The sequence below is a fragment of the Rhyacophila brunnea genome, unplaced genomic scaffold (genome assembly GCF_057557595.1).
Source record: "Rhyacophila brunnea isolate RB1 unplaced genomic scaffold, BYU_Rbru_1.0 scaffold_17, whole genome shotgun sequence".
Lineage (NCBI taxonomy): Eukaryota > Metazoa > Arthropoda > Insecta > Trichoptera > Rhyacophilidae > Rhyacophila > Rhyacophila brunnea.
In genome coordinates this window covers 37,135,549-37,257,444 of record NW_028232827.1, presented here as the reverse complement: position 1 = coordinate 37,257,444, position 121,896 = coordinate 37,135,549, and the positions used below count along the sequence as shown (strand labels likewise).

At 34.2% G+C, this 121,896-nt stretch overlaps 3 protein-coding genes across 4 annotated transcripts in view; 2 read left to right on the top strand and 1 right to left on the bottom strand.

Annotated features, from left to right (window-relative positions):
• Nucleotides 1–560: 560 nt before the first annotated feature.
• On the bottom strand, nucleotides 561–77,771 carry LOC147074020 (G protein-coupled receptor Mth2-like). Of its 2 annotated transcripts, XM_085944682.1 has the most exons (8): nucleotides 76,824–77,769; nucleotides 59,820–60,027; nucleotides 51,206–51,403; nucleotides 34,730–34,808; nucleotides 6,106–6,290; nucleotides 3,873–4,047; nucleotides 2,009–2,194; nucleotides 561–1,060 (listed from the first exon to the last, which is right to left on the bottom strand). In XM_085944682.1, the coding sequence occupies exons 1-8, from the start codon at nucleotides 77,307–77,309 to the stop codon at nucleotides 922–924; spliced, it is 1,656 nt and encodes a 551-aa protein (XP_085800808.1). In that variant the 5' UTR covers nucleotides 77,310–77,769; the 3' UTR covers nucleotides 561–921. The 2 variants fall into 2 exon arrangements, 1 of the variants encoding a protein (XP_085800808.1); XR_015070385.1 differs by lacking the exons at nucleotides 561–1,060; nucleotides 2,009–2,194 and adding an exon at nucleotides 3,019–3,149 and having other exon boundaries at nucleotides 3,217–4,047; nucleotides 76,824–77,771.
• Nucleotides 77,772–85,748: 7,977 nt separating this feature from the next.
• On the top strand, nucleotides 85,749–109,584 carry LOC147074019 (mutS protein homolog 4-like). The gene is made up of 19 exons (XM_085944220.1): nucleotides 85,749–85,776; nucleotides 86,237–86,429; nucleotides 87,904–88,070; nucleotides 91,083–91,160; nucleotides 91,817–91,965; nucleotides 92,613–92,803; nucleotides 93,369–93,490; nucleotides 94,200–94,426; nucleotides 95,037–95,231; nucleotides 95,963–96,292; nucleotides 96,953–97,056; nucleotides 99,085–99,187; nucleotides 99,325–99,441; nucleotides 99,909–100,010; nucleotides 100,284–100,397; nucleotides 102,939–103,009; nucleotides 103,712–103,849; nucleotides 104,734–104,929; nucleotides 108,493–109,584. The coding sequence occupies exons 1-19, from the start codon at nucleotides 85,749–85,751 to the stop codon at nucleotides 109,582–109,584; spliced, it is 3,717 nt and encodes a 1,238-aa protein (XP_085800346.1).
• An 8,803-nt stretch (nucleotides 109,585–118,387) lies between these two features.
• aay (phosphoserine phosphatase) overlaps nucleotides 118,388–121,896 on the top strand; it is an 18,218-nt gene continuing 14,709 nt past the window's right edge. The window contains exons 1-3 of the mRNA XM_085944335.1: nucleotides 118,388–118,801; nucleotides 119,020–119,220; nucleotides 120,680–120,814. Coding sequence (XP_085800461.1) covers nucleotides 118,794–118,801; nucleotides 119,020–119,220; nucleotides 120,680–120,814 — 344 coding nt within the window. The 5' untranslated portion in view covers nucleotides 118,388–118,793. The remainder of the gene's footprint in view (nucleotides 118,802–119,019; nucleotides 119,221–120,679; nucleotides 120,815–121,896) is intronic.

The window sequence follows — 121,896 nt, the reverse complement described above, 5'->3', positions numbered from 1 at the left end:
TACAAAAACTTAATGCAGCCAAAATATTTGGATTGATTTTTATTAATATTATAATGCCATAGACATCTATTTTCATTTTGAATTAGTTTTAATAATATGTAATTGCTCTGTGAAAGTAAATATAATAATACGTAGCTGGACTTAGTTTTTGTTATAGTAACAATTTTTACAAATTTATTCCACTTAGAATAATTGTGATTCTATTCAAAAGCTTCTTTTGTTTTATCTCTTCAGCGAGCTATGCATTCTTCCTGTCTACATGGCTGACGGTGTCAAGAGACCTGCAATGACCTTCAGTAGGTCAGACCATTAAATAAGATACCTCTGTCTTTCATTTCAACCCTCAACATTGTAACAATGAACCTGAAAATTATTCTGTCTACGTGGCCGAAGAACTGAGTAATTCTCATCTATAGAATCTTCGGCACCACCTCTAACTCATTTCAAAAGCATCAAACTTACATCTTTTTTTGCTTTATGGTCCAAGTCTTAAAAGTCTTCAAAATAAATAAAGATGTACAAGATTAGGCGGCTTGGTCAGGCGAATTTTTGTCTATTTTAATATGGCACTGTTTTTGCGTCCCAATTTTGTCATTGATCCCATGTTGCTCCCAAAACCCAAAATAAATGAAAATTGACGGGTTCGGTCTATGATCATGTTGATTTTGGTTTTAGATTTGTTTATTTCAAAATCCAGAATTCTGTTATTAAGTATTTGATGAGTTAATAGATTTTTTTTAAAATATAGTAGATAAGTAGTTATGTTTAATGTGAAAACTGAAAGTTATACTTGAAGCAGAATTTCACTTTAGCAGACAGTAACACATAATCTAGAATAAGTCTAAACTAAATGAGTATCAACTTAACAATTTTTTTCTCCATGGCACTGTATGATCAAATGTTAGCTTTGGTGTTTCCGTTTTATGTCATGTAGTTGAGTTTCACTGGTGGTGCTTCGTGGGAGCTCATAAAAGTACGTTCAGTGTCCAATGTTGAGTTGGCAGACCTCGTAGTGGATTTCCCTCTCGAATCGGATTCTCCATAACGAAGTTTGAGATACCTGAAACATCCAAATGGAAGATGATTAATTGATTGATAATATTATGTATAGTTTAACAAGAGGACTTCTTCCTCTTGTTCAATATCAAGAGAATATTACATATTTTCTGATCCAATTTTATGTCCGATCCTAATATCATATGGGCCTCCACAGAGTGGAGGTTTGTGTTAACAGAATTAGATTGTTTTTACGAGAAATGGATGTCAGCCACTTGCTCAACCCATTCAGTCCATACTTTGACTCATACACAATAATAATATGTGTACTTGCCAGACCCAGGATTCGAACCTAGGACCCCTGACAATACTTACATATTATTTAAGAAAGTATTTTGTCCAAAATCAATTTTTCTCAATAAATTAGAACAATTATAAAGTTTTTTAATCAAAAATTATGATTTTAAATTTTGTATACAGTGAAACCCCGATTCCACAGTTTTCAAGGAACCCTAAAAAAACGATGAATGTGGGATATATAAAAAAGAAATTTAAAAAAAACTCGTTTTTCTACTGGATTTTTTTCGACGTCTTGAATTATTTTCAGTTTCTCAGCTAGAGTTCTAGTTTTCTTCATGGGGGACATTTTAGTTGTGACTTATAAAAATTCGTGATAGGAGATGTGAGGCAAATCTGAGCGCCGACCGACCTGTGCAAACAAAGCGACGCGACTGAAAGGTCTGTATGTATCATAAACAATTCTACGAATGCGAAATGAAAAATATTCAGCAAAAACGGTCTATCGGGATAATATTTGTGACGGGACCTTAATATTTAGACAATAGATCGAGGAAAACGATAAATCGGAGAACAGTTAATGCGGGATTATTTCACATTGTTCTAATGGGTGTTTGGTGGGATTTTCAAAAATGAACGATCCGTGCGGGAAAATGATTTATGCGAGAACGGTAGATCGGGGTTCCACTGTACCAAAACAAAAATATTGAATTACCTCTTTTTAATGAGCGATTTGACTTTCGGTTTCCACACAAACAGCAGAAATATGAGAAGTCCGAGCAAGATGTTACCGAGATCCGTCATTATCCAGAGGTATTTGGAGCCGCCTATGATGAAACTTAACCATTCAGAGACCCAGTTAATTCCCATGATGAAGAACAGCTTCAAGTACACATCAAACCTGAAAAAAAGATTGAGGAATTAGTTGGGTTGGTACTTATAAAAAGTTTGGACTATAACTAGAGCGATTAACATAAACTTTTGATTTGATGGTAATTCCATAATGTTGTTAGTATGGTTGAATTAGTAAGTGGTTACTGATAGAAAAATCAATATTCTTTTTATTGGCAACATTGAATGCATTGCTTGTGAACAAAATGTAAAATGGTGACCTACTGTATTGCTTTTGTTACTTACTTACCTAATGTTATAACTATAAGAGCCGTTTCATACGGGACAACACCTGTGTCCATCCACCGGTGTGTCAAGATGCCGCATTTACATATAAATGAACACGACACTCGTGTGTCTCCATCTGAATGCGCCCATTCAGTTATGTGTAAATGCAGCCGCTCGACAAACAGGTGTCCCGTATGAAACGGCTCTAATGTTGATTCACTGTAGGAAACTTTAAAGAATTTGTTTTAAAAGACAGTTATGTGATTATTCCACACACAGAAAAGCCTTTTCAAAGGGTTGGCCTCACTTTTCTCAGTATTCCACGACATGCAAGGCCTGTGTCAATTGAAGACACATGGCACTCATTAATTGGTACAATCAGGGCATCCAATGTTTTCTGCGGTATGTCTAAAAACCAAAATGGCGCTGATGCCACAAACAGACACTAATGATCGTAATAATTATGAACTTTAGGCCAAGCGCACTTGATAACCACTCTGGGTATGGTGAATCGTGTCCGAAAATTTGTACGTATAAAGTTCGCCGTAACACACTTCACCGTGAAATGTATCTGAAATATATGGTTGTATATTTTTTTTTTTTTTAGAATTAATAACCATGTCCTTGCTTTTTCGTACAAGGTGGTTTGTTAGTAATTTTGAACAATCACAAACACCCAGGCTTTGAGAAAAACACATAAATGTTTTTGTCATGACCGGGAATCGAACCCAGGAACTCTCGGGTGGAAGGCGAGCGCCTTACCCACTGTACCACGAGAGCCGCCTATGGTCGTATATTAAAGACCATCCAACCTCTTTGGGTCGTATAGTACTGACATAAAATTCATGTCTAAATAAAACACGGTTCTTGTCGGTTTATAGGAAGCCAGCAGCAAACAAATTTGGAAAATAGCCAATATACTGGATTATTTGTTAGGTTAGGTTTTCATTCTTGAATTCATGAATTTTGCCAAAATCGGCTATGAAAATTGAATTAATGTTCATATTGAATCTAATAAAATTGGAGACCCTTTGGTATACGGTCATCTCTTACCGATAGAAGGCTCACGGTGAAATGTTTTACATACAATTAACATGTAACGATGGGGAATCCTTGGAAAAGTGCGGGGATCCGCGGGGTAAATGTGGAAGTCAGTGGTAATTCAAATCATATTTGTTTAATTATCCAAGGTTTACTTTGGCATTGTCTGCACATATAATAATGTATGTTATTAACTAATTTTCTGAATATAAAATTATAGTTAAATGTTGAAGACAATGTTGAAGAAAGTTCCCTTCAAATAATCTGCAATGAGAAGTCGTCTGTAGCTCCAGAGGTCCTTTCTTGCTTAAATTCCATACATTAAGGCTCTATCTCTATAGAAGAAGGTTCTATTCAACATCTTTGTTTGGTTTAGAAGATAATTATAGTGCTATGATGTTAAAATTCTGTGGTTTAACCTTTGCTCATCATTTTTGTAGTTATTGGTATGTCTTGAGCTATCGCCGGTGCTGAGGACTGCCGTGTCTCTCTTTACTTTTATTATTATCCACGCGGTTCTGCCAAACAGAAGAATGTTGCAGATGACCAGAACTATTACAGGAATGTAGAAGTAATATAACTCCGAAGTCCAATCTAGAAAATAAGAAATACGAAATGAATATTTTGTGTGTTGGCATATTGGAATTGAAACATAGCGGCAAGTTCACAGTTCGCTTTTCGATACGAATGACATACCTAGCGTATGACACATAGTTCATTTAAATATTCTCTAAACATCTTGACAATTTCTGCACACTCTGTGAAGTTGTATACAACGTAAACAATTCCAATCCAATTCCATATTGAGAAGTCATTTGGTTGTTCAATTCTTACATAATCATTTCAGCGCATCTATTCTATACACAAGACTGCTATCGGCAGCTATCGAGGGTAATTTTTCATTTTTTGTATCAAAGTATTAGCACTTATTGTAACAATTACAATAAGTTAGCCGTCTAACTGTCTATCTTGCTCTAAAATTTATCACAGCCAAGGTTGGAATGGCTGTTAATCAGTGCATAACTACTTCCTCGAGACGTCTCCACTTTCAGTACCAGTATACAACACTCGTTATGGCATGGTGGTACTGAACTGAGGGAAGTAGTTCGACTTTGTGGATGCCATATGCTTCGAGGCAAGAGCACGGTAGGGTACAGTGAAAAAAAGTAGCAAAATTTTAGGTAAGTACCTATTACATAGTACAGTAATAAACTATTTTTTTTATTCAACGAATAAGACACAAGATTTGAGAATGTAACATTCTATATATTGAATATACATAGTTTGAAAACATCTCATGCATATACATTTGCACGGTGGCCGCGCGGCATAAGCGTTGGACTATCATGCCGTCGGTCCCAGGTTCGAATCCTGGGTCTGGCAAGTACACATATTGTTTTTCAATATGTGTGTGAGTCAGGGTATGGACCTAATAGGTTGAGCAAGTGGCTGACATCCATTTCTCGTAAAAACAAAATCTGTTAATACAAACCTCTACTCTGTGGAGGCCCATATGATCCTATTAGGATCGGACATGGTCGAAGAGATATATTGAATATACATAGTTTGAAAACATCTCATGCATATACACACTATAAAAAATCATTTTGTAGGAAAAAATACAACACCCGACGGGACTTGAACCTATATCTACTAGATTCTCACCCGTATGCTTATTAAATTATTAGCAAGTTTAAGTATGTTATAAAAATTAAATAATGGAGTAATCCGCGACGTCAGTTAGTAATTAAGGAATTAATTGATACCTACCTTAATTTAATATACTAAAAACCGATAGCCAACATTTTAACGCAATTCGATAAGCATTTCCTGTAAAAACTTCTAGTTAAAATCGTCGTAATTTAATAAGATGCCCGTAGCTTAATTGAAAAATCATTGGATCCAGCAGATACAGGTTTAAGTCCCGTCGGCATGGCCCCCACAAGGGAGGGGCTGACAGGGCTCTAGTCTAGGGACCCGGGCTTAAGGACAGCCCGGCGCGACGATTCGACTAGTTAACTGAGAACACCACACACCACACATAGAACAGTAAAAAAGTCGCCTGCGGCACTATTTCCCTTAAAGACTATTACCATTTTAAAATATGTGTCTGTGCGATGCAATTTGATGTGTTATGATGATTCATATAGGAATAAACTGATAATTCACATGCAGAATTTTATTTTACAATTATTTTAAATGTATTTCCTGGCTTACAAAATGGCTATTTATCTAATATGGCGAAGGATTGCATGATATTTGGCTAGTACCACAAAAGATGGTTATGATCAGTGCTTTATAATATCACGATGAGTGCTGTCAACTCAATAAATCAACTGGATTTATTTAAAAATCACTAAAAATACACAGAATAACCTTAACTCTGGGGTTCTGCGAAAGCATTCGAGGGACACTACTGTCGAAAATTATAATGCCCTTATCTTAGCGATAGGTAGGGGGGCCCGCCATACATCCTGACCTGGGGCCCACTTCAAGATGTGGGGGCCATGCCTGTCAGGTGTCGTATTTGTTTTTTTTCTACAAAATAATTTTTTCTAGTGTGTATATGCATGAGATGTTTGCAAATTATGTACCTAAGTATATTTATTATCTAGAAATTAGAATCAAAATATTGTTGTGAGATAACCTTACCTGGAAACCAACAAGTGAAGTCTCCGAGTCCTGGCTTGACAAATGTTGACGATATGTTCGGGTGGAACTGCATTAAAGCGCATACCGACGTCAGAATGAGGGGAAATCCCCAAGCGTAGAGGCAGTAGTATAAGAATCTCCGTCTTTCTGCCGAGCGACGCTCTCCACCATGAGCTCTGTAGCCACTAGAAGTAAGAAGAGAAAATGTTAAATTAATTTGGACAATCTTATACTATCTTCTGCAGCGTTTATTAACATATGGACCGTGACTCAAAATTAGACTGCTTGACATATTATTGAGTGTCAACTTTCAACAATAACATAATTTTTGAGATTATAAATACCATACAAATGTAGAAATATAATTTGTTAGAGATAATAATAATCTATCTACGTTAAATTCAAGACAACAGTTAGCTGACCTTATGGTTATGTTTAAAACTATTAATTCAATCGTTGACCACGCTTTTCACGTTGATATGAAGTCAACTTCTCTATTTCGAATATGTATTCTAATGATATGTTCAATGCCTCCATTTAGGCAGTCAAACGCCGCAATTTTTCTTGTACCTACTCAACTTGTTTTTCATAATATTATCTGGTTGGTCTGATTATGATCCCAATCCCATCCTTAAACCCGCAAAAATATGTTACACCTACCATCCTTATTATTATCGTCATCCAGGCACTTCACAATTACGGGTCATAAGTAGACCTTGATTTAATGACAGTCAGTTAGCAGAGAACGAAAGAGTCAACTTGCTACAGTGTGGCCATCGTTTAAGCAAGAACTCAATATGAGTCTCCGTACGAGCTCAGTAAATCATAACATCTATTCAAGCTGTGCTACCGGCACAGGGTGTCTGATTATTCGTACAAATTTAATGTCATCATCATCCATATTAACCTACTAGTGCATGAGTGCATGACCCGGAACCAGATCCAGTGCGCGCCAGCGCTCTCAACATCAAAGGTCAGTGCCTGGTATTATCGTGTAAATCTCCCCCCCCCCCACCCCAAATCCGGAATCCACAAGCATCCTTCAAAATTGCACTCTACAAAAGCTAAACCATTATTATTTACTGATTTTATTACAGCAACTTTTTAATTTTTAATTTAATGATAAGTAATTATTTTGTTTAATATTATATTTTAATTAAATGTAAGTAATATTTAATTATTTTTATTATTATTCTGTTTTATTGTTTAACCTATTTTATATAATAATTATGTATTAGATATGTACCATTTATTAAAAAATACATAACAACTTTTGGCTGTTTATAATATGGTAAATAGTAAGGCATTATGATTTTATAAATTAAGTCAATAGCTATTTCGATTGTAACACCATTGTCAAGACTACAAAAATAAACGACTTGTCTATGTGTCAGTACAAAACTGTCAGAATAAGACAGCATGATCTCTCTCCCTCACTCTGGGACTACTCAAGTATAAACCATGTTAATATTTAAAACAATAATTAATTTACTTTTCTCCAGGCCATTACAATATTATATTATTGTTTACACTAATTTGATCTTTCGACAGCCTAGCCCTAAGGCATTACCATTATGTTTATTATTATTATATACCATTTATTATTATCTATTTTAGTTACTATTAAATTAATATTAGTAATGAAACGCAATAATTATGACTATTTGAAGCCATGACAGATAGTCAGTCATACTATTATCATTATCACACTTAACCGCAATTCGAAGCCTCAGATTTTTAAAAAACCAACCGGATGTTTGGTTAACAAGATAGATCAGTTTTTTTATTATTCTTACTTGAACATAGTATTCATAGTTAGTACCTACTTATGTAGTTTATTATAATCATAATCATTCAACTATAATAATAATATTTATCTATTACGTATTTTTATAATGTAGTATTGTAATAATACGAGGGTGGGTCAATAATTCCTTAGAAAAAAGCATTAAAACAGTTTTTATTTTTGTATTTTTTTTTTATTTCTCAACATAATCTCCTTGGAGCTCAATACACTTGGTTAGACGTTTCTCAATTTTTTTTAAACCGTCAGAAAAATAAGTTTTCGGAAGGTTCTCAAAATAAGCATTTGTCCGATCGATGACTTCTTCATTTGAAAAAAAACGTTGTCCACTTAGCCATTTTTTTAAGTTTGGGAAAAGGAAAAAGTCACTGGGGGCTAAATCTGGCGAATACGGTGGGTGGTCGACCAATTCGAACTTCAATTCTTCAATTTTAGCCATTGATCGTAAACATGTGTGAACACGGGCATTGTCCTGATGAAAGAGGATTTTTTTTCCTGTTTAAATGAGGCCGTTTTTCTTCAATTTTGTTTTTTAGCTGGTCCAATAAAGATGCATAATAATCCCCTGTTATTGTTTTTCCTTTTTCCAAATAGTCAACGAAAATAATTCCACGTGCATCCCAAAATACAGTAGCCATAACCTTACCAGCTGATTTTACGGTTTTCGCCTTCTTTGGACATGGTTCGCCTTTCGCAATCCACTGCTTTGACTGTTCTTTCGTCTCGGGAGTATAGTGGTGTATCCATGTTTCATCTACAGTCACAAAGCGACGAAAAAATTCATCCGGATTGCGTTGCATGAGCGACAACAGGGCTTTAGAGGCCACCACCCTATTGCGTTTATTGTCGACTGTGAGCAAACGCGGCACCCATCTTGCAGAAATTTTTTTCATGCCCAATTTGTCATGTAAAATAGAAATGACGCTACCTTTTGAGATCCCTGTAACCTCAATTATCTCACTCAACTTTAATCTTCGGTCACTTAACACCATATCGTGGATTTTATTGATCATTTCTGGCAGTGGCGCACCCAGGATTTAATATTGGGGGGGGGGGCCAAGGAGGATAATGTAAATTAGTCCCATAGGATCTTTTCTTCTTCACACCCTAATTTCTCGTTTATCGCCCTTTTGTCTATTGCACTCGGTGTACCTATACCATGGTCCCCACATCCTGAAACGGGCCCTCAGGATAGGATATTTGGCGGGCCCCCTACCTACCGCGAACATTAAAGGCAGTGTGAAACACTACATTAACGTTTTTCAAATTGTGTTTTAGTTCAAATTAAGGGTACTCATACAGTGAAATATTGGCGATTTTTAATACATTTACTTTAATAATGGAGCTATCGAGTATCGACACATAATAATCAAAAAATATATTGCACAATTACATAATTGAACATGTTCATGGTTATGAAGTATAATAGCGCCGCAGGCGACTTTTTTATTATTAAAGCTAATGCATGATGTGTGTTTATCTCACTTATCTGGTCAACCCGACACGCCGGGCCCCCCACAGCCCGGGCCCCCAGGCTAGAGCCCTGTCAGCCTTTACCTACACCACTCCGGAATTCGGGTGGACACCGAGAATTTTTTGACAGTTCCATTAGGGATTGGGTGTCTAAAATCATTCTGATAATTTTTGGGGGTGCCAGGGCCCCTTGCCCCCCCCCCCCCCCTGGGTGCGCCACTGATTTCTGGTGTAGTCACCTCTACAGGACTTCCTGAGCGTGGTTCATCCTTTGTTGATGTACGACCACGTTTAAATTCATTTAACCAGTTATAAATAGTTGCAAGTGAAGGAGCAGATATGCCGTGAACTAAATCCAACTCATTTTTTATTTCCTTTGCTGTTAACCCTTTTATATTAAAGTGTTTAATAACAGCTCTAAACTCAATTTTCTCCATTTTTGTAAACAAGCATTTTTTTTTTAAATGTACGAGAAACACACAACAACCCGACCAATCTGATTGAAACTTCGCAGCATACTGAATCGGTAGTGCCGCTGCATGAAAACAAACCGCTTACAGTACTAGTCGCGCCACCTGTCGGCTTTTCTAAGGACTTATTGACCCACCCTCGTATAATGTTGAATGAATTTAATATAATAAATATACTGTAAACCATAAACGGTACCTATTTACCATAAGTGTTGCCAACAATCGCTGACAAAAATATGGCAGATACCTAGTAAGTCCGAAAAACATATTTTAAAACTAGAATTTTTTTAAATACAGTAATGAGTATGAACCTTTCTTTGGTATGAACAGTATTTTCTCTAGAACAGAATATTATTAAAGAAGAATGTAAGTATTAATAACATGGCATATAATAAATAACTTAAAGATGCAAATAAAAAATAATGTGTTTGTTAATTATAATATACCTACCTACCTGTAATATATCTTACTTATTTTTCAATAATTGTTATTCTACGCATGCTTACTTCATGCCTCGTATTATACACCTAATCTTGCACACCTCGCGCACCAACGAATGACTGGCGAGCACGTCAAGACCCATCCGAGTTTTTGCGCAATGTAGAGTATCCTCCAGATAACCTTGCCAGTGTACACAGTGACAAGGATTTGTGTGTATAAGCAACCGTATAATTGTATTAGTAAAAGCCAGGCACTTGATTGGTTTACTCATTTGCACCGTATAATTGTATTAGTAAATTCCAAGCACGTGATTGGTTTACTCACGTTTTAATTCAAAAAATCTATTCCAAATGGCAAGGTTAGGTGGCGGCTACTCCACGAACACCTCAACGATAAAAATATAATGAACATGTCATCAAAATTTCGCAAAATAGGCATTAGCCTGTCACACTTCGGCAAAACTAACATAGACAGATAAAGCTGCCCCACACTTGGTCTTAATCGAGCATATCACGATGTCCCATGTTTGATGTGAAGCACCAACAGTTGTTTTCGCCTGGGAATATCTCAGGAGCAAGACAAAGGTCGACACGGTCACACTACGGCAACACAAACATAGACCCCTCCAAACCACCCGCTCCGCACCACACTTGGTCTTAATCGAGCATATCACACTGCGGCAGCAAAACCCTCCGTGTTCGTGACAAAAAACGATTTCAAGTGGGTACGCGGACACCGCACATTCTACCACAACACGACCTCGGCTCGCCTAATGCTCTCACGTCTGTACCGACCATTGCGAAAACCGCTATCCTCTGGCAAACGGCCAAATAGTGTTTAGCACAGAACAGATAATAAATGGAATACCGATAGGCTATATTCAATACGGCGCATGTTGAAGCAGGCTTTCGAATGTGTGAGTGTCCTACGAAAATGAAGCACGAATTATGCACGCCAACAATCAACATTAAATGAGCGTAAATGCATAAACCGAGAGCAGTTTTCAGTATTCGACGTAAAACGCATTCTTGACACGTGTGTAAGTTTAGCCAGGATTCTTCCTTACTCGAGTCGGTTACCTGCTTTGCCTTACCCGTTACGTATTTCAGTTCCCATTATTTCTGAGTTCCCTGGTGTTTAGTAATTCATGACATTCCATACATCGAGGGCCTAGGACAATATTAATACCAAACATATTGAATAAACATGTCTTATTAATAAATATTACATATTATTGGTCACTTATCATAACGTACATACGTGTGATATTTTATTGGAAAGTGGCGTTTGTTTACGTTACTGTTATTCCAGGGCCTGGAATGTCTGCAGCAGTTGTGTAAATAATGAACATAATTATTCGTGTGGAAATTTCGTTCCCGGCTTTTGAATAATAATAGTAGGTATTTGAAACATTTTCGTTTCCGTAAACTTGGGAAGGACGCGTTGTGTATTTCTAGAATAGGTGCCAGATTACAATCGCGGCCTACGAAATTATTGAAAGAACAACGCATTGGCGTAGAATTTCTGGTCAATAATCACAAATTAAAACAGTTTTGCACATTCATTATCGTCGGTGCGACGAGTTAATGTGAGCCTCTGCGTTCTCTCTCTACAACTCTACACCAATGATCTTAACCTACTATAATATGTATATAACACCATTGTTGGTCTAGACTTGACCTTATTTTCTTTCACATGCCTGAACTGAGTAAGAACGATGGATGAAATTCACGGGATATCTCGAGAATTCTTTTCTGGAAATCCCGAATCTTGAGAATTCAAAATTGCATCATTTCGGGAAATCCCGAATCTCGAGATTGAGATTTTCTCGGGATATACCCAACTCTAGGTACGAGTAGGTAATCGCACACTGAGATATATAGGGTCATAACTGCAAATTACATGATCTTGAAGAATTTGTGTTAAATAATTAACTACAAATTAATCAATTGCATTAGACTGATGAAAAATACAACAATAAAAATATTGTACCAAAGATGAAATATTTTTTTATGCAAAAAGGCCTCATGTAAGATAATGCTTCTATATAATAGCTCTAAATTAAAATTTTAAATATAAAATAACCATGGACACAATTGTGTAAGAGGCCACTGCTTCCAAGTAGCAGTTAATGCCATATAGCATTGAAAAATAGTTTTTTTTCTATCTAACTGCATTCATAAGTAATTTTTGGGTTTTTTTGCAGTTATGACCCTATAGATCTCAGTGTGCGGTATATTCATACCTAATAAACTGGACGTAAAAATCTCAGAGAAGCGATTATTCAATACATTTTCACTTTATTAGTTGCAAGTTAGGTATGCAATGCAGGGAAGGTTTGGATTTAAGGAGTTGATGCGGGGTTGTACGAGGATCTAGCACGTGCTTACGCTAGAGAAGGAATGCAAGGGAAATGGGTGGACGGACGATAAATTGTGTGGGATGTGAACATAGAGGTATTGGATGTGAAGTATGCAACATATTATGATCGTTGACGTTATGTTAAGAATTCAGCGCTCGAAATGGAAAAATTTACGAACCGGAGCGCTCGACAGTTTTCTAAAGATTTTTTAAGTTATCAAAATAAAACTTAAAAATAAGTGTGTTAGATTTTCTATTATATGGCCTATCCAGCTCAGACGGTCAAATTATTTATTCCACGAGACGGAGCGTTAATTTTACCGATTTCACGAACAGGAACGGCGCTCCGGTGCGTTCCGGTCCATTTCGAGCCCTGTAAGAATTGTTCAGTAGGTTGGTACCTAACCATCGGAATTTTTTTTTTTAAATATTTTAGGAAAAGTGAGAAGGGATTGAAGAATAAAAAAACAGCGACCTGGGTCTATTTTAATTAACACTACAAAACTGACAGGTCTGTTTATTTTTCAATATCTTGCTACGACTGTATCAACAGCATGGTAAAAATTAAATAGTTTTCAATCGATGTAATATGCTTCGGACATTATTCTCTCTACACTATTGTTCTCAAAAAATAAACTTACAACATAAACAAAAAATAATATGTAAACATATAATATAGTAAACTAATTATAAAATGAGTGTCTGTTGAGGGTTATTATCGTATTATAGTATACCTGTTTATTATGAATGTTTTTTTTTATTTAAATATTGTTTAATAAGATTTCTCGAATATCATCCAATACTCAGTTTTAATGCATTATTTCTTAAAATATTTTAAAAATAAAATCGATATTGTAGGAGAGAATTTATCAAACTACAGTTCAGTGCTAATAAAGGTATTCGTAAAGAGACGTACCTATGAGATGACAGCATTCAACGAAACCTTATTTTAAAATAGATTTTTTATTTAAAAAAAAATTACCATCGTGAAGGATGGAGAGCCTTGGTCGCTCAGAAGATTACTGTATTTCAGGGTGATCACAATCCTAAGCTATGATGGAATGACCAAGAAGAGAGCTGATACATAATATTTTTGATACAGCGTATGAATTTCGACTGTAGAAAAGAAAAATGACGTGGTGACCCTCAGTTTTTTCAAAATACGTTTTATTGGATAATAACATTGTACACGACTAAATACACATTGTGTCCAAATGATGTAAGCTGTAAATCTGATTTATTATCTGAATTTAGCTGACCATTTTTAAACAATGAAGGAAGTGACGTAAGTGGGGAAAACGACTTAACCAGCATTTTTGTTGGTGTTTCTTTAATTAACTCAATAATTAATATCAGATTTGGGATATAAAAACCAAATTATTAATTATCATGCACTTCACAGTTCTGTCCATTTTGTGTTTTAACTTTGACCGAAATTCATAACAAAAACGTTTTTGTGCCTCCTGTAAAATTAATGATTTGTGTGGATTTCCTTTCTAAAGTCGATTTATATATTACTAGCTGACCCGGCGAACTTCGTACCGCCTCAGAATCAATAATCTTGTGTTAACTTATTCGCTGAATTAAAATACTCAAAATGAATTAAGTTCAATAAATGTGCAAAAATCAAATCAAAATGAAATAGATTACATAGTTTTGGTTGGTTCAGATTTCGAAGCATGATAACTACCAAGTTAATCTTCAGTTGTAAATTGTGCGGTGGCAAGCCAGGCAGATCCAAGAAGTTTAAAAATTCAGTTGGATAGTTGGTTGCTTATTCTTCCTTTATTATACAGTCGATAGATTTGAAGGAATGCATTGGACCAACGATTTTATTTTGAATTGTGGAGTTTAAGTGATGCACATTTTTGTTCTTTGCCACAAAAATTGCTCGTTCACTCAACCAATTGTGATTTTTGTGGTTAGCAATGACGTTCGGGAACACTTTGTTGATGAGGTCGTCCTTCGCTGAGATGAAATTTCAAAAATTCGGCGGAAACGAAATCAATCCATTCGATTCGTCGACAGGAACACGGCAGTTACCGATAGTCAGCAATTGCTTAGAGAAATCGTCGGCAGATGGATCGTTTAGCAATGCAACTTGCATGTTCGTCGTCAGCCGAAGTTTCTTCACATGGCACCACAGAGTCTATGATTTGAGGCAAGCGTTCATTTCATCGGCAGCGGTCAATCTTGGAATGACTGGTAGTGTTTGGCAGAAATTGTCAGATAGTAGAATCATTGCGCCACCAAAACATCTTGAGTAATTGCGCAGATCTTTCATAGTTCACTTGAGTGCTGCCAATGCGCATTTGTGCGCCATTGTGCATTCGTCCCAGGTGATGATTTTACTTGCTACCAAAACTTTGGCCATTGCTGAGTGTTTCGCAATACTGCTTGTCGGTGTTTCAGTCATTTGAAGGTTTAACGGCAATTTCAACGCTGAATGAGCCGTTCGGCATCCTTCTAACAACGTGGCCGCTATCCCAGAAGAAGCAACTGCTACAGAAATTTCGGATCTCGGACGAACAGTGGCCAAAATCAATGTCATGAGAAATGTCTTCCCAGTTCCACCAGGCGCATCGAGGAAAAATAAAACACAATTTCCATCACCAATTGCCTTCATTAACGTATCGTACACTTCCTTCTGTTTGGGGTTCAACATTGGTACATTCGATCGAACCGATAGGTTCAATGCATCTTGATAATATTCACGTTCACGTTCCAATTCTTGATTAAAAGCGTCATTCATTCCACGATCAGGCGTTGGCATTCCTAACTTGACTAACAAACTGCCGCACATGAGATAACACATGTCTTCGATCAAAAGCAAAGCCTGGTTATGTATTTCCTCATTCACTTCGAGATCGGGATTCTCTGAACCGAGACGAATTCGATGTAAAATGCCTTCTGACATGTCATCCTTGTACTTGTTCCACAGCTCAGGTGGATTTGATGGGAAGCATGTCGAAATAATGATAGCAAATAATGTGCGTATCTGACTTGGAGATGCAGAAACAAATGCTTTAGCGATTGTCATGTCCCAATGAGTATCATTTTCAAGCAAATTGAGCTTTTGACATGCAGCACGAAATGTTGGGCACACTACACCATTGACAGTTCGAAGTGATTCAAATGATGTCGGCCCACGAACATTTACCAGCAACAACCGCAAGTAGAATCATTCGCCATTCTTCGGATGAACTGAGTAAATGCGACCAAGAGCATCAGTAGAATGCACATCCGGATGATCAGGAACCGCATCGCCTTGCTTCCGACGTTGAAATTTCTTCGATGAAGCGTTCCAAGTGTAATAACGTGGCATCTTAGAGTAGAACAACGTTCGTGCAAACGGATCGCTTTGGCAAATCGAAAAGAAACTGGTTTTCTTTGGTTTCTCTGGTTTTGAGATATTTCAGCACGTTGAGCAACATTCGATGCGTTGAAATAAACTTGTTGACCATTCTCCAGATGCACCGCCAAATGTACAGCAGTGGGATGACGTTCATGAATGGGGAATGAGAGAATACGCCAAATTGCTTCATTGCAGCTCACATATCGACCAATTTGATAGTGCTTGATTTCATCGTTGGTATTGGGAGTTTGAACGCCAAAAACTACAATATCGCTGCCTTTGGTGACATATTTGCAGATGTATTTGATGGACTTCACTGAATTGCAAAACTCCACGTTGCAATTCGCCTTGAATGTTTTGGAAAAAAGTGGCGAATACGGAACAATCCAAGTGTTGTCGACCACGATATCGTTTCACTTCATTTTCGTTGTGATAGTTCTACCGTTATAATTGGGTGATCCACGCCGATACAGTGGATAACCATCATTGGCAGTGATAGTCTCCGCCGTTAAACTTCATGGATAACGCTTGGAACACTTGCCGTCGACCATGCACGGTGATTGGGGGTTGATGGCGCCACACTGTCCATTAATCATGTAAGTAATTACAACATCATGCAGGTCTGGATCGGTTTCGGGATCAGGAATCTCGGCACATATTATGATGTCATCTTTTTGGTCTGGCCGAATTCTTTCGACTAACCTAATAAGAATGTGTGCATGCGGCAAGCTTCGTTTTTGTCATTCAATCGAATACGTCCAGGATCGAGTTTCCCAAAGACGCGATGCTTAACAATGTAGTTCATCAGCGACAGGATTTTTTGTTTGAAGACACGTGCGGTGATGTCGTGCCGATCACTTGATGTTTGTCCGGGGAGTAGCAGTTGAACAATTTCTATTCATTTCGGATTTTATGTAAAGGTGATTAATAGATCTGGACGACCGTATTGACGAACATAATATGTCATTGCATCTTGCGCATAGTCATGCATATGACGTGGGCTGCCAATGTACATCTCCGATAGAATAGTCAATCGACAAACATTAGCTGCATCTCCTGCGGTGCTGATTGCATCGCGTAAATGAATATACTCCTCCGATCGCAGCTTGGCTTTGTTCAACCGAATGAAAGTGAGGCGCTCCGTCTCGATTTTAAGCAATCGACGAAATCGCAGCAAATAGTTGTCAGCATTTTGACGAATCATCAAATGATAAACACTGGAAAATTAATCACATAATTCAAAATTACATAATGAAGCAGTTATCAATGCACACACAATCACAAATTTGATAACCTCACAAAGTGAACATCTTGAAAGTTAACTTACCGTTTGAAAATCACGATCGAAATATCTATTTGCGCACTAGCTGGTAATCGGCTCGATTATTCACGTAGATCGATTGTCGAATGAAGTTCGAAGGATGGATTTTGAAATTGGTAGGTAAATAATGAGCAATACCAGCAATGAGATCATGTAATTTTATCCTTGGCTTTATTTTTGGACGCTGTCGAAGAAGTAAAAAAGATTCAGACAGGACAACTTCCTCCAAAATTCGCCGGAGTATACAACAAAGTCTTTCGGGATTATCTGAGGCTGAACTGAATCAACTGTCAAAGGATAGATAATGCACACAACGCCGTTCATTTGTTTGTTTGTTTCTTGTTTATTCTTTCTGTCATGTATCGTTGTATATGGATTTAAATTTTATGTGATTTTCTTTTATTTTCGAATGCGCGAGGTTCTTGTTCAAAATGTCAAAATGTATGAGAAAATTAATTTTCTTCATAATTTATTTTTCCGTGACTTATCCGATATTTTAATAGTTATTCTGCTATTCCTGGCAGAGACAAATCCAACAAAACAAAGATTATAAAAATCTGTCCAGCCGTTCTTGAGTTATAAATGGTGTAACTAACCCGACTTTGTTATATATATCTATATATATAAAACAAAGTCGGGTTAGTTACACCATTTATAACTCAAGAACGGCTGGACCGATTTTTATGATCTTTGATTTGTTGGATTTGTCTCCGCCCCGAATAGCATAATAACTATTAAAATATCGGATAAATCACGGAAAAAATAAATTATGAAGAAAATTAATTTTCTCATACATTTTGTATCGAAAGGCTTTTGACTGACATCGATGAATTTGAACGATGAAAACCTCGCGCATTCGAAAATAAAAGAAAATCACAAAAAAATTAAATCCGTATACAACGCCATCTCTGATACATGACAGAAACAATAAAGAAGAAACAAACAAACAAAAGAAAGAATGATAGTCGAAATGTCAATGGTGTAGTGTGCTCAACATTTCGTGCTTCATGTCAACAGGTCAATTTGCTTGAAAAAGATACTCATTGGGATATGACAATCGCTGAAGAAATTGTTTCTGCATCTCCAAGTCAGATACGCACATTTTTTTATATCATTATTTCGACATGCTTCCCATCAAATACACCTGAACTGTGGAACAAGTAAAAGGATGACATGTCAGAAGACATTTTACATCGAATTTGTGTCAGTTCAGCGAATACCGATCTCGAGGTGAATGAGAAGATACATAACCAGGCTTTGTTTTTGATCGAATACATGTGTTACCTCATGTACGGCAGTTTTTTAGTCATGTTAGGAATGCCAACGCCACATCGTGGAATGAACGACGCTTTCAATCGAAAATCGGAACGTGATCGTGAATATGATCGAGATGCATTGAACCAATCAGTTCGAACGAATGTACCACTGTTGAACCCTCAACAGAAGGAAGTGTACGATACGTTAATGAAGGCAATTGATGATGGAAATGGTGGCTTATTTTTCCTCGACGCGCCCGATGGAACTGGGAAGACATTCCTCATGTCATTGATTTTGGCTACTGTTCGTGCGAGATCCGAAAACGTTGTAGCAGTTGCTTCTTCTGGGATAGCGGCCATGTTGTTAGAAGGATGCCGAACGCCTCATTCAACGTTGAAATTGCCGACTGAAAAACCGACATGCAACATTGCAAAATACTCAGCAATGGCCAAAGTTTTGTTAGCAAGTAAAATCATCACCTGGGATGAATACACAATGGCGCACAAACGCGCATTGAAAGCACTCAATCGAACTATGAAAAATCTGCGCAATGACTCAAGAAGTTTTGGAGGCGCAATGATTCTACTATCTGGCGATTTTCACCAAACACTACCAGTCATTCCAAGATCAACCGCTGCTGATGAAATAAATGCTTGCCTCAAATCATCGATTCTGTGGTGCTATGTGAAGACACTTCAGCTGACGACAAACATGCGAGTTGCATTGCTAAACGATCCATCTGCCGAAGATTTCTCCAAGCAATTGCTGACTATCGGTAACGGCCGTGTTCCTGTCGATGAATCGAGCGGATTAATTTCGTTTCCGCTGAATTTTTCCAATTTCGTCTCAACTAAGGACGAACTCATCAACAAAGTGTTGCCGAACATCATTGCCAATCACAAACATGACAATTGATTGAGTGAGCGAGCATTCTTGCGGTAAAGAACAAAGATGTGGATCACTTAAACTTCACAATTCAAAATCAAATCGTTGGTCCACTGCATACCTTCAAATTTATCAACTGTGTAACAAACGAAGACGAAGCAACCAACTATCCAACTGAATTTTGAAACACATTGGATCTGCCTGGCTTGCCACCGCACAATTAACGACTGAAGGTTGGCTCGGTAGTCATCATTGAATTGATATTGAATTACAATATGTGAACTTACCAGACCCAGGATTCGAACATGGGACCCTCGACACTATATACCGGCGCTTAATCCACGTGGTCATCGTGTGTGTACAGTTCAATATAATTAAAATACTTTTCATTTTGATTTGATTTTTGCACATTTATTGGACTTATTCATTTTGAGTATTCATTTTAACTTAATAAAAAACTGAATTTAATTCAGCTAATAAGTTAACACAAGATTATTGATTCTGAGGCGGTACGAAGTTTGCTGGGTCAGCTAGTATATATATAGATTACAAACACTGTGCATGTTTCTTAAATAGTAGATATCGCTAGTCACTACACTACACCTTAAGCATCCAAAACATACCTTATACCTACGTATTATTATGAAAAATATTCTTAACCTGACCCGGGCACACCTTCGACGAATGACTGTCATTTTTAATCATTTTAAAGCAAAAACTTAATAATCATAATTATTTTCTGACTAAAAGTTCGTGACATGATTAAAATTAAAATAATCCCATAGGTAAAATAAAAACGATTATTAACAATTTCCAGTGAATTTTATTCACACATTAGTACTAGTCACTAATCATAATACATATTTTATAACAACGAAATTGTAGATAATATACGTAGATACACAATCATCCTTAGCTGTATTGTTCAATTACTTTATAATCAACGTTTTCTAAAAATATTAGATGAACGAAACATCTTCAATACCTAATGAAATAGGTAATTCAGCTGGTAAACAAAGAAAAATTGGACAAACAAAAAACCCCCAACAACAGTAAACAGGATATTGCAGTATGAGTGAATCTTTGATAAAGGTTTACGATACTGGCGCCAAAATTAAAATACCAATGCTATGTCGAAATTCCTACTAATCTGGAATAGCAAAAACATGGCAAAAACTTTACTACAGTGATTAAAATGCATTCAGTAAGACCCGAGGCCCACTAAAGTCAGGCCGTGGCGTGAAACTGTAGAGTTCGATGGTAGTTCTAGTTATTATTGCTCATACTTCGAATGCAACGTAGTAAACTATTTTTGTAGAAATGATGATTCTTGTATATTGAAATAAATGGTAATAATTTTAATAAAGTATGCAATCGAAAATCTATTGCATTAACTATTTTTTTTTATTCAAAAAATAATTGACAGGATTTAAGAGTGTAACATTCGTTTATTGAACATACTTACATAATTATTGAAAACAATTCTGAGAAATAATAACCAATAGAAAAATCTTTTTGAAATAAATACGTTTATTAAAAAATAAGTTTTTTTTATTTTTTTAAGTATTGTAAGTTAGTAATATAATTGACTTTAAATAAAAAATATGTTTGTTTTTAATGTTTTTTAGATACTTACGTATTGGTTAATTAAAACACTTTGAAATTTGAAGTTTCAATAAATTCTTTTAAATTGCAAGCTTCGTATTTACCCGGTAGATGCATCTGGTAGGCGGAGGATTCACCTTAATCGATAATATTTGCCATTTCCATAAATAATTTGCACAATTTTAGGGGCATTACCAACCTCGGAAACATACATATTATAAAAAATTATTTTTTATAATTGAATCGATTTTGAACTTACATCCAACACAATCCTGGTGAGCAACTCTACCAATAAAGCTACCGGCTCAAATTTAATACTATCCATAATATCCACAACTGTGCTTCTGTCTCGCGGTTATTTTTTTTTATATGATATTTATAAAACACCTAGGTACTTTCTGCACTTTCTGTAGTTGCTCTAATTAATTGTTACAGGTATGTTTCTGATTATCGTCTACTCTGCCCTGCTAACGCTAAGCGTTGCCAACTTAGCGTTTTTCTTGTCAGGTCTAGTATTTTTTGATAGGCATCTAGCTTGCTAAAAATGCATCTAGCTTATGGCGTTTTTATTAGCGTTTTTTGATGCCTTCAATATCTCAAAATGTGTTGAAAATAAGCTAGATATTTATTTTATTTATTCAGTATTTAATAAAGGTAGGTAGGTAACAACACAATCAAATAATAGCAGTATTATTGGGGCTATAGTGATATAATGGTATCATATTATATTTAATTTAATGTGTGCTTGGGCATGTGGCATCGGACTGACGATTATCGGGGATTCCGCTCTCTGGTATTACGTAATTATTACTGATCTTAGGTTGTTAGATTAATTACCGATTTTTTTGTCAATTTTGAAATGAGTTTTTGGGAAAATATGCTGTGATTTTTACCCATATAGGTGTTTTTCCGACCATGTCCGATCCTAATTGGATCATATGGGCCTCCACAGAGTAGAGGTTTGTATTGACATATTTTGTTTTTACGAGAAATGGATGTCAGCCACTTGCTCAACCTATTAGGTCCATGCCCTGACTCACACACAAATTGAAAAACAATATGTGTACTTGCTAGACCCAGGATTCGAACCTGAGACCCACGGCGTGATAGTCCAACGCTTAAGCTGCGCGGCCACCGTGGAACCCATATAGGTGCCCATAATTTTTCAATTTTTGCACTTTTTTCGATAGGTAAAAAAAGGTATTGAAATTTTATTTTCACAAAATCTAGCGTTTTTTTTTTTGTCAAATAGCTTGTTTTCGTACCCCGTCTGGCATATTTTTGTCAATGTTATAGAATGAGAACCCTGATTTTACTACTTTCTTTCTTATATTATGTAAAATTATCGGATTATATTGACACAATCTCTAAAATAATATATAGAGTGGTTATTTAATAGTATGTCAAAACAAACCTATAATAGTGCGTAATATAAGAGAAATGGTAGTTTAAAACTTAAGTTCTCATTTCACTAAAACAAAAAACACTGTCTTTTTAGCAAGGCAATAAATACTATCTATAAAAATCCACTATTGTGGATTACTTTCTGTACATTTATCAATGTTTTTGAAATCGTTTTTTGGAATTACAAAAACATTGCATGTTTTCACTCATCGAATAAGTACTTAGCACACTCTCCCTTGATAGATGACAATAATTAAAAGGGTGAAGCTACCTATTATAACGGTTCGAATTTTCCAGTTGAGCCACTCACCCAAGGTGTGGCTATGATAAAGTTACATTCATTAGCTGCTGTGTGTAAGCATAAAATGCTGTGTTATTGTTTTAAAAGCTTCACTAAGGGCAGGGGTGGATCTTATCGGCAAATACCTAAAGGAATACTACATACTGTAAACTGTAAAGTATTACCATATTATTATTAATATAAACGTCATTCTTTTAAATTGTCGAAAATGTTATAGTCCAGGCAGTAGCAAAGGGTGGAGGTAGGCTGTTAAGATCCGTCATAAATAGTGCACATTAAAATTTGTTAGTCATACGTAGGTATTTGTTTATATTGAACTTAGACTACAATAATTTACAGGTGGTGTTGGTTAGTTTTTAAAAATCAATTAACCCCTGCCAAAACCAAACCATAATAATTTTGGTATATTTTGGGCGATACGACAAAATTGTGCACACTTTTTCAGTCATACTTATTTGTTTTCGTTGGATTTGAATACACAATATTATTAGGTACAGATATTGCTGGTTATTTTTTGTAAGTTCATTAAACCAAACTCTATAATAGATAAAAATATTATTCTATCTATAAGATATCCAAAGTATGATTTACTTGTATAATTTTAGATATTTTATAGATAGACGAGTACTTTTGACTATTATTTATTATGGTTTGATTTCGCAGGGTTTAATTGAATTTTAAAAACGATCCAACACTGTCTAAAAATTGTAGTCTTATTTCAGTGAAAACAAATACGTATGACTGACAAATTTAGTGTGCACTATTTATGGCCTATCTTAACAGCCTATCTCCACCCTTTGCCACTGACTTCAGTCATGTAGGTACCTATAATGCGTCAATCGCGGGATGGATTTGTTCGATCGTACCTGATAACACCTATTGAGTAGTGAAAATCTAGAAAGCGTTAACATTAAATTGTAATATAAAATGATTTCACTGAGATTTTTAATGGAAGCATTAACCTTTCCTATTGTTATTACCTCAACCAGCTTAAATGAAGATCATTTTTAAATTAACCATGAGGCAGCCCGGGCGACCTGACCTGGTCATATTGCATCATTTACGACATGCAGCAGTAGTGACGGAAAGAGAATATGTGGACCCCCGACTGACTTTAAACTGAGGGGTAGTTCCATTTTACTGTCACACATTAAGAGCGTACATAAGTGAAACAGCAAATAATTTCCAACTGTATGTGGAACGAAATTACGGCCGCGTTGCCATTCGGAGAGCGATAGTCGAGGCGTCTGCACGTCGATTCGTTTTGTCATGGCGTCGGATGAAAATATTCTTAAATCGTGTAAAGATGACTAAAAAACTTTACGTATGTACTTAAAATAGAAAACATGTCAATGAATATACTATTATTATTACGAATATAATAATAAACATAACATGTATTTCGTCCGGCTTGCGTCATTTACACGCGCGACCCGCAATCCGCGCATCGCCTAGTCACGATCTTTTTAGACCATGCCTCAGCTGAGGTATAGCCTTAACCTTTTTGCACAGTAAGGTCATATTTCGACGATGAGTACCTAAAAGAAGACTGGGATTGAATATTTACACGACCACAGAAAAATATAATTCCGATAGGCTATACCCCAATACACCCAATAGACTACATTTTGACGCAGGGTTTTGAATATGTGAGTGTCCTACGAAAATGAACCACACATTATAGTCGTGCAATAGTGTGTGTTGCAACATTCAAATACACCAATATTGAATGAGCGTCAGTGCATAAATCGAGAGTAGTTGTCAGAATGAAGAAATGACGTATTCTTGACACGTAAGTTTATCCCTTCTTCCACACTCGAAATCGGTTGCCTGTTACTCCACATCCGTCAGGAATTTCAGTTCCCATTATTTCTGAGTTTCCTCCTGTTCACAAATAATGATTTGATGAAAATTGTATTTTTAAAACCAAAATCGAAAATTAAAATTAATTACGTCTTATGGTTTGCTTTAGGCATGGCTTAATTGAATTTAAAAAAAAACTAACCAATAGCATCTCAAATTTGTATTCTTAGAGTTTAATTAAAACAAATACGTATGGGTTATGACTGACAAAGTTTAGTTTGCACTATTTATATCGGATCTCTACAACCTACCTCCACCCTTCGCTACTGCTACCTACCTAATTCACTCGGTATGTTTTCATGTAATTTTAACACTCTCTTTAATTTAATTATTACATATTAGCACTTTTTTCTTTTCTTTATTGTCATGTTGTGAACGCTTCAAATTTGTAATTTGTCATGTTCATCATAATTAATAGTACCTACCTATGAAAAAATAAATAAATTTCTGTTCAAAATGGTCTAATCTGCCTCTGTTCAGTTCAAGCATTATAATTATTGTGCCTAATCAATTAATAAAATGTTTTCTCTGTAACTGTTATATTTATTCAAAAATATCATATTATTATTTCAAGGTAATGATAATATTGAATTTTGTTCGGTATCCATATTATACTTAATATTACAAGGGAAGGTAAACATGATAGAAAAATTAAAATAGTAGAAAACATTTTACACTTCACTGAGTAGATGTGCATAATATAAACATGACGTTATAATGACAATTGCTTTTTTGACATTTAAATAATATACTTAGTAGGTGTGTTCCAGATGGCGTTGTGGATATTATTCAGACATTTGGCTCATGCAAATTTTTGGATCATGTTTTAGTTATTTTTAATCAACTGTGAATTGAATCAAATATGAATCGGAAACTAATCGAAGATCAGGAGAAATCACAGAGTATATTGATACGATAGAAATGTAATAGCCATTCGCCATGGAAAGTTTATTACTCAGGCAATAAATTGCAAGAAACATAAAGGGCGCGGAGTGTTTGGTACCAATATGGAAAGCGCGTTTCGTTTACCTGTCAAACTTTAATGCAGTGGTTTCCAAACTTTATGTTACTACGCCTCCCTTTAAAAAAAATCTAATCTCTAAATCTAAATAATACAGACACATTTTTAAATAGTCAACAATGTATTAATATTTTTTTTTTTTAAATAAACAAGGTTTTACTACTTATATTATGTTCATTTTTAAAGTCATTTGTTTTTCTTGCGATGAATGTGCTTGTTTATTAGCACAATCAATTTCAAATTCTTCATCGTTCATTGACAAATGGATTCTATCATGGGCCCTACATCCTGAAGCGGGCCCACCTACCTATCGCTTAAGTTAAGGGCAGTGTGGTGCTCTAATATAGTGTTTCCTAAATTATACACGGGAGTTATCATTTAAGTAAATCAATCATCATATAGGTATCACATCGAATTTCAACGTACAACCACATATTTCAAATATTTAACGGGTCTGACATAAATCAGCGCCGCAGGCAACCTTTTTTACTATTAATAAAATAATGTGAAAAGTACATTAGAAAACTAACCAAGAACTCAGTAAATAGATTTTTGTTTGCTTCCATATATCTGACGCAGAAATCATGTAAAAGTGGAAACATGGCGAACTTATTTTTTTTGTAATTTTGATTTCAAAAGCTCCAATTTTTCATAAATGTCTTCACCTTGTCTTTTTAAATCAATAAATGCATGAGTGGTCCTTGTATTGATTTTTCACTCAAATTTTTGGATCGGTCACAATTTCTGATAGTTACAGCCGTTAGAAGTGTCTAAACTTGCATCTTTGTGGCACATTTCAAACTTAATTAAGTAGGTACCTACCAATGACATTATTAATGGACGACGCACTCAATACAGTAGCTAGCAAGTAAATTCGCGCAATCGCATGTATAGGTAGACGTCACGCAATTTCTATTATGCGATATAACGCATCTGGAATTTATAGCAATATGACCTTTACTGTAATGGCGTCAGAGCAGTGTTTCTAATGTCAATGTTCATTTGAGCGAACCCGTTCGAACCGAACCATTCGGCAGACCCAACAAAAAGCATCAGGAATTTATAGCAATATCACCTTTATTGTAATGGCGTTAGAACAGATTATGCCATTCGGCAGACCGACAATAAAGTGAGTGTCATTTTTTTTTCCAGATGATTCGTCCATATTAATGTCATTGGTACCTACCTGTAAAAAAAATATGCCCTTCAATAAAAATCATCCTGACTTTGTAACTTTGGCAACAAGCAAATGCAGTCACTGGATGTAACCCTTGTTTCATGTATCAACCCCTTACCCCAGACGTGTGTATTCTAAGTTAAAATATTGGCCTGCCTACGTGACTCAGGTAACTGCCAATTTTTATGACATATATTTATTATCTCTATATCTCTATATATAAAAATCTCGTGTCACGATGTTTGTGGTCGAACTCCTCCGAAATGGCTCGACCGATTTTTATGAATTTTTTTATGTATATTTGTTAGGTATGAGAATAGGTCAAAAAGTATATTTCATACCGCTAGGTGATTAGGGTATCTCTATCCAGAAAATTTTTCTTTTATTTTTTTGACAATTTTTTTTTTGTATTTTTTTTATTATTTGGCATAAAAAATATCTATAACCCCAAATTTTAACTCTCGTACCCCACCCCCACCCTACCTAATCGTGATTTTATTATTTTTGTATGAACAAATTTAACCGTCGTTCGTATTTCAAACCGAACGAAATTACTTATGTTGTTGAATGACAAATGGCGCTACGTCCGAGAAGAATTCAAGAGAAGCGTCGCGTCATTTTGACATTTCATTCGGCATATCACAACGCAGTGCGTGCACAATTTTGTACGATTTATTTTAATTTATCTATTTGTGTGCGTGTATTACAGTGAACAATGCCAGCAAGACGCAAGGGGGGCCATTTGGGCCGTCGAACGAATAAAGCAACAAACATGCGAAATAGTAGAGCAGATAGAAAAGACGAACAAATCCAACAAGATAACGAAAATGTGCGTGTGGGCATGTCGTAATTGCGTGCATCTCAATCACAAGAGGCTCGAGTTGAACGAAATCAACAACGACAATTAGAACGGAGCCAAGCGCGCCGGTTCGTAGTTAACACACGCAGAGTAAATGACCGACAACGCCAACAAGTACATAGAGCATTTACATCCGCTTCATTCCTTCGTCTCGCATTCGAGTACGAGCCAGATATTGAATATTCCGCTCATCCGAAAGTGCTGATTGGTGCTATGGACAAAGAATGCCCCCATTGTCATGCGCTCAAATTCAAACATGAGTCAGCCGGGATGTGTTGCGCATCAGGAAAAGTGCAACTACCAGAAATTGAGACACCACCAGAACCCTTGAACGGCTTGCTCATCGGCACGGTTCCAGATTCAAACCTGTTCCTGAAGTCCATTCGCACATTCAATTCATGCTTCCAAATGACTTCGTTCGGAGCAACAGAAATAGTTCACAATACTGCGACATTGGTCAACAATTCCATTCAACGTTCAAAATCAAAGGGCAGGTGTACCACAAACCACATAATTTTTTACAAATCTACTTCATGGGCGGTGAGGACAGAGGACATCAATCGTGTAGATGCACGTTGCGGCTACAATATCCTCAATTTGCCTAATGCCAGGCGCATCCTCGGCGAACTGGACGCCCTATTGAATGAGCACAATGAATTATTGAATTTTTTCAAATCATACATGCACGAATTGTAAAGTGACAATCACGCTATTGTCATCAATCCTGATAAAACACCAGCTGGAGAGCACGTGCGTCGATTCGATGCGCCTGTTCTTGACGACGTTGCTGGAATCATGGTTGGCGACCGCACATCGACGCGAGAAATCGTGATTCGAAGAAGTAAAAATAATCTGGAGTTCATCGCTGACACATACCGTTCATACGACGCTCTCCAATATCCGCTAATTTTCTGGAAGGGACAAGGCGGAGATTGCATAAACATTAAACAACGAGATCCCGCCACAGGTAATTCATTCATTATGTACATCATTACTCATTTTGAATTGAGAAAATGAATGGTTTGTGTTTTTTTGTTTTTATGGGCGGTCATCGTCTACAGCGCTCCATTCCTCTTTCTGTCATAGATCCCATCCCCACACACTTACAATGCATTCGTTATTTTTTATTTAACAACCAAAATATTCACTAGAAATAATTTATATGGCAGAACAACGTTTGCCGGGTCAGCTAGTTATTATATATAATGCTATTTGAAACTTTATTAGAATTAATGATTGCATTTGCTATTATTTTTGAAATGAAATCAAATGAATTGAAATGAATTGAAATCAATTGAAATGAAATCAATTTCAAATGAAATCCCCAAAAGAGTTCGAAACAAAAAATGATTGTACTTCCAGAAAATGTTATAACTTTGAATATTGTGCCTTGACGTGAAAAAGGTTGGGAAATACTTTACTCATGCAGTAATATTAAAAAGAGAATTTTTAACCCTTTGTTTTAGTATTTTATTTGTTTGTGTTCACACCCCAAATAACCCCCACTTGTAGAGCTTATATTATTGCAAAGTACCTACCTGAACTTTATTGACCAATCGACGGGGTTTCTCTTAGGGAAATGGGATAGTAAAAGTTTATATTTGTTTGAATTCCGTTTAATAGTATCTATGACGCAAACAAAGGACGTGCAATTCCGGAGTAGAGACCGTTCGACGTAGCGATTCCGGTAACTCACACATCCGTGTCCACAGTAGGACAAAAATCAAATAATGAATGTGACTGCAAATAAAAGGCTAGCAAACAGAAATTAATATTTTTTAGATATTAATTATCATTATATTTATGTAGAGCTTAAAGCGCTAAATATATTATGGTGCATGTCGCAGACTATCATGTGACGTCACAGTATGCTGCCGCTACGGGGGAAAAGTGTGTACTGTCGTTTTTCTTGGTGTTTAAAATGTAATCAGACCGATGGTCCCATCCCATAGCACATTTTGAACCTTTAAACGAACATTATCAGTTAGTTGGCAAAATCTGCTGAAATCACCAAAACAATGAGGTCATCTCACGTTGAACCGCACTGTATCGACACTTTCATGCCGTTTTGAACGTTTTTATCATATTTTACATGTTTACACATTTTCGAATCATGTCAAAATCACGTTTTTTGTGTTTAGTGGTTGGCACTATGTATTTTCTAGAAGAATATTGTCTATTGTCTATGGCATGGTCTTCAGGTTGAGTTCTGTTCAAAATATTATCTATGGATATAATATAGCAAGTAATTTTAACGTACGCACAGGTAGAAACTGTTAAAATTAATTGAAATTAGCATGAATAATGAATAATAATTCAAAATACTAATACATTAGAGTTGGCACTCTCTATAATTGAATTCAGAGTGATCGTGATCGTTCAAAATATTCTGCAAAATGACAAAACCATAGACTAAATTTGTCGCCGTGACATGCATCTCGATTTGATCACAACTTTATTGGTATTTAGAAAGAAAATTTTAAATATATAAGTATTCCAACGCACAGGGTTCAATGCATTACAATATAACGAATCTGTGCGGAAAAACGTAAACCGAGGTCACTTTTCTTTTAAATTACTAAACTTGATAATATTTCTATTTATTTTTACAAGCTCTATGACACAATCTATACATTATTGTAGTCTTATTTCAATGAAAACAAATCGTCACTTTCTGGCAGAAGACACTAATTCGAAAAAATGACATATTGAGTAAGCTATACCAAAATGTTCCTTATTTCAAACTTTACCGTCTGGAAATCTTCTTAATAAATAAACAGTCTTTATTTTAAAGTCATCCCTTTTACGATTACTTAATAAACTCACATGATAGACCATTTAAAACATTTTAACAACTTCAAAGTCAAATTACTCAAAACTAGTATTCTCCAGTTAGTGTGTTCTACCAGAACAGAAACGAAATAATATGTACGTATGACTGACGAAGTTTAGTGTGCACTATTTATGGCGGATCTCAACAGCCTACATCCACCCTTCGCCACTGATAACTACCTACCTACATATAATTATAATAAGCTGAGAATTTTGAATTTTGTTTGCACTATAAATTTTTTCACTATTTTAAGACAATTAGAACATATTGTTAACCACATGAGCTTATTATTAATGTTTTTAGTTAGATGTCACCGTTTTTAATCCACCAATGAACCTAATGATTATTGGCGAGTGATTTTTTTTTGTGTCGTAATTAAATCGAGCATGTTATGTTGTTTAATTCACAAAAAACACTGAGGTGATAAGAAATATGGAGTAGGTTATAATGTTGTTTTTCCGTGACTAAAAAGTTAATTGTATAATGGCGTCCAAAAAAAGAACGATATAAATGTGATGTGTAACAGCGCGTGAATGGAGCTTTTTAATAATCAACGTTATCATGTCTATACTTTTTCATTTCATCTAATGCCCAGTCCAGTCCAAAATAATTAATGTATTTCAATGAACAAATGAATATTGTATAAAAACTGTTTATGATCATTTGTAACATGTATCTGCCACGGATGGAAAATATGTGCAAAACTACTGATAATCAAGTGACTATAGTGCGACAACATAAACGTTAACTTTTTGATGTTCGGTTGGATCAGCCAGAGACGTCCCTAGACAAAATGCCGCCACATTTTTGTACAGTACTTTTTATCATCCTTTCATGACTCAAATATCTAAGAAATGTGTTGTATGGATACATTATATATACCACTAAAAATCTAATTTAAATGCAATCTCTGCTTGCGAGTCTACGGTTTCAGATACGTACATTTAAAAATACACCTGACAACTTCCAAAACTCGCGAGAGACTTATAAACATATTTGGATAATTTTTAAATTAGGTATGCACGTGTCATTGCTGTTCACCAAGAACGTGACGTCCAAAGACAAAAAAAAAATAAAGTCCTGATAAAACTTGTATAGTACCTAATTAATGCATTAATTTGCTTCTTACCAGTGAGCTGAATTTTTTAATGGAAAGATATTTCCGATATTACTAATGTTATGTAGCTATTTCTATATATACCTAATGATTCTCCCCGATTTTCCACCCTTGGGCTGCCCCCAAGCGACGCTTAATATGCCTACCCCCACGGGACGTCACTGGATTCAGCTGTTTTCAGCCAGTACGGCAGCGACTAAGAAAGGAACAGCCCGTATTACACGTAGCAAATCGTCAAAGTTACTTTCAATATAAATAATTATTAAACTACTGTCCACAACAAGATCTTGGCGATAACAGAAAGTCGCTTTAGTCGCGTGTAGAAGATTTCTGCGTTATCGTTTTTTTGAGAAAACAAATCCGGCGAAATTAGGTTTTTAATTTATAACAATTATATTCTCACTAATTCACTTAGAAGTCCAATTATTATTCAATTATTAATAGAAAAAATAATTAAAATAATTTCACCTCTTATTATTATTATAATGATAGTTCCAAGGCGCCAAGCGGGGGTGTTAGGGGTGCATAGCACTCGTGCGGCAGTACTCAGGGGGTGGAAAAAGTCCGAAACTTTTTAATATTTTAATATATAAATAGTATAAATATAAATATTTTTTTATATACTTATATAATATAAATATTTTGTAAAAATATGTTATTCAATCACATAAACTTTATGATTTAAAAAAAGTCGCCTGCGGTTAAATTCCTCCATATCACAAAATATTCAATTATAAATTGTGATCTATTGATTTAAGATGATTATTATGTTATCTCTATATATATATATTATATATAAGATGATTGTAATTCAGATTTTTTTATTATTTAACAGGTAAGGATAATATGTCGTAAATTTTGATATATTATAAGTAGGTATATTTTGATTTCAATAAAATAATTGTTTCAACATTTCTTTGACTTCTGTCATATTTCGTATATTTTTTTTCTTTGGAGAGGGGTGGAAATTTATGGCTGGCACCTGGGTGGCAGCCACCCTTGGCGCGTCCTTGTAAATGGTGGTTGTTATAAAATAGATTTAAAAAATAACCAGATTTAAACTGACATCAAATCAGTGACACATGAAAACTTAAATCAAGTCCATAGAATATAAAGATGTCATTCAATTATTATCAATATCGCCATTTTTTAGGGATGTGCACCGGTCCAAATCCTTGTCATATAAAGCCCAATTTTAAAAGAGCATAACATCGGGATGGGGAGCTAACATTATATTGTTTTCCCAGGAAAACAAATATTCCAGGGCCCGCCCTGCATATATTATACCCACGTCAGTAATACTAAAATAATATTCCAACATAGCTAAAACAAAGAAAAAACATATTGGCACTTGCTAAGCATTCCAGTTACAACAGCGGAAAATTATTGAATATTCGATATGTAGTAAATTTATTTAATGCTTTACAAATGAAAACTGCATTATTTTACAGCAATCAAAACATTGTATGGCTGTTGGAATCATAAAATATGTACGTTAGTGCAACACAAATCGTAAATTAAATTTCATGAAATATTTTGCGTTCTAAATTTAAATAAATCTATGTCAATATTATTAATGTTCCACAAAGTATTATGATTATAATATGCAATATTTTGACATATGCCAACACTGCCAACGGAAGTTCATTCGAAATGAAATGATTAAAATAAGCATTGATTTATTTCAGTACCGCTTTCTTAGAATGTTAATTGGAATATTGGAGCACGAAATCCATAAAAAGTTTTACTGTGCAGCCAGCTGTTTACGTAAAAATGAATCTTTTCTTTGATTATTAATAAACTTATAACATTGTAAAGGTGTTCAGCACATTTGAACAGTACCTACCTAACCACAAGTAGAGTATGTATACGGTTTATAACTTAACCTTGCATACAATTAGATCAAATGATATTCACTTGTACCTACATATTGATATAATATTATATTATTTAGTAATAAATAAATATAGATAATATATTTAAAAAATATATTTTTCGAATATATTACATCATTGGTGGACTGCTTTGAGAGAAAGATCCTGAGGCGGATATACGGACCCATGAATGATGGTGGGAAGTGGAGAATTAGGTACAACACGGAACTATACCGTTTATACCAAGATTCAAAACTCTCCACTTTCATAAAACTCCAGAGGCTAAACTGGGCAGGCCATGTCCAGCGCATGCCTGAGTCACGGATACCGAAGAAGATCCTCGAAGGAAACCCAGGGGGGAAAAGGCCAGTGGGAAAGCCACGCACACGATGGGGTGATATCATTACAAAAGATGCCAACCAGCTGCTAAAAATCAGGAACTGGAAAAGACGTGCGGAAGACCGTTCCGGTTGGAGGACGGTGGTGGAGGAGGCCAGGGCTCGACTTGAGCTGTAGCGCCATCGAAGAAGAAGAAGAGTATTACATCATTTTCAATATAGAGCCGGGGGGCAAAGTTATGAAGTATATATTCTAATCCACTAATCATTTTTGTTAGAAAAATATTTCTTAATTAATTAAAATAAATGACAATATTTTACATAATATATTATGTAGTTTAATAAAGATCACAGCAGGTTTCGTCTACTCAAATGGACATTATTAACTGTAAAGTTAGGGCCACCGCCCACGGTGACGGCTGGCCACAGTGACGCGACACAATACCCCATAAACGACCGGCCACTGTGCATTGCAACGTCTGTAGTTAACCCACCGACTGGGTGTTTATGGCCTATCGCGTCGCTATCAATGTCAATTTAGGTAAAATAAACAAAAAAGGAAGTTTATTAAATTACATGGACTAATCACCTAAGTACATTTTTGACACCACGAATATCAAGTGATGTCTTTGCTACAAATGTCGTCTCCTGCGTTACTTAATCTTATTTTTAAATAAAATTATTTGTTATATTATATTGTTTCATGAATTTCCTAATCAATCCATGTAAATCTAACACATTTAATTAACAAAAACATGAGACACACTCAGCAATTGACATGTTATAGTAAGATTTTATACTTAGCGTCGAGAAACTGTGATATTTGACAACAATCGTATTTGAAAGAAAGCTTAGAAAAACTCACCTGAAGGTCCACCATACGTCAAAGCACATCACGTTCAACCAGAAGAAGCTCACCATGAAGAAGAAGTATATGACGAACGCTAAAAAACAAACATCAATCATTTATAACAATTAATAGTGTTTTCTCAATATTTCTCAAAAACCCCATAAGGTGAAAAGTCTAAAGATTATCATATACATCGACACTAATCTAAAATCTATAACGCTTTTCTGTTGTTTTTTTTTTCTGTGACGTTCAATTTTTTCATACTTCCTGTATTTTGTTACAGTGTGTGATGTGTACACAGCGACTTTAAATTCCGTAAAAATGTGGTATTGCGGTCAAAATACATTTTAAAGTTACTTTTTTATTAATCGATCTGCATCTTTGACTGGGTATACAATTTTATTTATTTACGGACATGTATGTCGGTCTTATATAACATGTTCAATAAATAATGTTGCATTCATATAATTTGTGTTTTATTCGTTGATTCAAAAATATTTAATTAAAAAAATATATGAATGAGCGCAGGTGAGTTAAAACTAAAATATTGAGAGATCCTGCCGCCGTCAAAGAATCAAAGTTCGATCTGCTTAGGGAGTGGATCGATACCTAGCTAAATCGTTAAAACTCATTGCCCGAAGTACGATGAATGTGAGTTTATATTATGTAAATTTAGAAAAAAATACGATATGCAACTGTTTTTTTTTTGGAAAATTTACAATAACTCGTGTCAAACATATTTTTATTTTAGTTTATTTTATTTTTACGACTTTAATTAAGAATTATACATAATATGTCACACTTAACTGATGAGTAAATTATTTTCGCTCCTAAGCGGAACATAATATGCGCCTCCACAGAGTGGAGATTATATTAACAGGGTTTTTAAGAGGGATAGTTGTCAGTGACGTCCCTAGACAAAAAGCCGCCACTGGGCAGCGCCAAAATACCGTCCCATTTTTTATACAGTATGTTTTATCAACCTTTCATGACTCCAATATCTAATAAATGTGTTGTATGGAGACATTACTAACAAAATATATACCTACCACTAAAACATACCAAATTAATTTAGATATAAAAAGCGAATAAATAAGGTAATTATGTTAGACACTTGCCCAAATCATCAGTCTGAAGTCCTAATTGGTTGATAGTTCTAACACATTCGGTTTTTACCATTTAGCAATACACAGATTTATTATGTTCACATCATTTTTACTATGCTATTATTGTACAACATATAAACAAAATACTTTTAGCTATTTCTATATATGATACCAAATGATTCTCCTCAGTTTGCCACCCTTCTAGTAACTGCCGCCCCCAAGCGACGCTCAATCTGCCTACCCCCAAGAGACGTCACTGATAGTTGTTACATACTATGTTACTTATTTGTCTAACCTAACCCATTGTGTCCACGCACTGAATAGACGTTGAAAAAATACAATAGGTATCTTTTTTCTAGATATATCGATATATCTCATTTCATAGATTTATCAGAATTTATCTCATGGGTTAACCCCATTAACACCCAATACGTTACCATTGTTACCAGAATAGACAATTGTACACCTCTTGATTTTAGTATTTAAATTGTTTATAATTAGTATTAATTACTAATGATCAAACGGTCGGTCTAAAGATAAATGTCTCAAAGACAAAAGTGATGAGGAACTGTATTTCGGACCCTGCGATTATCTGTATTTCTGGCACCCAACTCGAGCAAGTCAGCAGCTACGTCTATCTCGGACAGCAGGTGTCCATATACGGAAGCATGCACGATGAAATTGCTCGAAGAACAAAGCTCGGATGGAGTGCTTTCGGACGTCTGAATATTATCTTCAAGAGTGACCTACCATTATGTCTTAAGCGTAAGGTGTTCAACCAATGTGTGCTACCCGTGCTCACGTATGGCTGCGAGACGTGGACCCTCAACACGAGAGATGTCCAAAGGCTAAGAGTCACACAGCGAGGCATGGAGAGGTGCATGTTGGGCATCACGCGAAAGGACCGTAAGAGGAACGAATGGGTTAGGAAGCAGACAAGAGTACGCGATGTAATAGACGTTGCCAAACAGCTGAAATGGAGATGGGCGGGACACATTGCTCGCCGAAAGGACGGCCGCTGGACAAATGCCGTCATCCAGTGGTACCCAAGGGGTACGAAACGGCCACAGGGTCGCCCTAAAAGCCGCTGGATTGACGAACTGGTAAAGTTCGGCGGAAATACGTGGCAGCGAACGACACAGGACCGAGAGAGTTAGAGAAAGCTTGGGGAGGCCTTCATCCAGCAGTGGATTGACCCCGGCTGATGATGATGATGACTAATGATATATTAATAGGTTTTGACGATTTATTACACGCTTATCGAGTGCTTACTGATACGCTTATTGATAAGGCATGGGTTTTTTACAAACACTATTCATAATTTGTGTGTAATATTTTTTTATTGGATCCTTGACTTAATAAGTGATAAGTTTTTATTTACTTTATTGTATTGATTTGTTTTATAAGTTAGAGTTAATAGTGTTCGTTAGTGTGTGTTTGTCTTTGGTGAGTGTACACGTACACACTGCCTGAATATGCCGAAAGACGAAAGCCGGGTCGCAAAAAACGACCCAAATGGAATAGTACAAAACTAAAATCCATTAGAATTCAAATTCAAATTCCATCAAGTACCTTCGGTCAATAATATTAATAATATCTTTTTTGTCCAGCCTCACTCAGCATTACTCACGGCTTTAGAGTCGGCCGTTTTACCAACTAGAGCAACGTAGGAGATTATGTACGCGAAACTATTTTATTTTGAGGGGATCAGAAGCATAGGCTTAGTAAAAAAATTACTTTTTAACCTATAAATGCAGAATCATAGAGCTAAAAATTCTGCACGTTGTGAGCTGATGTTCTATCAGCAAATTCGGCTTTTTTCCATAGAAAATCATTGTTAAAAATTAGCTTCAGAAGCAGACCCAACTTCCTTCACTCTAAATGTTTCGTCCCATACAAAAAGTCACGTGACAAAATGGCGGCTCAGTACATTTTGGCGGTTGCCGTGTGAGTTTTTGCTTCGGCTTATAATCGTGATTATTGTGCTAAAATTGAGAATCGAAGTGTTAAATTACAAAATTTTAAAAGATGGAAAGTCACCCTTTGGAAATAGCTTCAAACAAAGCTGGGAAACGTTCAAGATGTTTAGAAAACTGGAAGAGAAATATGAGTAATATAAGTAATATTATGTAAGTAAGACTTGACCAATAAGACAAGCATCAAAACTTTTTTTGAACAATGTAATTTTTACACTTTAACAAACAAAAAATCCTTTCCATTATAAGTAATATTATTAGGTACTTATATCTTATAATTAGAAATAAATGACTTTATTAAATTTGTTTTTTTTTATGTACAGGTAAAGATTTTTTTTCATTTATTCAAGTTACAATGTTTGTCTTTGAGTATTTTTACAATAAAAAACACGACCGACAAGTTAAAAACTAAGAAGCAAACATGGCTTTCCTTCATGTTGTCAAAAGCAAAGTCACACACTTCTTGATGGGTGAGAAGCAAATGCAGCCTTCTTGAAATTTATTATTAAGATATCTTAGACATGTCATAAAATTAATGAGCTCTAAAAGTTAAATTGACTTTGAAACATAATATTCTACTATAATGTATATCTCACATAGATTAAATTGTAAGACTTGTTAGCAGTTTTTGACGTTTTTCTCAAAACTACTCACGTGGTAGAAAGCTGTCTTTGCTTTAAGGCACCTCTTTTATGCATTTTTTATTGTTTTTCTTTTAAATAAGAAACCAAAGAATAAAACGCGGGTACTAAAAAACCTAGTAAGGTGTTAACGTTCGCAATAACATTTTGTTTATAATACATAATAGTATTCCCAACAGGTGTAACATATTGCTTTGAAATCTACAAAAATATAACGCGCTCTTAGAAATAAATCTTTCTTTTGATATTGGGATAAAAGCTTTTTTTTAATCATACCATACCACCTATAAAACATCCTGTTTTCAAATACTATATAGATTAGATAGAATAAAGCAAGCCGGTGTTTTACCAATAAAATTATTACTACAAATAGCAAACGCTTCAATATGTTTAGCCAGTGACGTCCCTAGATAAAATGCCGCCACTAGGCAGCGCCAAAATGCCGCCCACAGAACAGATTATTTCTGAGTTCCCTGATGCCGCCCTATTTTTTTTACAGTATTTTTAATCATCGCTTCATGACTCCAATATCTAAGAAATGTGTTGTATATGTGCATTACTAACAAAATATATACCACTATACAAAATTAAATTTACATATAAAGGGGAATAAATATAATATAATCCAGGTAGACATTTACCCAAATCACCAGTCTGAGATCCTATTTGGTTGATATTTCTGACACATTTGTTTTGTACCATTTAGCAATACACAGATTTATTATTTTCAGACCATTTTCACTATGTTATCTTTTATTGTACAACATGTAAACAAAATATTTTTTCTTGGTATTTATTCAAAATACCTACACCTACTTTTAATCATAAATACGCTATTTTATTAATAGTCTTAATACTCAACGATTAAAATAAAAAAAAGTTTCCTGGCATTTTTTGTTGCAAAGTCAGTATATGTCACCCAAATCTAATTTAAATGCCTCTCTGCTTCAATAGACCATATTACCAGTAAGCTGATTTTTTTAATGGAAAGATTGTTCCGTTATTATTAAGTTAAGATAGCTATTTCTATATTATATACCAAATTATTCTCCTCGATTTGCCGCCCTTCGAGTAACTGCCGCCCCCAAGCGACGCTCACGCCCACGGGACGTCACTGCATTTAGCTATTTAAGAGTAAAGCTAAAAATATAAAATATTTTGGCTTTGGTTCAGTAGTTTTAATGTTGGGCAGAAAATACATAACAATGAGATTATTTTATCTGAAATATTTCCATGTTAGGCAATGGACCTGCGGTAGTGATTTGGGTTTTAAAAATTGGGATAAATAAATTGTTAATCTGGTTATGTAATTTATCTACCATGGATGTTGTATAATATGCATTAATTAAAGCAATAATATGTTTAATAATATTCAATTCGTTATCGAAGTCGCCATTATTCATAATGATGCTAACCAATCACATAATTATATACCGCTAGTTTGTCAATTCAAGTATAAAATAAGTGTAAGTAGGTATGTTTTTTATTTTCAAAATTAAATTTTAAAATTAGATGTTTTTTATTACATATTATTGTTATTATTATATAATATATTCTCTTTTTCTCTCTTGTGAGGGTAATATTTGTTTTGTCCACACAATGTTTGTTTTCTTAAATAAATAAATGTGTCATTTAACTTAAAAGGCATATGCTGAGATCTTTTATGAATGTAAACGTAGGTTTCCTATAATCTTTAAACTTATGTTTATTATCAATTATTTGTATAGTCAGGTCGGAAGAGTTAATCTTATTATCGACTTCTACCTCCAGTGTGAATTTAATGTTAATGTGTATGGCATCTACATAATATCCAATAATGGCGAAGGGTGGATGTAGGCTGTTAAGATCCGACATAAATTATGCACACCGAACTTTGTCAGTCAAACGTATTTGTTTTCAGTGATCTAAGACTGTAATGTGTCGATAGCGTTTGTTAGTTTTTAAAATTAAATTAAAACCTGCCTAATCCAAGCCATAGTAGATAATATTCAAAAAATATTTGTTTATCTATAAAATATCTAAAATTATGCCATTAAACCATATAAAATTTTAGATATTTTATAGATAGAAAATATTTTTTATCGATTAAGGTTTGGCTAAGTAAGGTTAAATGAATTAAAAAAAAATAACCAACACATCTATAATATCGTCTCTGTTCTGGCAGAGCACACTAACTGGAGAATACTAGTTTTGAGCAATTTGACATTGAAGTTGTTAGAATGTTTGAAATGGTCTATCATGTGAGTTTATTAAGTAATCGTAAAAAGGATGACTTTAAAATAAAGACTGTTTATTTATTAAGAAGGTTTCCAGACGGTAAAGTTTGAAATAAGGAACATTTTGGTATAACTAACTCAATGCCATTTTTTCGAATTAGTGTCTTCTGCCAGAACAGTGACGATATTATGTAGTCTTAATTCAATGAAAACATATTAAGTATGACTGAAAAAGTGTGCACTATTTTTTTGTTGTCGGATAGCCCATATAATACCTAAACTATTATGTTTTAGTTGAGGCAGGGTTAAATTGAATTAAAAAACCAACCAGCACCATCTGCAAATTGTATTCTTAGTTCAATGAAAACAAACAAGTATGACTGACAAAGTTTAGTTCAAATCGTCTACCTCAACCTCTCACCACTGAATCTATGATATAATTCTAAAAGATTATTCGTCAAATATATTCCTAGCAATTTCGTTTCAAATTTGTCAATGAAAAGCTCCGAGCCAATTGTCTTAGTAGGCTACCCATTGGGTATCATTTAAATTAAATGAAAAATAATAAAATTATTTTCTAAACGTACTTTAGATTAAACAATTATTTTCTTATAGCTCAAACAGGGGAACTTTTGCTTTTTCTAGAGTCTCATGTACCATCTCTAAGCATCAACAGAAAAAATTGTAAAAAGGTTAGTTACATCTAATGATATAAATGTAATTGTTATTAGATAGTTAGATAGTGTTGAATAAATATTTTTTTTATTAAATTACAAGCTTAAGTAGGTACCCGGCTTCGCACAGGGTCGCTTCGTGGATACATTTTTCTTAAATATTTAAAAAAATAATAATAAGTAGGTAATTATCTTTTTCATATTAAAAAAGCCGTGTAATACAATATGGCAATATGAAAATAATTCTAATAAGGTCAAACAAAAGAACACTAAATTAAAATCGAATCCAAAATATGCAAACGTTGTTAATAGTATTAATATGTAGTAAAAAAAAAATTTAATTGGATGGAACAAACAAACAACAAACTTTGTATTTTATATAATACTAATTTAGAAACCTTCGCGGGTGTGCGCACAACAACTGACAAAAGTTTCATCGCAATCGGGTGAATGGTATAGTAACGCATACGAATAGAAGAAGAAGATGGTTTTTCTAATTCATAGAAACGCATAAAATACGAACAAACAAACAAATATTGATTTTTATATATTAGATTATTAAATTAATAAATTTCGAAAAAGTTGTAGTTTTAAAAATATATCTTAGACATCTCATACTAATTTCTGTTCTGTTCTAAAGTTTTGAAAATCAGGAAAACATAACTGGAAACTAGAGGACAATTACATTTGTTATCATTATTACTATATTAATTAATTATTAAACCATAAAGCGTTTAGTAAACAACTATTTTTTGCAAAGATATTAATTAATTTCATAAAGCTGTTTGTTTTTAATGAACCGCAATCTAATGTGGTTAGCATGGTTTTCGTTTATTTCAATATTTTGTTTTATCTGAAATAGATAATAATAATGTGTATTCAACAATAATAGCAAAAAAATACACAATAACTCAAGCCAATATGAGTTCATGATTAACAAATTTAATAACATCTACTTATGGTTCTATTAGTCAATACAGAATTAAGACCTATTAGATTCTTTGTCATAGAAAATACATAATTTTGAAAATATCAGCAACTTGGACTGTATGGGTCTCAAACTTGAATCTTTTATTTTCTAGGTGAGTGCTGTAGCTTTTAAGATATTGACTCGTTTTTTGATTTATGCGAATTATTTCGAATAACTACGTGTTTCGAATTCCACCGATCAAAGGCGATCGGTTTTGTAATCAATTAGTTTAAATTAAGTTACTAGAGACCAATGACATTATTAATGTCATTGCTAGAGACCGATATATATTTTAAATAACATCGATGCTTATAAAAATATAAATGTAAATAACTTGAAATCCTTTTTATTCAGTTTCAATTGTTATTTCTCATTTATCACAAAAAAATCGGTGTGTGTATTTATTTACGCGCGTAACAAAACAAAAACAAAACTTGTGATAACCTAGATTCTTCGACTAGCTCCTAATTATTATCTTGTTAAATTACGCACTCAAGAAAAATGGCCGCTTATTAGAGCGCCGTCGGTTTATTTCTATACACTTTAACTTATATTATTAAATTATATAATTATTTATCGTTGTTTTTTTTATTTTTAAAGTAACAACTATCACTCTGATGTTTAATAGTTTGTTTACGTAAGGAGTTGCAAATGGCCGGCAATAATAAATTCGTTGCCTAGGTAACGGAACAATTCTATTATCAAACTTGCGTTTGTATACAGCTGCCTGATTCGCAGGTAACTTCGTACTGTCGCGTACTTTCGTAACGCTGTGCGCGCGCAGCTCTGAATTTCACTCTCTACCAAACGTCCCAAAAGAAGTATAACTTCAAAAATCTCAAATTCCATGCTTCGTACTTATCCGCCAGGAGCCTCTGGTAGGTAGAGGATTCCCCTTAACATCTCGATGACATTTTGCATTTATTCGTATTTGATATTTTATTGAGTTTGGAGTTATGGAGATGGGCTGGACACATAGCTCGAAGAAGAGACAATCGTTGGACAAATCTAGTCATCCAGTGGTATCCAAGAAGTACAAAACGTCCACAAGGTAGACCTAGAGGCCGCTGGATCGATGAAATGATAAAGTTCTGCGGAAGTACGTGGCAACGCAATGCACAGGACCGAGAGAAGTGGAAGCAACTTGAAGAGGCCTTCATCCAGCAGTGGATAGATTCAGGCTGATGATGATGATGATGATGATGATTACATACTTTACTACTAAGTAGTTAGTTTTATTATAAATGTGCATATAAATTTTAATTAAATCAATAATGATAAAAACTAATATCTAATGGCTTTGATTTACATTGTTTTTACAACTAAATAGAATTCTATTAAATTGCTATCATATGTTTTATGATTAAAAGCAGATTAACGAAAGATATGTTTTTATCAAAAATGATAACAACTTATTAGTAAAAATAGAAAATGGATGATAAAAATGATTTGCATTACTAATTTGAAGTGGAATCGTAAACACACTTCATAATAAAATCGCTTATCTTTCGTTTAGGACATAGGTACTTTTAATGTTATGCTACAGTATGCTTAGCTAAAAGTTATATATATCCTACTGAAACCTACCTACATTTTAGATGCTCTCCGAATACAAGCCAGAACCATTCTTTGGTGGCCAAATAAACTGACTTAGCTGCAAATAGCTGGAATGGTTTCATCTATGTGTGTAAATAGTATCTTAGTGGAAGTTACTTATATTATAGGAGACAATAACGAACTCTTGAGACAAACACAGATGTATTGAAATATGGAACAGTATTCTAATTCCAGGCGGAAACGCATTTGACCTTAACGAAACGTAAAATTGCGAACTCAATTTTTTTATCTATTTAATAATTTAACTTCATTAAAAATGAGTAAAACGTTTCAAAAACTGTTCATAGTAAAGCGTTGTATGAAAAGGGAAGTACGTGTAAGGGAAAATAGGTTAAATAAAGGTAAAATAATTTCCTAAATATCTTGAATGAAAACGGACAAGTAGTGGTACTTGGTACTCAAGAGGCAGAATGCATCCGTACGGTAGACTTCGAGACCGCTGAGTTGATGAGATAAGTACTGAAGTTGTGTAGAAGTTATTGGTTCAGTTTCTTTTTAATTGCTTCAACTGTCCCCCGTAAATGAACATCACATCATTCATAACATCACACGATTTTCCACAGTTATGGTTACAGAATATTTTACAACGTTTTTATTAGCTCGTATTCTTGTTTTTTCCGGTGGTTCCGGGCAAAACTTCCCGACTAGCTAGACATTTGAAACTTTTAGAATATATCAGAACACGATGCCAGTGCATTCTTTTAATACTTTTAGCCATCTCAGTTTATCGTTTTGTATGGAAAGTTATTTTAATCCGTAAAAAGTAAAAGACTATTATTGGTTGCTAAGGGGGTGGTCCTAGCAACTAAATTATTAATATATACGTGCGTTACTATGGAAATCAAAATGAAATGTCAAAATGACATTTCAGTATTCTATATTTCTTTGTTTGTTTGTTTTTAATTTACTTCATATCAAGTACAAGTTTGAGCATATTGAGAGAATAGAAAATTTAAAAACGTTGTAAAAAGTTTTTTTTTATCTTGTAATTATTTTATATAAGAAAACGAAAAATCTGTAGGTGATGGTTAAAAACTTCTGTCATTTTCGTGATCAGTTGGTCCAAGCTACTAAAAAATATATTTATTCAAATTGTATTTATTTATTTTTGCATATAGTGAATATTACAAATTATTAATTAAAGACGTTCACAACATGACATTTAGAAACAAAGAAATATTATTTATAAAACAGTATACAATATACCTATAGTTACCACATTGATGTTTGTTACTTATTATTATTTACCCAATTCTAATTGAAACCCCGTGTCAATATGTAGTTGGATATGTGTATTGGGGCGTCCCGATTCAATTCGTCGCATCATTTGTAAGAGAAGGGCTTTTTCGAGGGATAGTTATTCGTAAGGGCGTCATATCTAAAGAAAACGTATCAATACTTGAAACCGGTATTGTATCGAAAGAGAAGATCGATGTCGATAATTTTTTGACAGCTCCATCCCCGTCTCTAAATGGTTTCACTATATTAACAATAATTACAAGATAAAAAGAACTTTTTAAATACAACGTTTTTAAATTTTCTGTTGAATTATTATGCTCAAACTTGTACTTGATATGAAGTACTTAAATAAAAAACAAACAAATATATAATACTGAAATGTCATTTTGATTTCCATAGTAACGCACGTATATATTAATAATTTAGTTGCTAGGACCACCCCCTTAGCAACCAATAATAGTCTTTTACTTTTTACGGATTTTTCTGAAATAACTTTCTATACAAAACAGAATTAACTGAAAATTAATTCAATTCTGCTTAAAGATGGCTAAAAGTATTAAAAGAATGCTTTTGCATCGTGTTCTGATATATTCTAAAAGTTTTAAATGTCTAGTTAGTCGGGAAGTTAGTTAAAAATCGATTGCAAGATTTGTACTGGACAAACAACCACCGGATAAACAAGACTACGAGCTAATAAAAACGTTGTAAAAAGTAATGAATGCCAGTAAACTTTCTACTAGAATAGGGATAATATGAAGGATATTTAGAATTTTCTATAATCTTTAATAATATCAATACAACGTTAACTACCGGGCACTGCTCCTTATTTGTAGATATGTGGTATGGAGTGAGACTTACTATTAGGTAATTCTATTTTTATCAGTCTCTATATAGGAGGAAAAATCAATACTTTTAATACAGACCTAAGTGTACCCATGACTTTTACCGAAGAAAAACCATGAGTGAGAGTATTATTAAAGATCCGCTGAACTGATAACTATACCGACGCCCACATCGACGCTGATGTCAAGATATTGTTAGTAGACATGGTTGTGGTCTATCTATTAACAATGCTCATAAAGATCTTTATAAGTAGTCTGATCACATAAACTTCATTCTTTCGTCACACATTATGACTGCGGTTGAAAAATAACTTGCAATCAGGGCAATTATTTCAATACCGCGTTTATGTATTTACAGCATATTCTATTCGCATATTACAACGTACAATAGATAGATATACTTAATTGAAAATTAACTCCAGATATCTACATTGCAAATTATTATCGACTTTAAACGAAATGTTTTATTTTTGGCGTATTGTATTGAATTTAGTGGTAAGATTGGTCAGCAAATCACAGTGCGGGGACGACGCCACGTGAAGGCTTCTACCAGTGGCGAAGGGTGGAGCCATAAATGGTGCACACTAAACTTCGTCAGTCATACGTATTTGTTGTCATTGAAATAATACTACAATATACAGATGGTGTGGGCTAGTTTTTTTAGTTTCAGTGAAACCCTGCGAAAACCATGCCATATAGATAATAGTCAAAAAATACTCGTCCATCTATAAAATATCTACAATTATGCAATTGCATCATACATAACTTGATACTTTATAGATAGAATAATATTTTTATCTATCATAGTTTGGTTTAGGCAGAGCTTAATGAATTTAAAAAAATGAACAAACAATATGCGTAATATATTGTATTCTTAATCCAACGAAAACAAATAAGTATGAATGAAAAAGTGTGCACGATCACCCAGTGCTCGAAATGGACCGGAATGCTCCGGAGCGCCGTTCCGGTTCGTGCAATCGGTAAAGTTATCGCTCCGTCTTGTGGAAAAAATAATTTGATCGCCTGAGCTAGATAGGCCATATAACAAAAAAAATAACACACATATTTTCATAAAATTTGATGACTGTTAATATTTTCAGAAAATTGTCAAGCGCTCCGGTTCGTAAACTTTTCCATTTCGAGCGCTGCGATCACCCAAAGTATAGCAAAACTATTATGGTTTGGTTTAGGCAGGGTTTAATTGATTTTTACAAACTAACCAAAACCATCTCTAAATTGTAGTGTTAGTTCAATAAAATCAAATACGAAGACGATGGCCGCGTGGCTCAAGCGCCGGTCTATAGTGTCGAGGGTCCCAAGTTCGAATCCTGGGTCTGGCAAGCACACATATTGTTTTAAATTTATGTATGAGTCAGAGTATGAACCTAATAGGTTGAGCAAGTGGCTGATATCCATTTATCGTAAAAATAAAATCTGTTAATATAAACCTCCACTTTGTAGAGGCCCATATTATGATCCTATTAAAATCGGACATGGTCGAAAAAAAAATACTATCAAAGTTTAATGTGCACTATTTATGGCGGATCTTAACAGCCTACCTCCACCCTTCGCTACTGGTATTGACTGTAGTGGTAAGATTGCGTCGCTGTAGGATTGGTTTGTCGAATAGACCAAATAATGTCAAATGTTCAGGAGACGAAAAACAAATTTGATTTTCCTATATTTAAATACATGAAGGTATTTAAATTGTTGTTTTTACAGCATATGAATGCTGTTTTCATTACAAAGCAATTTAAAGAAAAGGATGGTTCTGGTCCATTTAAATACAAAAAAATCATTCTGCATTAAGAGGTCGATTTCGACAAAAACGGATATTCGACAAACCAATACTATAGCGACAATTGGTCAGCAAATCGCAGAGCAGGCCACCACGTGAAGGCTTCTACCACGTACACCCGATGGCATGTTTAAAGCTAATGATCCGGTCATCACGGTGGCCAAAACATGGTCGAGAAGGCGCATCTGTCGCATCCGTACGACAGTAGAGAAAGAAGAAAACACCCCAATGTGTCAGCTGCCTCCCAAACACATTTACAGTATTTACACACTCCTCTATCTTTTTTTCATAAAGATTTTTTCCATTGGTTATAATATATTTTCTCAGAAGTGTTTTCAAAATTATGTATGTTCAATAATTAGAATGCTACATTCTTAAATCTTGTGAATTATTCGTCGAATAAAAAAAATAGTTAATTAAGCATTATTAGCAAGTTCAAGTAAGTTACAACATAAAATCTTGGAGTAATCCGTGACATCGGTTAGTAATTAAAGTACCTAATACCTAATTTGATTCAAAATATAAAAGCCGAACGCCAATACAGTAGCTCAATTTAGAAAGCGCTTCAGTGAGTATTAAAAAGCCCAAAATTTAAATTTAAAGTTTGTCGTAATTAAGTATGACTCCTTTATCATAGTGGACTATGTGCGTGGGCGCGATACTCGAGAGAAGTGTTTTCAAAATTATGAATTTATATAACATATATATATATATATATATTTGTCTTTGACCTATTCTGCTAACGTTCCAGGTTATTGTTGTGATTTTCTACATGAGTAAACGTCCTAGTATTGGTAAATCAATGGATCCATCCACGTGTTGATAGTCTCACAGACGAGCTATGCAATAAATTAAGACATCAACGCTCGAGCAGACATTGATAAATAAACATTCCCAAACTATTTGCAAAACTCTATTAGATTCGGGTAAATATTTATTCCTATTCGACCGACCGTTTGAGAACGATTTGATAACACGATTTTATTGTGTTTTTTTTTTGGATTGTATATGTTGTGGAATTTAAAAGCCGCGAAAATTTGAGGTACAGCTCGCCATCATGCATTTTATTTTATTACCATAGTATTATTCGATATCACGGTAATAATTTTAGTTAAATTGGCAGTTATACAATTTTTCACTGCTGATCTGCAGGGCTATTCTAAATAGTTAACACGGTAACACGTTTCCATTATTTTTATTGGTCCAAAATAACACGGATATCAGTCGGAGCAAATTCTTTAAGCAACGCAGTTATCTACAATAATTATTGTTAACACACGGCACTGCGTCTTACTTGATTCCAAATGTATCCGATTCTCTAATTATTGTCTAATCTCTAAGTGGATTATTGATTTTGGAGTTAAGTGAAGTTGGTTAGTAAAAGTTTTATCTGACATTTAGACGGCTCGCACATCTAAACTCGACATCTTATGCGGCACAGCCATACATCAAACTTTCTAGGAACGTCGCACCGATGTTTTATATTGAACCGCGCACATATGCGCCTGGCGACAGTCGCGCATAATCTCTCTAAACGTCAAAATATACTCTAGTGACCGGTGAGGTTGGCGTCTGCAGTGACGTCCCGTAGGGGTAGGTAGATTGAGGGTCGCTTAGGGGCGGCCGTTACTCGAAGAGCGGCAAATCGAGGAGAATCATTTGGTGTATACCTATATAGAAATAGCTACCTAAAAATTAGTACCTAATGACAAAATATCTTTCCATAAAAAAATCAGCTCACTGGTTGGAAACAAAATGTATTAATTAACATAAAAGGTTTAACAGGATTGAATTTTTTTTGTCGGGTTCGCGATGTCTAGTTTACTTCCGTCGCCCTTCGACGTACGTGGTGACCAGAAACGACACGTGCACGGATGATAAAAAATAATCTATAAAAAATTGGGCGTTACTATGGCGTTGCCCATGGCCGGCATTTTGTCTAGGGACGTCACTGGGCGTCTGTATAGAAGTAACGGCAAAATGGCGACTTCAACCCGCAGCGTGAATCGCATGCAACTTGTTGCTTGCACTAGATAATTTTTTTAACCTAAAATGTCGCATTCCACCAATGTGCGGAGCTCTATTTGGCAACGTATTCGACATGTTGCAGACAAGACGAGTTTAGATGTGGGAGTCGGCTTAGCGTTACATCTTGTATTTTTTAATATCGCGACTAGATTTAACGTTTTTGCTAAAACGCTAGATTTGGCTGATATACCTACTTTTTATGACTTTTGCGTTTAAACTTTTGGTTACATTGTTTTTTATTTAAATAGTATAACTAGGGACCGTGTTTATAATATGCTAAGTGCATATTTCGTTAGGGTGTATGCACAGCTATGAGAGTTGCACATAAAACCGTTTTGAAAGACGCAGAGTCCAAAAATAATTATTGTGCATATAAATGCATATTTGAGACGTTAGAGCATATTTCATTCATTAGTGCATATTTCATAAATAAATGCATATTTTAGGGCTTTTGCATTTATAATTTTAGTTTTTGTTTAATTATTTTATCGAAATACCTATAACTGAATTCGGTAGGTAGATAGTTTAGATGCACTTGCATTTTTTAATGGCATCCCCGAGCTATGGATGTATCGGAAAAAGTGAAATCAACTCGGGCACCTTTATTTAAATTTTGCGCAATCACCTCTGTGGACGTTGAGAGGTCGTTTTCCGCATATAAACAAAATACTGACACGTATGCGGAAAAAATTTATGCCAGAGCACATTATTTATTAATTAAACTATTTCGGACAAAAAAACACTAAATAGTTTTTAGGAATATAGTTAAGTGTGTCGTTTTTGTTTTTCAAAGTTGTGTATGGTTTCAATGCATTTCTTATTTAATTATTTGTAAAAAAAACTATTTTTAAAAATGTAATTGATTAACTTTATATTGATTTTGTGTGTTTTTCTGTTATTGTATTATATTGATTAAGATTATTAATTTGTTATTCGATTTTATATCCGTAATATTGGGTGCAGTGGATAAATTTTTAACTGTATGTTTCTTTAGTTTTAGTGCATATTTTTATGATTTTAAGTGCATATTTGCATGCATATAATCATATTTTATGTTGCATATAAATCCGTTCCTTAACTATAACTAATAGGTACGTATCGTCTCTACGTGACTATTTCGACCAAACCAAAATTGTTTCATTTGGTCAATCAAAACTATCGAAACAATGGCAGTACGTAAATTTGTGTTTAGTTTTATAAAATGTACAGTTATTGGAGTTTTTTTCTCGGTTAAAATGAAGAAATCAACGTTTCAAATTATTCTAATGGAAAATATCAAATTTTATTCAAAGATATATGTTTTATTTACCAAAAATCACCGATATTATCGACTACAAGTGTTTATTTATTAATATTTAAATGGAAATAATATGTCTATGCTTACCAAACGTAAAACAAACTGCCGGACCAATTGGTACAGTGGCCTTGTACAGTCTGAATTGCATGAATATCAGGGAAGAATACGCCAAAATGAGTCCTGTCAGATAGCAGAGGAGCGCTTTGCCGTGAAGGTTCTGCAGCTCAGGAATCAGGGCGTACACCAGGAACGTTGCAACCAGGAAAGGTATGGAGATTATCATGCCTAGAAAGAAAACAAAAGAATACAACAGATTAGAATATAAGATTGTCAGTGACGTCCCGTGGGGGTAGGCAGATTGAGCATCAAATCGAGGAGAATCATTAGGTATATACAGAAATGGGTACCTAAATTTAGTAATAACGGAATTCGTGGGTCGGGATGTGTAGTCAGGTAAGTCACAAAACAGCAAAAATGAGATATGAATGCCACTATACTAAAAAAAAAAAAATCTTTCGTTGTGTGTAGTCAGGTAAGCCGTACGTCTCACCATTGGCGAGATGCAGTTTCAGTCAAAACATATTTTTTATTTTACGGGGTGTATACACAGTTAAGTCACATGAGAAGGCAGATAAGTCAACATTTTGTGTGACTTACCTTACTACTCATAGTTGGCTTACCTTCAAACGTCATACCTACTCAGTGTTGATTTTGGTGAATCTAACGTATTTTTTAAGATATTTTGAGAAATTAAAAAAAAAATAACAGAACCTACGTAAATAGTCATATTATAATAAATTATAACTTATATAAATAAGTATGTGTATTATTTGTAAATAATAAAAAATATACCAAATTTAACGAATTTGATTTATTTAAATCTAAAAACCCGTAGGTACACAATATCCAAACAAATAATCTTGCTTTTAGGTTCAACCATATCCTCCAATAACTTGTATGTTGACGATTCATTGATAGCATAAAAGATCCTGATTTTAATGTTCAAGAATTAATACAGTCATTTTACCAACATTGAAGAACCACGCCCTTCATGCTCAAATAGTGCTTCCACGATTACACATTACAACGATGTTTTAACCTGTTATCCTCGTTCTCGATTGAGAAGTAATAATCACCAAAAATGTAACTTAAGGGATGATGCCTTCAGAAATGATGAAAAAGTTGCACGAAATACTGGCAAAAGCTACACAACAAGTACCTATAATGGAAGTTATGAATACGAAAAAAAGTCGTATCAGACACAGACAAAGCGAACCGGGAAAACAACATTTTCGCCAAGTAACAGTTCAATATTACTTGACTGTTGAACTGTTACGGAAACCAATTTGTAAAGGTTGTACACTAAAAACATTAAATGAAAGTCACAATTTTTTTTAATATGTTTTGAAAAAAAACGTGCGACTACTTACGGTATACTTAGAACAAATAGCAAAGACACATATACCTACTCTCAATTCCATCATTATGAGTGTCATTACTCTAGAAGGGACTGTCAGAAAATACTTACCGCCACATTTGACAATAACTGTTATGTATTCTCAATATTTGAAGAGTATTAGCTCTAATCCCATCCATGAACTTAACATTCAAACGGCCAAATAAGGATACTTGCCAAAAATTAATTCCACCAACGATGAAGAAATAAAAATCGTGAGGAATTGAAAGAGCATCATGACGAAGCTGACTTTGCATATTCAGCTAAAAGTTGTGATAAAGAGTACTTGCAAGATTCTTCTTGCCAAATTGTAGCATTTTACATGTAGCAAAGTTCCCTGGCCTTCTACAAACGACATTTGACGGTGCATGATTGTGATAATAACCAGGGATATTGCTATGTGTGCCATGAGACTCTTGCTAATAGAGAAGCTAACGATATCGCTTCATGCCTGTTCGAATACTTAACCAAGGGGATACATGATAATATTAAGCAAGTGATCATGTATTTTGATAGATGTGAGGGTCAAAACAAAAATAGCCACGTAGCTATAATGTGCATGATAGCAGTAAAATATTCTGAGACTTTAAACAAAATCGATCACACTTTTTAGTCCCTGGCCACACAAATATGGAGTGCGATAGTGACCATCGCATAATTAAGAAAAAAGACATTTGGTGGAACGATCGAACATCCTCATGATTGGGCCAAATCAATGTGTGAGGCTGCAAAGAAAATTCCTTTTAAAGTCACTGAAATGACTCGTGCAGATTTTTTTAACTACTCGGATCGATTAAAAGGACCATTGCTACTCAGAAAAATAGACACAGATGGGAATAAGTTTGTTTGGAGAGATGTTAAGTGGCTTTAATTCAACAAACACAAACCGGGAATAGTAAAATTTAAAAGAACTCTCGACGAGACGACTGCATTTTAACAAATTTCATGTATAAGACGAGACAAGACGAAATATTTGATAGACTTACTTCCATACATTTCACCGTGTTATAGAGAATTTTATGAGTCACTTGAGACATTTGAGATAGTCAGCGATATTTAACCTGATACCATTGAAGAAATCCATACTATGATAACGATGAACCTTTATAATATTCAGGTTTTTGTGCCTTTTCACTACTTAAATAACATAAAAGTAAAAAAAAAATTATAAAAATGCTACTTTTAAATTTAAATAATATTTTGTTTAATAAACCAATAAGATGTATGTATAACATGTGTATTTTATTGCTAATATTAGTCGGATTAACATGAAAAAATAACAATATTACGTTGTGCGTAGTAAGGTAAGTCAATCATTTTTTGTGCAAATCCAGTTAAGTCAATTCCCTTTTTTTTTAAACCGAATAAGTTTTAATGAAAAAAAATAGTTAGAATACTTCTAAGACATATAATTGAAAGCCAATTACATGTACTTTGATTTGTTACCCATAAAAAAACATAACTGTAATTAGGGGAATGTGGGGAATTTTTTGAACTTTGTTTTTGCTATAACTCAAAATGACAATTTGTGACTTATCTGACTTCACATCCCGACCCACGAATTATCTTTCCATTAAAAAACAGCTCACTGGTTGGAAACAAAATGTATAAATTAACATAAACGGTTTAACAGGACTATATATTTTTGTTGAGTTCGCGATGTCTAGTTTATTTCCGTTTACATTGGACGGCACGTCCTTGGTGACCAGAAATGACACGTGCAGATTTGTGAATTATATTTGAATTATAGGTAGGTACATACTTACCTAATTTAAAATTTATCCAAATATTTTTGCCAGTCACTCGAGAGTTTTGGAAGTTATCAGGTCTATTTTTAAATACATATGAAACCTTGAACTCACAATATTGTCTATTGAATCAGAGAGGTATTTAAATTAGATTTGGATGACAGTTACTGACTTTGCAACAAAAAAGGCCAGGAAAGTATTTCTTATTTTAGTGATTGAGTGTTGAGACTATTAAAATATGTACTATATTTATGATTAAAAAAAAAGATATTGATGTCATGAAAGCATGATAAAAATACTTTATAAAAAATGGGGCGGCATTTTGGGGCTGCCTAAGGGCGGCATTTTATCTAAGGAAGTCATGTTAAATGTTAAATAAAAGTGATGTACTTATGTATTTTAAATACGGCCACATCGCCTGACTCTTTTCTGCTGATTGTGAAGCGGGCTTTTTATGTAAATAATTTATTTATATTGTACAAAACCGACCTGTTGACCGTGTCTGTTTTCTGTAGAAAGTTTTATTACGTATCAAGATCAACTGTGTTTTTAATCAAATTATATTAATGAACGAAGATTGTGAAAAATAAAATGACCCTCAATTTTAATCAGCTCCCAGGCTTATTCTAAACCATTAACTCAACTTGCATTGTAATAAGGGTAAATTTCTAAGCTGCGTTTATTTGTATACGTTATTATCATTTTTTCACCCCATCACATCTGTACCCTAACGCTGCTCCCGGCTGTTATTCCGCGTATGAATGATTGCCAATAATAAATTGTCATGACTGGTCGTAGACAGTGTTACTAACGACACTTCAAATAGAAAAGAAGTAAAACTAGCGCCTGTTGTTGTTAGATACTTTTTATCATTGGTAGGTGTGCACGTAAAACTGCTGGATTTTGAGTCCGTTCGCGGCGAGACATCGGAAATATTGACTGAAAACTTAATTTGAACATTGCGCCGTCATGAGATTGATAAAAAGATAGCTGCATTTTGTGGTGACAATGTAACACGAATTTGTAGGCGTACATAGAAAAAGGCAAATAAACGTTGCCGACTCAAAGAAGAACTTGGTGTTAATATCGTCGGCATTAGATGACACCCTAAATCTGGGTTAATACAATATAGTATGTCCAACTGAACTCTACCTACACTGCAATAACAAAATTTTGTCAGATATCTATAACCTTATTTGGAAAAACTTCGTGTTCTAATATTGTATGATATATCTATATCAATCTTCGAGACTAATGATATATAAGTGGTGTGTCTATTTTCTACAAATCAAATGCGATATTATATTATTTTTAATGAATTTTTGGATGATGGTAGCCTGGCTGTTTTATGCAAAACGTATGACGATAACTTTTATACTCTGCCCATAATGTGGATTGGCTGCTTTAAACTAACTGGTTTAGTATTAATTAACTATCTTTTTTATTCAACGAATAATTCACAAGACTTACGAATGTAACATTCTTTTAATTGAACATACATAATTCGAAAACACTCTTTTTTGAAAAAAATAGTTAATTAAATAAAATTGTTAGCAAGTTCAAGTAAGTTACAACAAAAATCTTGGAGTGATCCGTGATGTTGGTTAGTAATTAAGGTAATTAAAACCTACTTTGATTTAAAATACAAAATCCGATTGCCAATAGTAACTAAATTTAGAAAACGCTTCATAGAGAACTATTAGTTAAAATTCGTCGCAATTAGTTAAGATGCCTATAGCATTGTGGCCAATGCGCGTGGGCCGGTATTCCGAGAGACGCAGTTTCGGTTCCTACAGGTTGTCGTATTTTTTTTCATTTTTTTTCCTATTGGTTATTTATATTTCTTGTATTTTCAAATTATGTATGGTTTAATATTATATTATGTTAAATATGCACAGTGCAATTTATTAGTAAGAAGAAACAGTTTTAACTGATATGAGATATGACTGTTACCAGTGTTACCATGGACAATATTAGTCAAATAATGTATTACAGTCAGTTGTATGACTTATATTAATTTAGCTATTCTTACAGTGATATTACTGATAATAGTAATAATAGGTTGACGTGGAAAAGCCACACCCGGTAGCGGTTTTACGATAATGTTCAATTATAGCGAATAATGCAAGAAATATTATTGTTATGGTTGACATTAATAAATGATTGATGAATTACATGTTTTCATAATAATTTACAATACATCTAGTGTGTAAAAATAGCGTATTGCGAACTATCATACAATCTTCAAACAACGTCCTACAAAAATAGGTAACGGAAAGATTAACACGTAAGTAACAAAAATTGTTCAATTAAAAAAATATTGTTATATTCATAATTTGAAAACATCTCGTGCATATACGCACTAGAAAAACTCTTTTTTAGATTAAATCAAAAGGATTTTTCTTGTAGGTAGGTGTCAGTAACGAAGGGTGGAGGTAGGCTGTTAAGATCTGCCATAAATAGCGCATATTAAACTTTGTTAGTCATACGTAGGGAATCCAATCCCGAGCCAAAATTCTGATCCCGGGATTTCGGGATTACAATTTGACAATCCCGGGATTGGCATTTTTTTCCATTGTTAATATAAAAAAAATATATTTACACATAACATTGATAAAATCGGTCAAAGATAAATCTAGTATAATTAATAATATTTAAGACATTTATTGTTAATATTGTATATCTACGTTCAATCTTGGAAATAAATAAGTTTAATGGAATAAATAATATTAAATATAGGTATATATATATATATAAATAATAATGTGCATTTAATACGAGATTGCTGTTTGTAATAGTAAAGACTTAACGAATGGATTAGCGAGATTTAAAATAGTAAAGCAAATAATCATGGCGTATCTACTTATGGCCTTTCCGCTTCATAAATCTAATTAGACAGCCAAATATGAAATTCCCGTAAAACGTATGAGATCATGGTGGAATTACTTTGTTAAAAGTGCGAAGCATTGTTTTTTCCAATCTTTCTCATTTTTAATAATGTATGTGAATAAATAAAATGAATCGGCAACATACACATGGGTATAAGTCAAACTTCATTCAAAGTGAGTTTATTTCTAATGTAGTTATTTTTTATTTATTTTTTTTTGTATTTTTTTCTGTTATATTTTCGCTTTTATTTTATGTTCCATAAAAATTGATAAAAATCAATCCCGAAATCCCGGGATTATGTTTATCAATCCCGGGATTCATAGGTATCGAAAATAGCTCGGTCATACTCTAGTCATACGTATTTGTGTTTACTGAACTAAGACTACAATTTTTACAGATATTATTGGTTAGTTTTTAAAAATCAATTAAACCCTGCCTAAACCAAACCATGATAGTTTTGGTATATTTTGGGCTATACAATAAAATTGTGCACACTTTTCCATTCATATTTATTTGTTTTCGTTGGATTAAGAACACATATTACACATATTGTTGATTATTTCTTTAAATTCATTAAGCCCTGCATAACCCAAACTATAATAGATAAAAAATATTATTCTGTCAATAAAATATCCAAAGCTATGTATGGTTTAATGGCCATAATTTTAGATATTTTATAGATAAACAAATATTTTTTGACTATTGTCTACTATGGTTTAGTTTTCGCATGGTTTAATTGAATTTTAAAAACTAACCAACAGTACCGTAAATTGTAGTCTTTTTCAATGAAAACAAATACGTATAACTGACAAAGTTTAGTATGCACTATTTATGGCGGATCTGAACAGCCTACCTGCACTCTTCGACACTGGTAGGTATATGCATGAGATGTTTTCAAATTATGTTTGTTAATTATGTAGATGTCACGGAGACTTGAAGCTTTCTAGATGTGGCTGTATAGACGCATCGTCAAAATTCCTTAGACTGACCGGGTGACAAATTTTAAAGTTCTCAATCGAATGGGAAAGGACCGAGAAGTGCTGCGTAGTATAAAAACCAGGAAATTATAGTACCTCGGCCACATTATGAGAGGACAAAGATACAGAATTCCCCAACTTGTCACTCAAGGAAAGATTAATGGTAAGCGTAGCAGAGGACGGCGCCGCTTTTCGTGGCTTAAGAACCTCCGTGATTGGTACGAGTGCAGCTCCACTGAACTGTTCCGGGTAGCAGACGACAAAGCTAAGATCGCCTTGATGGTGACCGACCTCCGCTAAGGGATGGCACGGTAAGAAGAATATGTTGTAAATTGTTAAATTCTCAAATCTTGTGAACTATTTTTTTTGTTTATTAGAATATGAGTTATGTTTTAATATTGTTTCAATGCCCAACTTAGTTATGGTTACCATTTATTGTAGTATTCAAATGGAAAACAGTGCACATTTTCTAATCGAAAAATAATGTCTTCTATGTTTGGTTTCACACACAAATCTTAGATTCTATCCATGATACGCGAGCGAATCCGAAAACAGGGATTAAGTAATTTATTAGAAAAAATATATCATCACATGAAAAGAGTTATTTATAAGAATAACCGACTTAAAGTGGGTGCAACTATTTTGGGTGTAACTTTGTTCGACCAAATTTAAACAAAAAAATATTTTAAATCATATCAAAACCTCGGTTCTCTAGACTAGTATGCTGTTCGTCTATCTACAAATAAAAAAAAAACTCGCAAGTCTTGTGATTTCAAACATTTGGAATTAAAACCTCGTATTTCACAACCAGTGTTAGCAGATTCATCGATTAGAGAGGTGTTTAAAATATTGTTTGTATTAAGTTTTTTCCTTCTCCTCAAACTTCCCAAATAGACTTAAGAGGTGTTAATAATAAGGTGACGATATAACTAGGGATTGCAATACCGGTATTTCAAAACCGGTATTCCAGTATTTATCAATACAGAAATACCGGTTTTAAAAATCTAAAATACCGGAGTTTCCGGTATTAAGAAAGCACACCCGTTTACGATTTTCAAAATGTCAAAAATTTCCAAAGTTATGTGCTGCTAAAATACAAATATATTGAGTGAATCCAACAGAGGTGACAAAATAATAAAATAAATCAAATATGTTTTACAAATTATCATAATATTATTTCGAAATATCCGTGTAAAATATGTTCAATTCTTCTATAATTATTATTGATGACTCTGCAAGCGTTGAATTTAAGATGCTTTTCTTGCAGCCGAACTTATTTGCACTTGAACTTTTGAGGGCTTTAGTTAAAATTATCAATATATTCAAATTATTTGTAAAAAACCGCTAGTTCTACAATTATGATCAATACATATTTTAAATGTCAACATAATAAATGTAGGTTTTTGCTATAAAATAATATTTTAAAAATATTTTAAAAGCTATATTTATTGATAAGCACCTACTTCTGTTTTTTCTAATGTTTAATAAATATCGGTATTGATACCGATATTTAATAAGAAATACCGAAAAACCGGTATTAACATTTTCATTCGGTATTGCAATCCCTAGATATAACCAAAAAAATATATATTATATTGAATACCAAGTTATAAATATAATTCATAACATACCAATTGATAGTAGCATATAGACGATGTCATTCTCGGCAGACTCCGCGATGTCAGGGCCGAAGCAGACAAGTGCCAATATCTTGGTGGTCCAATCGCGTTCGTCTCCTTCTTCGTAGTAAGGGTCCTCCGGCCATGCATCCATGCAGTACATCAAGTTGTCATTGGTCTCAGAGCCCTCCGTGCGGTTGGGCACAAACAAATCGCCATTCTAGATGGGTAAGAAAAACATATTAATAAATTAGTAAACTACAATACAGTTACTTGACATTACGTCAAAAGTTCAATGTACAATAATAATTACCGACTGATTGGATTAATTTTGTATTTAGACATAAATAAATTTGTTTTATTAAAGGGATTTACAAAAACAATACCCTTGATCAGTCATCAAAGTAAATCAGTCAAAACGGACAAAAGTTCAGAGTTTGTTCAATTCAATTTTTTAATTTTAATTTATTTTTACATATTGTGGACATTACAAATTATAAGTTTAAGACGTTCACAACATGACATTTAGAAACAAAGAAATATTATTAAAACAGTATATTGTAATACTGTAATTATGCAATATTAAGTTATTCTACAGTATAAATGTGTAAATACAAAAAATATTAAGTATATAGGTACAAGGAAGTACACCGGATGAGTTAAGCAGACCCTATTTTAATAATTTATAAAATAACGTCCACCTATACTCATTCTCACGTTGATGGAATATATCAACATCCGAAGCAATTTGGTTGAACAGAGTTATTGCCCTCCCAATTGGCATCACCAATGGCAGGTTAGTTCTGCTCCTCGGGAGAACAAACAACTGATGCTCCCGATTTCTAAGATAGTTATCAGGGACACACAAGTCAATATTACCAAGAATGGCAGAGTTCTCATTCACACCACGTATTAGTCGAAAAAAATACGTGGCCAAATATTGATATCTTCTAGCACTTAAACTACAGTTGTTGCATTCGTTGGAAAAGGGGTTTGTGAGTTTGTGACCCCAGATAGAATTTGATGATCAATGAAGACGATAATGAATTATTCAGGGCAAAATGTACCCTTAACCACCCTTACCTAATAAAATGTCAGGGGTCAAAAAACGCGCCTATAAAATATATATTTTTTTAATTTTTAAATAATAACTTATAATAACGATATCATTTTAAGCTATATAACATTAGAGGAAATAAATATGATCGATGTGAAACAACTGTGTAAATGTTTTAAAGCCTTGGTAATCTGGAAAATTACTTTTCCCATAAGATTTTAAACTATTTTCATGCCCCGGGTTCCACCAACTTTGGGCAATGACGTCCCGTAGGGGTAGGCAGATTGAGCGTCGCTTGGGGCGGTAGTTATTTGAAGGGTAGCAAATCGAGGAGAATCATTTGGTATATGCATTGATATACTACTGGATGAATCATATGCTTCTTAAAATGGCGCCCGATTTTCAGCGACTCGGCCTTTGTTAAAACTTACTGGGTAAGCCCGATCTAGCTTGCATCTTACTCTAACTAATAGTCAGCGCATGACGACTTGCTCTGTCTGTTTTGCGTTGCAGCCACCCTTAGGTTCACTATTCCAAGAACGCAAATTTAGTTTTACAGCCAGGGCAATACGGGTGAAATTCGGGAATCCATGTTAACGGTCTTAACGCATTATACCTACAAGGAAATATTATAAGACGATATTCGTAATATCTTTTGTGGTACATTTTTAAAATGACACTTGTATGGGAACTGCTCATCTAGTAGTATATCAATGGGTATATGTAGAAACAGCTACCTAAACTTAGTACCTAATAACGAAAATATCTTTCCATAAAAAAACTCAGCTCACTGGTTGGAAATAAAATGTATTAATTAACATAAAAGGTTTAACAGGACTGTATTTTCTTGTCGGGCTCGCGATATTTAGTTTACTTCCGTTGCCCTTCGACGTCCATGGTGACCAGAAACGACGCGTGCACGGATGATAAAAAATACTTTATAAAAAATGGGGCATTATTTTGGCGTTGCCCAGGGGCGGCATTTTGTCTAGGGACGTCAGTAATTTTGGGGCCCGACCTACAGTCCATTAATTGCTGTGATAAATCTCGTAAATTTTGCGGGTAAAATATCGACAGTGATGGTAGAAAATCGTGGCACCTTACGGCATCGATTTCCAAACTGGAGGCGCACCTCCCTGGGGAGGCGCGAAAAGTTTAACACAATTCACTTAAAACCAGAATCCATATTTTCATACAGTGAAAGTGATGTGACAAATATTTATTTGAATATGTAGATGTTGATTTTATTTAAAATTAAAGAAAAAAATAATGTAGCCACAGGTTTGCAGTTTGCAAATGCATAGTTTATAAAACGGCCGCTAATTATAAACTATACAAAAAAACAGTCCTATAAAAGGTTGTTTGTAAACCTGTCTGATAATATGGAGACTAATTTTATAATACCTCACTTCTACAAACACTATTGTGAAGCGCGCTGACCATTTCGTGAAAAAATTAAGTCTGAATAAAAGGGTCAAATCATAATGTTGAAATTTCACGCAAGTTTGTTTAGGAACGATAATTTTGTTGTATTTGGTTGAAATTTAAAAAAAAATGAGTGAATAAATCAATGCAAGCACCATTGATGCATTCACTGATTTAAAAAGACAAAGTGAAGGCATTCATAAAATTTTGGAGCTTTGGAAATCAAAATTACAACAAAAATAAGTTCGCCATGTACGCCAGATATATATTGAAGCAAACAAAAATCTATTTACTAAGTTCTTGGTTAGTTTGATATTGCACTTTTAACATTATTTTATGAATAGCAAAAAAGTCGCCTGCGGTGCTGTTCTGTTTCGGGGCTATTAAATATTTTATATATGTGGTTGAACGATCCTGATCTAGGGGCCCGTTTCAGGATGTAGGGCCCATGATAGAATCCATTTGTCAATGAACGATGATAAATTTGGATTGACTACTATTGAAATTGATTATGAAGCACATTCATCGCATGAAAAACAAATTAATTTATAAATGAATATATAAGTACTTAGTAAAACCTTGTTTTTTTTTTTTTTCATTTTGGTGTTCGTACATCGTTGACTCTTTAAAAAGGTATCTGTATTATTTAATGAAATAAAGGGGGGGGAGGCGCCAAGATTATTTTTTTTAAAGGAGACTCAGAGCAGCCGTATACTGAGCTTTGAGAACATAATGCTTGTGGTGGATACAGGGTGTGTGGTGGAAGAACGAGTAACGAGAATATAAGAATGTGGACCAGAAAACTGGGAAATAAATAATGGGAACTGAAATACCTAACGGGTAAGGAGTAGCAGGCAACCGATCTCGAGTAAGGAAGACTCCGGAGTAAACGTAAACACGTGTCAAGAATACGTCATACGTCGAATACTGACAACTGCTCTCGGTTTATGCATTGACGCTCATTTAAAATATTGGTGTATTACACACATTATTGCATGTGCAAAATGCGTGGTTAATTTTCGTAGGATACTCACACATTCAAAACCCTGCATCAGAATGTAGTGTATTGAATATAGCCTATCGGAATTCTATTTATTAGTCTGTTCTGTGGTGTGAACCATGCAGCCACTCGTCGTATTAAAAGCAATGAAACTACGTTGGACCTGGCTCGGCTGGATGTCTCAAAAAAGTTTCAACCCGGTTTGCCTTTTCTGTAAGCCAATCGGATTCCTGCGATCTGGAAGGTCGCTAAATAGTATCCACGTCCAGTCTTAAACATGCGTACACTGGGCCCTACATTTGAATGTGGAGCATACCTTTTATGACACGGGAATGTCTCGAGAGCACTTAACTAAGACTAAAGTCGTCAGGCACTCAAGTGTGCTTTGACTGAATGTATATGTGTCGCTACATTTCAAAATCAGCCAAGTCCAGCTTTAGGTATTTTTGAATAAACCTATTAGGTCCATACTCATACACCAATTGAAAAATAATATGTGAACTTGCCAGACCCAGGATTCGAACCTAGTTCCCACGACGCTATAGGGCGACGCTTAAGCCGCGCGGCCATCGTGGGTGTGAATATACATTGCAATTTGGTAATTTAGTATAAGTCATTTGCATAAAATATATATTAATTATGAACTGAAAGCATTCTAAATAATGTCTTATAATATTAGTTCCAACGGAAAAGCTTGACATTGTATTACAGCCAATACGGGATCGATTTAATTAGTTTTTTTATAGTGAAAGAAAACCCAGTGTTCTTCAACCGGTGGTCCGCGGACCAGCGCTGGTCCGCAAGAATTTACTACCGGTCCGCGAAAGCTTTCACCATGCTATCAACCGACTATATCGCTACATGATTCGGTGAGATCGCACTTGATGAAATGCTGGGAGAATTTTTGAATGCTGCCGATATCAACCAGAAAGTCATATTCAACATCATTAGCCAACATTTAAAGCGTTAGCTGAAAACGTTAATAAATATTTCTCTGAAAATTAAGATCTACGTAAAGGCGGACCTCTAACTTCTCGATTAATAATCCCTTTATGGAAGATATTAAATCATGCGCACTTGATCCTCGTGAGAAAAAAAGCTTATCGAGCTATCTTCTGATGTCACACTGGTGTCCAGACATAAAATGCAATCATTGTCTCAATTTTGGATATCCCTTGAAAAAAAAATCCATTTCTGAATTATAACGATTGGTAATTTTTTCAACTTCCTATTTATGTGAAAAGACTTTTTCATCTATGTCAATAATAAAAACCAAACAGAGAAATCGAATGGATGTTAATGCAGCGCTTCGTCTCTCAGAAACAATGCTGCAATCACGTATATCAAATTTGCTTACAAAGAAGCAGCAGTAGATGTAGCACTAAGTAATTTTAAAACATAAGATTTAATAAATAACATTCTATCTATAATCGTTATTATTTCTGGCTAATACCGGTCCGCGAAATATTTCTCCTATGTTCACCGGGCCGCGGGTGTTAAAAGGTTGATGTGTTAGATTCTAACACATGCACTTCACTGGTATAGATGTATTTCAGGACTATTTGTATATTTAAGATAATATATTATCATGTTACTAAGTAGAAGCACGTGCATATTTGTATTTCCTAAAAATACTTCCCTAGTAGTGAATGTAGTAAAAAGCTTTGAATTGCTGAAGAACCACGGCTTTCTAACATTTCTGCATTTTTAAAATGTGAAATTTATTAATTTTAAATATTTTATACTCGAAATAATATAAACTTTCACCCTTGTGACTGTGTATTTGAGAAAACAAAAAGCTGTTTTCTCCTATTCATCTATTATGGACTTGGCTGATTTTGAAATATAACGACACATATGGCTTTAAGTAAATAGTTAAGAGTGCCCATGGGAGAGAGGAGCTCGTAAAAATTGTAATACCATAATTGTAAGTGACAGAAGCTTATAGAAAACTGCCCATAAATCTTAGTGGAGGGATGTTCACGTTGCAGTATGATACCGCAAATTTTCTAACTGCAACAAAATTGGCCTTTCTGACGACCAGATCGGACAGTTTGATGGGCCCAACAGCTGGGTGAACCGACTTGAGCAGTTCTTCGATTCCCGTATACATTTTAAGACATTCCCAGAGGAAGTGATTCACATCGTGTTCTCCGCCACATTGAAATTTGAAATGTAGAACGGATTACAAAACCAAGTTCATAGAATTAGCCAGCAAAGCCACCATGTCCAGTCAAGAATTGTCTGGTGCTACTTTCCGGATTCAAGCCATTATTTCCATTCGCCATTTGATATTTGGGAAAACACCGCATCTAACCTCATTAGACGGATAGTCCGCTTCTTCGTGATTAGTTTTTCACCATAAACGCGGGGAGGCGGCATAAGATGAAAGTCACCGACGTCCACCTCTTTGCCTTTGAGGATTATCATGGATGTGCCGCGTATCTGTATATGGACTCTGGCCAAGACAAGGAGCATCCGCAATGAGTATATGATAAGGTACGGGATGCCCTGATAATATGCAAGATATCTGGCAATCGACAGGGATTCTTGGAGACGCCGTCTGGTATCCTATGCTCTGACTAAAAAGCGAATATGGACTAAAAAAAGAAGAAATCCCGGACTATAATATCTAAGTACGTAGTATTTTTCCTCCATATGTTAATATTTTATTATAACTGTTAATTTCTCAGAAATAGATTAATATTTGAATTGAGTGACACTCGATAATAATGGTTTTTGGATTACTGCCAACGAAAATAAAACTGGAGTTACATTCAATTGAAATAAAGCGAGATTCAAGAAAGAGACGTTCAAATTTTATTAATCAAACAATTATTATTAGAGATGGGAAAACTGGTCAATTTTGAAGACTAAGTATACTTACTATCAGTATAAAAAATACTTAGTATATAAACTTGTTCCAAAATACTTACTAGTATTTGGAATACTATATAGATCGTTTGGCGTGCGTATGCGACAAAAGTGTCGTACTCAACTGAAACTAAAACCAACTCCATATTATTAGTATTTTAAAATACGTATCGGCTCAGGGAACTCAGACTGTGTATTGGCTTCTATTGAATTATATTGATTATATGTAACCGCTAAAAATACGCTGAGCTCCGCTTGTCGAAAAGTCCCATTTATTATAAAATTTTAAATTTATGAGTTGTTTTTCTATTAGGTTACAATATTATTGTTAACAAAAATGAATAACAATGATTTTTTTTTAAATTTAAACATGTTTTGAGCGGTATATAACAAGCCTAAGCCTGTGCGTCATCTCACCACTGTGCTGCGACACAAAATTTATGACCTATTATTATTCATACATTCGAACGCAATAGACTAATAAATTAAAATATACCTATATTCAAGTGCTATTTCGTTCGTGCGCATTTAATGTCAATAGTGTTGAAAGTCTACCAACTGGCGAGTGCACAGAACAGCTACTCGCGATGATATCATCACAAGTTTTTTGGAATAAGTTTATTGGGCCACAAATACTTAGTATGGGTAGTTTCATCCGAAACTTGAGTATACAAACTGGTGATAGTATTTCCAACTCACCTCTTAATTATTATGGTTTCAAAATCGGACATTTCTACCACTCGTCCATCGCGGGTAGGTATATCTATTTTGTTTTGAAGAATAATAACATGTGGATAAACTACATTCAAATCGAATCAGACTGTTAGTACATTGTGTAATTTTATTAATTAGTGTGTCTTTTATTTCCGTATTTTACGCGGACGAAATCTCGTTCGATCGCTAATCTATAATATGATTTCTTTGACGTCACTGAGGTCATCATGACGCAGTGACGAAGACTTGATAGCAAATGCTTATCTAATCTTTACCAACCAAATAATGCAATTAGTGTCACAAAATTATGAAAGTTGATTTATTGATATGCGTTTTGATTACACACTACGCGGGAAAACTAATAACTTCTATATGTATATGATTTTAATAGTGACAAGTTGTTTTTATAAGATAATTCGACTATTAATATCATCCTCACTATAAAATTATATGAAAAATTCTAGCGCCGTTTAGGGGTTAAATAAAAAAAAACTCTGTGCCTTATAGCCAATTAGTCAGATGTACGATTTTGCAGAAAATAAGATAAGTATAGATTGTGTATCTAAATTATCACATCTTTCAGAGCCAATTTACCTTTTGAATCCATTTATAATAGAAACCTCAAATTCCTATTCTACTATAAAGACATCAAGTGAATGAAAAACCTTATATTTGGTTTTTCCGAAAGCATTATTTTTGGACATACGATACATTGGTTCTCGGGTACAGTTAATCATTCGATTCCTTAACGCAGTGCTCTGCAACCGGTGTATTGCTTAAAAAACGCAAATAATTTTGTATATTATACAACACAAACTTAATAGTCAAATCTGCGTACATGGCTGATAAATGATAATATATTTGAGCACCTAAATGAACTTAATAAAACAATGCAAGGTCAGAATGAGAATATATTGACATGCTCTGATAAATTAGAAGGATTCACAAATAAACTCAAAATTTGGCAGAAGGAGCTACGACAAGGATCTCTACAAATGTACCAAAAGACTCAACAGACCACCATTGAAAACAAGCAATGAAAAATGCTGTAGAAGCGCTTTTCCTATACATTCGAAAGGAATTTGTTGAATTGAGGAACGACGGGGCGCTAAAAATGAACTTTTCTGGATTTCGGTTAATAAAGAATATCCTCGGATTTCCGACAAAGCTATCGCAGTTCAGTTCCCATTTTATACGACATATCGAAGTGAGCATACCTGCAACTATATACTAGCAACTGGGTGTGGAGAAGCAGGCAACCGATCTCGAGTGTGGAAGAATACGGGATAAACTTGAACACGTCTCAAGAATACGTCATACGTCAAATACTGACAACTGCTCTCGGTTTATGAAATGACGCTCATTCAATATTGGTGTATTTGAAGGTTGCAACACACAATATTGCACGTCTATAATGCGTGGTTCATTTTCGTAGGACACTCACACATTCAAAACCCTGCGTCAAAATGTATTGTATTGGGATATAATATAGCCTATCGGAATTCTATTTATTAATCTGTTCTGTGGGACAAACACTGTTCAAGTATGTATGTATGTACTGTTTTTTTCGGTCAACCATAATAATTAAACAACAACCAGCCAGAGTTACCAACAGCGTTTTCCTTGTCCGACTAGCATTTTTTAATATGCATCTAGCTTGCAGAATACCCATCTGGCTTATGGCATTAAATCAAGCGGTTTTTTGACACATCAAACAGCTTAAAGTGTATCTTAAAATGCTAGAATATTACACCAGATTTCCTGTAAAAGCTTTGGTAAAATACGATATTATCGATTATTACATTAATTTTGTTTGATATATTTTATTAGTTGCGAATCGATAAACTTGTTCTCGTGGACAATAATTATGGCCAATTTTATTGTTTTTAAAAATACGTACTAATTTTGAGAAATCCAGCATTTTTATCTGTCAATTTTAACCTATTTTTTATTCTATTAATTGTCTATTTTTATCAATGATAGTTATGCTGATACCGTATGGTGTAGTATTAAATAAAATAGTACCAGTGCATCTATTCTATACACAAGCCTGCTATCGGCAGCTATCGAGGATAGTTTTTCATATGTACCCATGTATCGAAGTATTATGATTGTTACAATAAGTTAGCCGTCTAAACAGTCAAAACTGTCTATCTCACTCTAAAAGTTAGGACAGCCAACAGAGGTGCTGTTAAAAAATAGCACTTATTGTAACAATTAGCACTAATTCATTACAGTAAACAACTTCTTTTGTAGTTTATGAATGCCATGCTAGTTTCGAGGATTTTTACGATGGTTTTTTATATTATATGCTTAAATAGAACGTGGCGCGAAAAATGTTATATAACGATATAACGAGTAATGCTTATAACGAGCAAATTCAGTCGGTCCCATCTTCCTCGTAATAACCAAGCTAATTAAAATATAATAACTACCAACGTTAAAAACAATCAGATGTTTCACTGAACATACACTTATATTGCCTATATAAATAATATTGTAGCACTGGGCTTACAACTTTTTTTTATTAGGTATGTCGTGTATACCTACTTGTATATGTAGGAATGTCTCGAATAAAAAAAATAGATTTTTTTAAACAAAACATTGAATAATCGAAAACAGCTCGAGATCCTCAGTCATTGCAAAAAAAACTTCAAATGCCAAACGTAGACATAAAAACTCACTCGCTAAAAAATAATTATTATTTTTTTACCATGTCCGATCTCTTGTAAGATCATTATAATGGGCCTCCAAAGAGTTATTCCTATCTCGTGTATAGCAAAAAAAATAAACAATGTATAGTAGTAACAGAGTAGCATCCCGTAACTAAATGCAATACATAAGGCAAATATCAATGATACTACTATAACTTGTATTAGTATTAACAAACTGTCAATAATTAATTGTCCATCATAGTCTAGCGGCTTACGCGTCGGTTTATAATGTTGTAGGTCCCGGTTTCGAATCCTGGGTCTGGCAAATGCACATATTGATTTTAAATTTGTGTTTGGAGTCAGAGTATGGAAGAGGTTGAGCAAGTGGCTAATATCCATTTCTCGTAAAAAAAAATATAATTTAATAAAAACCTCCACTCTGTGGATCTTATTAGGATCGGACATGGTCAGAAAAAAAATTCTCAATTTTCGGTAGAAAGAGATAAATAAGTTATTAGATTATATAATAAATGTTCTATACAATTTAATAATGATCAGGACGATTTCGTCAGCTTCCATGAGTCCAGAATATCTTATTGACGAAATCCGTCCATATTTATTGTGAAAAATGTAGTAGAAAAGATGGGGTGCTCTGCACTCTCACCATGTTCCCATTAACCTTACCTCTTCTACTCAATTATAAATTTTATCAACCATCCTTTTCCCACATTTCATACACAGTTTCTCTTCATCCCCTACCACACAGTATTGTCAATAAATACTACAAAAACTCAATTGTATGATTGATAAAGCGAACATGTGAGCGAAACACGTGTCGTAAAACAATCTCAGCGCTTGAAATGGAAACGTTTACGAACCGGAGCGCTACACAGTTTTCTGAAGATATTTCTTAAATAGTTATCAAATTTTATGTATATTTCATAAAAATAAGTGTTAGATTTTCTATTATATGGCCTGTCTAGCTTAGACGGTCAAATAATTTTTTTTACGAGACGGAGCGATAATTTTACCGATTTCACGAACAGGAACGGCGCTCCGGTCCATTTCGAACCCTGAATCTATATATTATTATTATGTGGTGAATGATTAAATTAGGTACCTGCCATGTTTGATCCTAAGCGGAATATAATATGGTTATATTAATACTTTTTTACGAAAAATAGTTATTGCCCATTTGCTCAAACGCCCCAAACCATCGGGTCCTTGCACTGGATCAAATACACATTAAACAAAAAAAACTTGCCTTTATTGACCACCCGCGGGTTCGAACGTGGGGCTTGGACAAAGACTAAGCCTACGTCACCTACGTGGGTGCATCTTATGCCGGGTCCACACTGGCAACATGTCGCTGGCAACCTCGTTAAATTTTACGATAATTATGACAATTATCGTAAAATTTAACGAGGTTGCCGGCGACATGTTGCCACTGTAGACCCGGCATTATGTCAACTAACGGTGTATTTCCAATGAAAACTTTCTTCAATGTACCTATATAATAAACGTGTAATAAATCTGGCCCCCTGTAGTTGTTCATAACTTTCTTGTAGTTTGATATTTGAATTTAGTATGATGTCCAACTACTTAGTTAAATTTTATTTGGATACATATTTGATTAATAAACACAACTGTTTTATGGTTGTTTCATATTATATATTTTAACATTACATGAAAGTACGGCTCTATTATTTTGATGTATATTGCGGACAAACACAGTATGCCAGGAACGATAGTGTCAATTATTGAGAGATAATTTGTGAACAACTTGATTGAAAGGTTTGATATCGACTAATTATTATATGGAATATTATAATGTAATATGATAAGTTTGAATGACGGGTACTTAATTAGCGTCTGGGATCGTTAGTTCTATTTTATGTTGATAGGTGTTACTATAAGGCGTAAAACCCACTTAACGTAGCAAGTGGGGCTCTCGCACAAAATTTCACAAGTGGCGCGTAAATCATCGAAAATACAACGTAATCAAATACGCCAGCGCACACTGGATTTGACGACGCATTGTGCCCACCTGCCCCATGATTCATCGTTTTTTGGCTTCTCAGCGATACGAATTAACGAAAATACAACGTAATCCAATCATTGAACACGGCAAGCAAAATCACGCTCCTGGCAGCGTCGTCGATAGACGGGCGAGAAGCCATTATTTAATAACAGTGAACTCTTTGTTTAGTTATTGCGTGTCCGATATTTCGCTGGTATAATGATGTTATCATGAATATTAATTACACGCCTCGAGAAATTTAATAATATTTTTATTGCTTTGTTATGAGAGACGCTGATAATAATAATTATTTTGTGCTCCTTGAGCCCCTTATTACATAGGTGAAGGGTAATGCGCGGGTGGGAGGGAGCCTACTTCGTAGAGAGCGCACCGAGCGCCGCGTTGGTGGGCTTTATGCCTACAAGTCCCTTACAGATATTATAAAAACTTAAAAGAATTTTTCTGAATAGTTTAATTTCACGTATTTTTTATTATTAAAAACTATACTACGTCTTACTGGATGTAGTTCCGCTATTATATGAACAATCTAACTTATTTGAACAGTTGGAAATGGTTTTTAATCTTCGCTGTGGGACGTCTATACGAGTGTTATTTGTTTTTCCGTGTTAATCTAAAAGCTCACGCTGCTCTCCCATCTGACGCGGTCACAATAATATTACATGCTATATAAAGCATTCTAGCTATCAGACCATCGCTACGGGGAGTTTCGTATGCGTAATAAAAGAGACGCGGGTTATTTTGAGATTCGTTTATCTGAGACAATAATATATACGATAAATTATGATACTAGGCCCGGAAGTGGTCGTTGTCAAGGTCGTGTCCGGAAACTTGTACGTATGCAGTTTGCCGTATTACACGTCACCGTGAAATATTGCATCGTAAAAATATGGCCGTATTCTTTCGACCATGTCCGATCCTAATAGGATCATATGGGCCTCCACAGAGTGGAGGTTTGTAGGTATTAACAGATTTTATTTTTACGAGAAATGGATGTCAGCCACTTGCTCAACCTATTAGGTCCTCACGATCTCGTCTCACTAACCGATAAGAAAGCTCACGACGAACTGTGCCACGGTCTCCAATTTTATTAAATTCAATATGAACATTAATTCAATTTTCATAGCTGATTTTGGCAAAATTCATGAATGCAAGAATGGACACCTAATCTAACCTAACAAATAATCCAGTATATCGGCTATTTTCAAAATTTGTTTGGTACTGGCTTCCTGTAAACCGACAAGAACCGTGTTTTATTTAGACACGTATTTTATGTCGGTACTATACGACCAAAAGAGGTTGGAATGTCTTTAATACACGGCCATATTTTTCCGATGCAATATTTCACGGTGAAGTGTGATACGGCGAACTGCAGATGTACAAGTTTCCGGACACGGTAGCAACTGTACCATGTTCATTGAAAGCACACACCTAACATATTATTGGAAATTTTATGCTACGCTAGATAATAATAATTACCACTTGCTGAATACTTTCCGTTGTTTTCTTGTTGCTATCAAATGGGAATTGTTTGATTGTGTGATACTGATAATAATTATAAATTGTTTAAATATTCTTCTGTGTCATTCACATTATATACTACTTATAGTGCAGGATCCCATAGACTTTTCGTATACATAATATGCGGAACGCATTATGACAATTGAAATGAAATCGGTTTTGACATCTATATCATTGTGCAAATCTGTAAGTAGTGTTTGTAAAAACTGTGATCATGTACTTAAAGCAGTTTGAACACTTGACTTGTTTCTTTTTTTTTAATAAAGTGCACTTAGTGTGGTTAGTGGTTATCGTTATTTCATTTATTCACCTACCTATATGTGCAACCTACACTGTTTCTGGATTGACCATTATACTAAAACTAATGTCATATGCATATATATGGTAAAGAAACCAATCTGGGTGATTCTATTAAAAAAATATCACTAAATAAAACAATTTAAGCCAAGTAGGATCCTAAGAATCGATAATTTTGAACACATTGCACTACCCGCTATTTTTATTTTTTTAAATGGGACGAACCGTTCTACGATCATGCCGATGGCATGGTACAATTATTGCATTTTCAATCAATCCCTGATTCGTTCTTGGTTTTATTGAAGAACACAGAACATTTTTTGGTGGGTTATAAGAAAAAAAAAAAAAACCTCAATAAAAAAAATTGACCACTAATATCGCCTGGCAACATCGACATTATATAATTATCTTTGTGACCCCTAAAACCTATTCCAATTGTCAGAATGCGTTCCGCATATTATGTATACGAAAGGTCTATGGGATCCTGCACTATTACTACTATTAAATAATATATTAATTTAATCGAAATGATAATACGTTTCATTGACTGCACGACAAGATGATCATAGCAGATTATTATCGACACAAGCCAATAGGTAATGATTGTCGGACGCGTTCGTGAAGCTTCTTTATTATCCTCTGTCTGCCACGTCAAGTTATCTCCTCGTAGATAGATTATTATTATTACTTTAGCTTTAGGCGATTTCTTTACCTACCAGAGGCACTTCGTACTTTGTATTTTTATTAAATTATATTTTCAACATAATTTTCATTTTAAATGGTTTTAAACAAATATTACATTTTTTTAAAGTTTTTCCGAATTTCCCATTTTCCAACAATTTCCATAGATTTTCTCCGGAAAAAATATTATATTAGATAACTTTCAAGAATTTTATTTATTTTAACATGAAAAGTGAAACTATGTGTCCTGAATCACCAGGATTTCCATACTAATTTCAGTTAGAACCTTGTAGTAAAGGCGAGTTGTTTGAGTTTCAGGTGGACAAAGTTCTAACTGAATTTATGATACTTATATAAAATTAACAATTGAAAACTAGTTTTAACGTAGTTTTATTGATAATTACAACATAGCAGTACCATCATTGATATATTCAATCAAAAAAATAATTGAATACATTCACAATTAACAAAATACAAGCGTTCAAAACTTCAACAGCCCATAACTTTTTTGCTGCAGTTGTTCACTTAGAACTCTGTAGTTCTCGGGTCGCGACTTAGCGGAAAAATACGAAGTTTGCAATTTGAGACATTTTTTTGATAATTTACAATTTAAAAAAATGTTATAAAATATGAATTTGTCAAAGGACCATCTTATTATTACATGGGTAGGTACCTATATTTTATGATCATATTTATTATTAAAATTTAGTTTATTAAGTTTTCTATGTTTTGACGTAGAGATTTTTGATTAATGAATTCATAGTTTTAATATATTTTATATTTATTATATTTATTTTAAAAAAACATCGATTTTAACAAAATATAAATGTTTACAAGTAACTTGAAACCCTTTCACCTATTTTTACCACGTTTTTATTAGCTCATATTCTTGTTTGTCCAGTACAATTTTTTTCTTGTGTGTCCAGTCCTAGCAACTAAATTATTAATATATACGTGCGTTACTATGGAAATCAATATGAAATGTCAAAATGACATTTCAGTATTCTATATTTATTCAGTATTTCTATCAAGTACAATAAAAGTACTTATTAATACATATAATTGTCAAGTTTATATGATTCAAGAGAAAATTTAAAAACGTGGTATATAAAAAGCTATTTTTATCTTGTTATTATTATATACATAACATATTATATTTTACTACGTTTCAAATCGAATGGTTGACGATTAATCCATTTTCTAGATCCGCCAAGGTAGTAGTCAAGAAATCGGACGCAAACCGGGAAGCGTCATTTTTAACACAAATGATGTAGAAAAATTAGTACGTGTATCTCATACCTCATCAATCTAAAGATACAGTACTCTATGTATACCTATATTGGTAAAAAAAATACTTCATAAATGGCATGTAATGTGAAAAATTAAAATTCACATATTGTGCACACCAATTTATACTATGTAAGGCAAATAGGAAATATTATAACTATAACTCAACGCGATGGCAGAACAAAGACTGTTGGTACCTAGTTGGTGAATTTTTTCATCTTCCGCCTGTGTCCCAAGAGACCATACTATGGAACCAGGCGCATTCGTCAAGAACTCCATTAGAACTCAATTAAAAGATTAGTGACCGCCATTACCTCATTTGGTTCTATCATCGTTAGCTCGTATCAAATCATATTATTATTGGTAATGATTGTAATGAAATATCTTTTTATTGTTTTATATTACACAAACTTGTGTGGTGTCAATGCTAATAATTGTGGTTTCTATATTAATTGTAATTGTTTAGTACGGGATGTTTTTCAAAGTATATTATGACGATAACTATGTTTAATCAAACCGCTTCGGATATTGATATATTCCACTAACGTGAGAGGGGAATTTAGGTGGACGTTGTTTTATAAGTTTTTAAGATATGGTATATCAACCTAGTTCACTCTGTGTGCTTTCGTGTACTTTTATTTTTATTGTTTTATGGTTGTATTATTTACTCATATTACCCTGTATTTTTATTTGAAAATAGTTAATACTTACTTTATGTCATGTCGTGAACGCTTTGCATTTATAATTTGCCGTGTTCATTATATGTACAATAAATAACTGAATTTGAATTGAATTTTTGAATTTGATATGGAGTAGGTACTATATATTTACCCCAGTGGCGAAGGGTGGAGGTAGGCTGTTAATATCAAACATAAATAGTGCACATTAAACTTTGTCAGTTATACGTATTTGTTTTTATTGAACTAATTCTACAATTATTTACAGATGGAGTTAGTTATTTTTTAAAAAATCAATTATACTCTGCCTAAACCAAACCATAATAGTTTTGGTATGCTTTGAGCGATCCGACAAAATTGTGCACACTTTTTCATTCATACTTATTTCTTTTCGTTGAATTAAGAATACATATTACACGTGTTAGTAGTTGGTGAATTTTTTTAAATTTATTAAACCCTGCTTAAACCATGTCATAATACATAATATATAAAAAAATATTATTCTATCTAACAAATATCCAAAATTATGTATGGTTTAATGTCATAATTATAGATATTTTATACATAGATGAGTATTTGACTATTATCTATTATGGCTTGGTTTTCGCATGGTTTAATTGAATTTTAAAAACTAGCCAACATCATCTGTTAATTGCAGTCTTAGTTCAATGAATAAAAATACGTATGACTGACAAAGTTTAGTACGCACTATTTAGGTATATCGGATCTCTACAGCCTACCTCCACCCTTCGCCACTGCTTTACCCTAATAAAATATGAATATAATATTACCATCTGCATGAAAAAGACGTCTTCTGGAACCGGGTCAGATTTTGAATAAGGATTCAACATATATCTATGTCCTTTGAAGCAAGGATTTCCATACACCACCCCAAAGTGCTCTTCAACATTAACATTCTTCAAATGTTCGATGTTGGAATAAACCGGCGGCCTGAACGGGTGTACCATCGGATCGGCACTGACACTGCAAGTTTTGCCTATCATCGCTTGCCCCTGTGGACAGCATTTTCTGTAGCACTTCTTCAGTAGACAGATGCACCCCCTTATGTGGCTTGTCACATTCTTCCCCTGGTGTTTGAAAAACTGACGGCGTGAGTACACTAAACCTTCGTGTAAGATAGAGCCGTTGGACAAAGTTGTCCCGTCAGATATATTCACACTCATGTGTATGGAACAAGGAGTTCGACAATCCGTTTTAACGATCAACACTACAAATATCACAGAAATTAACGAAATCGTTCGCAAATTCAACGCCATTTTTCACTGTAGTAATTTACACCTTTTATTTATACAATCACACGAGAAAATTCCACCAATGTAAACATAGATAGTTTTAAAAAAATATAATGTTGCTCAATATACTTATGTTATCTATAAAACGTGAAGTTATTTTTAACGATTATTATAATCTTATAAACTTATAAAGTATGATATAGAAAAATCAACACACTGCATTGTTCGATTAATTTATAATAACATAATTTTGCCTTTTCCTATATTTATTTTTATTATAAAATAACACTATACTGTTTGATCTAATGACGTCTTGTAAAATTCTTATCTCAATATCAGTTTTCTTATCAATTTTATTATCTATTCATTGTGTTTAGTCCAGGTGAGCGGTTATATTTCCACCACTTATCGATATAATTTACGATCAAAATCGGTGTTTATTGAATAGAAAACACGACTACTCTCGAAGAATATTCGCGAAAGAATGGCGGGATTTTCCGATTTGGAACCGCGTAAATGTTAGCATCAGTGTTGCCATCTTTTCAAAGTGGAATTATAGTAGAGAGCCTCCAAAATTATAGTATTTGGGGAAAAAATATAGTACGCGTTGTCATCTGTTGAAAATGTATAGGTTTTTTGTTCCTCAGAAAAAAAAATAAGGGATAATAGTGAAAAACTCCGAGAACCCTTTTTGTTTAGGTACCTTTTCTAACCAAAAATTCTTACCGAAGAATTCAAGAAATTTCATTTTAAACTAAAGTCAAGGGATTTTTTTACGTTTTTCGAGATTTTTTTTCGAACTTCTCCAAATCTTCATATATTGCAAAATTATAGTACTTTGCACCAATTTATCAAATGAAAATATCGTAATTTTCGTACTCTTTACATATTTTTTCCGATATTCAAAATTATAGTATTTTGGGCGTACTATACCTGTTTTATATCGTACATAGTACGCGGACCAAAATTGTAGTACAAATACTATAATTATAATACAGTCGGCAACACTGAACCGCGTAAATGTTAACATTCAGTGCTGCCAACTGCCCACAGGAAAAACTAATGGAGGGAGAAAATAAAAATAGAAAATGGGTATACATAATACATATAAAAATAGTCAACAAAAACCTAGATTTGTTTTAAGATATACTATACTTAAAAGCTTGGTAGTTTTATAAATTAGCATAAAATTCTAAAAACATAATTTAAATATTTTAATGTCATTTTCAACTTTTAATATGTTCGATATGTCAGACAGCCTTTCAATCTCTTTGGTCAGACCCGACTATAATATCAGAGACTTATACGCGGCGTAAATGTGAACTCTGTCATTCTTGGTGGTGTTGGCCTCTGTGTCTCTGATAATTAATTACCTTAGGAATCGAGGGCATCCGTTGTTTGTTCTCCCAAGGTGCAGAACTAACCTGCCATTAGTGATGCCAATCGGGAGGGCAACAACCATGTTTGATGAAATCGCTTCGGATATTGATATATTCCACTTACGTGAGGGTGAATTTAGGTGGACGCTGTTTTATAAGTTTTTAAGATAGGGTCTATCAATAGTTCACTTTGTGTGCTTCCATCTACTTTTATTTTTGTTATTTTATTTCATTTCTTATTTTATTAATTATTGTATAATTAACTCATACTTCTCTGTATTTTTATTTTAAAAATTGTTACTATGTTGTTTAAAAAACACTTATTTTATGTCATGTCGTGAACGTTTTGAATTTATAATTTGTTATGTTCATTATATGTAAAATAAATAAATTTGGTTGATTGAAATATCTGAAGATAATCGATAACCAGCACTACCATTGTAATTCCCAATCCAGTGCCGTGGCCTTAGGTCATAGCGTATGGTCATTTACTTTTTACATCATACAAAAAAGTATTAAAACGCCAAGCAGATTTGTTTAGTTATTTTATGTTTGAGAGTAAAATGATTAATTTTAGATCCAGTTGTGGTCGGCTATACTCTTCATATTATCGTTGCGTCTCTCCGCAAAGGACTGGCTGGCGTGCGACACACGCGCATTACCTCACCTGATATACGCATGTCCAAACCGTCCTTCCATTTTATTTGAAACTTGTGACTTCTTGCTATATTGTGTGGTAATGTCTAACCGTCGTAATATATTAAATATAATAAGAAAGAAAAACACAAGTAAAAAGAGAGCAACAATAAGATGCTGTAACAACAAAATGTTAACAATAACAGTAGATAATATTAAAATTATAAAATTAACTTATTCAAAAATTCCACAAAAAAATTAATGATTCACAAAATGCAGTAGGAGGTAATATCGTCTCTGTTCTGACAGAACACACTAACTGGAGAATACTAGTTTTGAGTAATTTGACTTTAAAGTTGTTAAAATGATTGAAATGGTCTATCATGTGAGTTTATTAAGGCATCGTAAAAAGAATGACTTTAAAATACAGACTATTTATTTATTAAGAAGGTTTCCAGACAGTAAAGTTTGAAACAAGGAACATTTTGGTATAACTAACTCAATGTGTCATTTTTTCGAATTAGTGTCTTCTGCCAGAACAGTGACGATATTATGTTCATACGCACGATGGACAGCGTCATGACACACGACATCAGTTCTGCGATGTGGTATTTTGAAACCCGCAAGGTTACGAGTAGCGTTGGTGGATAACATCAGAGGCGCGTTTCTTTAACGCAAATTATGTAACCGATTCGTTAGAAAAATTGCAAAGAGTAATTAAAATCAGTCACGAAGTCATTTGAATATAAAAAAACGGTGCGTATTTTTCATTCACAAACTGAGAGTAAAATACACCAAAATTCTTGCATTTATAATTTGTTAAATTAATATTATAATATAAGCTAGTGACGTTTCGTGGGCATAAAGAGGTCATGCGTTGTTTAAACAGAAAATTATTGCAGGAATTATACATACCTATCTTTTATGGTAGGATTCCGTGATTGTGGGATTTTTCGTTTGAGGCGCTAACGTCGCGTGCTGTAAAAATAATGGAAGTTTATACATGTGGATATAATAATACTATGTTAAAAGGTTTTGATATTTCCGTTATATTTCTGCTATAATATAAATTCATGAAAGCTATATTACAAAGATGTACTTACTAATTCGGTAGGCATACGGTTGTATCACATACTAAATTTATCTATTGTGATTTCTAAAAAAGAAGACTATTTCTATTGAACTACGTTTGTTTAATTATTTATACAAAATTATAATAATGAATTTTTTGAACGCAAGGATTTAGTTGGTAAATTCAAATTTGATTGTTATTTTTTTATCGCAGGGGGTCTCAAATCAGTCAGTGTATCGGGTCTCGTTAATAACGTATAACGTAAGCGCCACTGGATAATATGAAAATGAATAATTCTAAGTGCATATATGTTGTAAAAATATAAACACCCACAAAGCGCAAAAAGAAATGTTTTATGGGGTTTAGGTCTTGATTCTTCCTCTTGTATCGAATGCATGTATTTTCTGTACACTGTTAAAAGTAACTGCTAGACAATACAAAATGTATTTCTTTAAAACCTTACACTTAATGTTGTGAATTTATTTTTAGAATTCAAACTTTTTAAAATACACGACAAAACAGCCGTATTCGAATTCAACCAAAACAGCTCTTGCACTATATTCACTTAACTCAGGGGTTCCCAACCCCGTGCCCGCGGGCACCATGGCGCCCGCGGAACGATTTGTATGTGCCCGCCACTATTAGACAGAGACAGAATTTTCACGCTAGCCTGACACACGCAGAAAACGATAAAAAGGAAAATTGTGATGAACTAGCTGACTCTCGCTGGCTGATTGATTTGGGATTTCTCACAGTTTTTTTCTCATTTGTTGATATCACATCTGCAGATCAATTCTCTCGTGCATTTCCCACATATGAATAAAATGCTAGGTAACAATGAATTAAACGGGTCATTATTTATTAAGCATCTTCAAGTGTTAAAAAAACAATTTGAAGAGAGATTTTTGCAGATTACAGATATCGAGCCAATTGTTTCCTTCTGTATCAATCCTTTTACTTGCCAAATAAATGTAATGGAAATGGCCGCATGTACCTATTGCAGATTTTGTTCAAGGTAAGACAGAAGAACTAGAGTTAGAAATTTTGGAGCTTAAGAATGATATTTTGCTTAAATCCTTAATATCAGAGGACTTTTGGAATACAGTGGACTGAGAAAAGTTCCCATTTTTGAAAAAAGCGGCATATAAAATTGAATCATTTTTCGGTTCGACATATTTATGCGAATCATTGTTTTCAAACATGAACTTAATAAAATCAAGATATAGATCTCGACTCACCGATGAGCATCTTTATGATTGTTTGCTAACTTGATTATCGTCATACTCTCCTAATTGTGAGGCACTGGCCAATGATATGCAATGCCAAAGATCACACTGACATATTGATATTCTATTTTTTTATAAAATGTTTTCTTTGTATTTGTGTTTTTTGTTTACTTTGTTTACGTTTTGTAAATACATTTCTCTGTGTGTATGCAATTTGAATAACAAGTTTATTATTTTGAAAAATTTTTGTTTATTATTTATTAAAAAATGAGAAGTGATGGAAGGAGTTTGTCGATTAAAAATAGGTGGTGCCCGCCATCCTACCGATATTTTAGAATGTGCTCTAGAGTACAAATGGTTGGGAACCCCTGACTTAACTTGAAGGATGGATTTGGATAAACTCTAGTGGTCGCCATTATTTCATTTGGTTCTGCCATCGATAGCTCGTACCAAATTATATTCATCATTGGTAATGAAATATCTTAGGATTCTTAAGGGGGGACATGCTCGTCGAAGGTCAAAATTGAGTTTTTATTGTATTTTCAAACCATGATCCTGGACACTCTTTAAACGTTGTAGATAATCTATTTATATAATTTTAAAGCCTTATTATCCTTTATAATTATTTTAAACATTTGATGACTGCATTAGGTATTTTTGTTACATAAAATAGTATTCTTTTAAACCTCTCGCTCTAATGTTTTAGAATATAGTCATATTTCGGTACATAACTGTGCAGTGGTGTTAAGATTTTTTACATTTATTAATTTTTAAACGCATTTATAAAACCATTAGCATAATTTATTACGAGATAATTTTTGTAAAATATTCACGATAAAAAATTATATTGATAATCTCTGTGATCCCAAATTTGACAAGAATTAGGCATTTTATTATTCAAAAAATCGGCAAGATTTACAAATTTGAAGATGATTCTAAAGATATTTATTATAAGCTAAGTCTTTGACCATTCAAGTGTAATAAACATCTTATGAATAATGATTGCTTTATAATAATTATTGACCTATGAATAAGGTAGTGTTTTTTTGAAATACGCCATTTCTTTTGACATTCCCCGGTAGTTAAGCTACAACATACGGCCGTAGCCATAAATTGACAAACTATAATTAAAGTAGGGAGTAAAATTATGTTAACGCGCGTGTTTAATTATAAAGGATAATAAGGCTTCAAAATTATATAAATAGATTATCTACAACGTTTAAGGAGTGTCCAGGATCATGGTTTGAAAATACAATAAAAACTCAATTTTGACCTTCGACGAGCATGTCCCCCCTTAAAGACGTAAAAAGAAAATATGTGCTAAGGCCTTAAGTCTTGATTCTTCATCTTGCATCGAATGCATGTATTATCTGTACACTGTTAAAAGTAACTGCTAGGCAATAAAAACTTTATTTCTTTAAATCCTTACACCTGTTTTGCATTTATTTTTACAATTCAAACATTGTAAAGTACACGACAAACAGTCGTATTATTCGTATTCAAATTTAGCCAAAACTACTCTTGCACCATATTCACTATGGCGTTTTAGTATCTTTAAAAATCGATCTTTGGGTTTGAGAAAATTCTTTGACTTCTTCAGAAAAGTCATAAGGAAAGAGTCTACAGGTAGATTATATGTTTCATAACTTTTCACTCCGACTCTAGGATCAATATGATTTCTTTTACATCATATATATTATTATTATCTATACATTTATTTATTACTACATAAATATTAAATACTAGTAAATATCATTTGATCTAAATTTATGCGAGTTAATCAGGCAAAGAGGCAAAGTTATAAAACATATACCTACTCTATCTATCTACATTCTACGTCCTTTAAAAATCGAACAACATTCCACCACGTGCTGATCCAACATGCCTTTGATAACGTTAACAGATACAATGATGCATAGTCTGGATATGCCAGGAATCCCTTAAACTTAAAGACTAATGACGCCGATAACAATTACACTAGGTATCAAAATTTAAGCGAATCACAAATGTTCAGAATGCACTAACTGAGAGTATTGAGATCAAGTCCGGAGGTAGACACGGCGATTCACTGTCTGTTACATAAATTATGTGTAATCTTGTTCGTTAAAATTAACTTTCTGGGCTGTTTCGATTATAACATAACACAAATATTTATGCGTATTAGGGTCATTTACCATAGGTTTGAATGGGGCGGGGTTATAGCCGAGGCCCCTCGAATAGATGTTATTTAAATATAATATTATTGAAATCAATTCCAGCAAAATATGTGCCACTGGAAGAAATTTTTATAATGCATAAATTAGATTATTAGCTGCTGCCGTTGTTTATAATTATAATAGATATAATCTCACAGCAGTGACTAATGATTATGAAACATGTGACTAACGTTGAATGAAGAAGATGAATAATTAGTAATCTTTGAGAGCAAAATATTACGTGGTGTGTCTGGCTATGGATAATAAATTGTTGAATTACTTATAAATAGGTAATGAATGATTCGTTTAAATACTTAAAATAATTAAGTATTATACGATTAGTTTTACAGGTGCACTTTGTATTTCGGATAACAAAAATATCATTTTAATCAAAGAACAATTTTTTAAAACATTACAAAATCAATATAATATAATATATTATCCGGATATTATCCGAACTGAGAGAATCTGAACTCAGGACAGAGTTCCAAAATATTCGACTCAGCTGATTATAATAAATAAAAATACCTACTATTTTGGATATGCGTATTATCGATGTATAATTAGTGACATACGTAATTATTGAGCAAACAATAATAAAATAAAAACGATTTAAAAACGTTTTTTTTACTAATGGCGATATAATATTTCAATAATTAGCCATAAAATAAATTTGATGAAATATACCCGCTAGTTTTTTAAACGAATGAAAATGGAACGTTTTCAAAATATTGTTTGACATGACGATGACAATATGACGTCTTGATTCAATTCCCATTGCTTATACATTTGTTTCGTCGCTGAAAAGCGAGTTACACTAAAAAGCTGTGAATTCATTGAAAATGAACGTTGTCAATGGAGATAAATTCACAAAACGACACCCAAATCTAACGAAACGCTTTCAACCGCCGCCGTCAAGATTGGGTAAATATTTTCATTTGTTTATTTTCACACTACTTGATGCATTAAAACTGGTATGATCAAACCGCTGTTTAAAACAATATCAATCATAGAGACATTGATGGTTTTGTTATTCAAACAATACGCCTTCCGCATGTTTTGCTTTCAATTAATTGTCATGTTGATTGTTTTGATTTAGATATTTTTTCTAGATGACTTAGCATTCAATAACATTATTATTCTCGAAGGTAGTTATTATAATGATGTATGTATGCGTAAATTTACATTTATATACCAAGTCCAATCATACAAATCACATTCAGAATAAAACAAACCATAATGTGAGATGAGAGATGATAAACAAAAGATATTTAAGAAATCGTCTTTCTTTTTAGTAGTTCCACAAAATTATCTGTAACATTGATGAGGTAACCATAGTCAATACCTACATATTAATTTGATAGCGGAATGATGTATTCAATATGGTATTGTTATAGTCGTTTATAGTTGGTTTCATTTTTATCTGCTCTACAGATAATTTTGTGGGACTCACGCCATTGTCATTATGTTATTTTGATAAACACGCTAGTTATAGTAACCATGGTAATTAAATAAATTGTCACCCTATTTCTAGCCTGTTGTAAGGGGAAATACTTTTTTGTACTACCAGCTGTAATCACAAATGTGTGCAGTTTTGGTCTCTCGTAGGCATGCTACCAGGAATTTTACCAACAATTTACAATACCTACCTACCGACATGGCACATAATATTTTAATTCAATCTTCAATCTCGATTAGGTGACTCAAAATTAATAAATCACACTTGCAATAAGTTAGAACAGGAATGTCATTATCGTTTGTTATGTTAGGTTAAATTAGATTACGGTACTGGGTACTCCCTCAGTGGCCAGGTTGTTAGAATGGTCGTTGTGATCGTGTGGCTGGATGCAAAAAAATGTATGTTGTTTTATCAATGTGTGCATGATTATTTCCCTCTGGCCTGCGCAGACGCCTCTCCCCCCCCCCCCCTCCAGCTGGCTCCAACATTTCCTACAATGGAAGGGTCGAGAGGCATGCGGTGGGGTCAGTTTTAATATGTGGTTGTTTGTGTCGGCGGGCAGCTGCAGCTTTAATCCATTCTCTGAAATATTTTCTTTATTTTTTCCGTAATCGTGTTGAACGTCTTAAATTTGTAATGATTGAATGATTCGTTGGAATTTTAATCACGGTTCACGGTAGGTATAAATGATCTGGGCTCAACTCCTGTTAGGTTATATTAATTTCTCATATTGTGTTAATTTTTGCATAGTAATTTATGATAGATAAACAATTGTTAAATAGTGTACCAGTCCATCCCTACCTTCTTAAAAAATTATAGAGTAAACGGCTAATAACTGGTACTCATAAAACATTAACCACTTGAAACTCCTATGTCAGCGTTGGATGATAAAATGGATGTATCTTTTGGAGGAAACCGCTAGAGATCAAAGATGTTATAAATTCATTAATTAAACAAACTAATTATAGTATTTTGTGCTTTTAGGAACCATAAACACTTCTTTTGGCGGTAATATAAATATTCTTGGAGTATCAAACGCTGCTGCTAAAACTCCTCGCTATGCCTTCGATGGACTGGTCAGCGGGTCAGGGCAACAGAACAGCTCAAATCGGTCGATGGTGGTGGAAGGAAGTGTTATGGGACCACCTCAGCTACCTAATAGGATGAATAAGAAAAGGTAACTCATGGATATTCTTTCGCAGGAAGTTGAAAATGTGTTATTGCAAATTATGAACAATGCACGTTGTGTAGGAATAATATATAGAATTTGAAACTGCTGTATGACATCATACGGTTCCTGGTGTCTTGTCGTTCAGTTTCATGTCTCCATTTTATTTTTATATTTTATAAATTTATTTATTTATGCAATACCTATTATAATATTACATTTTGCATTTTGCTGCACGGCAATATACATAAATTTATGTATATTATATGAAAATATCAATATTATTAATAGTAAAATATAATCCAAATAAACTTTTATTTTTAATCAACCGCAGCACCCCCAAATATCTTATTCACGAGCCGCCACTGGGTATACCTATCTACAAACATAATTATAAAAGTAAGCAGGAAAAAAATACCATTTTCTCTACCATACAGAGCATAAGTGGGTCGTCATAGTAGAGGTTATATTATTATTAACAGATTTTTGTATAAAAAATAGTTGTTCTTGCTGTGCATCAGACAAACAATGACAAAATAACATGACGTGTCAAACACGTGATTCCAACCCGCAACCCATGACTTCAGAAACTCCTAGACCAGCCAAGCGTTGTGTAACAGTTTCGTATTGTCACTGTGTTCATTAAATTACATTTTTATGTTACTGTTTGCACTGCCAACACCAGTAAGTAAAATAATGTTCAGTACCATTTTAGACGTATAAATAGAGAGATGCAGAGAATTATAGTGGTTTAATAATATTAAAAAAATTACACATCTAAACAGCCTATTGTTTGGGTATTAGTATGTTATCTTTATATGCAATTTCAACAGACCCTTTACAAGCAGGCCGAATGTCCGCATATGTGTATGCAGTGGCGAAGGGTGTAGGTAGGCTGCTAAGATCTGCCATAAATGGTGCACACTAAACTTTGTCAGCCAAACGTATTTGTTTTCATTGAAATAAGACTACAATTTACAGATCGTCGCTGTAGGATTGGTTTGTCGAATAGACCAAATGTCAAATGTTCAGGAGACAAAAACAAATTTCATTATCCTATATTTAAATACATGGCGGTATTTAAATTGTTGTTTTTACAGCATATGAATGCTGTATTCATTGCAATGTAATTTAAAGAAAAGAATGATTCTGGTCCATTTAGATACAAAAAATCATTCTGCATTAAAAGGTCGATTTGGACAAAAACGGATATTCGACAAAGCAATCCTATAGCGACGAGATGGCGTTGGTTAGTTTTTAAAATTCAATTAAATCCTGCTAACACGACATAACAGATAATAGTCAAATTATGCAAAAAAATCCTAAATAACTTTGAATATTTTATAGGTAGATTAATATATTTAACTAACTAACAAAGTGTAATTTGCACTATTTATGACAGATCTAAATAGCCTACCCCCACCCTTCGCTACTGTATGTATGTGTATATTGTAAAATAGACTATCTAATTAATATTACACAGGGCAGCTACATCATCAACCAGTGCTTACCGCGTTGACACCGTATCCAGCGGAGAGAAGTCTAATGTAACATTGAACAAGACCACTTCTTGCTTCGGCTCTTCTAAGGGCATGGTCACTCCCAAATATGTGCAGAATACCAGACCAGTCAGCAGCTCTACTAGTAGAGGTATGGACCCTTTGCATTAATTATTATGTCCGCTTGTAATCCTTGGCATTCCATAAAACTCTGCAATGTTGTCTTGTGAATAATTTGTAATTATAGTGATTCATTTGTTGTTTTTTAATAGGAATTTTACTTTGTTAAATATTGCATTTGTAAGAAGAAAAGCATTCTTGCCTGACGTACTCATAACCGATTACTGACAAATTATGTTAAATAAGATAAAGTTAATTATTGTGTATTATTATTAAATTCAAAGTGCCTACAACCTTCTTGATAAAACAAAATCACTAGATTATGACATATATTTTTATAATAAATGAATTATTTATTAGGTAGGTATAATGTAAAAAAAAATGTTACCAGCGTTATTTATTTGTATATTATTATTTTTATAATGGGTTTCTTGATTAAGTTATCAATCATTATTCTTTGCAGAATGGAATTCATAATGATAATTTTATCATAATTAGGTTACCTGTTTATCGTTATGTTTTTGTAGTATATCAATAGATGGCAGTACTAGAGTTTGCAATATTATTCTAAAAATATATTATATTACTAGCTGACCCGGCAAACGTTGTTCTGCCATATAAATTATTTCTAGTCAATATTTTGGTTGTAAAATAAAAAATAACGAATGTATCGTAAGTGTGTGGGGATGGGATCTATGTCAGAAAGAGGAATAGAGCGCTGTAGACGATGACCGCCGATAAAAACAAAAAAACACCAACCATTCATTTTCTCAATTCAAAATGAGTAATGATGTTCATAATGAATGAATTACATGTGACAGGATCTCGTTGTTTACTGTTTATGCAATATCCGTCTTGTCCCTTCCAGAAAATTAGCGGATATTGGAGAGCGTCGCATGAACGGTGTGTGTCAGCGATTAACTCCAGATTATTGTTTCTTCTTCGAATCACGATTTCTCGCGTCGATGTGCGTTCGCCAACCATGATTCCAGCAATGTCGTCAACAACAGTCGCATTGAATCGACGTACGTGCTCTCCAGCTGGTGTCTTATCAGAATTGATGACAATAGCGTGATTGTCACTTTGCAATTCGTGCATGTGTGCTTTGAAGAATTTCAATAATTCATTGTGCTCATTCAACAGGGCGTCCAGTTCGCCGACGATGCGCCTGGCATTAGGCGAATTGAGGCTATTGTAGCCGCAACGTGCATCCACATGATTGATGTCCTGAAGTACCCATGAAGTAGATTTGTAAAAATGTATGTGGTTCGTTTGGCATTGGCAGCAATGAGCCTACTTTGTGGTATACTTAGCCTTTGATTTTGAACGTAGAATGGAATTGTTGACCATTTGCCGCAGTATTGTGAACTATTTCTGTTGCTCCGGACGAAGTCATTTGGAAGCATGCATTGAATGTGCGAATGGACTTCAGGAACAGGTTTGAATCTGGAACCGTGCCGATGAGCAAGCCGTTCAATGGTTCTGGTGGTATCTCAATTTCTGGTAGTTGCACTTTTCCTGATGCGCAACACATCCCGGCTGACTCATGTTTGAATTTGAGCGCATGACAATGGGTACATTCTTTGTCCATAGCACCAATCAGCACTTTCGGATGAGCGGAATATTCAATATCTGGCTCGTACTCGAATGCGAGACGAAGGAACGAAGCAGATGTAAATGTTCGATGTACTTGTTGGCGTTGTCGGTCATTTGCTCTGCATGTGTTAACTACGAACCGGCGCGCTTGGCTCCGTTCCAATAGTCGTTGTTGATTTCGTTCAGCTCGTGCCTCTTGTGATTGAGATGCACGCAATTGCGACATGCTTACACGCACGTTTCTGTTATCTTGTTGGATTTGTTCGTCTGTTCTTTCTGCTCTACTATTTCGCATGTTTGTTGCTTTATTCGTTCGACGGCCTAAATGGCCCCCCTTGCGTCTTGCTGGCATTGTGTACTGTAATACACGCAAATAAAAATAGATAAATTAAAATAAATCGTACAAAATTTTGCACGCACTGCGTTGTGATATGCCGAATGAAATGTCAAAATGACGCGACGCTTCTCTTGAATTCTTCTCGGACGTAGCGCCATCTGTCATTCAACAACATAAATAATTTCGTTCTGTTTGAAATACGAACGACGGTTAAATTTGTTCATACAAAAATAATAAAATCGCGATTAAAAAATGGTGGGGTGGGGGTAGGAGGGTGAAAATTTGGAGTTATAGGTAATTTTTTATGCCAAATAATAAAAAAAATACAAAAAAAAAATTGTCAAAAAAATAAAAGAAAATTTTTCTGGATAGAGATACCCTAATCACCTAGCGGTATGAAATATACTTGTTGACCTATTCTCATACCTAACAAATATACATAAAAAAATTCATAAAAATCGGTCGAGCCATTTCGGAGGAGTTCGACCACAAACATCGTGACACGAGATTTTTATATATATAGAGATGTTTGAAGATATAATTTATTTTGTTCTCATCTATCTCGCTGTCTTAGCGCGGCTGTTAGAGCCAACATTAAAAAACTTTACGCCTGGACAATTCATATGTTGAGATAATTAACTCTTGGAGATTAGTGTTAAGTTGGAATAGCCCTGCAGGGTTGAAAATTCTTGAATGCAATCCCTAGGTACGTAATACAACGATATAATGAAAAAGGGTAGTTAATTGGATTTACATATAATATTATTGCTGGAAAGACATTCACAATAATTGAATCTTTGAACATTATGAAATTCAGTAAGTGCCTCACAAGTAAAATTTTAGGAATATTAATTAGAATATTTTGGTTCATAACAGTAAATTCCTGCAATAAATTAATACTGGATATGTAAAATTCAAGTGTTTTTCTAATCATTGCGTGTATCAACGGACCCTAAGATTTTGACCGAATGGCTAATGACCAATCCTCGTAAAAACAACTCTTTTAATACACTACTACATAATATACACTCCATATAGGTATGGTCTGTCTTGGTGTCGATATGGCGATTTACTCAACTAAAATTATGTAAGTACCTACATTTTTTATAGGTCATGCCGGAGGAAGCCGGACAACTCCTGGGTCTTCAACTAGCAACAACACAATGCCGGCGTCTTGTATTATACTTGGTGAGAACACAACCAATCATTATTAATTTAAACATATATTATTGACAAAGAAGCGATGTGCACTGAATTCTATCAACAAAGACTAACGTTAACCTCTACCTGAAAATTTTAATAGTAGCTTATGACGTATAAATAAATAAAAAATAAAAATTGTGAGCCCAATAAATGGCTACCTATGTGTAAACATTGCTTGTGCATGTATTATTATTATGTTAGTTGGTTATTTTAAAAGTCACTTGATGTTCAAAAATTGTCATCAATAATGAAGAATAAACTTTCACAACACTTGTTAGGATAGCTCATAGCCTCGTGTGATATCAATCACAGTACAATAACAAAGTAAAGACGCCTTCTACATAATAGCGACGAATGAGACCCTTTCTCCAGCATACTCATGATCCGGGCCGTTCGTGATATTGACATTATTTTCATGCAATCATTCTACGGAGAAATTTACAAACCACCTCTCCGACTAAGCTGACATGCGCTCCAGCTTTGCTGTGCATTATGGATTTCTGTTGGGTTTTTCATCAAATTTTTTTCCTATTTAATATTTTTTTTGTGGGAATTAATAAATTCAGATAAAATGGATTTATCGATATAGCACCCCGCTGTTGTAAAATATATTTTGCAAACTATAAGGTATTGTATTGCAGCCATATCAGAGGGGCGAGGGACCGCTAGAGGGGAAGTAGGAATGGCAGCTGTGGACTTGCGAAGACCACATCTGGTGCTTTGCCAGCTAAGCGACTCGCACTCTTACATTCATTCCCTCACGAAGATACATTATTTCCATCCCGTTGAGGTATGTTATTTATTTAATTCCTTATTCGTTCTGCAGACAATAAACGATTATTCCATTGCTTTTTAGGCCTGAAACTAATTGCAACTGAACTAACTGTGACTTTAGAAATGTACATGAATACATGACTTAAGTAGTATAATTGTAACAAAAACATACTGATTTTCAGCATCAATATTACATACATAAATTTGGAACATCCACAAACATCTCATCATGTCAAAAGATGTCTTCCAATTTTATTTTATTTTTTAACCATGTTCGATCATAAGACAATCATATCGGCCTCCACGGACGGAAGGTTGTATTAACATATTTTTGATTTTACGAGAAACGAATGTTAGTCACTTGCTTGACCCATGCTCTGGGTCCAAACACACCAAATGATACATGTTTAACAAAGTATGCCACATTCTTAAATTTTGTATATTCATTGATTAAAAAATAAATTATTATTAAAACCTTAGGAAAGCAATAACAAACACACCATTGCTACATTTGGAGGATCCTGGATTCAATACCCAGTTGCAACACCAATAAAATTAAATATCTATGTTATACTTCTATAAATATGTGTACTTGGGCATTTCTTTTGACCAATAAACATATTCTCCCAAAAACAGGATTCAATGTTTACATTTCATTTCCAGATAATAGTACCACACACATTCAATTCAGGAATGGTGCCTGCCGAGTTGTACCGATTGATCCAAGACCAGTTTCCGTCCATCCGGCTGACTTCTGTCCAGAGGCGACATTTCTCCGACTCTGCTGGTCTGCAGCAAATCCAGGATCTATGTGCTCCAGAATACAGCTCTGTTCAACTGCAACTAATGCACAAGTAAGTATAGACAACAATGAAATAGTATAATATATAATATTATAATATAGGTATGCATAATTTAGTTTATACCTTTGTAAGGCAGATTGAACCATAATCAAATGACGCAGAAAGAATAATAATTAATGTTAGGTAGGATAATAATATTATATATATATATATATATATTTAAAACTCTGCAAAAAGCCACGAGGCCACCAATTACAGTATTGAAACATATCACAGAAACACCCAGGCTTGAAAAAATCACATACAGACCTACAAACTTATCTGTAGAATGGACAAAAATGGAACTATGAACAACCATAGGACGCCATTTTGAAAATTTCATTCGAATGTCAGATTTTGTCTAGTTACGAGTCATGGTTGGGTAGTTTTCGACAGTGTCTCCCCCATCCCATTCTTCAGATAAGTTTGTAGGTCTGTAGATATATTGCGACCTCACCACAAATCGAATCCAGAACCCCTGGTAAGAGCAGTTTCTTGCGCTTAGTACTACTACGAGTACTATAAATAAGGAGTCATTGTAGTATGCATTAATTATTATTCTTTGTGGTTCTTTTAGATTTTATGCTCTGACGTCGGCTGCAGCAGTGCTCAAGTATGTGGAGCACATCCAATGTGTCATTTTTGCTCCACATTCGCTCAAAATAGAATTCAATGCTTCACAGAACTCCACACTCATAGGTTTTTTTTTTTTTTTAATTTATTTGAATGTTATGCAGTCACAATATGTAAGCAAATAGCTTTTCAATTATATGGCATAAAAATAAATCAAAAACACTAAAATAAGTTCATTCATAATGGTTGCATTGCAAATCATTTATTTGTCATGTAATAAATAATTCATAAATAGTAGTTTTATGCGGACAGTCACAATCTCATTTGATATTGAATTGATCATACAAACAGCCTCTTGATATATAAACATCTTCAAAATTCAACTCTGTACCCATAGTTCGAAATTTGCTGTACCTAATTAGAATTTTTAGCCCCTCAAAATTTAAAAACATTATATCTTATATGATGTGATATTAAATTTACAATTATATTAATTAGAATAGTGCTATCAATCTGGCTAATTCTATGGTTTGGTGGTTCAATTGTTAATAATTAACATGACATTTTGTACCTGCAAATATAATATATAATATAATATATATATTATAATATAAATTCACATTCAGATGCTAAATTTTGCATTAGTAGTAATCAAGACTATTAGAATATGATTATCGGAATAGATTGAATCAGTGCTGGTGGCTCTTTAGTGTAACTGTGGCCTATTTTGACTAATGTCAGTTCTGAATTAGTGTGTCCATATTTAATCTTTCTATGTATAACACTCAAATATACTCCATGATACTGTTTAATTTTTGTATTGTTTTTTATATAGATGTGGAAACAGCTGTGAGGCTAGAGTTGGTTGAATCTCTATCGGGCACCGCTGACCGCGGCAGTTGCCTTCTGTCCATCTTAAACCACACGTACACGGCTGGCGGGCTAAGAAATCTCAGGGCCAATATCTTACAACCGACCTGCGATTCCAAAGTCATCAATACAAGACTCGACTGCATTGAAGAGTTGCTTGACAACAACGAGGGACTGCTTCCTGCGTTACAGGTGATTGAAATCTTCATTCTGTTAATAAATAATTAAATTGAATTTTCTTATCTTTGTTGGCTGCCGTGACCGAGTCATATATTGGTGTCATTCAGAAGATTCAGGTTGCGTCTCTTGAGTTCTCAGTTGGGTCAAAAAGAATAATTATTGAAGAACTTACGATTTTAAAATGCATTGGTAACCAAGTTAAATAAATCAATGTTGTAAAATCTGAAACTGTTTTCAATATTTTGCTAAATAGGTCTTGTTTTCAAATGATCCATTATTATAAACATACCGCATTAAAGTAAGGTTCAAAAGTTTTGGCAAGAAACAAGAAAGAGTGAAAGTTATTAACTAAAAAACAATCTGTGAAATAATATAATATAATTTATATGTATTCATATGTTTGGAAAACATTCATATTACACAGGTACTTAGATAAGTTTCTTTGAAATGATAACAATATTTCATTGACAGGAGTTACATGTTTCAGTTCTTTTTCATGCATAAAAAGGTATAGTTATGTTTATGTGAAATCTGCTTGTCTCAGTTTTTACTTAAATGTCACTTATACTCCATTAATTCTCAGCACCTCAATTTTTATATTCATTTCTTAAATTACTTTCAGAGTGTAATGAAACAATTGTACGATGTGGACAAAATTCTCTGGTTATGTATGATGTTTCCGGAACAGGATGGCATCAAGGTGGGAGAAGCTCAATTGAATCACACTCTTCAGTTGAAGACCACCACTGACCTGGTGCCGTGTCTCATTGCAGCGCTGGGCATGGCTAAAGGACAATGGTTTTCTGACGCCAAACAGGTAATATAATATTTATTGATGTGTTACAAACTGGCTTTTTCTTTTACCTCGTAACTTTACAATGGTACCAAAAACTTAGGTTGATTGGCAAAATATGTCATCGGTTACCGAAAAAAATTCAAAACTACACAAATTTTAAAATCTCTCTTCCTCCCCCATTTTCTGGTTCTTACCATGACAGAAAGATAAATAGCAGTATTCATTTTTTAAACGAGTTCAATTATTTTTTTATACGAAGCAAAAATGGGGAATTTTTTATAAGTATGACAATTTATACTCGTGATTTTGATCTTACTGTGGAGTTGAGAAAGTCAACAGTTAGCTACTACCACTAACTTATGTTTTTAAAACTTTCCCAGTTACATTTCCCATGCCTACAGACTCTGCATATTGACACTTAATTGGCCTGTAGCTGTGACTGCTGTTGCAATACTCACCTATGAGTCGTTGCAACCTGTCGCATCCACAACTTGTCATCGTGTGTGCATTGGCCTGGTAGGCCTAATCAATTTGTATTATACATTCCTTTTTCATACCTGAGCAGGGTTTTATGCACCTGAGTAAATTACCCCCTGCCCCTCTTTAAGTGCACCCGTGTCATTCGGTTTCTCAATGAGTCAATTTCTTTTTATAATAAGCAGTAGGAGAAAAGTAAAAATGTGACTTTACGCCACACTGCTTATCAAAATGTACTTATATTTTATATAAATAGATTCTTTTTCCGATATCAGGCGTTAGAAAATCCGAAATTCTCTGAAATATCGGAAAGAATAAAGCGAGTGCTACAAGATAATGCCCAAGCGGGTCGCGGAGCGACTGCACATCATCAGAGATGCTTTGCGGTGAAGCCAGAGATCAACGGGCTGCTAGATGTGGCGCGGCGCTCCTACTCCGAGATCATCACCGACATACAGGAGAAAGTGGGACAGCTGGCCGACACCTATGCCCTGCCTCTCCGGCTTCTCAGCAATGCCTCTAAAGGATTCCATATTGTCATGTCGATCGGAGTGAGAAATAGGAGTGGATTCAATATCGCAGACCTGCCACCCATCTTTCTAGAGGTAAATCGTATTCTTCTCGGCTTCTTTAACTGGTGCCATTTGATTAACACAATCAAGTTTATTTATTATGTCTGTAACAAATATGGTGAAAAAGTTATATTATGTTTTTAATGTTTCTATTTATAAGCAGTGGTATAGTGGGTACGGAGCAGTGCTGCCATCTTTTTTTATGCTGATTATAGTACGAAGGGGTAAAAATTATAGTATTTCTAAAAAATATATAGTATTGGAACATTTTTCGTCTTGAATCCTTTAAAATTATAGTATTTTGGTATATTTGGCGTAAATTATAGTATTTTACATTTTTCGCGGAATCAAAATTATAGTATTGTACTATAATTATAGTACGGTTGGCATCACTGGTACGGAGGGTGATTCTAAATGTTTTTTCACATTTTACACAATAATATGTGTGTGTATCAATTGTACCGTATTATCGATCTCATGGATTATTAATTTTTTGATTTGTATAAAAGTCATAATGGGGAAATTTATAGCCTTTTCCATTTCAAGAGTTTTAAGACCTGGACACATCACCATCACATCATGTGACGGATATCAAAAAATTATCAGTAACTGGGTATCCAGGACTCCATTTTTTTTATCACTGTATTGCTATTTGTAAATGTAATTTTAAAATTGATTTGTATTTATATCCAGGTTCAAAATCATGGCAGCAGTATATCAATGAAAACTGAAGAATTGATTCTTCTCGATCAACTAGCGAGAGAATCGTTGATTGAAATACAAAAAATGAGCAATATGTTAGTATCATTTATTTAATCAATTCAGTTTAATATCTTATTCTTTTGTGACTCCCACCCCACCAGAATCATGGTCTTACACATTCTATTTTCGGTTAATTAAATACGGAGCTTTTCGATGATACTTCATCATCATTACGTGTCGGGTGGCTGACCCATCGCAAGCATTAAGTTCAGATAAATCCAAAATTGTCATGCTCATGAAACAGCTTAAACAGCTCATGATTGCAGCATTGTCGCCCGTGCCATCTTTGCAGATCATTCTACCCTCAAATACGTGTTACTTCCAGGAATTCCATATCTCTGAGCCATAGCATATTATTAATATTAATATTTTGTGCCCATAAATTGAACAATGTTTATTATCAACATATTATCATCTTGTGCTATGAAACCTCTGATTTGACAAAAATTTTAATTTTATAAATGAGAAAAAACTGCTTTGACTGACTGATTGAACTGATCAAATAACTTGATCTATGTAAATAACAAGTAGTGGGGTTAGTAGTTAAAATGAGAGGTTTATATAATTAACTATAATTTATTTTTGGTACGAGGGTGGGTCAATAAGTCCTTAGAAAAGCCGACAGGTGGCGAGACTAGTACTGTAAGCGGTTTGTTTTCATGCAGCGGCACTACCGATTCAGTATGCTGCGAAGTTTCAATCAGATTGGTCGGGTTGTTGTGTGTTTCTCGTACATTTAAAAAAAAAATTTGCTTGTGGAAAATGGAAAAATGGAAAATGGAGAAAATTGAGTTTAGAGCTGTTATTAAGCATTTTAATATAAAAGGGTTAACAGCAAAGGAAATAAAAAATGAGTTGGATTTAGTTCACGGCATATCTGCTCCTTCACTTGCAACTATTTATAACTGGTTAAATGAATTTAAACGTGGTCGTACATCAACAAAGGATGAACCACGCTCAGGACGTCCTGTAGAGGTGACTACACCAGAAATGATCAATAAAATCCACGATATGGTGTTAAGTGAAAGAAGATTAAAGTTGAGTGAGATAATTGAGGTTACAGGGATCTCAAAAGGTAGCGTCATTTCTATTTTACATGACAAATTGGGCATGAAAAATATTTCTGCAAGATGGGTGCCGCGTTTGCTCACAGTCGACAATAAACGCAATAGGGTGGTGGCCTCTAAAGCCCTGTTGTCGCTCATGCAACGCAATCCGGATGAATTTTTCGTCGCTTTGTGACTGTAGATGAAACATGGATACACCACTATACTCCCGAGACGAAAGAACAGTCAAAGCAGTGGATTGCGAAGGCAAACCATGTCCAAAGAAGGCGAAAACCGTAAAATCAGCTGGTAAGGTTATGGCTACTGTATTTTGGGATGCACGTGAAATTATTTTCGTTGACTATTTGGAAAAAGGAAAAAAAATAACAGGGGATTATTATGCATCTTTATTGGACCAGCTAAAAAACAAAATTGAAGAAAAACGGCCTCATTTAAACAGGAAAAAAATCCTCTTTCATCAGGACAATGCCCGTGTTCACACATGTTTACGATCAATGGCTAAAATTGAAGAATTGAAGTTCGAATTGGTCGACTACCCACCGTATTCGCCAGATTTAGCCCCCGTGACTTTTTCCTTTTCCCAAACTTAAAAAAATGGCTAAGTGGACAACGTTTTTTTTCAAATGAAGAAGTCATCGATCGGACAAATGCTTATTTTGAGGACCTTCCGAAAACTTATTTTTCTGACGGTTTAAAAAATATTGAGAAACGTCTAACCAAGTGTATTGAGCTCCAAGGAGATTATGTTGAGAAATAAAAAAAAATACAAAAATAAAAACTGTTTTAATGCTTTTTTCTAAGGAATTATTGACCCACCCTCGTAGTATATAGAACATTAAGTATTTTACTAGACTACGTAGTCAAATATACCTGAACAAAAAAAAATAAAAAAATATTTTGACGACATTGTCACAACGGAGGTTTTAACAACTCAATGACGGTATAATATTTTTATTTATCATCACATAGATATACATGTTTTTTATTTTTATTCAGAGTAATATGTAGACTGCTGATCGAGTTACGTCCCTACATCGGCGTTCTGTACAAGTTGTGCGAGATAGTTGCTGAATTGGATGTCATACTCTCATTGACACAAGTAAGTAAAAATAATATTAATGATAAATTATTTTGTAATAAATATTGCACTGACATCTGTTGACAACTTAATGAAATATTTAGTAAACTTGATTTGGTTGAGTAATAGGGATGGAATATTTTTTGATTTCATGCTAGGTGAGCAGCGCTGGTAATTATGTCCGCCCACGTTTCAATGAGTATCTTGAACTTAAAGACTCTATTCATCCGATGCTAGATTATCTTATACCGACATCTCCGACTCCTAATGATGTGGTTTGTAAAATTACTCTATTACACTGTGATATAAATATTTCTAATACTCATATTCAGCGGTGCTGCATCCTTGTGCGTGGTGCACACAGATGGACGGACTGTCCAGGTGAAGCCTTCTGTGATTGCCATATAAAATTACTGAAGGCAATTTCAGTTAGTTGAAAGTACCACTTTTACAAGCAAAAAACTGTGAACTGTGTTTGGAGTTTGTATGAAAATTAGAAGTCCCAGAGGTGTTTCTTTTTTTGGCTCACTTTCATATGCTTAAGATCTATATACAAGAAAGTTTTCTTCATTATCTTTGGTTTAAACAATATAATAATGTTGTTAGGTAGGTACTTCAAAAACTTTACCAATGAATTAATAACTATTAATTTAATTTTTTAATATAGGTATATTTACTTACCGTCCATTCATGCGACATAATAATTATTATTCTGGCAATGTGTATTTTTTTTTTGTTTCAGTTTTCTAGTCCGGAATTTAATTTTCACATAATCACCGGCCCCAACATGGGAGGCAAGACAATATTCATAAAGCAAATCGCCCTGTTGCAAATAATGGCTCAGGTAATAAGAAATTTAGTATTTCATTATCATTGTTTCGATTTTTTCACACCTGACAGGCTGACAATAAACTGTGTACAATACCTACATAGTGATACATTATACTTAATACTTTTGAAATAAAAGGTAAACAGACATAGCTAACATAAATCATCTGATTATTATTGCAGCTGTTGTTAAAGCAACAGTGTCCATTCTACTTTGAAGTTTTTCTTCTATTGTTATTTTACAATTTTCAGTTTTATCTAGAAATTAATGTTTTAATTATATTTTTAGATCGGTTGCTTTGTGCCGGCTACTCGGGCAGTGTTCAGGATAACCGATCACATTTTTTCAAGGATCGGGTTAAATGACAGTATCGAATGTAATGCATCGACGTACGTCTTGGAAGTAAGTCATTTATAATACAAGTGCTTCTCAAACTTTTCAGGGAATCAAGGAATAGATTATAGTAACCAAGAATAATTTACTTATTTAACAATAATTATTATTTTTATATTATGTACATACCAGTGGCGAAGGGTGACTGTTGGAAACAGGTAGGCTGTGGAGAAAGCACACTTGTTAGATGTTTTTACGGGAAATAAGAAGATAATCCGACATAACTACTGATTAATATGTAGGTACACAAAAACCGATGAAATTTCAAAAGCTCACTGATGGTATAAAATTAAGCAATTAATTTGATTTATGTATTTTCTTAAATATAAACGCAAGATACGCTCAGAATATATTTTGAAAATATCCGTTGTTGTGAATCTGTTTATACAATTTATAATTTATTAATTTATAATATACAATTTATAATTTAACCCGTAAACTAGACATTTTAAAATACTTCTATATTTAAAACACAGACTTAGATACAATATCAGATTTCAACTTACATAATTGGCTGAATAAATTGTCTTAGTCTATGAATAAACTAACTGACAAATAAAAATCACGAGATAAATTAATTATTATTTTTAACAACAATCAATATTTATATGTGATTGAATCCCTATAAATTATTTTTTAAATTATCTTATAAATTATTTTGAATAAATGTGCACTTACGTAATATGTAAGCGTAAGCGCTTCTTAAATAGCTTACCAATTTATATGGGCCGCCGCAAACGTCTTGAAATTATGAGAAACAAACTTCATATAACAAAAGTTTTCGATTCACGTGAACGTAATCCATACAATATGTAAAGCGAAACGAGATGTCGCTTATTTTTTTAAACTTTCGAGACATGCCATAAATGGTGCTTATTGAAATAGTGGAAAAGATCGTAAAATTATTATGACAATTATACGATAGATGTCGTTGGGCATATTGAATTTATTATTATGTGATTATATTATTTAATATTTCAATATAAAATTGAAAAATATTTTTCTTAAGAAGGTAGGCTTTAAATAATCGCCTAGTATGGAGTCTTCGCCACTGGTACGTACCTATGTATATTTTTATTGCAAATATTCCTCATATAGACTGGCCTGGGGATTTTTATCTAGCCAATTTGCACAAAATTAAATTATATATTATTTAGTGTGTACCAACATTTATTTTAAATTCGTATTTATTTATTTTACATATAGAGAACTTTATTAGAAATATAAATTCAAGAAGTCTAAAACACTGAATGAGCTGAAGAAGTAACACAACAATGTCCACCTAAATTCAAGAAGTCTAAAACACTGAATGAGCTGAAGAAGTAACACAACAATGTCCACCTAAATTCAAGAAGTCTAAAACACTGAATGAGCTGAAGAAGTAACACAACAATGTCCACCTAAATTCAAGAAGTCTAAAACACTGAATGAGCTGAAGAAGTAACACAACAATGTCCACCTAAATTCAAGAAGTCTAAAACACTGAATGAGCTGAAGAAGTAACACAACAATGTCCACCTAAATTCAAGAAGTCTAAAACACTGAATGAGCTGAAGAAGTAACACAACAATGTCCACCTAAATTCAAGAAGTCTAAAACACTGAATGAGCTGAAGAAGTAACACAACAATGTCCACCTAAATTCAAGAAGTCTAAAACACTGAATGAGCTGAAGAAGTAACACAACAATGTCCACCTAAATTCAAGAAGTCTAAAACACTGAATGAGCTGAAGAAGTAACACAACAATGTCCACCTAAATTCAAGAAGTCTAAAACACTGAATGAGCTGAAGAAGTAACACAACAATGTCCACCTAAATTCAAGAAGTCTAAAACACTGAATGAGCTGAAGAAGTAACACAACAATGTCCACCTAAACTCGTCCTAAACAAGTGAAATAGATATATCAATATCCAAAGTGATGTGATACAATATAGTTGTTGCCTTCCTAATTGACATTACCATGAACAACGAAGATTGAAAAACAAGATTTTCACCGAAATTTCCAATTCTCGTATCTCTTGGTATAGATAGTTTTGATTGATTCTATCATTAGCCACCTTGAAGTTGATGAACAGATGGTATATATTGATATTGAATTCGGTCCTCTTAACGAGGACCTGCCGGAGAGTGAATATTTGTGTGACACGTGGTCTCTGTCGTCCTACGCCACCTTGGTAGTGACCGAGTACTCTTTGTATATTCTTGTGAAATAAAAACTGTGAATTTTCACCACAACCAGACAAAATGCTAAACTATCAATAAACAATAACTGAAAACTTAGTATTGTGTTAGCAAATTTTTTAAATGCCAACATACACATAGAATAAATTTGCAAGTGTATAACAATAGGTACATGCAATCATAATTATTAAGATTTATAAGGGGAAAATGATGAAATACTTACTTACATTCAGTACTCACTACGAATCAGTTTGAGAATTGTTGGTTAATGAGATAGTAGTTGAACAGTCGCTGGATGAAGACATGTTTGGCTTCTTCTACTCCTATTGAACATTTTTTATAATTGTTACAATGTTTGCTTCTACAGATGAAAGAGATCCACTACATACTGCAAACTGTCACCCCAACGAGTTTAATCATCATCGATGAGTTGTGCAGGTATAAAATATTATTTAATATCATTCCATCATTGCTTATTATTATAATGGCTGTATGAAATTATTCATTTAAATAATTAATTAATTAAATTCTTAATTCTATGTAGCATTTTTGTCATGTGACATCTAGTTATGTTGTGGCAAAAGTAAGTAAATATTTGCCTATTTTAAATTAACTCACTTCTGTCCGACAACAAGAAATCGGCGATAACAGGTAGTTGCTGTAGTTGCATATAGAAGACTTTTCAGTGACATATTATCTGTCATGGCAGTAACGCGTGCTAAAGGCATGTTTACATAATGTATCGGCTCTCCTTTTAGATGCGACTCTGGTTCTTATTCGCAATAAACCAAAAGTTAAAAGTTTACTAATAATAATTCTAACATTACTCCTGATCGTTTTAAACATATTTTTAATATAAAAAGCTTCAAATTATGTAAATTGATAGATCCGTACACTACGGGAGCGTAAAATGAAATGATAAATTTGGTGGTATTCCTTATTTGAAAACTGAAGTGCGATTAGCTGTATTGGAGGGTATTGTTAGTTCACAATTTTAATGCGTGGACAAGAAGTTCTTGTTTGACAATATATGCCGCACTAAATGAAAAAAATTAACATAATTTTTTGAGCTTTAATGAGACAAAATACGAAAGATACGAAATGGTTGGTATGATTGAATCATGTTTTAAATATTTTCAGAGGTACATCTAGTGAAGAAGGAACAAGTATGGCCTGGGCTATCTGTGAACAGCTTCTGAATACAGAAGCGTTCACGTTTTTCACCACACATTTTCTTTACCTTTCCAAACTTCAAGATTTATACTATAATGTTGTAAAGTAAGTAACATGTGACATAACTTTTATCTTCTCCATACTATTTACATTCACTCTAATGTATAGACTTATCATTATATCATGGCTGCAGATGTCTTAACAGTGATCTGCAGAACTATTAATCCACCTAGTTTTTTACATATGTATTTACCATAGACCTCTACCTCCATCCTTCACACTACATTTAAAATCGCAGTCATGACATATTGGTTGAAGAATATACTTCTACGCTCGCTTTATTTTTTATCATAAATTTTTTCTTTCCGAGGAGCGCATATTCTGTTTTTTTAACACTACTTGAATTCGACGATGACTTCCTGGTACAATGAATTGGACAATTTTTTATACAGTACTATCCTCTTCTCCAGTCCTCCTTCTAACGCTAGTATGACGTCTCTCTATAGGCCGTTAAGCTACCGCAGTCGTGTTCTTCATTCCGTCCTTCAGGCCTGCATTCCGTTCTCCTTCTAGTCTACGTGTGGCACTTTATCATCCATACATGTCAGGTAGCCGACCCATCGCAGGTATTGGGTTTTGATAAATCTGACAAAGTGAGGATCATTAATGAGCTTATAGAACTTAGGGTCTATGCTAAAACACCTGAAGCTTCAGGGAATCGGTGACCGTTACATCCACATCTTTGACCAGTCGCAATAGTGTTTTGTATATGTAGACTTTGATGTTTCTTGACAATCTGGTGGATTTAATGTGCCTAGAGCGGCCATTATAGCACCTGTTAGCAGTTCTTCTTTTAATTTCGTCGCTTATAAAATATTATTGGCATATAATTCTAAGTTGACAAACTTATCAAGTGTCTCAATATATTTGTCGTTTAAAATTCAACAATCTCTCTCATATTACAATATGTACATCCTTTTTTTATATAGCTTACACACAAGAACTGACGAAATACCAAACGCAACGAGTGGTGGAGATAAAAAATTGATCTACAAGCACAAAATCGAGAAGGGAGTTACAGCGATTGAGCAATATGGCCTCACTCTGGCTAAAAATACCAATATACCTCGGAGTGTGATTGATCTGGCAGACGACCTCTCAAAAATTATCATCAAGCAAAAAAGAGTAGACCCATCTTTATTTCATTAGAATAATTTAATTTAAATAAGTATGTATTTACTTGCAGAAACTATTAAATGCTTTTCGTAATATTAGTAGGCACCTTTTTAATGTTATTTGTAGTTTCAATGACGTAGTCCAAGCATCTCAGTTACGGCTGTCCAGGTCTTCTCTTGACCTCAGATAATGCGTACATAGCACTGATAACTCCTCCAGAGTGGACAATCCAGCTGTCTCTTCATATGCCGCGTGATCTTTTCGTCCATATGTTAATACTGGGCGCAAAAGAGTTTTATAGAGAGTTGTGATTTTCCTTGTTAGTGCCTTGTTTTTCAGAAGCCCTTTAAGACCGCAATTGCACCTGTTTGAGAGGTTGATCCGGCGATTTATTTCATCCCTTATATTATTTGTCAATTTGACAAAGGATCCGAGATAAACAAATGACTCCACGGTTTCAAAAGCATTTCTGGTAAATGATAAGGCTACTACATATTATATGGCTGCAATCACTGGATCTGAAAGGCATGAATCATCATTACATGTCACCATTTATTATTTCAGAATATCAGTCCTATGCGACATTTCTTTTACCACGGGAAAAACTTGGCTATATATCGCAGTTTTCAGTTACCAATGAATACGACAAAATATTCATCAGAATCACCACCGCCTTGCGCTACAAAGAATTTTCCAGGGTTTTCACGAGGCGGTTTCATAGGCCCTGGTCGAATTCAAATTAGCAATACCCGATGCGGGTAGAAGAATAGTTTTCAATAAGGCATATTTCTCAGCCGGCATAATTTTCATTTGACTAGCATCAAGTAGAATAGTTTGCGTGCCAAAGTCCTGAAAGAAATTTCGATAGTAAATGTGGGGTATCCGTAAAGGCATCTAGAAAAAAAAAAGGCTACTACATAATATTATTATATATGATTTGTTGATGCACTGTGGAGAACTGGCATGACGTTTAGATACCAACTCTAAAATGTAGAAGTCAATATTTCCAGATAACGCTATTCATCTTCCATCCATATGGTGAAGTTTGATTAAATTATGAAAAAAACACTTGCTGTGATCTATTAATATAATATATAAGATAATGTCTATACTTACGTCATAATTAACAAATCTGTCATCCAGTCTTTTGACAAATGTGTCAAAAAAATATTATCAAAATTTAGTGATGCTTATCTACGTATTGTGTAATATTACTGATTTAGATGTCTTTCCAGTGACATCCCGTGATGGCAGTGGCGAAGGCTCCATATTATGTGATTATTTAACGCTTACCTTGACTCATAAAAATAATTTAAATATCTATGTGAATTTTTAAAAAAATAGTAACTACAAGGCAAGACTTGATTTATTGTTCCATCATTGAACGGTGACATTACAATGTGAGAAACTAGCGACACCTTAAAAGACTATAGAATTATTGGTTCTGGAATTGTAACTAATATTCGGATGAGCATTGGTAATTAATGCCGTAATTTGGATAAATCAATTTCGATACAAGAATAATATTTAAATTAAGCTGAACCATTCAGTTTTTTAATGGATACATCCATAATGCATGCTAGCCACTTGCTCAACCTATTAGGTTATGGATTTTTTTTGTACCATGTTCGATCCCAAGAAGACCATACGATGAGCCTCCTCAGAGTGGAGGTTGTATTAATAGATTTTTGATTTTACGAGAAATGGATGTTAGTCACTTGCACGACATTATAAGCTTGGTGCGTAACCGCTTACTACGTTACTATATACCACATGTATATTGTTATTTGGTGGTAGGCAGACAATGCGCTGCTTAGGGGCGGCATATTCCATTCTAAAGAAAAGCAGATATAAACAGAAGAAATGTATTACAATTCACTGACAAAGTGTGCCTAATCTAAGCGTCAATGGATATGTTTGTTAGAATTTTAAAGATTAAGAAAAATAATATTATATGTAACGAATTTATGCGCATACAATTTGCCTAGGAATGTCACTGTACCTGTCATAGATATCGGTACCAACTAACAAACTACAATGAAAATAATCTTCACGATTACAATAATATATTCTGATGCATGACTCCTTATCTTCAAAACATGTTTATTTACACAACTTTTATATCAACGTCATGGCCTAAATGTTTTAGGAAAAATATCATGTATTGATCATTAGAGTTGAATAATAGTGTATCAATTATTTGTGATTGTAACAAATAATTATTATATTATTTTGAAATTGACCTTCCTTGACAACAATCAAATAGGATAACATCTGTATAAATCCAGACAGTTCTCGTTTTGTATGGAACAAAGAGATGCTAATTTCACTTTTATCGGTACTTTGACTGACCGCGCGGCTTAAGCGTTGGACTATTTATAACGCCGTGGGTCCCAGGTTCGAATCCTGGGTCTGGCAAGTACACATATTGTTTTTCAATTTGTGTATGGGTCAGAGTATGGGCCTAATAGGTTGAGCAAGTGGCTGACATCCATTTCTCGTAAAAAACAAAATCTGTCAATACAAACCTCTACTCTGTGGAGGCCCATATGATCCTATTAGGATCGGACATGGTCGGGAAAAAAAATTGACTAGGTACCTACCTATTTAGATAAGTTTATTAACAATATCACTACATACTGATAAAGAGAATTATTCAAACAATATTATCTTACAATATTATAATTCATTACTCTACAGAATAATCTCACTCTATTACATTTCAATCATTCATTTTGGTTTTAGCCATCAAAATATTGTTATGTTGAAGTTCTGGTCACATTTCATTTCTTGATATTTACAATTAGAGCCGAGCCACACCGGGCGACTCTGGTCTCGAGACCAGTCGCGCGACTGGTCTCCTCGTGCGATTTACTCGGGTGACCAACAATAAAAATAGTAATGAATGTACACGCAAGTATGCAAAAAAATACATTCTCTCCGCAGCGTGGCTGCCGGCGACTTTCAGGCGACCAAGGCAGTCAATAAATAATAATAATGAATGTACGTACCTACGCAAGTAGGCAAAAAATAATAAATATAATGGCATGGCTGCCCGCGACTAATCGCCCGGTGTGGCAGCACTCAATACATAGCTATATGTTTTCATACATCGCTACCGGTCGCCCGACCAGAGAGACTGCGAGACCAGACCGAGCGCAAGAACGAGATTTTACTGATCGCCCGACTTTAATGCTTGCGCGACTACTGGGCGACCAGGTGTGGCATGGTCCATATAACTACATGCATCGGTCTGGTCTCGGCGACTGGTCTCGAGACCAGAGTCGCCCGGTGTGGCTCGGCTCTTAGTCTTGAAATAATATTATGTTTTTGTATTAATTATTATAAATTTGATTTTATGTGATTTACCGTATCAGTTTTCTTTCTGTGACAATAAAATGGATTATAATGGACAATTTGTCATCCAATAATTAATTTTAAATGGTGTCTACAATAATATCCACATTATTATATTATTTCATTTATAATATGTTAAAAAAAAGTTTGACAGACTAAAAAAGAAGACAAAAATAAGTCCATTTGATACATATTTTTTTTTGTTTACCTTTCAGCCTTGTGCCATGCTGGAATTCAAAGAAACTCAAGAAGTCCTCTTGTACAGGTTGGCAGCAGATTTAATGCATGAATCTAGAGATCCTGAAGCGACTGATGAAAAATTAGGCATTTTGATACGGAAATTCAAAGACCAACACCCGGATATAATCCAAAGTATTGCTTTGAAACATTCTCATAAGAACACTACAATTAGCAATAACATTGACACCAGTACTAAAGATGAAAGTTCTCGGCACGGCAGAAGTTTAACTTCGTTGGATAATGCTTCTGATAAAAATAACTTTGATGAGAAGACTTCTTCAGATTCCTCAAGTGTTCAGAAACCTTCAGTGAAATTTAATACAAAAGATAGCAATGTATTTATGAAATGTAAGAAAGAATCTATAGGTGTTGAGGCGATAATTAATTCATGCGATATTGTTGATAATCGATTTTCTACTAAAAGACTGTCTGAAAATGCTAAGAGAGATGGGGACGTTCATAATTTTAATTATGATAGAAGAACTCCTATCACTTCTACTAGTAATGTAACACATAATGAAAATATACCTGATAGTTATTTTAATTTTAATCCGAGAATGGGAAATAATCGTGTATGTCAGAACAATTTGAAGGATGAATCTGTTAACAACGTCTTTCATTCTGGTGAAGATTATAATACCGATAGAAATGAATTAAACTATTATCGACCTCCTTTAAAAGTTACACGAGATAATCGAAGTGAAAAAAGGCGGTCTCAGTCGAGTCTATCTGAAAGGTTGACAACATTGTTTGGAGAAGTGGGAGAAGACGCCCGTCCCAATGATGCAATGCAGATGGACACAGAAGAGCTGTTGGGCCAGCTGATGAATTCAAGGGAAGTTTCTCAGAAATATAATTCACCCAATGCCAATTCGAAACCGGAAGAAAAACGAGGTGTTGATCTGTTGGGCACGAAGAGGAAACGTATCAGTGAAAGTGACATGAGCACAATGACTCTGTCAGAAAATGAATCACACCAATATGACACGTGCATGTCTTCTCTTGATGATAGTAAAGAGTCATTTGATTTTGATCAATTTGTTCATGAAATATCCATGACTCCTTAAAAGTCTTCCAGCTTACTCGACTGAAGGCATGTTTTCCACTAACTGTTTTAGTTAGTGATCTTCAACAATTAATTCGTATCGTTTCCATATTGTTTGTACAAAGGTGTGGTTTTTATATTTACTTCTTGGAATTGATAATAATATGAAAGAATCATTAGATTCTAATACATGTTTTGTGTATGAGCATTTGATGGGGCACCTAGGCGCAGGACCTTTATCCCCTTTATATCTAGTGTTGGGACTCTGTGAATGATTGGAGAATTTAGGTCAGTCACTGGAGGCTTCGCGACCGCCAGTGGCCGATGCAATGTTATGGTTTTGATGTTGAGATGTGATGACCATCTGATCGTCCCTTGATTCCTCTTCAATCATCAAGCGGCAAAACTGGGGTGCTGCTCGTTTTGGAGGACTGAAAAAGAGACAGAAAGCAATGGTAGTGACACTTGTAAGACACACAAAAACCCGAAAGAGGATCGCTCCTGGTTAGATACGTGAGTGGGTTCTCGGCGCTTGGATGGCTGATACAATTACCTTGAGTAGCATTTTATCTTGATCTTTTTTTTTTGGTTTGGTGTTTATAATATAATTAGACTGTATAATAATATCAATGATATCTTTTAAATTAAAGATTACAAAGTGACATCAATAAAGAATTAATTGTTAGTTAAGTTTAGATGAATAATTATTTAAGAATAAGTATAATATTATGTACCTACCTAATTAATGTTATAATAGAGCAACTTCAGAAAGTCAAATGTCAATGGGATGTCAATAATATCAAAATGATTGTATCATTTCTCAAGAAGATTTAAGACATGTCATATAATAATATGATATTTTGTTTTTATGTTTGAAATTAAATATTTAAAAAAGTGATACTGAATCAAAATGTTTATCTATTGTATTATCAATATATAACATTATATCAGCGTTTTTAAACCTTTTTACTAAAACACCACACTTGCCCCTCTGCCTAGCTCGCTTGAAACTATGCATTGACATAACAATAATTACATGCAACTCATTTCTATATATTACAACTTGATCCAATAGATTTGTCAAGTCGTCAGTAATACATAATACGTCGATGAATTAGTTGCATCATGTCTACCGATTGTTGTTACGGGTGTGATTGTAATACCGCCTAAACCATGGCATCCTCAGAGGATCCAAGGCCATGAGGCCTGAACCATCATTGGGCTGATTTATGCAAACATGAACAGATCGACTGCGAGGCAAATTTCTAGCCCGTAAGCTTAGATGTATGGAAATTTATAGTCACCCTTTTGCAAGTTCTACAAAATTTAATAGAATCAGTCTAGCCCGTAATATAAATAAAATCCTGCATTTTTTTATACCTACATTAATTCTATAAGCAAGCCAAGTAAAACCTAGCGTCATTATAAATTCTATACTTCAATTTATACTCTACTCAATTTTAAAAATACTTAGAAGCAAGCTGTAATTTTAAAGCCAATCAATAGCAAACGATTTTGTAGTTACCTATATAACTTAAAACAATTGTCAGCACAATATTATAGATGCCAAAAATAGTAATTATTAATACCCATCATTTTTTAATATTATTACCTACATTTCATCCAATTTTGACCAATAGGTATTAAATTCGTACACATACCTATATAAATATTGGAAGCAAAGTTCCCAGCCATACAATGTACCTAATACCTAGAATATCTGATTTGAGATTATTTTGAAAAAATATGTATTTGTGTACCTAGTTCAAATATTTCAAAATATGTACCTACCTAGCAAAGAAATACATTCCCTTTCCAAAGCAGGTAGGTACCTAAAAAAGGTCGGGTTGACTATTTCTGTGGTGAGCAGAAATTCTCAGAAATAGGAGATCCAAGGTACCTACCTACAAGCCAGGTACATATTATGCAGAGTGTTTTTGTCATTTTTCAGTGACAGAATTTGTAGGTTTTATTTTATTCTTGCCTAGAGTTGACCTGCTCTCCAAAAAGGTTGATTGCCATTTCGGTTTTCGAACTCTCAATAGCATGACATTGGCTGTGGTGCCGCGCTCGCCGACGTCACCGCCATTTTAAATTTAATTATTTTTTTTATTATTTTCTACGCTGTACTAATTTTACTGTAACTGTATTCCGAACAATAAAACGCCGTTTTCGCCAATAATTCCACGTTGTCAATCAACATAAGCATGCCCCCGAAAGAAGCCAGCAGACGATATCACCGTGACTTGACATCTTATATCATCATCAGGGGGGGTCCAGCGCATCATCCTACACCCCCCCCCCCCCCTTTCGGAGGTGACAATTGTTAACAAGATTAATTTGCAGGAGCTTTTTGTAGGATTCTAATAAGCTAATTTTAACCCACCCCACGATGGCCGAGCAGTTTACGCGTTGGCTTATAATGTCGTGGGTCCCAGGTTGGAATCCTAGATCTGGCAAATACACAAATTGTTTTTCAATTTGTGTTTGGAGTCAGAGTGTAGACCTAATAGGTTGAGTAAGTGGCTAACATCTATTTCATGTAAAAACAAAAATTTGTTAATATAAACCTCCACTCCACAGGCCCATAGCAGGATCTTATTAGGATTAGACATGGTCAAAAAAATTAACCAATTCAGGCAAACTATTGGCACTTGAAATCAATCAATAATTATCTAATGGAAATGTACCAGATTCTTATTATTATGAAGTTTATGGTAGGTACTAAACTTTTATATCTTATAAGATTTGATTTTACGTATAATGTATGAGGTACCTTCACTTAACGTTCACATACAAAAGAACTTGCGTCAGTTCTGTTGTTTTTTCTTTGATACATGATCATAATAAAAACATCTGTTTTCAACAAGTTAATGTGGCTTGCTAAATAAAATGAAATGAATATTGAGTCGATAAGACAATATTTGTATCTACCTACCTCCTATGACTACGACGGTATTTGATGGATTGATAAACTCAAATTAATTAGGTCATCATCATCAGTCTGAATTGATCTACTACTAGCTGAAGACCTCCCCCAACTCCCACCACTTTTCTCAATTCCCAGTTCTTCACTGCCATGTACGTCTGGCAAACTTGGTAAGTTCTTTAATCCAGTGTGTTTTATGACGGCCCTGTTGTAGTTTACTGGCTGTTGAGTACTGCTGTATGACTTAACTTGACTTCACATCGCATACTGTTGTCTCCCTCAGCGGCGCACCCAGGATTTAATATTGGGGGGGGGGGCAAGGAGGAGAATGTAAATTAGTCCCATAGGCTCTTTTTCTTCTTCATATAATTATTTTTACATATTTTCACAATACATGGCGATATATTTGTACAGTTTCTCCTAGTTTTTATTAAATTGGAGGCATAGTGGCGGTAACCGTTGAGCGTGTCATCAGCGACTGGCGGTTTGGAAGTGACTAACAGCGACCATGCTGGACATGTGCGCCTAGTACGCTAAAACATTACTCAAATAATATCGGCTGTGGTACCCGCTTGGTCTAGAGAGCTACAATATTTATGCCGAATTCTACTGAAAAAAAAAGTTCTTTTGATTTACATCACCACCGACTGTAGTGGGTGTAGTCGTTCCTTTCGCCGAATGTTTATCGTCGATTTTTGGTTTTTTAATATTGAGGCTCCAAAATATTAATTGAAAATGGACAAAAAAAAGTATTATTGCATTTAACTTATACACAAACCTACTCAACACAGTTTTTTGTCTATTTCACTTGGTGTACCTATACCATGGCCCCCACATCCTGAAACGGACCCTCAGGCTAGGATATTTGGCGGGCCCCCTACCTACCGCTAAGATGAAAGGTAGTGTGAAACATTACATTTACATTTTTCAAATTGTGTTTTAATTCAAATTAAAGGTACTTATACAGTGAATTATTAGCGATTTTTAATACATCTACTTTAATAATGGAGCTGTCGAGTATCGACACAATATAATAATCAGAAAATATAATGCACAATTATATAATTTAAAATGTTCATGGCCATGAAGTATAATAATGCCCAGGCGACTTTTTTTTACTATTAAAGCTAATTTATGATGAGTGTTTATCTCATTTATCTGGTCGACGCGACACGCCGGGCCCCCCACAGCCCGGGCCCCCACGCTAGAGTCCTGTCAGCCCTCCCCAGCCATGACCTACACCACTCCGGAATTCGGGTGGACACCGAGAATTTTTTGACAGTTCCATTAGAGATTGGGTTTCTAAAAAGACCCGACATTAGTGTTTCGAAATTGTTGTGTATGGTACGTTTACATCTGACACTTATACCGTTATACTTATTTTATGTGTCTGACATAAAATTTCACTTACTGTTTACACCTGCATGGATCTGACATAAAATTCTGGTATACTTCTCGTTGAAATAAAGTCTCGACACTTTATTCAATGGCAACATTGGAATAAATATATGCGGTGTTTACATATGATATTGTAATTTATTCGGACACTTATTTTGTATACTTCTCAAAAACGTTATGTCAGTTGTCAACATGGGAATGTTAAAAAAGAAAGCAGCGAGTGTTATTATTTTAAGTCTTTTGGCAACAAAAAGGAGGAAAAAATGGTCTAGATGGGTGCGGGAATGGATTCAGCGACGAGAAGAACTAGGTGCCTTCCGTTTAATGTCAGAGTTTAAAATCGAAGATCCAACTCAATTTGTGAACTTTAGTTTGCATGATTGGACCTTTTGCCAAAAAACAAGACACACAATTTAGAAATGCCATAAGTGTAGAAGAACGATTAACAGTAACATTGCGATATCTAGCACTTGATCGTCATTGCATATTCAATATAATATTATCGTATTACGAGTGCAGGTGTGGGCCAAAATGAATTAGGTAATACCATTTGAAGCGCATTTTTTCTTCACAGAGTGCATCAGAATGAATCGTATGTGCCGAGAACAAGCGATATTTTATTTTCGAACAAAATCCATAGAACTCGGCACATCCGATATTTCTCACTGTCTATGATTTTTGACAGATCGCTAGAGTACATTATTAACGTAAACGTTGGGCATACATTCATGGTGTACCTATGATAATTGATTGTCCGTTGTTTTAGAAATATACATATGCAATTCACTAGATACCTGTCAAACTACGAATAATGTGTCAGGTACTTGATATAAAAGTAGACGGTGGTCCAACTTCGGTGATATATCGCGGCAAGTTCGGAATTGTTGAATACGCGGTGTTTACATTTGCGTATATAAGTAGATTGAATAAATGACAGGTGAGTGTCGACACACGCAAAATAAGTGGCTGGTACAAATATAATTACTGTTTATACTTGGTGAATATGGTGTCATACATAAATATGACAATATAAATGTCAAATGTAAACGTACCATTAGAAATTAAAATTTAAGTAATTTTTCTAAAAAGGGTGCTAGAGAATTACAAATCATTTTTTTGCCATCATTTTTTATAGTTTATTGGCTTTCAATTTCAATGTTTAAAATCATTCTGATAATTTTTATGTTTGGGTGCCAGGGCCCCTTGCCCCCCCCCCCCGCCCCTGGGTGCGCCACTGGTCTGTCTTTTATCCATTTGTTTCTTTTACTGTATTTCATGTTATGCCCAACATGCACCATTCCATGCTACATAGCACTACATGAAATTTTTGGGATTCTCATATAATAAGAGTTCATGTTTCACATGTACACGTGAGCACTGGTAGCACATATTGGTTGAACATCCTACTTTTCACGGCATGAACACGATGGCGACGTGCTGTTTTTCAACCCACAGAGTGGACATAATAGGTTGAACAAGTGGCTAATATCCATTTCTCGTGAAAAAAAATCAAAAATCTGTTGATACATCCTCCACTCTATGGAGGCCCATAATGATCTTCTTAAGATTAAACATTATAAAAAAAGGTTTTTTTTGACCAGATTCGAAATTTATCTTTATTTTTTTAATTCCAAAAGAAGATTTTGTTTTAAGCTTAATCGAATTTTGAGGTTGAATATTTTAAAAGAACAGTAGGTATGGTTAATGGCAACTAGTATATTAGTCTATGGTTAATGGGTCGGTAACCCTAATAAATTCATTTGACACAACTTCTACCTGCTATCCTGTGAACCTTCTGACAAAGAACATAAACATAATGGTTTTGAAACAAAGTTATTTTTGTTAAAATAATTTTGGTTTTAAAACAATTATAATGGAGTTCTGCCAGTTCAATATATAAAATTTATTATGTAACATAAACATTTTTGTATCTTAGAATACTTTGAAACACTCAATCAACCATGGTTATGTTATAGGACAGAGGCCCATATATAGAACATTTATATCTAACAAGAGATTTTAGTCTTGATATTTTTGTAAGCAAGAAGGGTAAATGCAAAAATTTTAAAAAGAAGCAGGTACCTAGGTACATGGAAATACATTAAGTGAGTTAAGTAAGTATATCCAATTTTAAGAATTTATAAAAAGACATCCACCTAACTCAATTTACACAAGTGGAGTATATTGATATTTGAACACAGTTATTGCCCTCTCAATTGGCATAACCAATGGCAGATTAATTCTGCATTTTGGGATGACAATGTCTTGGATTTCTAAGATAATTATCAGGCACATAATACACAATATACCACTATGGTATATTGGTAAAACGAGATAAATAATTATTTGAATCAAGACAGGCTTTGCGTTTAGAAATGTATTGTCTCTCAGTAGAACTATTCTATACATAAGGCGGCTATCGATGGTAGTTTATCATAGTCCTTCTTGCCATTTACAGCCCCTTTAGAATGTACTGCCCTAAGCAACGCATGACCGGCACGAGATTAGAGGTTATGATACAGAAATCTTTTTTTTTTGCTGGAATAAATTTGTCTGTAAGTAAAAACTTTTTGGCCTGAATATCTAAAAAAAATACCAAGAAGAGGTAATTTCGTAAGTAATAATGTCGATTTCTCGAGAAATTAAAAAACCATTCTCGACTTCTCGAGAAATGAAAAATGTCAAGATATCACAAGCTCTACACGGGATGTCACTTAGTAAAACAATAATCAATTTTATTAATACTAGCTAGGTACTAAAAAAAATCCCTTCCCTGACAGGGTTCCGAGGACCGGTTGGGAATCACTGGTATAGATACTAGATTACTAGAGCGAGCTGCGTCATGAAAATTGATCGTATTGTAATGGCGTGATTAGTCGTGTTTATCAATCGAAAATATTTCCATTGCAAATTCCATTCGATTATTTTTCACAAAATGACCCCACGCGCAGCGGCACCGTGCAATCGAAGCGTACATCTTATTTATTATTGCGTGCAGCGAATAAAAACAATTTACGAATTATTATTTACTATCTTATTGGTTTCCGATTAGATTCTAGCTGGCAATAATATATTATTATGAAATCAACGGGTGAATTGACAAATTTAATTTAGTGCAGCCATAATGATGTAATAAAACCTTTTCAAATGTCATAGGTATTACCTATCATTTTAATGAACTATTATGGGGAATCAAAGGGATAATGTTCGACCTGTGTGTAATTCGGAAATGATTTTAGAGGGAATGCATACCTACGTCAGAGAGTACGGATAAAATTGAAATATTGATCATTCATGAGAGGAATAAGGAAGATTAATACTACGTACAATAGAATCTAGATAATCCGGACTAATTGGGGATTTACACCGACGATGGCCGCGCGGCTTAAGCGTTGGCCTATTGCGTCGTGGGTCCCAGGTTTGAACCTGGGTCTGGCAAGTACACATATTGTTTTTCAATTTGTGTATGAGTCAGAGTATGGACCTTATGCCTTGTCCACATTGGCAACAAGTTGCTGGCAACCTCATTAAATTTCACGATAATTATCATAATTTATATGACCAAAAATTATTTTAATCGAAATTTAATGAGGTTGCCAGCAACTTGTTGCCAGTGTGGACATCGCTTAATAGGTTGAGCAAGTGGCCGACATCCATTTCTCGTAAAAAATACAAAATCTGTCAATACAAACCTCCACTCTGTGGAGGTCCATATGATCCTATTACGATCGGACATGGTCAAAAATAATGGGGATGAAGATAGCCCAGATAACGAAACATCCAAATAATCGAAAAAATGATAAATAATCAATTATTGTACCTAAGTATAATTCGAGTATCCATACAACCTCAAGTAAAGGAGTCTCAAGAATTTCTTCTGAACCCTCTTCACCATAAGGCCATACTTCAACTGATGCGATGCCCAAACAATAGACCCACTCTCAAGTCTGCTTCGAACTAAAGAATTATACAAAAGTTTTAATACCGTAACATCTGAAAAGACCCGGGAAGTACCCATAACGAAGCCCAAAGTATTCCATGTGTACCTACTTAGTAGAATACATTATTGATCTAAATAATTAATTAGGTAGATACCTACCTACCTACGATATAAAAGTATTTATTTAGAATTAATTGAACACTGATGTATGATTGAGTGCATAATAAAATAGGTACATAAGAATTACGTGCATCGTCTTCTTGTCAATATGTCGAGAAGTAAAGAAAAACAAAATAATCGGTTTTAAAATTAATTAATAAGTATGGATAATAGGTAGGTATGTGTTATTTTGACGAGGCTATCGTGTTTTTCTCTTAGACAAAAACAATAATGACACTGTTATTCCTATCTCAAAACAACACGAGAACCAAAATATTCTGATTCGAGCAACAATCAGTGGGAAAGAGACAACGCTAGTTTATTAGCTTGTCTCAGTATGCGATGTCCGTATGGTCGCACAGCTGACAAAGCGCATTCGAGCACATGGACTCGTGTACTCAAATTCAAACGTCACTACTGTCATTAAAGTACGTAGCTCACAGATAAACGTTTATTCACACCGTAAGGTGGTTTATCGCGCGGGAATCTCTCAATTTAAACGTTTTACGATTTTAAATAAGTTTAAATAAATTACTGTGACATAACCCGTGTAACTGTGCATTTTTTGTGTGTAAAGAAGTTTTAATAATGGCCAGTGAGACGGTTTTTAGTTCCTGTGCGTCTACAATAAAATGCGGGTTGCCCATAATCGGGGTACATTTTCTCGGAGGACGCTCGACAGACAGCATTCCGCGGTCCTCACGCGATATCAGTTTCAAGCTTTCTTTGTTTATAAAGTGTACACATTTTAAAACACGTTTAAAATTTAGCTTTATTCCTTGAATTATTATCTTCAAACGCCAAGATGAATTGGTGAGTGTGACCTATTTTTTTTCTTTCATCAAATTAAACTTCGGACAGAAATAATACTTACTCAATTTTTTTATTATTATCATAGGTATTTTTTTATCTTCACGATAACCAATTAATTATCTATTACCTACCTATATCGCTGAGATTAATCTGTGTTTTCTCAATAATTGCAACATCGTGTTCATGTTTCGAATTCTTTTGTTTTTTGTTCAAATCAGTCTGAAGCATAATCTCCAATACACCACTCTGAAGACTTTGGGTCTCGTATCGATCAGCGTCATGTCTTCGGAGTCCAACATTCGAGAGATCTGGAGGCAGGCTGATGCCGTGTGCTTCGATGTCGATTCCACGGTCATCAAAGAGGAAGGCATCGACGAATTGGCCAAGTTCTGCGGAAAAGGAGATGAAGTATCCAAATTGTGAGTAAAAAAACCAATTAGTTGCATAATATCAATAACATTTTATTACAAACATTCGAGTTTTACATAATCGATCAATACATAATAATTTCAATATGTTTCTATTTTGATGCAACATAGCAAATCTCTCCAACATATTATTATTTTTCCAATAGATACCTAGTTAATTTAGTTACCCATAGACAAATTGCATAACATGTAGTCTAGTAAAGTTAGGAATTGGTATCAATATACTCTTATTAGAAATGTAAATATTTATAGGTAATAAATTTACCTAACCCGTTCAATTTTATCAAAACTGGTTTTTATTTTAAAGTTTACTCAAATCACAGTATAAAATAGGTCAGTCATCTACCGATACAAAATAATTATTTATTTTGAAGACGATGGAAAACTAAATATATTTTTCTGTATGAAATAATAAAAAAAACAAATCTTATCTATTTCATGCACTTTGTCTGAGTTTGGTATACTTAACAAAAACCTGTCTCTGTGTGCTGATAAAATGTAAAAAAAATAATTTTCTAGGTATTAATTAATTTATTAATCTTTGGGCAAAGATAAAAATTGTGCTAGGTAGGTACCTATGTATTATACTCCGTTTACATGTGCATGGATGTACTGTGCACAGTAAGAAAATGTATGGGGAAACATGTATTATCCTGCAATTGGCAAGATTGCGTGCGTAAATCAAACAAGTTTGGAAGTTTCCGAATTGTGATGATTTATTACGCGCAAGTAAGATTATTTTCGATCTGCGCCTGCGCAGTATAGCGATAGAGGCGAACATGCCGGTAAAAAAATTAACTACTCATTTTGAGCTTAACCGATTTTCAATACGACCTGTCAGATAGTAGTATAGATGACAACCTCGCGTCTCGCTTGAAGAATGATGATTGGAGAGACAGTCAGCACTTTTACGTGTAAACAGCTATTTTCATGATAGTTTAAAATAAGCACTATTGCGGACAGTAATTCCATGCACGTGTACAGGCGCTTTAATACTATACAAACATGAGATAATACAGGGAGTTTTTCCATAGAATAAATCCAACTAAAAATATCTTTATTTTGTACCTGTCAATATTGAAATAAAATGTTCTTTGATAAACTTTTACATAGGCACTAGCTCAAAAATAAACATTCTGTAACAACGTCTACCTTCTACATAACATTTGTAAAAGTAATCAGTGGAATTTTTTAAAACCTATTAGGTAGTTTCTTTTTATCTCATTTGTTTTTCTTTTCTATCAATGATACATTCTTATTTTATCAACACGAATAAGTTTAGATAATATGTTATAGCACACATGGGTGCAGTTTGTTTTGTTAATTGTAAATTGTTCACACACAAAATTATTCAATAACCTTTTTACTAGTGCTTAGGCAGTCACAAATTAAATAATCAATACCATGTAATTTTTAGTGTGAAATATGATGATTGTTATTACTTGTTTAGAACCAAAGAAGCGATGAAAGGATCCATGACATTCCAAGAAGCCCTGAAGCTTCGACTCGACATAATCAACCCCAGCCTACAGCAGATCAAAGACTTCATCAAATATCATCCGTCAAGTCTCACACCCGGAATCAAGTGAGTTTTTACTTACTATTAGATAAACAAAACTATGAATCTTGAAAGCACGTTTCTAAATATAACGTAGGTAGTTGCTAGTATGCCAGATAGGGTAAGAAATTAATTTCTTTTATTTTGTTAACTGTCAATTCATGGTGGAACTGCATTGTATTGTTGTTTTAATTTAATAAAACGCATTTTTTTTTTGTAGTACTTATTCCACTTTTAATCAATAGATTAGGACCGGTTTCGTCCGCCTCAGAGGGACATTTTCAACCGAACTGAAAACTTTCAACTGAGTTGAAAATGTCCCTCTGAGGCGGACGAAACCGGTCCTAATCTATTGATTAAAAGTGGAATAAGTACTACAAAAAAAAAATCCGTTTTATCGAATTAAAACAACAATAGTAAGAAATTAAGCTACACTAACTAGCAATCTAGATAGGTTTCAAAAAATAGTGTCCAGAATTGTTTGACTATTCTCTAAAACATTGCAGCGAAGATCACCTTGTCATTTATTTACCTTTAGCATGTTGTCTTCATTGCATATGACTAAGATACGAGTCAGACCAGAGTAATTATAAATCGTCTATGTAAGTTCAAGCATATGAACATATCAACATAACCTACAATTTTACTAGTCATGTCCATTGATATACTACTAGATGAGCAGTTCCCATACAAGTGTCATTTTAAAAATGTACCACAAACGAATATCGTCTTATAATATTTCCTTGTAGGTATAATGCGTTAAGACCGTTAACATGGATTCCCGAATTTCACCCGTATTGCCCTGGCTGTAAAACTAAATTTGCGTTCTTGGAATAGTGAACCTAAGGGTGACTGCAACGCAAAACAGACAGAGCAAGTCGTCATGCGCTGACTATTAGTTAGAGTAAGATGCAAGCTAGACCGGGCTTACCCAGTAAGTTTTAACAAAGGCCGACTCGCTGAAAATCGAGCGTCATTTTAAGAAGCATATGATTCATCCAGTAGTATATCAATGGTCATGTCATTGCAGTATGTATTTTAAAAAAATACGTTACTACTCGCCACTCAATATTTGACAGCTCGCGGGGAACTACAAATAGAGGTGGCGG

What these genes read in the sequence shown, in the direction of transcription:
- LOC147074020 (XM_085944682.1), bottom strand. Translation starts at nt 77,309, where the DNA reads ATGGCGTTGAATTTGCGAACGATTTCGTTAATTTCTGTGATATTTGTA. An exon ending in ACGTCTTTTTCATGCAGATG is followed by an intron (nt 60,028 to 76,823) that starts GTAATATTATAT and finishes TTACCCATCTAG; the next exon opens with AATGGCGATTTGTTTGTGCC. An exon ending in GACGTATGGTGGACCTTCAG is followed by an intron (nt 6,291 to 34,729) that starts GTGAGTTTTTCT and finishes TCTTACTTCTAG; the next exon opens with TGGCTACAGAGCTCATGGTG.
- LOC147074019 (XM_085944220.1), top strand. Translation starts at nt 85,749, where the DNA reads ATGGAAGGGTCGAGAGGCATGCGGTGGG. An exon ending in GGCGTCTTGTATTATACTTG is followed by an intron (nt 91,161 to 91,816) that starts GTGAGAACACAA and finishes ATTGTATTGCAG; the next exon opens with CCATATCAGAGGGGCGAGGG. An exon ending in ATACAAAAAATGAGCAATAT is followed by an intron (nt 97,057 to 99,084) that starts GTTAGTATCATT and finishes ATTTTTATTCAG; the next exon opens with AGTAATATGTAGACTGCTGA.